Raw genomic sequence first — 144,179 nt, forward strand, 5'->3', positions numbered from 1 at the left:
AATATGTTAACATTTACAAGCCTCAGCACCTCGTAAAGTAAAAAGAGGTATAAAACAATACAATAATTAATTACAATTATTCCATATCAACTTTTCTAGAAGTCAAGTATATTGTTATTCTAATATAGCTCATCATGTTCAGTTACAATGTGGTAACAGCAAATGTATTACAAATCATATCTGACTTACAATGTAGAAGTGTTTATGTTAAAAAACTCATTAAGAGAGTAAAAAGAGTGTTTCAGAAGATATTCTTTTAATTTACTTTTCAATTTGGTACTACACTAGTAAGATTTTTTATGACTATAGGAAGTGCATTAAAGATCTTTTTGCTTGAGTAGTGTACATCTTTTTGTACTAGGCTTAAGTTTTTTCCATCCATATGCAAGTCATGTTTTGATCTTGGGTCATAGGCATGACAGTCACTGTTGTGTTTGTGCATGGGTAGGTTATTAACTAAAAAGGACATAAGAGATAGGATACATTGTGAGGTCACTTTTTATATTTTATGTATTTTAAAAAGATTTCTGCTTGAATGATTTCTACTCACTCCACTTAGAATTCGGATAGCTCTTTTCTGAGTGACAAATACTTTATTTGCCACTGGTTGATTTATGAAAGAAAATACCCAAAATAAGCAGCCTTAACAGCGTTAGTATTTGCAGTCGCTGCTATAATATGTAGAGCGAAGTAAGTTTTTTTTCTCAAGTCCAGAATATGGCACAACCAATTAAATTAATTGTCGATGTGGAGGCCTAAAAATGTAGAAGAACATACTTTATGTATGTCTTGATCATTAGAGCCTAGACTTACGTCCTACTACACTTTCTGAGTCTCATAGAAATGAATGCACTGTTTTTTGTTTTAAATTGTGCTAAGGCAATTGCTGGTGAACCATTTATAGAGATCACTGAACACAAAGTTGGTAGATGTTGCAATGTCACTGTCAGGTGTTTTTCAACTAAAAGAGATGAATCATCTGCAAAGAGAGTAAATATGGTGGTAGCTTTTGTACAGTGTGGAAGGTCATTAATAAAAGTAAGAAAGAGTATCTCCATGATTAAGTGATACCCTCTGCTTTCTATCGGTTATGTATTATCGAAGCCACACTCCCATTCTGGCACTTAAACCATAATAGATAGCTTTTTAAAGGAGGATTTCATGGTTCACACAGTCGAAGACTATTGTTAAATCACAAAACATCCAACTGAATCTAATCTCTTGTTCAGTGCTTCTAAAACATTATTGGTAAATGCAAATATAGCATAATCATTGGCAGGCCTGCTTGAAATCCGAATTGACGATGACTAAGAGCCTTGTTGATTTTGAGGGTGCCCCACAATTTTCTTATGTATCACTTTCTCAAGAACTTTGCAGAAAATTGTTAAAAGAGAAATCGGGTGGTAGTTAGAAGCATCAGTTTTATCCCATTTCTTCAATAGTGGTTTCACAACAGCATATTTTACTCTGTCTGGGATGATACCTTGTTGAAGTGATTCATTAAATACATGGGAAAGTACTACACAAATGGCATTATGGGACTGTTTAAGTACCTTAGAGGAAATGTTATCAAAGCCACCAAATTCTTTCAGGAGGTCCATAGCCTCATTGACCAAGCCCTCTTCCCAAAAATGCTGTGAACATATTTTGCTAGATCTCGTTGGTTCCCAGTCTCAGGTGACAGAAATAAAACCACTACAATAAAAGTAAAAATCGCAACCACAAATCATGTACACAAAATAAAAATATTTCTTGAAAAGCTCCATTTACGAATGAAATGTGATTTCTTTAACCTTTAGATTACGATCAGATCGATTAGTGCACCCATCAAAGACACAAGCTGACTTTTTTATGTGTGAACTACAGCTCCACACAATCAATGCACCAGATGCTACTTGCGACATGACCACGAAAGTCGATAGATATCACAAACGATTGAAACTGAACGTGGGCACATCAGAGTGTCGTCACAGGGAAGTATCACTTCTGCGAACTATGGACTTAAAAATGCCATTAACCTAACGTTTTGAGGTGTATAAGATGGCGGAAATTGCGTTCAAGTTTCTGATGTAATGACAACTCCCTTCTTTAGTTACCTACATAGGTATAGTGCATGGTGAAGTCGTAAACTTGTGAAACACAACAATTGGAAAACGAAATAAATAATAACAAACATGAAGCATGAAAGGAACAGTAACATGAAATGTGAAGAAAACGCCACAGAAATCGTGAAAGAAAATCCAGTACAAAAGTAACGAAAAATCACAAAAGCTAACAAATACTGGAATCAGTGACTAGAATTAAGCCATATGGGTCAAACAATCCTGTTGGAAGAACATCCACAACTGTGCATTACACCAGAGGTTGAAAATACTGCTTCAGCGGTTATTTATTTTATTATCACAAAACCTGTTTCAGGCTCTCATAAGCCCATCCTCAGGAGTTGCACTGGAAATAGCAAGAGAAGAGACAAGTTCCACACACCGCAACACACATAAAAACAAAAAATTTCATAAAAAGTTTTAAACACTTTAAAAAACGTTTCGAAACCGCTGGTCGGTCTAGGAGGTGTGAAACCTATGTCAGTGCGAAAGTGACTCCAGACAGTACTGCAGACGACTGCCTGGGTTGGGAAATATACAAATAATGCCAGCACACTTACATTGTTCTATAGGCCCCGAGCGTCGCGGTGGACGTGTACTAGGCATGGTGTACTACCTATGAGTGCAGAACAGGGAGTTGTGGATGGGAAAGAGGAAGCAAATTGGTAAACCAGAGTGGCAAAAGTGCTGTCATCTATTGACAGAGAGAACTCGGGGCCACTAGCCTGGCTGTTCACAATTTCAATTAGTGGTTTATATGAAGAAAAATCAAAAAAATTACATAAAAAATACATAAAACAAGTGCAACATGCGTAGTAAAGGAGTGTATTGAACAGGTCGGTACAGAACTGTGGTATAACTGAGTGGAAGCTGCGATATAAAATTATTGTATAAACTGTAAAGCACAATGAGACTTCCCTTTTACATGAGTGGCAAACAAGTTTTAAGTTTAGTGGGGATATATAAGTAGCAACATAGACCAAAATGCCACAGTCACCAGTAAAAAAAAATACACATGTGCTACTCGTATTTGCAAGCTCTCATTACTGATCAACAGGGAAAGTAGCGAAACCTTGCAGTCTATACTATCAGAGTGTAATATGCCAATTAACAGCTAGTAGCAAGTACACATTAAAAGTGGGGTCAGTTTAAAACCTGCTAACCAACAGTTGACAACTAATCGAGGCTTAATGAGATAAGATCTGAGACGAATCTTACATAATGAAAGACAGGTAAATTTTTAATTAGTGAGGGTACAGATAATGCCACAGTACTACAATGCGCCATAGTCATAGGATAAAACGAAAAACATGCAACATTTTAATAAGAGAGTACAATTTTACAGCTATGTAAAATGAACTGGGTAGACTTTGCGCAGACCTCGCTATAGGAAACAGCCGTATGCTGTACATTCATTAACCCTATTGAAGGCCACAAAAATAATGGCAAAAAAACGCTGACCGGATTTAAAACTGGCTCCTTACGTTGAATATGTAGAATGCTGCAACTTGTGTTTATATTTGAAATGGAATGGTTATTGTCCTTCAGGCAGTTAGTGAGAGCGGATTTGGAATGGCTAAAATCCTGATGCTCTCTGAACCGTATGTTAAAGGAGCGGCCAGTTTGTCCTATGTATCTGGAAGAGCACTCACTACACTGGATGCGATAGATTGTGCGTCTGGCGTCACTTTCGCATTGGCATAGGTTCCACAGCACCTAGCCCAACTGGCGGTTTCGAAATGTTTTTTAAAAGTTTTTTAAAACTTTTTTATGAATTTTTTTGATTTTATGTGTGTTGTGGCAGGTATAAATTATCTCCTGTCTTTTGCTATTTTCAGTGCGACACCTGAGGTTTGGCTTATGAGAGACCAAAACCGGTTGTGTGATAATAAAAGAAATTTAAAACTGAAGTAGTATTTTCAACCTCTGCCATATAGATCAATTCTAGTTAGCAATTACAATCATACCATGGTTCATTATTTAGATCATTTTCCAGGCCGTGTGTGCACTGAAATATAATAGGATCTCTGCATTTGTAATTGCTCTTTGAACGACTCCCAAATAGTGACAAATATTGGAATCAATAATTAGAACTGATCCATGAGTTTTAATTTTAATTATTGATTCCAACCATTTCATAGTTCGTTATTTAGACAGTTTCTGAAACATATGTGTGCACTACAGTGTTACAGGATTTCTATATGAAAAAAAAACTTGGATTGGGTACCTACAATAGCTGTTACTTTTTCGCCGTAATTTGGAGATCTAAGAATTCTAGGAATCCTACATAAACCGAGTCCACTTATTTACTGCAAATGTCTAACATTGTGAGCCACCGAATATTTGGAATCAGTAACTAGAACATGTTAACAGGTCAATTCTAGTTACCAAATCCATAGTTCCTCGTTTAGACTGCTTTCCTGCAGAATTTCTGCATTTGTAATTGCTATCTAAACCATCACGATAAAAATGACAAATATTGGAATCAGTAACTAGAACTGAGCTCTATAAGAGGTCAACTCTAGTCACCAATTCCGATATATGTTACATTTTGGGAATTTTCGTTATTTATGTACTGGCTTTTTGAGGATTTCTGTGTCAGTTTTTGCACATCTCATGCTACTGTTTTGATATATGTTATTACTTATTTCATATTACTATTGTTTTGTCACACTGTAGTTTCTCCCCACAGAAAACCAACACTTTCCTGCAGTAGTCCTATCTGATTCAGTTCTTATTATTATAAATTAACACTATTTTATGATCTCACGACTTCACTCTCTGCTATACTGTAATAGAATTTGAAATCTCTCTGTCTCTCTTATGTGCATAAATTGCGACAATAATTTATTTAATTAATATTTCGTTTCTATTTTGTTTTTATTTTTATCCATTATCTTAATTTTGTTTTGGTGTAATTCGTGGCTAACATGTAAATAAATAATCGCTAGAATTGTAATTTTATCATATCTACATTCCTTTGTTTATAGATATCATCCATTGCTTTCAATGGTTGCCTCTATGTAGAGTCTTTGCTTCAGGTATTACAGCCTTGCTCAAAGCTTTCAACTAATTTGGGCACTAGAATTCAACTAACTTTTCACTCAAAAGCACTGCCAGTGGTACCCTCTTCTTCCATATTGAGAAGTTTGCTTTTAATTAATCAGTTGTAATAGCAATTCTTGAATGTTGACTGGCCCTCATCATAGGGGAGTATTTTTCCAATAATCCTGCTGAGAATAATGAATCATTCCATTCATCACTAATAACAAAAAAGTTTTGCCTATTTCTACTCCTTGATGCATACAGCTTTTTACTGAATCACATTTTTGTAGATGTACTGAAATTAATGTGCTCAATGAGTTCATTCTTCTCGCAAAATCAGAGTCATCAGGTAAAAATTTCAGTTTCTGCCACAAGTCCAGTGTCATCACTTTTTGCTTTATATGCACATACAAAGACAGATCAATAGTAAGAATAATTTTCGTCTTGCTCTTGGCATCTTCATATACAACTACCTCTGAGGTACATTTTGCCAATCATTCGAGAATAAGCATGTTGCCAATTGAAAATCTCTGTAGTTTTCACGTCCTTTCAACTTCTGCACATTAATAAAATAATTTGCCACCATCTTTGTTGAGTAAAATAATTCTTCTATTGAACAACAACATCCTTGACTGTGTCCATAACCTGTTAAGATTTCTAACAGATGTAGATATGCAGGTGGGTATTGCTATCTGATTACTTCTATTGAGAACAATGATAAATATAATACTGTACACTATATTAGACCACATCACGTAAAACAGACTTGTACATTATACAACCACGAGTGCCACATGACATACTATATGATTAACATCATAAATGACAACACATGGCACAAAAAGTATGCACTGGCAATTGGACAGACAGTCCATTGAGCACATACTCAGACTAATGGTGTTGGCACATAGAACGAGATAGCTAATGTTGACATCCTGTTATTTCACGTTGGGAAGCCGTTCTGTCACGTGAAACACAAAATAAGTTGTGTGATATTTCGGAAATATGCCTCGTAAAGTAGAACCAATAAGAAGCAAGCATGCTCTCTACATCACATACAGCTTTCTCACGCTAAGTTCAGACTTCATTTGGTTGCAACATGGCTATGGTGTGGACCAAAGAGCAAATGTGTGTCTTGATTGAAGCAATGAAAGAAGAACAATTTCTGTGTAATGTAAAAAGTAGAAATTATTATAACATTGTCGTACGGAAGCACTCTCGAGTGTATTTTTTTTTTCTAAAGTGAAGCATGTTAGGCCCGACTGAGCAGCCCAAAGAAATTACAAACGAAATTTTATAACATGTGTAATATGTATAATGTAGGAAACAGAAAGAGGAGGAAAGACAGTATGAGAAGTGGTATAGAGACAGATGATGTAAGTATGCACTGTTCATCTACTGCATCATTAGTAACTTAAGTATGTACTGGTATTTTATAGTACATTGTGACCAGAAAACGGAGTGCAGCATGTTTCATAAATCGTTTCGAACAAGTTTTAAGGTGTATACGCCAGCTTTGTGGTATTTCGACAGCTGTAATTTCTGGACGGACATTATACCCTGCGAAATAGCGTGGCAACACCATTATCGTCATCCAACCCATCAATAGAGCACAGTTAGTTTTCTGGTTTGTACGTTTATATGAAACTGACTTGGTCCCAGTGTTACGAATTCTGAAAACCACTGCTAAGTGCATGGAAACATTTGTCAGTTAATTCTTATGTTAGTTTCAAATTATTGACTATTTGTGACTTTTGAAATTAATGTCTAGTATTTTGTGTACTGATACTTCGCTATTCAGCCAGTAGCATGGTGGTTAAATAGTGCATGTGTGTACATAGTAGTACCATAAACAATATATAATTGAAACATTTTGTGATTTTAATTCAAACAGAGTGCAGCGCTGAGGATGGGACTATTACTTTCTCGAGAAATTTCATCTTCATATGTGAATACTCACGTGTGTGAAAGTGAAGACTTCGTTTCTTGCTACTACTGTGTATCTCTGTATTTCATTTATAAGTATGCATGGTTCTCTTTTTCGTGTTAAGTGATACTGTTGTTAATTAGTTGAATTCAATACTCACCAGCAGCAGGAGTATACAGGTTACTTCATAAGTAATCTTAATTTGGCATTTGCTGCCTCCATATTTTTCAAAATCGGATTTGGATGTTCATTGGCAACATATGTAACCCATACAAATGCATTTATTGCATCCACTGGTGCAAATACTTCTACTTCTACTTACTGTTACAAGTGTGCACTGACTATCACGTGCTTATACAATGTAATTCTAACACAAAAAGCTGAATACTTTTATCTAAGTCATTATTTTATATATTCCAGATAGATGAAAGCTCTGATGAAAACGATTCTGTGGAACCTTCCACAAACAGTGAAGTACATGTAGAGGATAATGATATCGACTTTACAGAAGAAACAGACATCATAGTATAAATACTGTCATCAGCAACAACGAGTGTAGGGCAGAATGGTGCACCAAGAAAAAGAAAGAAAAGTGAAGGAGATTATTCTAGAGCACTTCAGTTGATTGCTGAAAAACTGCAGTCCAGTACCACTAATGATGTTGATACATTTGTCAAATACTTATCCATAGAAATGAAAGCCATCAGAAGCCATGAAACGAGGATGCTTGTTAAACAACAAATTTTAAAACTTCTTTATAATGCAGTAGTCAATCATTAAATGTGTGAATTTCATGTGCTGTTATTTTATTCTTTCATGGAAATACACAAAACCCTTATTACCTCCTTACAGTTCATTGTATCCATATGATACATAGCTTTTCGGAATGACTGTCAGTAGTAGTAATGTACGTTTGAGCTGTCATATCATTTTAAATCTTGTAATAAGAACTGTGTGGTATGATGTGGGTGTTGTCACATTCTGATCATCATTTATGGGTACAGCTGTGTCAAGTCATACTTTCTTGAATTTGTTCATCACTGGTTTGAGTTGCACTATATAAGTTAAATCGATACATGTTAAATTAATATTCAGAAATGCTGTATAATTTGTATACCATAACTATGGTATCAAGTGAAATAAGGTAGCTGGATGATTAGTGTGTACATGCAACAGTACTGTATTTTGAAAAATAAATCACTGCATAAGCGAAATGAAGTTTGGCTCCAAGATTTGTGGGTATTTGCCTGAAAACTACCCCCATATAGTGTAGATTTTAAAAGACAAATAGGTTAATTTTTTAAGTTGCTAGTTTATTAGAAGACTGTCACTGAGCGTAGCAGTTACATAGGAGTTGATTTGAAGTCATAAGTGATCCCTGTAGCGTTCAACCACAATATTTTACATTAAATATGAGTAAAATCAGTACCTAGAGGCAATGTCTAACCACCAGTTCTTTCATCTTTGTAACCAGTAGCAATAACAAATTAATAATGTGTTTTCAGCAAGTGCAACAGTAAATAATTTTCGATGCAGTACACGGTAAAATAATAATTAATTTAATATAATAAAGAAAAATGATGAGAAAATGTTTTAGGCCTATAACTGGCTTTAAATTCAGTCTTAAATTGTCGCAAACATGGAAGAATTAAAACTTTCATAGGATTGTCAGACAACACAACTGTTCAACTGAGAAAAAAGTCTACTGAACACTATGGAGCTCTTTTTACCTTTTTCTTCTAATAAAGTAAATATATTTTTACCCCAAAGCAATACTACCTGGCCACATGCTGGTGTTAGTTTAATGTTTCCTGGTTTATTTGCATGATAAATCGTAATGATTTGGAGCAAGTCACTTCAATACACATTGCACATTAATTTTTAAAAGTGACTACATACTGAACTTATATATATATATATATATATATATATATATATATATATATATATATATATATATGTATATATATATATATATATTACTGTTGATATGTAAGCACTCAAGCGCTAAAGAAACTGGTATAGGCTACATATTCAAATACAGATAAATGTAAACAGGCAGAATACGGCACTGTGGTCGACAACGCCTATATAAGAGAAAAAGTGTGTGGCACAGTTGTTAGATCAGTTACTGCTGCTACCATTGCAGGTTATCAAAATTCAAGTGAGTTTGAACATGATGTTGTAGTTGGTGCATGAGTGATGGGACACAGCATCTCCCAGGTAGCGATAAAGTGGGGAATTTTCCCATACAACCATTTCACGAGTGTACCGTGAATATCAGGAATCAGGGAAAACATCAAACCTCCGCCATCACTGTGGCTGGAAAAAGTTCCTGCAAGAATGTGACCCATGATGACTGAAGAGATTCGTTCAACGTGAGGGAAGTGAAACCCTTCCACAAGTTGCTGCAGATTTCAGTGCTGGACCATCAAGTGTCAGCGTGCAAACCATTCAATGAAACATCGTCGGTTTGGGCTTTTGGAGCACTCATGTACCCTTGATGACTGCACAACACAAAGCTTTATGCTTCAACACCGACATTGGAATGTTGATGACTGGAAACATGTTATCTGGTCAAACGAGTCTCGCTTCAAAATGGATCAAGCGGATGGATGTGTATGGGTATAGAGACGACCTCATGAATCCATGGACCCTGCATGTTAGCAGAGGACTGTTCAAGCTGGTGGAGGCTCTGTAATGGTATGGGACGTTTGCTGCTGGAGTGATATGGGACCCCTGATATGTCTATATAAGTCTCTGACAGGTGACAAGAACGTGAGCAACCTGTTTGATCTCCTGCATCCATTCACATCCATTGTACATTACTATGGACTTGGGCAATACCAGCAGGACAATGCGATACCCCACATGTCCAGAATTGCTACAGAGTGGCTCCAGGAACACTCTTCTGAGTTTAAACATTTCCACTGGCCACCAAACTTCACAGACATGAACGTTGTTGAGCATATTTGGGATGCCTTGCAATGTGCTGTTCAGAAGAGATGCCCGGCTCCTTGTACTCTTACGGATTTATGGACAGCCATGCAGGATTCATGATGTCAGTTCCCTCCAGCACTACTTCATCCATTAGTCAAGTCCATGCCATGTTGTGTTGTGGCACTTCCTTGTGCTTGTGGGGGCCTGCACAATATTAGACCAGTGTACTAGTTTTTTTGGCTCTTCAGTATATATACAGGGTGATCAAAAAGTCAGTATAACTTTGAAAACTTAATAAACCACAGAATAATGTAGATAGAGAGGTAAAAACTGACACACATGCTTGGAATGACATGGGTTTTATTAGAACAAAAAAAAATCCCATATTGCTAGACACGTGAAAGTTCTCTTGCGCACGTCGTTTGGTGATGATCGTGTGCTCAGCCGCCACTTTCGTCATGCTTGGCCTCCCAGGTCCCCAGACCTCAGTCCGTGCGATTATTGGCTTTGGCGTTACCTGAAGTTGCAAGTGTATCGTGATCGACCGACATCTCTAGGGATGCTGAAAGACAACATCCGAAGCCAATGCCTCGCCATAACTCTGGACATGCTTTACAGTGCTGTTCACAACACTATTCATCGACTATAGCTATTGTTGAGGAATCGTGGTGGACATATTGAGCATTTCCTGTAAAGAACATCATCTTCGCTTTGTCTTGCTTTGTTATGCTAATTATTGCTATTCTGATCAGATGAAACGCTATCTGTCGGACATTTTTTGAACTTTCATATTTTTTTGGTTCTAATAGAACCCCATGTCATTCCAAGCATGTGTGTGAATTTGTATCTCTCTATCTACATTATTCCGTGATTTATTCAGTTTTCAAATTTATACTGACTTTTTGATTACCCGTATATATATATATATATATATATATATATATATATATATATATATATATATATATATATATATACATGTGTTAGTAATACCTACCCACCACCTTTTATGCATTACAAAAATTCTTGTACAGAATAGGAGTGAAGGAGAAACTTTAGTTTTCAAGTTTTACCTTGCTATCTCTCAGACATCTTAGGTCACTGGGTAAGTTACCAAAATTTCTGTTGCTTCATAGTGCACCCCTTTTTGTGCTAAAGAGAATCTTAATACAAATGTCATTTTTCCTTCTTATACTGTAATTATACACATTATAGTTCATTTTGAACTGCCATTAATTATTTACAACAAACTTTGTGAGGGGTTAAATATTCTGTGAAGCAGTAGTCAGAATGCCTCACTCCTTAAACAGGTGTCTACATGAAGAACATGGGTGTGCATCACATATTATTCTAACAGCATAGTTTTGAGCAATGATGACTTCCTTTCTTAAAGATGAGTTACCTTAGAACATTATTCCATTACATCCTCCACAATAGGTGAGTGGTCAGCGTGACGGATTGCTGTCCTACGGGCCCTGGTTCGATTCCCGGCTGGGTCGGGGATTTTCTCCGCTCGGGGACTGGGTGTTGTGCTGTCTTCATCATCATTTCATCCCCATCTGGCGCGCAGGTCGCCCAATGTGGCGTCGAATTTAATAAGATCTGCACCAAGGCGGCCGGACCTTCCCCGCAAGGGGCCTCCCGGCCAATGACGCCAAACGCTCATTCCCATTATTCCATTACAATGTACAAAATATGACATCTCACTGATTCTTCTAGTCCCAACGTTTGCAATGATTCTAAGTGAAATGGTAGCTGGTCTAAGTAAAGTGGACTGATTAATATGCATATTAATCTGAATCCGTATTCGCCTACCACACTTCAACACTATTTAAGAATAATTCAGTGTTCCTGGTGTAAGTGGCGTGAATAAAAGGACGCTATGTGCAAGAAGCATGAAGCGCCCTTTGAATGTATCCTGATAGCTAAAAGAGCCACGCGCACTTTGAATAAGAAAATGCTACTTGACACTGAAATCAATATAAAAGATAGGGTCGCCACCAACTCTAGCCACACGACAAAAAGAGGTAGCACTGAGTCGGAAAATTACTTAATTTATTAATAATAAAAACTCACAAAAGAACATTCATTGTAAAGTCATTGATAAAGAATGGGATGAAGTTATTAATATGATCCAGGCATTCTTCCCGTGAATCAAATATTGAGTAAAGTAAATATGACGTGAACACCATGCGTAAGTGCAGCCTGCAGCAAGATTCGTGAAAACACAATCTCTTCCAGAGCATTTGCTTCAGATAAAAAAAGGGACACTAATCACTACACCTGTGCACATGGAAACGCTATCGGTGGGCCAACAAGGAAAACTACAAGGTAAATGGCGAAGGTAACGGCGACGTAACATCGGTACACAAGATAAGATTGAAGGCAAAATTATTTATTCCTTAAAACATTGATGTAGTGCATCTATAGCCTGCTGTTACATGCTAACTATGTACAATTGCTTGTGAAATACGACACGTTTCATAACAGACTCGCGGGCCACTCGGTCCGCGGAGACAATTTCTATGGACTGTGGCCAAATTTTAATCACATGAGACAAAGAAGATTCACAAATACACAAAAATTACCAAGATCCGGAAAAGATTAGAAGCATACACACACAATTGTAGGCACATAAACATTCACACTGAACCGAGGGCAATTCAACATATGCAACTCCTTTGTGCTGCGTTCCTCTCACGGATCAAAGTCAAGACTGCATTGGAAATCAAACTGAAAGTTTACAAAAGCCTTGCATTCCCTGCTGCAACCCAGCAAATAAATCTTTATAAGACGAGATTCGAGACCAAAAGCTAAAAGCTCCCCTCTCTATGCGACAACGCGCCACGCGGTCAGTCCAACTCACCCTTCTTCGACTGGAGCACAGCTGTGTACCCTTCCCGTACCGGCGGCAGACTGCCTCCCGCTTCTCCAGCCTCTTCCACGCTCCGCGTGGACCGGAAAACCCCAGGATGCCATTTCCGCCACCAACCTAACGCAGGTGGATTTCTCCCAAGTAGCGGAAACCTCTTTGCCGACTTGACCACTACGAGAGTTGGCAATGAAAGGTGGCTACAGGACCCTTTCACTGGTAAATCATTTATGCTGGTCAAGAATAAGATTGGGCCAAGTATTACCAAACTGAGGAAGATTTTCAGAAAATAGTTAAGGGATATTAATCATGTTTCGTTCTAACAGAGCTGAGTTCAAGACTTCATATATTTCTCAAATCTACTTCATGAAATACATTACTAGCTACTGTTCCAAAAAATTTCGGCCGAACTGCCGGATGTTTGCAACTTCCTGCCACAATATTTGGGCGCAGTGTCTTCTGGCCATCTTCAGGTGATACTGGCTAAAACTCCCTGAGCTCTGGTATTTAAGGCCCCTGCGGTTCATGTGTGGTGGATTCACTTGTCGTTGGACGTGTGCTACCTGACCGCGTTCGATATTATTGCGTCGCGCGCTCTCCGTGGTGAAAACTCGCGGCATCGATGTCAATTCGATTGTCTTCTTGCGGTTCCATCACAGACCTACGGTGGCTACGGAGAACACGAAGTTTTTCGACAATTGGACTCCATGCCGGATTCAATTGATAACCGCCGTCACGATTAATAAGAGACTCATTGTCAGACAGCCGTATTTCCACGGATTCATTAATAATAGAACTCCAAAAGTTAGACGTATGGGCCACAATTTTTGTCTCATTGTAATTCATGGCATGACAAGTGGAAATACAGTGTTTGGCGATGGCAGACTTACAAGGCTGAAGAAGGCGAGTATGCTGCTGATGTTCTACAATGCGATCCTGCACAGTACGCGTCGTTTGCCCTATAAGATTTGCCGCACTCACACGGAATTCTGTAAACACCTGCCTTGCGCAGCTCTAGGTCGACTTTGACAGATCCCAACAGCGACGAAATTTTTGCAGGAGGGCGAAAGATTGCTTTCACTTTATATTTTCTTATTATTCTGCCTCTTTGCGCTGAAATATCTTACTGAGAGATAATCATAATATATAATTAAATTAACACACAGACATGATTACCACCAAAATCGGACAGCACTGTACACTAATACATTACTCTTCCCATTGCACACAAAACTGTATATTAAGATTACCGTACCCAATTAGTGAGTAAATACTGTATGTGTGAGGTTAAAAAGGTTCAAATGGCTCTGAGCACTATGGGACTTAACTTCTAAGGTCATCAGTCCCCTAGAACTTAGAACTACTTAAACCTAACTAACCTAAGGACATCACACACATCCATGCCCGAGGCAGGATTTGAACCTGTGACCGTAGCGGTCGCGCGGTTCCAGACTGTAGCGCCTTTAACCGCTTGGCCATATGTGTGAGGTACACATCATCATTATGCATTTGTTTTCCATGTTGTTAAGGATTGCCTACCGTGTTTCTGGAATGATTTTTGACAATGTATTGGGCGCAATTCTCGTTGCATAAGCCAGAGACTGGAACGTTTCTCCAGTCCCCAAAAAACTTGAAGTGACAGCCAGTCTACAACAAAATAAGAATAAGCATAGCAGCTTTACACATTTCATAAACTTCTGTGGAGTTTTCTCACTCATATTCCACAACAGCCAACAAAGCCAAAAAAGCTAATTCAGTTGAACCCATTTTCACCTATGACTATGTGTGCTTCGCACACCAAGCAGACAGTTAATGATTGACACGCCAAATAAATTGAACAATTATCGCTAGAGAACACTGAGAGCACGAAATCACGTTAACTGGCTCGTTCCGTGGACTGATGGCGCTCTATCTCGTGACATGGGATTTCTCTTACACATCCACGTCAACGTCAGCTGACTCGTTCCGTGTGTTGACGGAAAAGACACTGGTCCATAAGAGCAAAGACATGCGGAGTTCATGGCTCATGCTAGCCCACAGATATTAATTTGGATGATTTGATTAAACGTAGCAGCTTTGAAATTATGTATAATATTTGCTGGAATTTGCTAAGTGCTCTCATTCTCAAATAGTAGCTAAGTAAAGTCCATGTATTTGCACACCATGAGTTATGCTGCCACAAGACAAATGTACAGTTTCTATTTGTAATACTTGTCTTATTGTTTAACTTTTAGCATAAGATTACAGGCCAGTTCACACTGGCCATACCAGTACCGTCATGTCATGGAACCGTCACATCAGCGTGTATTCACACTGTCAGTCACATCACAGTACATCAAGTGATTTCATTTTGCATGGCTGTCCTCAACTCCTCTTTCTCGGGAATTGCGAACGTCAGTAGATGATTTTCAATCGGTTTTACAGGCGAAGTGCACATACACAATGCAGTAGCCTACGCACATGAATACAGGAGTGCACATTTGCACGAAAATGACATTAACGTTACTCAAGTAATACGCAGATTGTTTATAACAGAAAGAAGACAGAAGTGCAATACAACGCAAAGAAAGACTGTGGGACTGAAGAGTGCTGTTAGGTGGTACAGAAGGGGGATTTCACACACTATACAAGAAGCTTGAGGAAGAGGAATCTGCTTTTCATATTTTAAGAAGTTAAAGCAACAGTTTTTTAATTTGTTATGCCAAATTGGATCCAGAGTTACTGCGAGGAACACAGCATTACAAGCTGCCGCCACATCCCATGAAAAACTGGTTTGTTTAAGGTTAACTTTAGTTTCTATTCCAGTACGATTTTTGTGCAGTACTCATTTCTCCCTCAATACCTTTCCCTTCAAGATTTATAGGTTTTCTTTAGGTCTCATGTTTGGCTTTTAATAGTTTAAGTCCCTTATTTGGACTGGGATTAACTAGTGAAACCACATAAATATTGACCATTGATGCTTGAAAAACTGTTTCACATGCAAACCAGAGATATACTTAACAATAAATAAGTGTGCCACAACATGTAGTTAAACGACTTACAGTGTCTGTAGGTTTCAGTCCATTTCTTAATGAAACACTACAAAAGCCAGACTACATTAAAATACATTACACCTACTCATCACTCTAATTCTACCCACAGTACTATTCCCACTTCCAGTTACAGCCATACTGCAATCCATTTCATTGTGAAATATGAAATATGGTACTGGCATGTGTAAAAATTCACTTTATAAATGTAGTATAGGCCAGATGTTGTATAATTCAGATTGATACCTCACTGCTTCAATTAATGTTTTGTCATTTCTTATAAATTTTGACAAAAGAAATAATGAAACTAAACAATTTACCACAAATAACGAACAACAAATGACTGATATCAACACCAAAAACCACAACGAAACAAAATAGGGAGATCTGCATGATGCCGTGTATAAGGAGGAAATGAGCTATGGTGTCAGGAGTCACGTGATCAACAACGGATAGGTGCCATTAACAGTTGAAACTTTCTTCCTGAGAAACCTTGATGGCGTCTTCACATGATGTGCTGGGTCGGTATTGCCCATGTGGGTGCTGCCTTTTGAAATTCATTGCAGAATGTATTGATTGCACGGGATGTGATGTGATGTGACGGTCAGTATGAATTGGCCTTATCTCTCTTAATGAATAAGTTACGACAGCATTTTAAATTTGGTCAATAATTAACGCAAAATATTGCAAATCATATTTTTGGAGCCCCCAAGACGTTAGACAGGCAATCTACAATTAGTATTTGCTTTTGGGATAGTCGCTTAGTAGTATAGATTGTACATCTTTAATGTATTTCTTTGTGGGTTTTAATCGTTTAGCCTACACTGTTGTTCACCTTTCCGCATCACTCTCTTCTGGTATCACAGGTCTGCATATACCAGAACGAGATTTTCAATGCTATATCTGTAACTTGGTGAAGTATCACGTTGGCTCAAAGTATGGTTCAAAATGCTGAAAGGAATGTCTTATTAAATTTCTCAATGAACTTAATATATAGAAGAGTTATGCTTATCCATATATGTTCCACACTGAAACTATGATACAGCTTTTCCATATAGATGATGGGCTGGCAATGGGCTCTAGTGATTCAACAGCTAATTTAATTGAACAGTTGGCTACTTGTTGTGAGATTGTCATGACAATTTTGATTATTAACTGCTATTACAAATCAAGAATTTCAGTAAGCACAATCCAATCGATAAGTCTACATGTATGAAGAAGAATTTGTTGAAATATAGGATGGGAGATGCAAAACCGCCATCTTTATTCTTTATCAATTGAGGCAGAGAGATAGTGGCTAAAAATCTTCGTTTAAAAATAATGAACTCTAATGAAAAATAGTTGATGGTTTGACATACTTAACACACTGTACAAGACGAGATTTTTCATACGTCATTAATATTGGCTTAAAAGTTCAAGATTCATGAGCACATTCACATTATGAAATGCTGGAGTGAATAGATCTTCTTCTTCATGTGCCGTCTCCTCTAAGAAGGTTGGCTGTCATCATGGCAATTTCTGATCCTGATTTGGCCGATCTAAGGAGTTCTGACGTTGAACAGTTGTACCAATTTTTTAGATTGTCAATCCAGGATGCCCGTCTTCTACCCCTCGTTCTCTTCCCACAAATTTTCCCTTCTAGTATTATTCGCAATATTTTGTAATTTACTCCCCTAATAACATGGCCTAAATATTGTAGCTTCCTTACTTTAATAGTTTTAATTAATTCTTTTTCCTTTCCCATTCTTCTTAGGACATCTTGATTAGTAATCCTCGACACCCAACTAATTCTAAGTATTCTTCTATATGCCCACAGTTCAAAAGCTTCTAAACTGTTCATGTCCTTCATTTTCAATGTCCACGCTTCCATTCCGTATAATAATTTTGAGAATACATAGCATCTTAGCAACCTCATTTTTGTGTTTAAACAAATGTCTCTCGAACAGAATGCATTTTTCATCTTATTAAAGATACTTCTGGCCTGTCCTATTCTCGATTTAATTTCTTCTGAGCTTTCAATCTCCTCATTTACAATTGTTCCGAGATATTTAAATTTACGTACTTGATCGACTCTTTCCCTATTGCTTGTAAGATTTTCTTGTTGGTGTGTTTTAGATATCACCATGAACTTAGTCTTGCTTACGTTAAGAGTCAAGCCAAATTCTTCACTTTTTTCTGCGACTTTGTCAAGAAGTAATTGTAGATCTTTGAGGTTTCCAGCTAGTAGTACAGTGTCATCAGCAAACCTAACATTGTTAATGTTTAGCCCATTCACTTTAATGCCAGCTATTTCATCTGATAGAGCTGCCTGGATTATGTCTTCTGAATACATATTAAACAATAAGGGTGAGAGAACGCAACCTTGTCTCACATCCCTCTTTATTTCTATATCATTCGATAATTCATTTTCTACCTTCACGGTTGCGGTTTGATTGTAGTAGAGGTTGTATATAATGCGGATGTCTTTCTTATCAAGTGTTTTCTTTTCTAACAATTCTATGAGATGATCATGACGAACTTTGTCAAATGCTTTATTATAATCCAGAAAGCACACGTATAGTGGCTGGTTAACCTCCATACATCGTTGCGCTAATATGTTAAAAGCAAACAATGCTTCTCTTGTACCGAGGGAACTTCTAAAACCGAATTGTGTTTCACTTATAGAAATATCTTTAAGGTGTGACTCATTAAGCTTATTGTACGGTGATCATTACAAGTTTTGGCATTAGCCTTTTTGGGTAATGTAACAAAGGTAGATGTCAACCAATCCCTAGGAATAATTCCCGAATTATAGATATATTAATTTAAAAATTATGGAACATCTTATGATGGATGAAAGCGGAGACACTGATTGTGAAGCTTATATTGATGGTGATCATGTTGTGAGCAAATCATCAAGACAATGAACGAGTGTCGTGGTACTTTTGTTTCAAAGCTATTACATTATGTCGGAAAGTAAATTACTGCAGTGTATCTTGCTTCCTTCAATAGAAGCAGGTTTTGTGGCTGCAAGTTATGCTGTCGAGTCATCTGTAGGGTCAAATTAGATTTCGAAACAAATTACAGTTGCTGATAACACTCCAGTTCCTACTTTAGATCTATAAATCAAAGTTCTGACAGATTTGTTATTGGGCCAGGAATTTGTGATTGTCCAAAGCACACTAAAAGCAGATTTTGTCATGTTCTTAACTAGTTCGTGGGAAGAAAATTAGGAGTAACTTGTACATTTATTGGCGGACAGGCAGTTGACATTCTACCAGTTGCAAAATCATAGGTTATAAATACTTGTTGAGAAGACCTACACTTACCAATGTAAAAAATTTGGAAGAGAACATGAAAGTATTTGTGTAAGCAGTGCGACTATATATTAATAGTCTTTTGATACATATGAATGTCTGTTATGGAATGGCTTTTATTTCCTTAGCTGCTGTTAAAACTTGTCATTGTAGAGATAGTTAGCAATACAATGTGCTGTTGTGCTTTTGATGACTAAAATAACTGTTTTATTTTAATGGACTATGACATTCTGACTGCAGTCAGTGATTGCTCCACTGGCGATGAAAGCTACACCATTTTACATCTACGTCTAACTGTTTTAAATGCCAATTTATTTTGAAAAATATTTAATATTTTCAAATGTACTGTCGACAAGGGATGTCAGATCGATTCCATGTTCCTAGATTTCCAGAAGGCTTTTGACACAGTTCCTCACAAGCGACTATTAATCAAATTGCACGCATATGGAGTATCGTCTCAGTTGTGTGACTGGATTCGCTATTTCCTCTCACAGAGGCCACTGTTCATTTGGTAGATGGTAAGTCATCGAATAGAACTGAAGTGATATCTCGCATTTCGCAAGGTAGTGTCAGAGGCCCTCTCCTGTTCCTGAGTTACATAAATGATCTAGGTGATAATCTGAGCAGCCCCCTTGGATTGTTTGCAGATGATGCTGTAATTTACCATCTAGTAAAATCATCAGACGATCAATTCCAATTGCAAAATGATCAGGAGAGAATTTCTGTATGGTGCGGAAAGTGGCAATTGGCACTAAACAAAGAAAACTACGAGGTCATCCACATGGCTACTAAAAGGAACCATATAAATTTTGGGTATACGATAAATCCCACAAATCTAAGGGCTGTCAATAAGACTAAATACCTGTTTTTGTTGTTGTTGTGGTCTTCAGTCCTGAGACTGGTTTGATGCAGCTCTCCATGCTACTCTATCCTCTGCAATCTTCTTCATCTCCCAGTACTTACTGCAAGCTACATCCTTCTGATCTGCTTAGTGTATTCATCTCTTGGTCTCCCTCTACGACTTTTACCCTCCATGCTGCCCTCCAATGCTAAATTTGTGATCCCTTGATGTCTCAGAATATGCTCTACCAACCGATCCCTTCGTCTCGTCAGGTTGTGCCAGAAATTTCTCTTCTCTCCAATTCTATTCATTACTTCCTCATTAGTTATGTGATCTACCCATCTAATCTTCGGCATTCTTCTGTAGCACCACATTTCGAAAGCTTCTATTCTCTTCTTGTCCAAACTGTTTATCATCCACGTTTCACTTCCATACATGGCTACATTCCATACAAATACTTTCAGAAATGACTTCCTGACACTTAAATCTATACTCGATGTTAACAAATTTCTTTTCTACAGAAACGCTTTCCTTGCCACTGCTAGTCTACATTTTATATCCTCTCTACTTCGACCATCATCAGTTATTTTGCTACCCAAATAGCAAAACTTCTTTACTACTTTAAGTGTCTCATTTACTAATCTAATTCCCTCAGCATCACCTGACTTAATTCGACTTCATTCCATTATACTCGTTTTGCTTTGGTTGATGTTCATCTTATATCCTCCTTTCAAGACACTGTTCATTTCGTTCAGCTGCTCTTCCATGTCCTTTGTTGTCTCTGACAGAATTACAATGTCATCTGCGAGCCTCAAAGTTTTTATTTCTTCTCCACGGATTTTAATACCTAGTCCGAATTTGTCTTTTGTTTCCTTTACTGCTTGCTCAATATACAGATTGAATGGCATCGGGGAGAGGCTACAACCCTGTCTCACTCCCTTCTCAACCATTGCTTCCCTTTCGTGTCCCTCGACTCTTATAACTGCCATCTGGTTTCTGTACCAACTGTAAATAGCCTTTCGCTCCATGTATTTTACCCCTGCCACCTTTAGAATTTGAAAGAGAGTATTCCAGTCAACATTGCCAAAAGCTTTCTCTAAGTCCACAAATGCTAGAAATGTAGGTTTGCCTTTCCTTAATCTTTCTTCTAAGGTAAATCATAGAGTCAGGATTGCCTCACGTGTTCCAATATTTCTACAGAATCCAAACTGATCTTCTCCGAGGTCAGCTTCTACCAGTTTTTCCATTCGTCTGTAAATAATTCGCGTTAGTATTTTGCAGCTGTGACTTATTAAACTGATAGTTCGGTAATTTTCACATTTGTCAACACCTGCTTTCTTTGGGATTGGAATTATTATATTCTTCTTGAAGTCTGAGGGTATTTCGCCTGTCTCATACATCTTGCTCACCAGATGGTAGAGTTTCGTCAGGACTGGCTCTCCCAAAGCTGTCAGTAGTTCTAATGGAATGTTGTCTACTCCCGGGGCCTTGTTTCGACTTAGGTCTTTCAGTGCTCTGTCAAACTCTTTACGCAGTATCGTATCTCCCATTTCATCGTCATCTACATCCTCTTCCATTTCCATAATATTGTCCTCAAGTAAATCGCCCTCGTATAGACCCTCTATATACTCCATCCACCTTTCTGCTTTCCCTTCTTTGCTTAGAACTGGGTTTCCATCTGAGCTCTTGATATTCATACAAGTGGTTCTCTTTTCACCAAAGGTCTCTTTAATTTTCCTGTAGGCAGCATCTATCTTACCCCTAGTGAGATAAGCCTCTACGTCCTTACATTTGTCCTCTAGCCATCCCTGCTTAGCCATTTGGCACTCCCTATCGATCTCATTTTTGAGACGTTTGTATTCCTTTTTGCCTGCTTCATTTACTGCATGTTTATATTTTCTCCTTTCATCAATTAGATGCAATATTTCTTCTGTTACCCAAAGATTTCTACTAGCCCTCATCTTTTTACATATTTTTTTCTGCTGCCTTCACTACTTCATCCCTCAGAACTACCCATTCGTCTTCTACTGTATTTCTTTCCCCCATTAGTGACAATTGTTCCCTTATGCTCTTCCTGAAACTCTGTACCACCTCTGGTTTAGTCAGTTTATCCAGGTCCCATCTCCTTAAATTGCCACCTTTTTGCAGTTTCTTCAGTTTTAATCTACAGTTTATAACCAATAGATTGTGGTCAGAGTCCACATCTGCCCCTGGAAATGTCTTACAGTTTAATACCTGGTTCCTAAGTCTCTGTCTTACCAGTATATAATCTATCTGATACCTTCTAGTGTCTCCAGGATTCTTCCATGTATACAACCTTCTTTCATGATTCCTTCTTTTATGACTCTTGAACCAAGTGTTAGCTATGATTAAGTTATGCTCTGTGCAAAATTCTACCCGACGGCTTCCTCTTTCATTTCTTAGCCCCAATCCATATTCACCTACCATGTTTCCTTCTCTCCTTTTTCCTATTCTCGAATTCCAGTCACTCATGACTATTAAATTTTCGTCTCCCTCACTACCTGAATAATTTCTTCATCATCTGCAGAGCTAGGTGGCATATAAACTTGTACTACTTTCGTAGGCGTGGGCTTGGTGTCTATCTTGAGCACAATAATGCGTTCACTATGCTGTTTGTAGTAGCTTACCTGCACTCCTATTTTTTTTATTCATTATTAAACCTACTCCTGCATTTCCCCTATATGATTTTGTATTTATAACCCTGTATTCACCTGACCAAAAGTCTTGTTCCTCCTGCCACCGAACTTCACTAATTCCCACTATATCTAACTTTATCCAATTCCCCTTTTAAATTTTCTAAGCTACCTGCCTGATTAAGGGATCTGACATTCCACGCTCCGAGCCGTAGAACGCCAGTTTTCTTCCTCCTTATAACGACGTCCTCTTGAGTGGTCCCCGCCCAGGAATCTGAATGGAGGACTATTTTACCTCCAGAATATTTTACCCAAGAAGACGCCATCATCATTTAACCATACAGTAAAGCTGCATGCCCTCAGGAAAAATTATGGCTGTAGTTTCCCCTTGCTTTCAACCGTTCACAGTACCAGCACAGCAAGACTGTTTTCGTTAGTGTTACAAGGCCAGGTCAGTCAATCATTCAGACTGTTGCCCCTGCAACTACTGAAAAGTCTGCTGCCCCTCTTCAGGGACCACATGTTTGTCTCGTCTCTCAACAAATGCCCCTCCATTGTAGTTGCACCTATGGTATGGCCATCTGTATCGCTGAGGCATGCAAGCCTCCCCACCAATGGCAAGGTACATGGTTCATGGGGGGAGAGCAACTTAAATTGGAAAGGCCACATAGATAATATTGTGGGAAAGGCGAAACAAAGACTGCGATTTGTTGGCAGATCACTTAGAAAATGCGACAGACCCACTAAAGAGACAGCCTACATTACACTTGCCCGTCCTCTGGTGGAATATTGCTGCACGGTGTGGGATCCTCACCAGGTAGGATTGATGGAGGACATCGAGAAAGTGCAAAGAAGGACAGCTCGTTTGGTGTTATCGCGCAATAGGGGTGAGAGTGTCAGTGATATGATACGCGATTTGGGGTTGCAGTCACTGAAACAAAGGCGGTTTTCCTTGTGCCGAGATCTATTTACGGAATTTCAATTACCAACTTTCTCTTCCGAATGCGAAAATACGTATTTTGTTCACACCCACCTATGTAGGGAGAAATGATTATCATAATAAAAGAGAAATCAGAGCTCGAACAGAAAGATTTAGGTGTTCCTTTTTCCCATGCGCCATTCGAGAGTGGAATGGTAGGGAAATAGTATGAAAATGGTTCGATGAACCCTCTGCAGGCACTTAAGTGTGAACTGCAGATTAACCATCTAGATGTAGATGTAGAAGTAATGAGTAGAAAATAAGTGCAGTAAATGGCAGAGTGCCAATCCACATTTTCAGCATCTAATCCCCAGTTGGTTCAACAATAAGGTGGTTGAGCTAGTCTAAAGGTCAGAAGAAGGCAATACCGCTATTAGGACTATGCCTAATAAAACACTATATGGTGTTCAAAGAACCCTTTGAATATGATTTAATAAAAATAATGATGATGAAAATTAATATTTATAAATGTGCTGAAATATATTTTGGGAGGGTAACCTGTGCTTCTGCCAGAATATAAAATGTTCAAGTCATTAGCTACCTCTTACAGACCGAGTATATTCAAAAGAGTTTAGTACAATAGGATCCAACTGAATGAGGCAATGCAGCTATTACGATACTGACCCTATATTCAAGAGAGTGAGGTTTGCTCTGTCTGAGCATTCTGATTTAGATTTTCCATGGTTTCCCTAAATCATTTCAACCAAAAACTGGAGTGGTACCTTCAGCAAGGCCATGACCGACCACCTGTCCTAACTTTGTAAAAACATACTTCTGTATTCTATGTGCATGCATATTTCAATGGACACCAGCTGTTTTCAAGGTACAAATCACATCACTGTGCATGGCAACTAAAGCCCTTAGTAAGTTGGACTATGCCAACCAGGATTCAAAAGGCTGCACATGTAGAATTACTAAACACACCATAAATAACTAGCTGCACCACAAAACCAAAGATAACCAACCTCAGGTATTAACAATTCTTGAAATATTAATTAACAACAGTTGTTAAAGTATTATCAGCTCTGCCCTCCATTTTTGACTGCTATCTCTTATTACATGAACATTTCTAGTTTACTCTCAACAGCTTCCTCCATAACACTATTGCTGTAAATGACAGTGAATCCAGAATCTATATGTCATTATTCTGCATCTGATCACATGTACCAAGCCAATATTCTGCAATTGTATATTTGCTGGCTGTTGCAAGAGTATGTAATGTGTATGTTCTATACAGCAGTCCAGTGGTCCTAACCGTCTAACTGATGTACAATATGCCACAAATTCAGAGGATACTATAGACACATGCCTCACACACAAACATAGTAAATGCTTTACAGATCCTAGAAAGTCCCTAATGTTATCAGGTGATCAAAAAACAATCTTCTTGGAAATACATCCTGCATGAGGCAAAAAATCTGTGGACTTAGGCAGAACCTCATTATTCTTTTGTACCTTGAAAATGACATTGTGTACTCCTGTGGTAATATTGGAGGTTGCTGAGGATATTACTACACTATTTTGTATTATGCATGTGTGCTACTGTGGAAATAAGAAGCCAAAGGATCAGCATTATACGAATTCTAGTCACCCTACAAATCCCTTTAAACATTTTAAAAAAATATCCACATTTATTTCGTATTAGGTGAGTTATCCTTTACTGTTAAGCATGTAACACTTTATGGGTATACTTTCATCATTAGCATAATCGAGCACTGTTTGGATCTTTTAATTCTTAAGTTGTTTACTAATACCCAGCACTGGTTTAGAAACATTTTGAAACATTTCAAGCAGGTGCTCCATTTCTTATGGATTCCATTGACTCTTGCTGATTTCCTCTGCTGTATGCTGCATATAGGTGAAGTTCAAGCTTCCATTTACTCCCTTCCATATTATAACAAAATTTATCTCAATTTTCGAGGAAAGAAGATTCATCAGCACATGGATCAGGTCAACAACAAAGTAATGAAATACTGTGGAGCAAAGTTACCCAAGTTTTGCCAGAAAATAGCCATCACAGCTGCTTCCGATCGTGTAGTGATAAACATCTTATTGATTACAGATTTATGGGTACAATTTAAGTAATAACCATTTTCTCACCTTAAAAGGATTGTATTTGCCTTTTGTTTAAATATTTTTCTAGTAGCAAAGCATCAATTTTCTTGTCAAAAACTACCTCGAAAATACAGCACTACCAATTCGGGTAGCAAAAAATATCCAAGATAGCGAGTGGCAGAAAATGAGTTAGTAGAAGCTGTCAACTATTGGGCACAATCGACAATGGTCTGAAATGTTTATTGGAATAGCTTCTAGACAGTACTGAAACTTTTTCAAAGTTGGAGCAAAGCTACCACTGTGCGTCGAAGTAGCCTGGCTTTACGATATTCATTCTTTCCATCTCCATACGCGAGTAAAGCAGGGAGGTACCCTTTTACGGGGTGTGATGGCAAGTACCCTCCGCCTTGTACTCCACAGCGCATCGAAGATGATTATGGATGCGGATCTATTGCGGCGTTTCTGGCTTACAGTTCAACGTTTGTGACCTAGTCATACTATGTGGTCATCTTCGCCATAAGCACTATTACTCATTGCTGTTATTGAATTTCGAGGTTTCCGTTTCTTTACAGTAGAGCTATTATAGTCTTTTTTATTCGCTTGTAAATCTTGTGTGTTGATTCCTATTTGTAGACAGATCTTTGGTCTATGTACGAATTACCCGATATTTTCCTTTATGTAGTTCCTATCTTTTATCGCAGTCTTTGGAATTAGGCACATTGGCATCTGTGATAGGGAGAGCTTCGTTTCACCCGAACGAGCTAAGGAAGTGACGTCAAAATGACGTAGCCCAGCGTTCGCGAAGTATGTCAATAAGTCGATCGCCGAGTACAAATCGAGTTGACGTTTAGGCCAGCCACGGCTGTTCGGGTGCACCGGTGCAGTCTCAAATGGAGTGTCCGAGGAGGGGGACTGTGTGTTAACCACGCAATAAAACTATGTAGTTAACATGTGGATAAGAGTGTTTTCTCTTGTATTCTAATAAACTATACTGTGGTCTGTTCATTCATCCGTGGCAAAATATGCGTACGACATGTCTTCCAGTTATATTTGCCAAATTTTACGTGCTTTCCCTAGTTGGTTAATGATGTGCCATAGTAACAGAGTACTCCAGAAAATTGCACATAGAATCGAAAAACGCGTTAATTGGTTTGTTGCAACATATTCACCAAAGTCTGATTAAAAAACGAAAGTTGTCACAGACTCAAAGAGTTCTTTCTCTATATTTGCTGCTGAATATATGAAATGACTCGTGTCAGCACATCATTTAGAACATTCATTCCCACGCCGTATTCGCAATTTCAGAATTGAACGTGGATGTTCAGACGACTATTTTTTAAAAAAAAAAGACTAATTAAAAAGAAATGTAAATAAATTATGAAACAATTACCGGTACTCTCATGTGAACGCTATTTTTCAGAAAATGTATGTATTATTCTACTGTTTTAATTAAGAGCAGTGTACTGTCTCCAGCCACACTCAATCATGGCTCCATACATACAGAACTGTACCAATAGTGTGCAATAATGTTTTAATAAAAAGTGAAAATAATATATGGCTACCTGAGTGGTAGTAGGAGATTAAACATAATTCACAAACTAAATATTGAGGTAACTGTGTGATTTGCTTGGCATAATATTTGCAGCTTCTGAACCTTTTTTACCCTGAGGGGCAGGGTGGATTTCGTAAACAGCAACAATTTGTATTGTTTAAAAAAATTACATCACTGAATTTCTTTTTGTGTACTGTATCATTTATAAATTGCTCATCTTTATTTGGAATGTATCCTCATATGCTAATATTGAATGGAAAGTAGTTAGCTTATTTGGAAAATAGCTTGGTAGCCCATACAAGTATGTTTCATTTGTTTGCATCCAGATACTGATATTGGAGACTCTTTTAATAGAGTGACAACATTGTTTTAGTATTGTTTTTTCTGTGCACCCCCACAGAATTTAGTACATGTTGTTCATTGCCATTCCCTCAGTCTTAGAAGGGTTATTTGCAATCGTTTTAGCCACACTTGTGACAGAGTATTTTGTGCTAGGACACTGAGGACCTTTATTCTTCGATGGCATAAAACCATAGTCAACTTCGTGGCATGAAAGCAAAAGTCGCAGAGCTTGGTCTCCTCTACAAATGTAGTAGAATATCAAATGTTCAATTCAGTCTGGTGTCAATCATTCTGTTTTATTTATTGTGATTAAAATTATGTTTGATAACTGTTAGCATGAGACACTGGCAAGCACTGTACCGAGATTAAGGGTAACAGTAAACAGTGGGTGCACAGAATACTCTTTATCCTAAGCCTTTGACCATATTTGCATGTTCATGAAGATGTGGGAACCAAAAGCCCATATGGACAAAGCTCCTAGCTACACTTTTACAGAATGGCATGGAGGAAGGGATGCAGATCAAGACAGCAATGGCCAGAGTAGGGGAGGACAGACTTTCATGGGGCTGGGCTTCTCTGCTGTGTTTCCAAAGGAGTTTTCATTATTTTTCAGGCATCAGTTTCCTTTTGAAGTACTAACCATTGCTACAATTTGAAGCAAATAATTTTGTCATCTTAGATACTGAAATAGTAATATTAAGCTCCTTTTTTTGCATTAACAATTGTTTTCCTTAATCCATCATTTATGAAGATTGGCAATTTTTTGGTGATTGTGGAAATACCTCTTGAAATTGTGATGAAAACTCATCTATGCATGTTCAATATTAAACTGTCAGTACTCTATATACAGGAGACTGTCATAAGCTAGAGTTTATGGTTACAGATTTTTCACTGTACCTCTCTAACTGGTTCTAAACTGAAAAAACACTGAACAACTAAGGTCTTTCTTAGCACTTTCAGTTAAATAACATACATTAAAAACTCCCCACAACATTATTTCTCTTTTAGTACTAGGTGTAGCAGGTATGTTTCTTAACCATACATGTACTGTACAGATATATGCGTGATTCATAAACTGCCAGCTCTTACCAGCATACCATCGATTTTCATCTGTGTACAGGCCTAAAATTGCTAGAGTGCCATCATTTGTTAATTTTTTTTAACATCTATACATGTTTGCACACAATAATTGCACATCCAGGCTACAATAATGGGCTACATGATTGTGTCCATGTAGCATCCCATGGTGTATTATGAGAAACACGGCAAATGACCGTTGTCTGCACAATCCATTGTGTTGCTGAAGCACCCAATGAATAGGTTTGTGTTGTGCTTTTCGGCAAGGGGTGGCCCAGCTCTATTACTGGACACATTTTTAAATGAGATTTTCCATTATATCTTCAATAAGAAATACTTTTTTATTTCTTGAACACACTGTCTGCCATGTGGCTGCAGGCAGCCACAGTAGAACTAGATGCCTGACACTACGTAGCCACTTGAGGCCACAGCAGAGCCTAGCACTGTGTGCCTGGCAGTGAAATATCCATCGGTAAGTGTGTGCCAGTCTGTGTGTTAAACTTCAGTGTTTTAACCAGTTGCAATTGTGTTACATTGTTTAAAAAATGGAATATATCTTCAGTTTGTGAAATTTTGTACAGTAATTACCTAGTCAGTACAGAGAGATAGGTGATAAAGTTTAACTCGGGTTGAATGGGAGCATGTTCCATTACAGTCAGGTACGCAAACCACTTGTTCCATTGCACATTGTGTGTAGTGGAGGCTTATTAAATCTATGGAGTGCTTTCTGCTTATAATAATGCTAGAGCAACATTTATATCATCTCTCAGACCAATAACCCACCATAGTACTTCCTGAGGGTGAAATGCAACATTTACAGTGAGAATTCTGTTAACACCGTCTTGTGTTAAAGGATTTCCATTTTGGTTCTTTCAGGTAATGAGATACAAAGCCAAGCAGGCCCACTTATATAGATTTTGTTTACTTTATGTTTTGGCTTCAATAGTGAAGGAAAATATTTAAAATAATATGAAGTACCACAATCAAAACGTTGCAGACTTTTTTATAACCCTTACCACATTGGTGCCAATGTTACACAGGAAAACATTAGTGGCCAATGATGAAACTGAAGTGCTTGTGGTATCTACAATTTGAAATGTAATATATCTCATAACATACAAGACAGATCACGATTTGTTGTAAAAAATGGCAAATTGGATATAAAAGATCGTGAACTACAAAAGAAAATAGATGAATTTTAGAAACCATTATTTCTTAAGTTGTAACAGTGATACTCAGGACAGTTTATTTACAACTTGAAACATACCTATCATAGATTTACAACAAACTCACAACCATGAATTATTTGATAGAATGGTAGCAAGTTTTGCCGGGCTAACAACATTTCTAGTAACATTCAGAATTAGTAGCCTTAAGTTATTGTCCCCAAAAAACACCATACTGAATTACTGTCTACCTGGTGAGCAAGAGTCTCCAGAAATACAAAAGGAAAGGGCAGGAGGACAATACCAGGTGTAGAAATTTCCCTGTAGTAGGCACTGTATATGCCATTTTAAAGTTCTAATCCTCTTGTGAAGTAAATAAACCTAAAAACTGTAAGTTTGTTAGTTTGGTTACATTTTTCAGGCACCATAATCAAACTACTTTACTTTCATATCTGTGGATTCTAGTGGGTAATTGCAAATGATTAAGAAAACTTCATAATTATTGATACCACATTGTTTTATTATCTGTAATAGGAAATACATGGAGTTTAGTTGTCACTCAAAAAGGATAATTACACAATGACATTTCTTCATATGTCCAATTCACATACATAGTCCATGCAAAACATAAAATACGTTGACATGTACAATAGTATAAACATTTTAAAAACACTAACAACTAGTCATTTTGAACAACAGATTGTGTGTAAGCTTAAAGGAACAATGCACACATAAGAGTGTGCACTGAAAAATATGATTTGAAAATTGCTATTCCCTCTAATGTCGCATTTAGCTCATATGATTCATTGCCAAAGGAAATGATAATTACATAATTGAATTTATTCATTCCAACATATGTATTCTGACTACACAACAAATTATGAGCAATGTACATAAGTTGTTTGAGTTGATACTGTTTTATAAATGAAAAACCTTTTCTCAAATATTGTTTTACCACACAGATTAAACAACTTACACCCATGTGCTCAGAGCTTATTTGTTGTAAGGAAATCAGTGAGTGACCAGGATGCAATACAGAAACACACTTGCTGCAAATAAAACTTAACTAAAGTTTGTTCGTTAACACTTTCGGGGTTTGTGCACTTTAGTGTTGCTGGAACAGACCAAATCGGATGAACATAATGTTTCACCCAACAGATAGTACAATTTATAGCCATATGTATCGGGCTCTGTTTGATTTGAAGAAAACTGTTATTGACCAAGATGCATTAAGGAATCAAATTAATGGGTGGGAAAAGGAATCGAAGGCTGAGAGATTTTTTTTCAGACCGTTTACAGATGACAATGGAAAAGTGCAGCCATTGCTTTTTTGTTACCAGCACAAGTAGCAAAGGGAACTTTTGAAATGGTATGGTAGGGTTTAGGGTATGTTTGCTTGATGCAACATACAAGACAACGAAGTATGACATTCCATTATTTTTCTTGGTAGTGAGAGCTAATGTATGCTATTTAGTAGCTGGGATATTCTTCATTCAAATAGAAAACACTGCATCAATTAAAGAGGCTATAGAAATTTTCAAGGCACGGAACCCAGATTGGAATCCAGTTTCATGGGTTACAGATTTCTCTGAGCCTGAGATATGGGCAATTAAAGGAACATTTCCAATGTCAAGGGTTTATCTTTGTTTATTTCATCGAAAGCAAGCCTGGCAATGGTGGCTTAGCAAAAAGAACAATTTAGATGTACCGGGAGATAGTGAGCAAATTCTGAAGCTGTGGGAAGAAATTGTAGAGTCACCATCTGAAGAACAATTCTTAACTGCAAAACAAAACCTTCAATCTCATGAATTATTAACTAGAAATTCTGGTGCACTTGATTATTTTATTAAGCAATGGCTTTCAGTGTCTGAAAGGTGGGTGAAGGCCTATGAGGACAAGGAGAATTTCTTCGCCAATATAACTATTACTAATGGTGTTGAATCACTAAATAAAAGAGTGAAACATTTTTTTTTTTTTTAGACATTCAGCAGATATAACATTGACAGGTGTTGTTAAAGTTTTAATAAATGATTTCCTCCCTAGCCTGTTTAAAAAATATTGTCTGAAGAATTCAGCTGTGAACTCTTACAGCAGAGAGATTCCTCACTTCTTGCATAACAAGTCACACGAATTTGTGAATCACGTAATGAAAATATATTCTTCAGCGCAAACTAGACTTACCGAAAGCTCAGTGAAATAAATGGGCGAGGGATTATTTTGTGTAGAATGTGCTGAGGCCAAGGATTGTTACTATGTGGTGAATTCTGCAAAGCCTAATTGCACATGTGAATACTTCCATGCAAACATTTCTGCGCAATTTTCATTTATTACCCTGGCTGGGACTTTCATAAGTTGAATGACAGTTACAAGAACAGCCCTTTCATTTGTCTCGATTGGACCTTTGGGTTTGGCTCAAGCAGCAGTTGGTCTGAATCTGCCAGTCCTGTATTACAAAGTTTAGAGGATACCAGCAGTGAGGAGGCAGTAAATCAAGGCAGTGCCAATCCCAGAAACTCAACTTCATCAGAGGAACAAGATGAAAGACAGTTAGGTAGGCTGGTTATAAACCTGACCTACAGCACTATAAACATTAACAGACTTTGAGAATGTGTGCTCTAGCTACATCTTATCCTGAGGATGATGTAATAGCATCATGATAAAAAAAAAAAAAAAAATCAGAAATTTGCCTTTCTGTCTTACTTGAACACCAAGGCCACTTCTGCAGCAACCTGTAACAATACAAAATTGTCAAATCATGTACAGTGAAGTGGTAAAATAACATGCTCCTAGAAATATAATTCAGAATCAGATACTATACTCACTTTTGTCTCCATGTGGTAATTTGTTCACCGTACAGAAAACCTGGAAAATTCAGCCATTTGTCTGAAACTGTAGCTGAGCACTCATTTGTGTTCATTATATTTTCCCTTGGACTGATACGGTCTTGACTAAGTGCAGAAAGCAAAATTAATTGAAAAAAATTGCCTTGTAATAAGAATTCATGTAAATAAATGTTATCACATTACGCACCTTGATGATACACAACCAAGTAATGTGCCACAGCAAACTTATTTGTAACGGTAGGGACTACCGCACCTGGGTATGCATTGTGTGTCAATTACACTTTCCACGAAAGAAGGAGGTTCAGAGTAATGATCACAACATTGCCTCTCGCTGCTGGGAGAAGACAGCTGTGTCACCTGAATGGGAATACAATGATTAACTTTAAAATAACTTGGCCTGCAAGTGATTTTAATCAAAAATCAATGCAATACTGACATACCTTGATGTTGCCAAGGTGATCTGCAACTGCAACTCTTTTGTAAATTTTGCTTGTGGCTTGTCCATTGCTCCCATGCAATACAAAAGAACCAAATAAGCTGATCTGAATGCTGCTTTTAAATGTCGCACAAGAACACAGAGTACCTGTGAACCGTGAAATAATGTAAGCAAAAAAAAGGGCAAACAATACATATTTAACATATTTAATGATGAAGCATATGTAACACGTTTAACTGCAAAAGGGGATAACTCCCACACCACCCACAGCTTTAAAATAAAAGATAGATTGCAATTCTTACCTATCACTACTGCAATCTATATATGACTGACAAGGTGTTGAGAAAAATTTCCTTTGCAGTATAATAATCTGTATGTACACTGAGTAACTGTGGTAAATAGTACAGATTCATTCTACTTGATGCAGAGTACACATAACATGTCTAAGAACAGTAATATTATAACAACGCAAAGCCCAGGATGGAATAACAATTTTACACTTATCCATCTTGGCTTTCAGCCAAAGCTCCTTCATCTGAAATACAAATTAGACACACATTCCGGCCACAGTAGTGAGAGACATTGGTCATGGGTGTGTATTTTTCTATTTCAGATGAAGGCCTTTGGGCTGAAAGCTAAGAGTTATCAATCTTTTCATTGTACCAATTTGTGAGAACATTTTGTATCCTTTTTGTAATGTTAATATTCTACTTCATTAAGTCTGCCACAATTGGGAAGTCCTCAATTAAAGCTGATCTTCAACAGACAATTTCTACTTTTTGGATAGTGAATGTCAAACATACTGTGTGAATCTGGAATTAGCAGCAACATGTCAGTTCGTCTTTAGCAAAGTGTAGAACACTGCCTGCCATGACATACAAATTTCATTGTAGTAAATTACAATTTACAGGATACGTTTATCAGCAGTGACTAAGGGCTTAACCCATTGTCTTTAATTATCAACCATCAAAGATCCTCTTGCAACACTGTCTAAATTGTTTACTCTATCTGCAAGGTTGCTTTCACCTCATGGTTGGTAGTCTTAACAAGTTGTTTTACAGAAATAATTGCAGATGTAACACATGTCATTAAAATTTCAGTATGGAAAAAAATCGAACACTGTGTGTGACATGACTTTTACCAAGCACCCCTATACTCTATACAATGAGTTGATAAAATATTAGGAGTTGCACACATAGAATGAGTGGTATCATGCAACACATTAATATCTCCATTTTTTACGTACCTATCCCTGCACTTCATAGGTCAATGAAAATGTCAGAGCTACTGAGGTAAATCTTTCCAAATAGGTGAGGCTCTATACCATCTCACTGTTAGAAATTAAAGGGGCAGGATAACAAATTAGGAGTAGCTCAAGGAGTGTGTGTTGATCTCTCAAGAAGATTGGCAAGCAGGGGAATAAGTAGCTACTGGAATGATACTACCAATGAAAATAGCAATACTTTAGTGATTAATGGATCTACAGACCAGAGCCTCAGACAAATTCGTATATGTATACACATATAGGTAGAATAATTGAATAATCTTTGGGAATTGTATATAACAGCCAATTGTGTGTCAGAGTAACTGTACAACAACATTTAGTCCATTCATGCATGTGATGAGGCATTAGCTACTTAAGACAAGAGCTCCTTTCATCTGACCACCACCAGACTGCATACAGCAAATTCCACAACAGTGGAACAATAAAACTTTTAAGCGAAAAGATCTAAAATTGTACCCCATAGTACAGTACAAGAACCATGTAGATTGAGTCATCCCAGGTGCCTCTACCTTTCAGTAATTATAGTAATATGTAGTGAAAGGGGGAAAAAAAACCTCTACGAGAGATAAGGTGGAGGGAATGGGGGCAGAGAGAGAAAGAATTTGCTTACAGGAAGATTTATAAGGCACATATTATTAGAACAGGAAAAGTTTTTGGTAAGGTAGGACAAACTATGAGAGGAGGAAGGGGCAGCTGGCACTTGTGCAGACTAGACAATGGGTGTTATGTGGAAGCAGCCCAAGTTTTGAACCAACTATTGTGAAAAATCTAGAACAGGGCCAGTGGCGTACTTACAACTTTCGTGCAGGAATGTTTTCAGCACTTCTTGTGAAGTATAATGGAACAAAAGAGGGTGTGTCAGCTGTGTTATACAGCCAATGAGATAGCAGTAGGCAGACTACATGTTTCAATGTAATACATTTGAAAGAAAGGATGAAACATTGTTGTAAACAATAATCATATATTTAACTGCTCCCTGTTTGAGTCACAGCTATTTAAACTGTGCTAGCATCTGAAAACTGAGTTCAGTGTCACAACCCAAGGTGTATTCGAGAAAGTAGTGAAATATTTTTCTCCTCTTGAGTTGGTATGCAATCAATGTACACAAGAACAATGAGTAAGTGGATCAATGTTTTTTACTTAAATCATGGAAGACTGTAGGTGGAACGGTGCTTTTTAATATAGCACACGTGCAACTATCAATGAATACCGATCCACCTACCTTCTTCCACAATGGAATTAAAAAAAAAAAAAAATTATCTTGTTACTCAAAGTGGAGGCTTATGCTGCACTTCCAGACGATTCCACCCACTTACTCTTTAAGAGTCATTTCACCATCACATCTGACATTTTCATGTCTCTGCAATTAATCCATGAGATATACACAAGCAGATGACATCATCATGCAGAACAATCACTGAAATCAGTAATTTATAGCTTGCGCCCCTTATCACAAAATATTTCTCAAAACTCATGAATACAATGAAAAACAGAAAACATAAAAATGCTTTACAATTTCAGCACTAGAAGTATATTGTGTCTGTTCTTGTCTCTCATTGAATATGTCAAAGAATCATTCTTCTGGCTACGCAAAACTGTCGCTCGCCAACCAATGAGCAGTGGATAAGCACCATTTTGACTATCACTGGCCCTGACCTAGATATTAGCACCAATTATATAAAATCAAATTGGCTTCAGCAACTGGTTTATTAAATTTAAATAAATACTACTGGCTGTCTTGCTATGTTCATGCCTAACTGATTCAGGGGACTGAGCTGTATTTTGTATTTTATTTATGTTCCTCTTTTAGTCCAAGGTGATTGGTATGGGCATCAATGCAAGTAAGTAGTTCTTTCAATGATTATAGTTGTAGTACATTAGTTTTAGAAAATGTATGCACAATAAATTTATTTTGACTTACATATTCTTCGAGCTAAATTTGCTTCAGCAGAGAGGTAGGATACTTCAGATTGCAGCTGTTCAAGCAAAGCATGTTATCTTACACCTTCCATCCATTTTCATACAGTGTGATTACGAGACTTGGGCAGTATGTGGTACACCAAGAAGCTGAATTTCCCTCACAAAACATTATCAAAGCAAAAACACACACACACACACACACACACACACACACACACACACACACACACACACAGCTTTTATGATCCTGATAATGGAAGACCACCGGCTTGTGGGTTTGACGATGTTAAATCGTCTACACATTCTCGAAGCCTCTTCAGTGTTCTAGCAATTGCTTCTCTGTTTTTACAGTTGTAGGTCAGGTTTATGTCCTGCCTTGCTAATTCCCGTGCATCTTGCTCCTCTGATGAAGTTGAGCTTCTGGGATTGTCACTGCCTTGGTTTACTGCCTCCTCACTGCTGGTATCCTCTGAACTTTGTAATACAGGGCTGGCAGGTTCAGACCAACTGCTGCTTGAGCCAAACCCAAAGGTCTCATCGAGACAAATGAAACGGCTGTTCTTGTAACTGCCATTCAACTTATAAAAGTCCCAGCCAGGGTAATAAGTGAAAATTGCGCAGAAATGTTTGCATGGATATTTCCACCTTTGGAAGTCTTCACATGTGCAATTAGGCTTTGCAAAATTCACCACATAGTAACAATCCTTGGCCTCGGCACTTTCTACACAAAATAATCCCTCACCCATTTCTCTCACTGAGCTTTCGGTAAGTTCAGTTTGCGCTGAAGAATATCTTTTCATTACGTGATTCACAAATTCGTGTGACTTGTTATGCAAGAAGTGAGGAATCTCTCTGCTGTAAGATTTCACATCTGAATTCTTCAGACAATATTTTTTAAACAGGCTAGGGAGGAAATCATTTATTAAAACTTTAACAACACCTGTCAATGTTTTATCTGCTGAATGTCTAAGAAAAAATGTTTCACTCTTTTATTTAGTGATTCAACACCATTGGCGAAGAAATTCTCCTTGTCCTCATAGGCCTTCACCCACCTTTCAGATACTGAAAGCCATTGCTTATTAAAATAATCAAGTGCACCAGAATTTCTAGTTAACAATTCATGAGATTGAAGGTTTTGTTTTGCAGTTAAGAATTGTTCTTCAGATGGTGACTCAGCAATTCCTTCCCACAGCTTCATGATTTGCTCACTATCACCCGGTATGTCTAAATTGTTCTTTTTGCTAAGCCACTGTTGCCAGGCTTGCTTTCGATGAAATAAACAAAGATAAACCCTTGACATTGGAAATGTTCCTTCAATTGCCCGTATCTCGGGCTCAGAGAAATCTGTAACCCATGAAACTGGATTCCAGTCTGGGTTCCATGCCTTGAAAATTTCTAGAGCCTCTTTAATTGAAGCAGTGTTTTCTACTTGAATGAAGAATATCCCAACTACTAAATAGCATACATTAGCTTTCACTACCAAGAAAAATAATGGAATGTCATACTTCGTTGTCTTGTATGTTGCATCAAGCAAACATACCCTAACATACTTTTTCAAAAGTTCCCTTTGTCACTTGTGCTGGTAACAAAAAAGCAATGGCTGCACTTTTCCATTGTCATCTGTAAACGGTCTGAAAAAAAATCTCTCAGCCTTCGATTCCTTTTCCCACCCCTTAATTTGATTCCTTAATGCATCTTGGTCAATAACAGTTTTCTTCAAATCAAACATAGCCCGATACATATGGCTATAAATTGTACTATCTGTTGGGTAAAACATTATGTTCATCCGATCTGGTCTGTTCTCCCCAGTGAAATTTTTTTCCACAAATCTCTCCAGTTCTAACTTAATTATCCGAACTGAGTTCGTCCCCTTTGTAACTATATCCCTGATCTCTTTTGAAAGCAAAGGGTGTATGTGTCCAATCGTTTTCACACATTCAATGCCATGATTATGGCGGCTTGCTTGGGAGGCAGCCACATAATATCGCAGATAACTTTTTGGTACCTGTGTCGACTCCAAGTCTCGTTTCAGTTTCTCAGTAACCTTTAATACAATACAAATTTATCAATGAATTACAAATATTTATATACAAGAGCTGGCCAAATGACATACATGTAACTTATCAGGCTAATATATCTACACACATTACTCAGTTGGATACTCACTCTTTTTTTTGAACTGTGTTGCCGAGTTTATCGCATAATCGGGGAATATCCTGACACACTTAACATCCAATGTTGCTGGACAGCCTTTCTTTTGTGTGTCCATGAGAACTTTTCTCTTCTTCTTTGGGTTAACATGGTCCACCTTTATGTATAAAATAAACAAAATTTTATAAGTCCCTGTAACTATTCCTTTTTGATTGAAAATATATGTAATTGCTACTTAGATCTTTATTTTACTTACCAGATGATCTGCAACAGGAGTCTCCTTTTTATGATATAACGGGCCAAGAGTACATTCTCTTTTCACTAAGCTTTCCACACAGAAGACAGGGCCAAAAAACTGTATTGGTATGTTGCCTTTTGTGTGGCTGTAGAAGAAGCCTGTCTCGTCTGGTAAAAACAGAATTTTAATTAAATCTACAATCATGTCACTGCACATATATGGGGTAGGCCACTGATGTACATGGAAACTTATGTAGCAGGCCTATGTAAAATATGTATGATAGCATCATGAAAAACCAACAGAATTTAGTGCAAAAACCAATTACCTTGTCATGAACTAGTACAATCAAGATCAGTTTATTCATACATGAATGGATATAGTTCACTACTGGATACAGGTAGTTGTCTTTGACCACTGAAGCAAACAGCATGGAAGTGACGTCAGTACTTAGTTGCAGTATTTTCACTCATTAATAGGTAGGTAGATTTGTAAATTAAGCTGCTTTAACTGTACAGGAACAATGACCCAAATGATCAATAGATATACAATACAGAGTCGCCTGTCGTCAGTGAGGTTTAGGATACACTGTAAAAAATCTTGCCAGAGTAGAGGCAGGAAGATTTGCATTTCGTGCGTTGATGCTGCTACAAATACTTAATTTAAAAAAAGTATCAGTACCTACACTTTAGTTACATTTTAATCCCTGCATGTCTTACATGTTTCCAAAATAAATTTCTTTCATTTCTTCTTCCCACATGTCTTTTGTTCACGGCATTCTATTAATGTGTGCGTGTTCTTTTTTTTTCCACATTTCTCATTTCTGATGTATATGGAGAAAACTAATTGTTTCCTTCACACTACAGTAACAAATTCTATTTGTAGGATACATTCTACAAACTTTGACAATGATTGTCCTTTTTGAAATTTCATTCTTAGTTATCCATTCCCATAAGCAAATTTATATTTTTAGCTACATAGCCATTAATGTTATTTGTCGATTGTTTCGTGTGTGCTGTCTTCCCCATCCTACTACGACTGATTTACTCGATTGAACAGTACGTAGTGCGAGAATGAAAAGTGTAATGTGTTCACAGAATGAAAATATGCAAGACATGTTTAACTCGAGAAATGTACAGATCTGATATACAAACGACGTTATTTACTACAAATAACTATAATTACATTTATTTTTAACGCAGCCAAAGGATATAAATGGAATACATCTATGTAACAACTATGTAATTATGTTACATCTGAACACAAAAACGAATTAGGAACACTTTCACTTACGTTTAGCAGCACCTGAAGGGGGCTGGCGATAATACGCACTTCTTCTAACTGAGTATGCGTAGCCATAGACGCGCAAGCTGCTCAGAAGATGGACAACATCCTCTTCTGTCTCGCAAAATCCATGAATGTCGCCTTCTCTGTCAATACGTACATCTTTCAGCGATGAACGCATTAACCTCTCGAACACATCTACTTCCCGGTCTTCAACACGGTCAGTAGACATAGTCGAAGAAGTGCCCGAAACAGGAGTTTGCGACATACCGCAGCAGCAGAACTCTACAGCACTGAGCCTGTAAACACACGACTCTCCCGCCACTTTTACGTCAACTCGATTTTCTCCCGCCACTACGTCAGCTCGATTTGTAGTCGCCGATCGATATATCGATATACTTTGCGAACGCTGGGCTACGTCATCTCGACGTCACTTCCTTAGTTCGTTCGGGTGAAACGAAGCTCTCCCTCTGTGATAAGTCGATGGAAGGAACTGCACGATAGCTTGCGTAAGATTATACTGTTCTTGGGAAGGGTAATTAGACGAGAAAACTGCTGGAGCTAAGTAGTGTGTTGCTGAAAATTTATCGAGATGATTCTTCGGCTAAACACGAAGGGAGCGAAAACGTTTCCGATATTAAAATGACGTCACTGAAAACTACAGGAGCAACAGCTCCTAATCGAAATATAACCGTTTTTAGTCATGTGAAGTATGAGCATCTTATAGCAGGCATATCTGGTGGTGTCGCGTCAACCCTCATCCTACATCCGTTAGATCTCATTAAAATCAGATTCGCAGGTGAGTGCAATTGAACTTTTGAATTGTGAACGCTACTGGCAGGATAGTTTGTGTACTTAGATTTCTGTTGATTATTTTGTAATTCCTTTGATCTGATTCAGTAAGTCATGTAAAGTACAAAGAAATAATAATAATCCCCTCATTTTTCTCTACTTAGTGTTCCCAGGTTATTCATTCTTGTTTCTCTATTGTATTGTGTGAAAGTGTGCTGTGTCTATATTGTTTGTCTGGAGTGTATTGTAGCAATTTATTCGCCCAGCGATTAATATTAATAATAATGAAAATGTTGGATTTGTCAGCCGAATGAAATAAGCAAAAAAAAAAAAAAAAAAAAAAAAAAAAATGCTGTGTTAGCGGGTTGTGAAACAAGTGTGTGTGTGTGTGTGTGTGTGTGTGTTTTCATAATTAAATGTAATCGTGAAGTTTGTTTGGCAATTTCCTTAAATTTGTAAACATTTGGCACAGAAGTTTTAGTTAAAATGTTTTAAATGGTTGTTGGTAGTGATGTTGCAGAATTCGCATCAATGTAAAATACAAAATCAAATGTTTGTAACATGATAAAAGCTCTAAATAGCTATGTCCAATATTTTAGTATAAGTTGAAATGTTAACATATCTTATTTTTTTACAAACTTGTTAGAATGCCAAAGTCTTGTTGTATTACAGTTAATGATGGACAAACCAAAACAACACCACAGTACAAGGGTTTAACAAGTGCAGTAACAACTATAGTGCAACAAGAAGGTCCTCGTGGCTTATATAGAGGTGTGACACCAAATGTGTGGGGCTCAGGAAGTGCTTGGGGATTTTATTTCCTGTTGTAAGTATTTACCTTAATTTTTAAGCTAGTGCATTGTTTCGAAGAATGTTAAGGCATTTTACTTTGGCATTATCATTGACAAAGTGCTGTGAATGAGTTTCATATCAACAAAGACACTACAATTTTAGGATGCGTGTTTATTGTACATTTGAGAAGAGTATTGGATCATGGACTTGGCATATCATACCTAATAACTTAAAATTAGAATACTTTCTCTTGAGAGATTGAAATGGAACTGACATATTGTTTCCTATCATAGAGATAAAATATAAAATGTGGATCTGCATTGTCTATTTCAGAATAGTCAAGCATTTACATAACATGGTTTACCCAATCATACCGTAGCTGTCGCAATTTCGGAATTATTTCCTATAGACCACTAAGTAAATATAGCATGTTCATGTAAGTAATTTTGAACGTCCATATTGTTTGCAATGGGATGTTCTTCTTAAGTAACAAATGTTATTTGTATAGTGTAACTTGAAAATTTTTGAAATTGCAAAACCTTAGTTTTATGAAGTGGTCTGATAATGATTTGTATGTCTGCCCCAGAACAATAAATCTTAAAGGGGATATTACTTTAGTGACAAGTATATTCCAAAGCTCTAATGAAAGATGAAAGTCATAGTATAGATGCCAGTGAAACCTCCATTTCTGGTAGTTAACATGGCAAGCTTATTTAAGAAATGGAATTTCATCCACCTTGTTTTGGGATTCTGTTTCTAAAATGTAACATTCAGAGAGTAGAAATTTTTTTCTAGTGAAGAGGTTTAAGGAGAAAAAACTGTTGGCTTTTCCCCTCCATGTTGAAAAACCAAAGCAATGCCATTTGTTACGGTTCTATCACATTTTGATGGCTTTGCTCATGGTAATAAAGCAGTATTTCCCTAACTCCAGTGTTTCTCAGTTGTAACTTCACACATTATTACTGCAATTAGTTCTTTTGTGGTATTCTCACTGCAAAATCATTTAACATATGAAACAAGGGCTCCTGTCTGTCAAACGTGTGTGGGTGGCAGTATATCAACTGATTGAAAGGTGTATGTAGTGGTAGGTACTCCAGTCCAGTTGTGAATGTCTGCCACCTCCACATTTGAGATGTAATGGAAGGTATTGGGGTATGGATCTGGTGTACCACAGGGCAATTCCATAGTTCGGGTGTTACATGTACACACCTTAAAATCAGGAAAAATAATGTAAGGAAAAATATTTATTGGATTTAATATTGAAAACTTTTAAGGCTTACATTATATTTCATGTTATAAATGTTGATTCTGGAATTGTTTTATTGTTCTCCTGGTTATTAATCAAAAAAGTAGTGTTACGGGTGTTACCAAAAGTAGACCTGGCCCCTTTTATGAGTTAGGGAATTCTCTAATTTCTGCAAACTTGATGAAGCTTTTATGCTTGTAAAACAACTGTTAAGAGGTATTGCCCCAAATTTTATTTTGAATTATAAATTTTTATTTTTTTGGACATCATAACTCAGTATTTATGTATTTTTTGCTGTTACGGGTGTTACATTAAATGTTACGGGTGTTATATGGATGCATCAGATTTCATTCTTAAAGGAATAAATCTACCTCTTACAATTGCATAAAAAGAAAAGAATTATTATAGTTTATTTGGAATAAAAGTATGTACTTAAGAAAACATATTTGAAGGATAAAGCTATTTATTACACAAAGAATTTTGTTACAGTTTTAAAGCACAACTAGGCAAAGATATTGTTACTTACATTTACCTCATTTTGTAGGCCTAACAAATTTATGACAATGTTTTCTTATTATTGATAGGTTTAAAAACTGGCAGATTCCCAAGCAACAGTATTGAATTTTGGATAGGGTTGGCTTCTTTTTGTCACTTGGAATGTCAACCAAGACAAATAACCCAAATTTTAAATCAGACTTTTCAATTTTATTAGTTAGGCTTAACTCACAAGCACTTCCAATATTGTCTTGTGATTCAGATAGTGAAACAGTCTCCTGATCAGAATCATCAGAACTGCACACTTTATAGAAGTTTATGCATCTTTTTGCATGTAATGTTTTAACTTTGGCCTCCTCAGTAATAAATACTGACACCCTTGTCATTAATGACTCTGCTGTTTTTGAAACCAGCAAATCACTTGTGTTATAAGGCCACAAGTGATGGCAGCCCTGAATTTGAGGAATCCCTTGTAAAATTTTCCACCTTTCATCCAAAATAGGACTGTTATGCTCCACTGTTATGTTATCAACCCATAATACCTTAATTTTAGAAAAATTCTTCAGAGTGTAGTCATAACAGTCAATTGTGTTGTTAATAATAATTTTCCTAGATCTAACAGCTGTACACATGCTCCTCTTCAGTGCACCTCCAATGCCATCCATGGCTCCTTTACCATGTGAACTGGCAAAAAATTCCACTCAACTGTCAGTCCAAAGTCTCTCTCAAAATAACATAGATTGGACAGAGTATATTTGTTTTTGAACTGCCCAGCACAGTACATTGTTAAACATAGGCTCTTATGAATGACTAGAATTTGCCTCAATAAGCAGTTTACTGGGCCTATATAAAATTTAAAATTGAGGTTAGAAATATTGTTGTTCTTGGAAAAGTTAGAATGGAAAACATAAACTATATGTAATCTAAAGAATTTTGGGCTTAATTAACATTTTAGGAGAACGTCAGTTGAGTCAGGTTAATGCTCTAATTAACTTTTATAATGTAGGTGTAGTGCTTAAAGAAATGTATGCAGAGGAATAAAAATTTTAGTTTTCATGCTTAAAACTGTTTTCATATGTAATAAACATAGTTAAAAAAACTTTTTTCATTCATAATAATACCCTTTGGTTATAATTTAAATGTAGGGCCTAGACCTACTAAAGATGAAGGTGGCATTAAACCTTTCAATTCAAGTTATGGGTGTTACACATGTGTTAAGTAACACCCGAAACAAAAATTAGTAACACCCGTAACAGCTCTAAGAGTGTTAAATAAGATTTCAAAATGCCATGTAATGGTATGATATTGTAAAACATGTGCATAACCTCACTTTTACAGAAAGGTATTGTACAGAACAAATTTACTAGATTACAAATTAAACTTTTGTATCTTTTTTGTTACGGGTGTTACAAGCTGCATATATATTATAAAACTAACAAAATAAAGAAATGCAATTAGCTTACTTCAACAAAACGAATTATTATGAGCTATAACAATGTTGACTTCAGTATTCTTTGCAACAATAGAACAATCAGCCATAGATAACACAACTAATACTCATCTGGAAATAGCATAAAACATACCTCTCTGTGGTGCCATAGAGTAGTGCACTTGAAACGCTTAGTGAAGGTAGAAATTTAATTTTTTCATGTTCATGATTATTTTGTAATGAACAAACGTACTTTTAACTTGGCATTTTTAAGGTTATATTTGTAATATTGTCATTTTAATTTTTTTGTCACAAAGTCTCTTTAACATGGAATGACCCCACATCTAATAACTTTAGGTGATATTTTCTCTTGAGAGTTGGAAATGGAACTTGCGGTTGTGGTGGTTGGGGCCCCTCTTCACGTTTTCTTGGTCTGGGACCCATGACCACATCTCTATGCAAGGAGCATTTTTTTATCCCACTGTTTTTCCAGTTTTTGGATTTGGTTTACCCATTTGTGCTCTCTGCTGCCGGCCAGAGTGGCCGAGCGGTTCTAGGTGCTTGAGTCTGGAACCGCGCGACCGCTACGGTCACAGGTTCGAATCCTGCCTCGGGCATGGATGTGTGTGACGTCCTTAGGTTAGTTAGGTTTAAGTAGGTCTAAGTTCTAGGCGACTGATGACCTCCGCTGTTAAGTCCCATAGTGCTCAGAGCCATTTGAAACTTTTTTTTTTTTTTCCCTGCTGCATCTGTTTTAACTTCATTTCATAGATTGATTCCTCTGACTGGGTCCACCCCTCTCTTCTGTGAGTAGCTTTGGAAGTGTGGGACTGATGACCTCACTGTTTAGTCCCATAACCCACCCCAGCAAATCAATGATGTCTGTGCAATGTTATATAGCCCAAATGATATTCTGTATTCAAATAACCGAATGGAGTTGTTACTGTGTGCAGGTCTGTGTTGCTATGCAGTCAGTCTCTGCAAGCATACTAAGTGGATCAGTATTTTTTAAATTAAATCAAGGGGGAAGGGAGGTGGGCCAATGTTTGTTAAGTCATGCATTTGAGGCAATCATTCTTGAAAATTACTGCCGATGTGTACAGGTGCTCATGTTACGGCTTCTATATGTTCCATTCATGTACTGGTGTCGGAAGAATGACTTTTTAGGTGCCTCTGCTTGAGCTATAAGTAATCTAATCTGTTCACTTTCCCTACAGAAGTGATATGTAGAGCCGGCCGCGGTGGTCTCGCGGTTCTAGGCGCGCAGTCCGGAACCGTGCGACTGCTACGGTCGCAGGTTCGAATCCTGCCTCGGGCATGGATGTGTGTGATGTCCTTAGGTTAGTTAGGTTTAAGTAGTTCTAAGTTCTAGGGAACTGATAACCACAGCAGTTGAGTCCCATAGTGCTCAGAGCCAAGTGATATGTAGAGTTGTTGTATATTCTTGATTATTAGCTAGTTGTAGAAATCTTGTTTGTAGGATTTTTCAGGACTGTTTCTATTTGTTGATATTTTCAGCACTGTCTCGTGTTTTCCAACAAATGGAAGATAGCCCACGAAAAATGTGTATTACTACACGGTTATAATTTTCCCTAACAGATAATTTTTGTTGCACATTACCACCATAAGATTTATATTATAATAAAGATGCTTAGAAATATGTCAAAAGTGCTTCCTAATTATATTAATTCCAAACAATATACAAGGTATTCAGTTTGGAATATAATGTAATTGGGCAAAGCATCAGATGGGGATATCTTTACAGCCATTCCAGAATGTCACTGAATGAAAATAAAAAAAATTTTTTTTGTAAGTTTGCATCTCTTCAGCAGTGGTGCTGTGCTGCAGCTGCAACAATCAATTCCAGTAGAGGTGTCACATACATTTTTCTTGTGAGGTTTGTTATTTCTTCCACCAGAGGCATTGCATATGTCATATTCATTCCTGATGGGCTGCTGTCAACCAGTAAGGTTATTATCTTTGCTCAAGGCACATTCTCAGTCTTGTTGCCAACCTATAATCTGCATTTTAGAGAATGTTGTCAGTTACTATTTAATCATAATAAATCATTGTATAATCACCATATGTTAGACTCAATATAAGGTAGAGGTATACTGCAACCAATTTCATGTTAATCACTTTATGGAACGTTGTATTCGGCGGGGGAGGTCCGCTACATAACTTTAGGTGACTGTTTTGTTGGATGAAAGATTTCTGAACAAGGATATTACCTCAAGATATTGTCACTTAAGACAATATTGGCAATTTCTTAATGTGTGCTTCTTTAGGTGATAAAAGCTCTACATGAGGAGGAGTTTGTGTTTGTAACAATGAAATGGGAAAAACAAGTTACACATAGTCATTTAATCATACGATTTTACTCTTGTGCCATACAATTAATTTTCTGCACAAGCGTATGTTACAGTATCCTGAACAAAAGCCAAGTTAAGACCTTGACATACCATATCGTCATTTGAAAATGTAATTGGTATAGTGTTTGGCATTGGTCTGCTTGAATGCATCCTCATTACGAAGACTGAATAGCTGTGCACATCAGTACAAAAAGTTTTAATGAGATTGTTATTTTAAGTAAAAGGAAATACAGCAGTTAGTCAAGATATAGAAATGTGTAGTTTTGGTCCGATTACTTAGACAGTTTACTATGCATTACCGAAGTTCTTCTCTTATTGAAATGCCTTTTGTGGTAAGATGGGTGGTTTTGGTCAGGGACTTGTGAAATCTCTTTATCACACATTGTTATAGTTCATCAGCACCTGTGCAGCTTGAAAAACAGCCACATATGGGCTGCATGAAGCATTAACTCTTGGCATTATTCCACCCTGGATATTCCATTTTTTAAAAAAATATTACAAAAACTTTTCATTCTGCTTTCCATCAGAATGTTCAAAGACCACTTTGTCATGTAACATTAGTGGTTGTGTAACTCAACATGTTGAATGATTACTTTCGTTGATTGGATTTCATAAATGTTTCCTTGTAAATTGCAACAATGATGGCTACCAGCTGATCACACATTTCCAACTGTTAAATTTATATGCTGCAATACCTTTTACTGTAATAATTCCCTTCTGCAGCCATAATTATAATTTTGATTACATTAATACATTTTCATTTGCAGTATTCAAGGAGTCAGTATTTCCTTCCTGTAGTGGTACAAATAAGGAATTCTAAATTGTAAAAATTTTCCTACTTCTCCATTCTTTAGGTGTTAAGAGCATTTTATTCTAAAATTTATCATTCACACACATTCTCTGCGCTAGTAACTGAAGGTTGACAGTGTCAATTTTGGTGAAATCACTTGTATGTTGTACATAGTGTTTGTGATCTTGCTTTTCAATGTCACCATGAATCATCTCTAATACGTAATAGAATGATTCCCTTGTCATCTCGTATAGTCGTAAAATTTGTCTGGTTATTTCAATAATTGAGGAAAGAGGTTGTTGGCACTTTGATGGAATAGATTCTAAACTTTATCCTGCCAAAAACTATTGCAGATTTGGCATGCTGTGGACCAAGCTGTCGGACTATGTTAACAGGTGACCTCTTGCAACAATTGTTGGTGCCACGGTGACTATGGCCCTCTGTGGTGTTTATGCTAGGAGAACACCTTCAGAAATCTCATCATTGGCTAGTGAACTTTTTACAGTCATAGGAAGTTCAGTTTCTGAAGTTTTAATCAGATTGTTGGGCTCTAAAACAGCAAATTGATCTGATTTGTGTTCCATGGCTTTGCAGTGTGTATAGCTTTCTGACAGTAATCTGTCGATGCACTCTAACAGTTACGTCAATTTCTGGTTCAAAGTCAGTCTCCCTTGCAGCCTTCACTCCAGGCACCATTATTTTCCTGAATCGATGTGCTATGTCAACAAGATAATTTCTCATGTTATTCAAAAGTAATAAACATTCTAAAGTTGACTCAAAGAATCTGTAAATACTTTCAGGCATGGTTGACTTCTAAGACAGTATTCCATAAACTTATAAATGAGAACTCACACAATGTTTGCAAGAGCTTGAGCAGCTCCTCTGTGTTCTATAATTTCTGAAGAACCCCAGTTCTTAGTGGTGCTGATAATCTTTCTAAACCACTGATACAGACTTAATGGCTTTGTAGTGAGCACTGGATCATGTATCCTAGTCTCTTAACTGCAACTGTGTCTTTCAGAAGGTTGGTCAACATTTGGATAGAAGCTGAGTGAAATGCATCGAAAGTATATAAGGTCCCAAAAGTTACATGTGATGAAACTATTGTAAAAGGATGTAATTCTCTCAGATTGAGAGTGGTGTGCATAGAGTTCAAACAGTGCCTTAGGATTAAGTTCACAAATTCTTGATTGAATATTTCAATGCACTCCAGTCATTGTAGAATAATTGTCTTACTCTTGTTCTTGGCACTTTTGTTATATCTAGACAATGCTGTTCAATAACATGTAAAAGATCTTTGGTTATCTTCCCAGTTGGCTGAAAATAACTTAGAAAGAACTCTTTTAATTCAACTTTAGTATTTGTAATTTAACTAAATTGAGTTACCTAAAAGATGCTGTTAAAAAAGATACAAAAATACTAGATTTTTTGTATAATTTTAACAAATCCACCCAGAACTAAGAGATAATAAATTTCTGTTGTTTGGGATTGTAAAGCTTTAGTTTGTCTGTAACTGAGTGGACTGTTCTAGCTTCATAAAATGTTCTGTTAGTACAGTGTCGTATTTAGATACTGGTAAGTAGAAAACTTCATTTTCCACTGGCAGTTTTCTCTGTAGCTGTAAAATGGAAAATTCTGTTCAGATAAAAACATAGTTACGTGTATTAATCTTTTTAAAGCAGGGGTGTCCAACCTCTGAGCATACCAGCAGAATTTTATGGATTTTTTACTGCTTGTGTGAGGTGCTCACTTCTTGGGCCGCACTGAAACTTGCTTTGGGCTGCATGTTGCTGCGAGTTGGATAGTTTTGAAGTATCTCAATTTCTTGTTTTCCTGTTCGACATGCTGCTTCGCCAACATAGCGAATTGTGGCAGTTGTGAAAGGGGCTCACAATATCATCGTGCATTGATAGTCTTTCCCCAACACAGAAATTTGACCAAAATGCCTTCTGTCCCAAAACACTGAGGTCATGTTTTTCCCCCAAAATTGTGATTTTGAATTTTTTGGTAGATGGGGTATGTGTGGTGCCACTGTGAAGACTTTTTGTGTCGGGTGTCTAATAAGTCACACATGTTTCATGTCCAGTTGTAATAGAGCTCAGAAAATTCTCGCCTTCCAAGTTGCTCAACAAGCTCACAGACACTATTGACCCAATTTTTCTTACGCTGTTTCTCAGTTGTTTTGGGACCCATCTCATATATAATTCGTGGTATCCCAGTGTTTCTGTGAGTCTCTCATAGGAGAGTTCTGGAAACATTGCAAAAATTTCATCCACTGTCAATTGGCAGTCTTCATGAACAGTTTCCTTGATTGCAACTCATCTACTACGCTGTCTCATTTCCTAATCTAATTCCCTCAGCATCACCTGATTTAGTTAGACTACATTCCATTGTCCTCATTTTGCTTTTGGTGATCATCATCTTATACCCTCCTTTCAAGACAGTGTTCATTCCGTTCAGCTGCTCTTCTAAGTCCTTTGCTGTCTCTGACAGAATTACATTGTCATCTGCGAACCTCGAAGTTTTTATTTCTTCTCCATGGATTTTAATACCTACTCCGAACTTTTCTTTTGTTTCCTTTACTGCTTGCTCAATATACAGATTGAATAACATTGGGGATAGCCTACAACCCTGTCTCGCTCCCTTCCCAACCACTGCTTCCCTTTCATACCCCTCGACTCTTATAACTGCCATCTGGTTTCTGTACAAATTGTAAATAGCCTTTCGCTCCCTGTATTTGACCCCCGCTGCCTTCAGAATTTGAAAGAGAGTATTCCAGTGAACATTGTCAAAAGCTTTCTCCCAGTCTACAAATGCTAGAAACATAGGTTTGCCATTCCTTAATCTCTAAGATAAGTCATAGGGTCAGTATTACCTTGCGTGTTCCAACATTTCTACAGAATCCAAACTGACCTTCCCTGAGGTCAGCTTCTACCAGCTTTTCCATTCATTTGTAAAGAATTTGTTTTAGTACTTTGCAGCTGTGACTTATTTAACTGATAATTCGGCAATTTTCACATCTGTCAACACCTGCTTTCTTTGGGATTGGAATTATTATATTCTTCTTGAAGTCTAAGGTTATTTCACTTGTCTCCTACATCCTGCGCATTAGATGGTAATTTTGTCGTGGCTGGCTCTCCCAAGGCTAACAGTAGCTCTAATGGAATGTTGTCTACTGCCAGGGCCTTGTTTCGACTTAGGTCTTTCAGTGCTTTCTCAAATTGTTCATGCAGTATCATATCTTTCATCTTCTACGTCCTCTTCCATTTCCATAATATTGCCTTCAAGAACATTGCCCTTGTATAGACACTCTATATACATCTGAGCTCTTGATATTCATACAGCTGGTTCTCTCTTCTCCACAGGTCTTTTCATTTTCCAGTTGGTAGCATCTATCTTACCCCTAGTGATATATGCCTCTAAATCCTTACATTTGCCCTGTAGCTAACCCTGCTTAGCTATTTTGCTTTTCTGGTTGATATCATTTTTTTAGACATTTGTATTCCTTTTTGCCTGCTTAATTTTCTGCATGTTTATTTTCTCCTTTCATCACTTAAATTCAGTCTCTCTTCTAGCATTTACTTATTAGTGCTTAATGACCCAAACATGAAGTCAAATTAAAGGATATCTAACTTGGTATGCAAATGGTGTTTCAGAATTATAGCACAAACATTTTGTAGTGTTAAAATACTTCAGTTTGTAAAAAATTCTGTGCAGATGTTGGATAGTGTTTTGCACACTCTTCCCACTGCAAATATCTCACTATGTTGAATGCTGGTTAAATTTCATACTAGGGTAGATTTGGTGTTTCTTCATTTTCTAGTGTTGCACACAGTTGCTCTTAATGATTTTGTTGTTCCTCCTATTGCTTCTGGGTTAATGGTTCTATTCCTCTGTCCATCAAACAACTTCATTGTTCCAATAATATGGGACATATGGCTGTAACCAGTTTCCTCCCAATGTATTCCTCGATATGTTTTAAACTCCTTGAGAAGTACTCGTATGTTTCTTTTTACCAGTATTCACTTTGTAAATGACACTGGAGTTTAATGCACAGATGTTTAAAAATTATAACACAGCAAGGAGCCATGTGCTTGTTTTGTACCAAACACTGTGCGTGTTGCATAAATTTTTACACCTATCCAATACTACCCTACTGCTGTTTTGGAAAGACACATTTTTTTTTACAGGCACAAGTATTTTCATGAATGTTGTCATGATGGGTTGTTTTATAGAAGTAAACAGTGAGCCTTTCTGGGAACATAAAATGCCATACACAGTTGTCATAAAACCAAGCCAATGTATCAAACATCTCTGTCTACAGGGGAGGAGTGCAATAAGAATTTCACATTTATTTTTTGTAACATTTCCACTGAAGTTGGCTTAAAATCAATCAAATTAGTGGCAAGTGGGACACTGATATGCCAGTTGTCAATGGTTATCTTTCTCCCCGAGTGTCTTTGAGTAAAAAGATATTTAAGTACAATCGAGAGATGGTTAGATTGCCTGAATGAACCCTCAGACTGCATTCCTGGACATCTCAAATCTGTGCAAATAGAAATTTCTACATTCTCTTATAGAAATTACCTTTCAATGCAGGTTTTTTGGAATTTTTAGCCAAATGCTGCTTTCATGAACAACACCCCTGAAATAGAAAGTCAGATATTCTTTAGGCACATATACTCCTGTGAATTTTTTTCCTATAAGGGTCAGAAATTTGTGAGTAGCAAGCAGCAGGCAAGATTTGGAATAAAGATATTTTTGTGGCACAGTAGCCAGTCTGTTAAATTCAGAGTGCAGTCACATAAACTCTCCTTCTTGTAATATTTCAACTGTATACCTTTTGGCCATCTTCATTCTGTTGGCTCTCTCTGAAGATGGCTGAAACATTAGAAGAGGAAGAAATAGTTTGTGGCTGCACTCCTTAAATTTATTGACTCAGCAGCAAGAGTCCTTCATCTCTGATGTATTTCACATATAATGATAAGGTAGGTGTTTCAACTGTAGGAGGAATATTTGGGTGAAAAATACATTTGAGGGCTCATTGTAGCGCGTTGCAGTGGTGATGGTATCTTGTTGAGGAAATTCCTAGTTTTCAGGTTATAAAGATATGAGATTAGTAAATTGTTAAGTCGTTGCTGCATGGTACTATACCACTGCACTTAGTGCTGTATGGTATGGAGAGATTGGGCCTTCACAGTATGCTGATTCAGGCAATTCCCAATACTGCTGTTGTGCAGAAGGAACTAACTGCTGTGTACTAGTGTATATTTACACATCCTATCTAGTAAGTCTGGGCAACTTTCCCATAACTCTTTCCATTTCCTAACCTTGTCAGTCCTTTCCCTTCCTCCCTCTTTCTTCTTCAACCCCTTCTGCCAGTAGAAGCACTGGCACATTTCCATAACTTTCACATACTGTTTTTTCCTCTGGGCACTTGGTAATTTTCTATCTGAATATTATTGCTCATTTATTCAGTTACATATTTTGCAGAAAAAAATTTTGAATAAAGGAGATGTAAACCAGGTATCGCTAACATCAAAAATTCAATTTTATTTTTTAGTACAATTAAAATACATTTACTAATAAAAGAACTTTTCTTTTACAATATCAAATCTCTACTTAACATAAAGTAATAAGTGTGAATACCTTCATAGCACAATCACATTATAAAGTGACTGACAATGTACAAAAAACTATATATATATATATATATATATATATATATATATATATATATATATATATATAACCTTTTTGACATGACTATCTCATGAGAGTGAGGACATCACTGTGGGTGGTAAATTATGTTTGCATGTTGTTTTAGTGGCAGGGTGTATGAGACCCGGGAATTTCTTCATCCGGGAGAAAACTGTGAAAAACCCGGGAATTTTTTTAGAATTCTGAGAGTTTTTCATTGTTTTAGTTTTCAGTTAAGTTTTTGTAAGTTTGACTAATAAGAACCAATACTCTAACAAAGAATATTACTATATCTTGCTACTGCAGCAATAAAACACGAACGAGAGAAAACACGAAAATAAAACTTAAGTTGCAAAGGAAATGCACCATATACAAGAACAAAACACAGTACTCATACAAGTGTCTGCCAACAGCAAAATGTGTCAGTCTTTATGAAGACTGTGCAGTGTTTCATGACAACAAATTGCCTCCAATGAGCATGACGTCACAACTGTTAACAATAGATTCGTTTGAGCGGTTGCGAGCGAGCTTATGCGCATGTGCAGTGGAGTCACGTATGAGTAGTACCTTCTCCCGCTTCTGGCTACAGAAGCGTGGCAGTTAGCTGTACAAGAAATTGCAGCAAACAGCCAGGTGCTATCCGGAAAAATTTTGCTGGTGCGCCTAAGCTGGCAGATTCACGTATGCGCAACAGGCCCGGAACTAGGGGGTGGGGGCAAACTGTGGTATCTGCCACCGCTGGCAGTTGGGGGGGGGGGGGGGCGGGCGCCAAATTCTTATTATTGAGGAAAAAGACCTTGTTTTACAAAGCTCCCAGCATCCGTCGCATCTAGAAATAAACTTTCTTGTAGACAAAAGGGGACGAGTTGAGTGAATCAAGCCGAAAGGGTGAATGACAATCGCTGTTTATGTGGTTGACTGGGTTTGCAAATGATCAGCGTTGTCATAATTACTAGAGAATTCCATAGATTCAGACTACCAGAGTGGAAATAAACGACTAACAGGAATAACAGGCAACTAAGATTACGTATTGTCTTCTCTGTGTATCCAAGAAAATGAAATTTTGACAAAACATTTTTGCCCAGACCGTTGCACTACTAAGGGCCAGTTGCTAGCAGCCGTTGAAGTTCTATTCTGGGAGCAGCGCGGAAAACGCGTTGTACGAACACCTAATAATGCCTAACTGGAGAACAAATGCGGGATAACTAAACCGGTGATTGTGGCAGGGTTAGTGAAGTTAACCAGAGAATAAGTTTTGACACTGGCAGGAATAGTTACAGAATTAGTGATGACAAGATCGTTTGTTAGAAAGAGGAAGGAGGAGAAACTGAGACTCCCACAAATCACGGAAGAATATGATTATTCCAAATTTATATAAAAATTTCGTACTACTACTTTTCGATCTCGTGCTTCAGAATCTAGGGACTATGAATGAAATGTGAAACTATTTCCTAACGTACAACTTTCTGCTTGTAGTAGGCCTAATAGGCATTTGATGATATTGGTACTTCGTGAATTATATTATGTCGTGATGATGATGATGATGATAATACCATACAACACCACCCAGTCATCTCGAGGCAGGGAAAATCTCTGACCCCGCCGGGAATTGAACCTGGGACCCTGTGCGTGGTAAGCGAGAACGTTACTGCAAGACCATGAGCTGCGGACCTGTCGTGTTATAAAAATGACCATTTGTGCCAAAACAGTTGTGTTTATTTGGTGTGTAAAAATTGTTGCAATATTAGGTAGGCCTATTTCGTTTTATCTACCACACATTGACAAAATACATGTAATCTTATTGAGAAACCGCACCAGTCTTGGGTACTATTTGTATTAACAGCTTTTCTGGTAGTAGATGGCGACATTTTGTTTTTCATGTAGCAAAACATTGACGAACTTGATGATGTAATAGATTCTTTCCCAGAAAGGGAAATATGCCATATAAAGCCGTGGCAAGATTAGAGAGAGAGAGAGAGAGAGAGAGAGAGAGAGAGAGAGAGAGAAAAGGCTAGGACTTAAGGATTGAGGAAATGTGTACTGTCTTGCTTGTCTCTTGTTTTTACTCGTTTTATGTATCCTAAATTTAATTTTATGTCACTCGAAACAGCAAGTTATTAGCTAATAGGCAGTAAAGACTGCAAATTTTCTGAAGAATTCTTGTTCTCCCAGTTAAAATTAATCCCATCCACTATTAATTGTGAGATTTTTTTAAGAGGGGAAGGATGTCAAAATGGCCGACTGGGAGCAGGAGAGGTACCACAGGACATTTTAATTTCCACTAGCCTGAATATAGTTTGATGGCACTCATTACAAAATATTACACATTTGGATTTCACCGAGCGAAATACAGAGACGTGCGATGGAAGAATGCTGTACGAAGAGGCGTGGCACTGCACTTCGGCACACTTAAGACGAAATAGCATGTCCTACATTCCCTCGATCATATATGTTTTATGTATCAGACTCATCAGAAAGATGTGCACTACAAAATGAAGATGTTTTTGAAAATACGATTTTTTAAATTTTTGTTGTCCTATCTCAAACGCTCGAGGGAGGGGGAGCGCCACTATCTAATATTGTCCAGATTCAGAAATATCGTAGATCTGGACCTGATGTGCAGAGCAGTCTGAGTTGTAGTGGTGATGTGGTAGTCTCCACGTGACCCGTGTTTACGTTAAGCGATTTTGCTGTTTCCTCTTCATTCATTGCGCTGACGTCAAATGAAAGCAAAACGGATTTCTGTGGCCGGGAGCTATCAAGTGAATTAAAATACATTCACATAATTATGGAAAGCTAAAATATGTTATTAGTTTCAGATTTTATTTGGTTCCACCTTTCTGACACTCGTGTTCATTGCCTTGCAGAACAATGAAGTTATTTTTGTTGGTTTGTTAAAGAAATTTGACTTTTATTAATCTTTTCTGCTGAGACAGTCAATTTATTTGAAACTAAGTGTTTAATTCCACACTATGGGCTAGTTTAAACTGTTCGCTACATTTAAAGTTCACATTTCCATCTTCTAGCGCATATGGCATTATGCCATAATAAAGAACCAAACATGAGATAATGCGTTACTGGTAATCCAAGAAAATTTACAGCTGAATCTGGACAGATGAATGTGCACTTTAAGCCGAATTATGCATTTTAGTATGGTTCACAAAATTCCCATGCTCTTTGAGTAACATCTAATGTCTTGTTTCTTTTATGACATAATGTAAGATCTTTTAATGTTTTACACGTACGTACGTACAGGCTCCTTGCATCATCGTATCTGTGCAAGTGCGGCGACACCTGTCATCTGGCGCAACTGCTGAAACGAATCTATTTCTAACAGGTAGCGGGAAAAGATTCAGAGTGGCTGTTTGAAAAGCGTTACTTTAAAGTAAATTAAATTTCCTTTTACACAAGATGAACTGTCGCGAATGTCTGAATTTCTTAAATAAGAGCGTTTGACTCTCATTCAAAATTCAAATCTTTGAGGACGACCATTTAGAATATTTTCGAGCCCAGAAAATCGGACATTTATGTCATTGTTAAAAACTTTACTGGCACATTTGTGTGCGTAATAAAGATCAACGTTATGTGTGAAAGCTTCTTTCCCATTCTTCTGTGTATTATTCTTGTCAGTAAGATTGATATGTGAGCTATTAAGCTGATTGTAAGATAGTTTTTACACTTGCATGCCCATGCTATCTTTGGGGTTGATGCATGATCTGCTTCTGAGGGTGTGATGGTATGTGTGTAGACATACATTCTACAAACCAACACTGTGTTTTGATTGCCACCTCCCTCAGTGATTTTAGAAATTTCAAAGGAATGTTATAGTGTGTTCCTTATTGGATCTGAAATATTCCAAAGGTCTGTAAAAGTCTAATACTGGATTCCTCATACTTTGTATTTCTTTCTTTAACATGTCATGAGGCCTTCAGTGTATGTGTTCAACATGTTTCATCTTTTTTCTTTGTTTAACTGCAGAATTTCTCTTGCAGTCTCTTGACACCTTTGCTTTCAAGTTTATTGAAAGTTGTTTAATTTTCTGTGTGCTGAATCTGTCCTTCTGATAACCCTTTCTTCTTCAATTTGTTCATATTTTTCCTGCAGTCATAGTGCATTAGCTTCCTGCACTTCCTATTTAGTTCATTCCTAAGTGATTTAGGTTGCTGTATCTCTGTCTTATTCTGAACATTTTTGTGATTCATTTCTTTTGTTGAAGTATTTCTTCTGTTACCCAAGGTTTCTTCAGTTACCTACTTTATACCAACGTGTCTGCCCATCTTTGGAGATTGTCCATTTTAAAGAGCTCCAGATCTCTTCAATTGAACTGCCTCAAAGTGGTATTCATTATCACAATATTGACAGTATTAGAGAATTTCATACGCATGTCGTCATTCCTCAGTACTTCAGTATCCCACTTCTTTCCACAGTGACTCTTCTGAATGATTTTGTTAAATTCAGCTTACTTGTTTGCACCAAATTGTGAGCTGAGCTATGTATGTGTCTGCTCTTGGGTACAGCTTACACTCCAGTATCAGATTTTGGAATCTCACCAAAATGTAACGCAGCTGAAATCTTCCCATGCCTCTAGGCCATTTCGAAGTATACTTCCTCAGCTTGTGATTTTTGAACAGTGAATTTGCTGCTACTAATTCTCCTGTAACTCTTTCCTATTCCCTCCCGTACTACAGTGTTCCAATCTCGCACGATTATTAGATTTTCATCTCCCTTTACTTACTGTATTATCTGTTCACTTACCTCATATGCTTTCTCTTAAACTTCAGCAGCTGCTTGTGAACTATTGTTTGCTGTTGAGTCTGGATTTTCTAAAATGTGGTCTGCAGAGGGTGTGGATATTTTGTACAATCTGAAAACTATCGGAAATAAATAGTATTGGTGTTAATCTTTGAACAGAAAGCAACAAAACATTTCCAAAAAACTGACTGCTTGTTTCTTTGTTTATGCCGATCATACGTAGAGGATCATAGCAGTCGATGGTGAATGATTTTCAACAATTTTTGCCACAAGTTCTTGATGATACAAGGAAAAAAACTCAAAAGTTGCCCTGGCCATCATGATAATGCCAGCTGTCACGCAGCAAGTAACTTAGTTATTTGCTGGAGAGAAGCATCTGATTGTATTTGTCAGATTTATCACCTAATATCTTCTAGTGTGCATAGGAATTTCAATTACCTTAAACTGTTGAATCATTCCAAAACTATTTATTTTTGAGGTATCAACATCAGAGCAGAGGGAAAGTTTACGGAATTAGTTTGAACACCTGCAAAAGTGTACACATTTGAAAGGCAAATATATTTAATATAATAAAATGCTTTTTTCATTGTTTTTGTAAATTGGCTTTTGTTGAGGTCTGCTTAGGATTTTTCTAAAATATGTGGTCCGTGTAGGGTGTGCGTTGTTGGAGTACACCTGTTTGTGTACAGGTTTTACTCAGCATACAATGTTTGAGTCCAGATGCTTGCTCTCTCTCTCTCTCTCTCTCTCTCTCTCTCTCTCTCTCTCTCTCTCTCTCTCTAGCCCTTGCAGATTGACTCATACTTCAATTATTAACAGTACATCTTAGAATGTTGAAATTACTGTTACAGCTATAACACCATTAAAACATGGATCCAAGGAGGGAACAGCAAAAAGCCCCTGGGACCATTCCTTCATATGTTGGCTGCAGCAGAGGCAGGGATTCTCACCCTCGTTATGACAAATCCTATATGGGTGGTGAAAACTCGGTTATGTCTGCAGTATAGTGAATTGGATCTGTCGAAGCTACCAGACAGCAAAAGATATGCTGGGATGATGGATGCTCTGAGAAAAATTTACCGTACAGAAGGGATCCGGGGACTTTACAGGGTGAGTACATTTTATTTATTTCAGTTTGCACGGATTCTACTTTTTATGTATGCATACTTAAATTGTTTTCTGGTAGGAGCACAGTCTTGGGTTCATTTCTGTCCAAACCCATTTCACCTTAGTTGTGGGTGGCACCATCAGTGTGTCAATAATTGTCTGAATGTCTCAGTGTTGCATGTAGCATGCTGCATTTATCATAAATATGTAGCTAAAATGGACAGTAATGGAAAACATGAAATATATGTGGTACAGTACGTAGATACAAACATTGTGTTAAAAAGGGCCAGAGATTCCAACTGCCTAGAATTTCTAATTTTATTTCAAGAGGAAATAAAAAAGTGCAAACTGATGCCACGGCTGTATGAAACGGATTTGCATATAAACATGGGTGTTTTCAGTGTGTGGACCTCTCAATCATTTTGCAAGGTTTCCTTTTTTGATTATGTTAGTTTAAAATATTGTTGTTGTGTTTGTCAGAGACTAGTGTTTAAAGTTTGGAATCTAATCTGGTAGCAGTGTGGCAGTTCTTAGTAAGAGGGGAGGTCAAAAAGTAAAGGGACTACTGAGAAAAGGAATATGTAATCTAATGGTAGAAAACTGAAATCAACATTATTTTTCCGTATAACCTACTTGCACTTAAACACACTTTGTTGAACATTTCACAAATTTTTTGATTCCATCAGACAGTGTTTTGGTTGCATCTGTAACTAGTTTTGCACTGCACAAATGACTTCTGCATCATTGCAAATCTTCTCCCGAGTGCTTCCTTCAGTGGTCCAAACATACGGAAATAGCTTGGAGCAAGCTCTGGACTGTACAGCAGGTGCTTGCGCAGTTTGACTCCTTATTGTTTCAGTTGTCCATTTGGCAGAATGTGGCTGAGTGTTATCTTGCTGCTGGATGATACATGTTTGCAGTTTTCTGCAATGTTTGAATCTGATTGCAGGTTTGTTTAGTTTGCGGCACACTGCAATACTCCTCACTGTTCAGTTTTGTCTCTTTGGGGTGAATGAATGGCTACCACACATTCCATGTCCCAGAATAGAATTACCATAATCTTGCCAGCTGATGGTTGAAGTAGAAGTTTCTTAACTTCTAGTGGTGATGAACATTTCCATATCTCCAGTTTTTGATGATGCACTTAATTTTGTCTACAGTGATGATGATGATGATGATGATGATGATGATGATTTCTTCAGTAGTGGGTGCATGTTGAGCTCTAGGTTCCCTCGAAACTCCCGGGGCGAGTCAGTATTAAAGTTGAAGGAAAGGACATACATCACCTAAAACTCTCACATATTAGTGTCAGAGTGGTGGACAGTTGTGTTTAATGTTAAATTATAGCATGAAGAGTTAGGACAAGTGAAAATTATGTTCTTGGTTCACAAATTTTGCAGCAAGAGAAGTTTAAGTGAAGGACCTTGCACTAACAAAAATAGGCATATTTTGAGTCCCATATCTTTCGATGCTATCGTCATTCCACATTTTATGTGCTTTTGGAAAATTTGTAACACAATGCACTGAAGGTTGAGTCCATTCAACTTATGTAGATGAAACTTTTCATTACCACATGATTTCCATCATACTGTGAATATCAAAGTTTTGTTGTTTTTTTTCTAAAGTTCTGTTGGTTTTTTATTAATTTTGTGTTTCATTATTTGCAAACTTCCATGCATTGAGTCAGTATCTCCATAACAATACCAGTAAGTCAGGTCAGCTGTTCAAATGTCTTCAGTTGCCAGTATAGAGAGGGAGAGAATTTTGCAGTACTAGATGTAAGTTAGTAGTAGTGTACTATATCACTACCTGTCCAATCTGTGGAATGTCCTGGTCCATTCTTATGTAACACCTACAACCAACACTTTGCCACTTGGTTCATATACCTGTGGAAGACCCAGATGCAAGGCATATTATATGTACCCATCCATCACATCTTACTCCAGTTCCATCAAAGAAATATCCTCTGAGGCAGGACTGTCTTGTGAAAGCAGTGTTAACCCCAATCTGTTGTTACCTACACGCAGCCTTTGAGGCACAACCAACTGCTGCCAACCTGAGTGAACAGCTGTTCTAGACTCTTGTCTAGAGCAGAGGTGACAATCCAGTAGAACAACATGCTGCTGAGCAGATGGTAGAGACTGTTTCCTCACAACTTATACATACGATTCCACCACCCTTCCCAAATATGAACTTCTTCAAAATCAGTATGAATTGTCCTTACAAGACAGTTGTCAATCTCGCAGTTCTCATAGCCTCAATCTCCCCTAGTTGCTGTCCCACATCCACTCTTTCCACCCCAGTCTGTCAGTAGTACTACTCACATATTGCTCTCTGCAATCTCTCTCTTCCTCTGTTCTCTCTCCCTCCTAGTCATTGTTAGTGAGTTTATTTGTTTTCCACCAATGACCTTTTTTGTGTATCTCTAGTTTGTTGTACTTTATTTCACATCTTATTGTATTGTTTTGATTCTCGAATAAGTGAGTATTTAAAAAACTCCAAACTCTGCAATGTTATGTACTTAGTGTTAAATAAAATTTATTATTGCAGGGTTTTGTTCCTGGGATATTTGGTGTTTCTCATGGTGCACTCCAATTCATGACTTATGAAGAAATGAAAAATAAATACAATAATTACAGAAATGTACCTATTGATACAAAATTGGTAAGTGAACAGAATGATACATGAACTGTTTGTGCTATATGTTAATCTTCATATAGTTTGGATCTGGGCCTGATTAATTTTTTGGAGAAAGCTCATGAAGTCTGGAGTTGAGCTGGCAGCTAAGCAAGTATGCAGTGTTGTTCAAATGAGCTTCCCACCTGAGAACTATGTTGCGGTTAAATCACTAAAATTTGTACTTCTGTGAATTGTTAGCTGATAACTAACATCTCCCTGTTTCTTGATATGGGGACTGCTGCTTACGTATTTTAAGCAGTGTATCTTATCTGTTGTTATTAAAATGCTGTTTCATTGTGCCATATAAATACTCGATTTTGAAGCTTTGTGCTTATGCCAGTCAATGTGTAATTAACATTACACACAAGATAAAAGATTTTACTAACTTGGAATTGCTTTATTACCTGTTAAAATCTTTAGTTCACATCCAGTAAATAGACTCACTTTTGCTTTTGATGTGGGTATTTAAGTAATACTTTCTTAATTTTCTCAGAAGCTGGCTCAATTCACATTGGATATAATGTTCAGTTCCATTTGAAATCACTTGGATGCTTGCAAGTAGAATTGTGTGTATAGTGTCGTTAACGAATCATTTTTACCATTTGTATGCTAATCACTATATCAATTACAGAATAGATACCTGGCACCCTTATTTCAGTCTTTGTGATTTAGTTCAGTTTAAATTTTTTTTATATATATGTTCTGTTGTTCACACCTTACTCTTACTACACAACAATTTGGTTGAATTTTCTGTGTCAAATGCTTCTTTATAGTTGACAAATGCATTTTAAAAATATTACTGTCATTTGTTTAGTTAAGAGTTCCCTGGAAAACACAATCTGCATATAATTTGCATTTACAGATTCCATTCTGTATAATAAAGTGTTATTATCTTTTTTTTCCCAGCAGGGTGTTAAAGTTGCATCGATCAAACTTACCATTAATTAATTCCTTGTGGAGCTAACTACTAGTGGTTGAGTGCATGCTTGCTGAACACAAGTCCCTTTGCCATTCTGGTGTTTCTTGTCATCATCCTTGCTGCAGTCTCCTCTCCTCCTCCTCTCTCTCCTCTTATGTCTTTTCCACTTGACTCCTAAACTGTGGCTTCTTTGATGTGGATTAAATGTGCCTAAGGACTTGAGATTTTGATTGTTCTTCTACCCCCATTAGCCTATATCTTAAGTATGATTCCTGTTATTGGGTTTCACCCTCCACATATAAAAAAAAAGAGCATTCATTATGGTCTTTGAAGGTGACAGTCCTGCAAGAGGGGGAAATAATAATAATAATAACGATGATGATGATGATGATGATGATGATGATGATGACACTGGTAACTGGTAACGACACTGCTAGCCAACTGGAAAATGATTTAAATCCAAATAGATGTGTTTTGCAGGATATGCTTCCTGCAACCACCCTAGAAGGAAAACAAAAGACAGAGGATGAGATGGTCAGATGAAGTTAATCGACACCTCATGTTCTGTTATTACCAAGCAACAAACCTAGGAACCAACACAACTGGATACAGATCACAAGTATACACAACATTTATTACCAGATACCCAGAATTAAAATTTTTAACAGAACAACGATTAGCTGATCAGATCCGTGTAATAATAAAAAATAACAGGATACCCCAGTCAGAATTAGAAAACATCAAACAACAAGTACAACAAATACTGGAACAAAATAATGTGCAATCAGAAGAAGAAGAAAATACAGTAATGGACTCAAACATCCCAGAGCAAACAAAGAACAACACGCACCAATTAAACAATCAGAGGAAAACGAAATCTTAAGACAGCCACCAGAACAAGCACAAATAGAACATGAAGTGACACAGATGTTAGATATAGAAGAAAAATTTCAGCTAACATATATAGAATACAGAGACACAAATACAGACAATAGACCATCCTTGCATAGACCACCAAATAACCCACAAGTCGAAACAACAATAAAAACTATCAACACAATCATATACAACAAAATAAATGAAAACACAACTATGGAAGAGATACAACTACTGGTTTATATAGGAGCACTCACTACACTAAATATACACACTAGGCAGAGATCAGAACCAACCAACACACAGAAGAAACCCACAAAACCAGCATGGCAACACAGGCTACAGATCAAAATAAAAAAACTGAGAAAAGACATCGGACAGCTAACACAATTTATAAGAAATGAAATCTCGGAAAAAAACGAAAAAGGTTAGGTAAAATCTCGCAACAAGAAGCGACAGAGCAATTAGACGAAAAGAAGCAGAAATTACAAGCATTGGCCAAACGACTTAGAAGATACAAAAAAAGTGAAAATAGAAGGAAACAAAACCAAACATTCAACACAAACCAAAAGAAATTTTACCAGACAATAGATAACACACACATTAAAATAAACAATCCACCAAACATAACAGACATGGAACACTTCTGGAGCAACATATGGTCAAACCCGGTACAACATAACAGGCATGCACGGTGGATACAAGCAGAAACAGACACATACAAGATGATACCACAAATGCCTGAAGTGATAATTTTGCAACATGAAGTCACCCAAGCAATTAATTCTACTCACAATTGGAAAGCCCCTGGAAATGATAAAATATCAAATTTCTGGTTAAAGAAGTTCACGTCAACACATTCACATCTAACTAAATTATTTAAGTTACATTGCAGACCCATACACATTTCCTGATACACTTACACATGGAATAACTTATCTGAAACCTAAAGATCAAGCAGACACAGCGAACCCAGCTAAATATCGCCCCATAACATGCCTACCAACAATATACAAAATATTAACTTCAGTCATTAAACAGAAATTAATGACATACAACACAGAACAAAATTGTAAATGAAGAACAAAAAGGCTGTTGCAAAGGAGCACGAGGATGTAAAGAGCAACTGATAGTAGATGCAGAAGTGACATATCAAGCTAAAACTAAACAAAGGTCGCTACACTACGCATACATTGATTACCAAAAAGCTTTTGATAGTGTACCCCACTCATGGTTACTACAAATATTGGAAATATACAAAGTAGATCCTAAATTGATACAGTATCTAAACATAGTAATGAAAAATTGGAAAACCACACTTAATATCCAAACAAATTCAAATAATATCACATCACAGCCAATACAGATTAAGCGTGGAATATACCAAGGAGACTCATTAAGTCCTTTCTGGTTCTGCCTTGCTCTGAACCCACTATCCAACATGCTAAATAATACAAATTATGGATACAATATTACTGGAACATACCCACACAAAATCACACATTTGCTATACATGGATGATCTAAAACTACTGGCAGCAACAAATCAACAACTCAACCAATTACTAAAGATAACAGAAGTATTCAGCAATGATATAAGTATGGCTTTTGGAACAGACAAATGTAAGAAAAATAGCATAGTCAAGGGAAAACACACTAAACAAGAAGATTACATATTGGATAACCACAGCGACTGCATAGAAGCGATGGAAAAAACGGATGCCTATAAATATCTAGTATACAGACAAAAAATAGGAATAGATAATACAAATATTAAAGAAGAACTAAAAGAAAAATATAGACAAAGACTAATAAAAATACTGAAAACAGAATTGACAGCAAGAAACAAGACAAAAGCTATAAATACTTAATGCCATACCAATATTGACCTACTCATTTGGAGTAGTGAAATGGAGTAACACAGACCTAGAAGCACTCAATACACTTACACGATCACAATGCCACAAATATAGAATACATCACATACATTCAGCAACAGAAAGATTCACATTAAGCAGAAAGGAAGGAGGAAGGGGATTTATCGACATAAAAAACCTACATTATGGACAGGTAGACAATTTAAGAAAATTCTTTATAGAACGAGCAGAAACTAGCAAAATACACAAGGCAATCACTCATATAAATACATCGGCTACACCACTGCAATTTCATAACCACTTCTACAACACTTTAGATCACATAACATCAACAGATACGAAGAAAGTAAATTGGAAAAAGAAAACACTTCATGGCAAGCACCCGTATCATCTAACACAGCTACACTTCGATCAAGACGCATCCAACACATGGCTAAGAAAAGGCAATATATACAGTGAGACAGGATGATTCATGATTGCAATACAGGATCAAACAATAAACACCAGGTATTACAGCAAGCATATTATTAAAGATCCCAATACCACAACAGATAAATGCAGACTTTGTAAACAACAAATAGAAACAGTAGATCACATCACAAGCGGATGTACAATACTAGCAAATACAGAATACCCCAGAAGACATGACAATGTCGCAAAAATAATACATCAACAGCTTGCCTTACAACATAAACTTTTAAAACAACAAGTTCCTACATACAAGTATGCACCACAAAATGTACTGGAGAATGATGAATACAAATTATACTGGAACAGAACCATTATAACAGATAAAACAACGCCACATAACAAACCTGACATCATACTCACCAATAAAAAGAAGAAAGTAACACAACTAATCGAAATATCCATACCCAATACAACAAATATACAAAAGAAAACAGGAGAAAAAATTGAAAAGTACATCCAACTGGCTGAGGAAGTCAAAGACATGTGGCATCAGGATAAAGTTGACATCATACCAATTATACTATCAACTACAGGAGTCATACCACACAATATCCACCAGTACATCAATGCAGTACAGCTACATCCAAACATATATATACAACTACAGAAATCCGTAATTATTGATACATGTTCAATTACCCGAAAGTTCCTAAATGCAATATAACACATACCGTACAGTTAATAGGAAGTGACACTTGATCAAGATCCGTGTCACTTTCCATTCTTAACCAGACTTAACGTCTGAGAAAGTAAAGAAATATATATATGGTTATAATAGAGGGAAACATTCCACGTAGGAAAAATTATCTAAAAACAAAGATGATGTGACTTACCAAATGAAAGTGCTGGCAGGTCGACAGACACACAAACAAACACACAAAATTCAAGCTTTCGCAACAAACTGTTGCCTCATCAGGAAAGAGGGAAGGAGAGGGAAAGACGAAAGGATGTGGGTTTTAAGGGAGAGGGTAAGGAGTCATTCCAATCCCGGGAGCGGAAAGACTTACCTTAGGGGGAAAAAAGGACGGGTATACACTCGCGCGTGCGCACATATCCATCCACACATATGCAGACACAATATATTTATTTTAGAGGGAAAAATTCCACGTGGGAAAAATATATATAAGAATCAAAGGTGCTGTGACTTACCAAATGGGAAAGTGCTGGTAGGTAGACACAATTGTCTTTGATTTATATATATGACATTTAACTATGTATAGTCTTCCATATATATGTTTAATGCATCTTCTTCGGTTCCATGTCATTAAGTTCCACAAATGCTCCCCTCCCTTTATGGAGACTGCCTAAATATTTAGAGTAAATGTTCGATGTGCAAAATCACCACTTAACTTTACCTTTGAGGAAGATCATTATTTCCCCGCCCTCCTCCTGTGCTCTTTGATGTAGCAAATCTTTAAAGAAGATTGCAGAATACAAGTGTGCAGACAATGTGACAGATTAATGTACTTTGAAACTTGGATGATAGACAAATACATATGTTCCTTGAGGAAAATTCCTTCCGAAAATAGAGCAGTATTCTCAACATACAATACATCTTGGACAAGTGCACCCCTCAAACACAGACATATCCCACAAATAACAATGTAGGACAAGCACTCACAACAGGCAGTGGATGGAGGTGGTTTGGACAGTAGACAGTTGGAGCCATGTCCGTCAGTTCCAGAACCCCCCCCCCCCCCCCCCAAAAAAAAAAAGAAAAAAACATTTCCTAACTGAAACTTGATCCCTATAAGGAAAAGAGAAAGACAGATGTGGTAACTCTAGTGGACACAGATTCTGAACTTTGCCTTCTAGTTCTTACTGCTACAACCCTGCTTCCAAAAGTGCTTGTTAAAATTGTTCAGTGGAACTGTAATGGTTCCTCCCATCACTGTGCAGAATGTGAACTTCATAGCACTCTACCCAGAAGTTGGTATAGGCTTTCAGAATAACCTATTCTCAGACATTACAAAACCTGTTACAACAGAGCTGACATTGTGAAGGCATTGGGTGGGATTTGTATGTTGGTCCACGAGACCAGTTTTACTGAACAGACGGCACCCAGTACTTCATTGAAAGCAATAGCCTTACATGCAAAGATGTTAAATTTTACATGTTCTTTCAGCACACAATGCTTCCTGGGGGTAGTTCCAAAATTTATCAGCAAGGCTACCTACTGAAACATGTAATTGACAAAAAAACTCTAATTGTTGTTTTAAACTCAGGGTTTCACACTTGTTTAAGCCCAGCAAATGACACCTTCTCAGCTATCAGTCTGTTCAGTTGTAGCTCCACTTTTCTCCCACCTTCATAGTAGAAAGTGCATGACGATTTATTTGGTAGCAACCATGTTCTGATTTTTTTCTTTTTGTGCCACACTGACAACCAACAGAATAGACTACATTCAGAAATCTAAAGAATACTGATGGGTATAACTTCCATTTATTTTAAATTTGTACTGTTTCATACATGGGAAAAGTGGAATCGTTCTAAGACATACCTTTATTGCAGTATAACAAGTGGCAGAAGCAGTGATCACCTTTTCATCCTTTTCCCACTTGCAGAAACCTGTGTCACGGTGGAAACATAAAATATCCATTACAAAAATTTCAGCTAGTCAATCCACGTATGAATAAGATATCCATATAAATCACCTTCAAAAGAATTTTAGCCTGGTGTGTTATCTGATTTGAAAGATTGAAAAGTTTTTAACCATTATTTGGGTTTGTATTTCCTCCTCTGATATATACTGTATGAGAACTAGTTATTCTCTAGTACTACAGGTATCTATTACATGCTATTCAATCTGGTCCCCCCCCCCCCCCCCCCCCCCCGCCCCCAGTGTTGCTAAACAACTAACAACTACTTTCCTGTGAAAGGCTCAACATCTGAAAATTATCATCTCATCTCCCATCTCCATAGAAGACAGGTTTATCTATCTCTATTACTGACTCTCATAAAGATATGTCCCCAGTGATGGTATAAACTTTTTCAAACCAGATATATGAGGATGTAGGTTAAGATCCTTGGTACTATACCCTGGTGGGCCGTTATTTGTGTGCAATTGATGGAAAAAAATTGGGAATTTTGTGTGTCACTCAATAGTGTTAAAAAGGTTGAATTACGTACACTGCAGGATGTAGTGGATAAGCTAAATGCTACACATGCAGGAGGTTGTGGGTTCGAATATCATCAGGCAGAATAATTTTTAAATCTTTATCAAAGTGACTTTGATCATTATTTTTATTCAGTTAATTGGTTCAGATGTAATTTTTTCTTTCTGTTCCCTTGTCACAGCATTTTAATCACCACATGAACTTCATTTGTTTATTTTGTCTTAATATCTTCCTTTTCTAATCAGAATTCTTGTGAATATGAATTTAAATATATTTATCTATTATACTACTCAGTTGTTTGAAAATTGCAATCAGTTAAAAAACAAAAGATAAAATAATCTATTTATATTGACTGTGCAGTGCTGTGAAAAATATTTCTCATTACCAGATGGTCAATTTTATTTGTTGCGTGGCAGTCGTCAGATTTAAAACATAAGCTGAGTAGCTACTACACCATATACAAAACACAGATGAAGATATAAATGAAAGAAGGGATTTATAAGTAAAACAAAATTTGAGTGAAATGAGAAACAGATATAATGAATGCAACAGTGTGAATGAAACAGGGAGATAAAACAAATGAAATTAAATTGAAATTTGTACATCAGATTGATTAATAACACATGAATAAAGATTTAAAGTGGGAAAAGGATAAATACGAAGAAATAAAATGAGTTGCTATTCTGATTAAAATTATGTGACAAAGAAATAAAAATGAAAAATTATATTTAAATCAATTAACCAAATAAAAATGATCAGTCATTTCAGTAAAGATTTAAAAATTTAAAAAATGGTACTGCGCCTGACGGAATTTGACCTTGCAGCCTCCTGCATAAGTAGCACTTATTCTATCTACCACACCACACCACCAAACTCCACAAGGCAGCTTTTTAATGCTATTGAATGGCACACAAAATTCAGATTTTTTCATCTATTACTTGCAAGGGAGGGCCCACCAGGCTGAATAGCTGAGGTGTGTGATACCTGAGAACTTAACCTACATAATCATTTAGATAGTTTCAAAAATTCGATCCCACCCAGAAGCAGACAATGACCATTACAGCAAATGGGTACTTGGATCGGTGCTGGGGTGCAGCACCAAGTCCTTATTGCATACATAATCAGATGCTATTTCATGGAATACGAACTTCATTTTTTAACAGCTATCCAGATTTTTTATTTGAATAAGTGGCCTCATGAAATGAATAGCTGTCACCTTATTTGTGCCACAAATGGTGAACTAATGGCCGATCTGATTCTTCAGAGCAAGTCTACCAACAACCACTGTTAAAATATCACCCACTAGCAGCACATCATTGCAGTGTTTTACCTGTGAAAAGTCTATGTCGTCATATAATAGAATCATATTTATACTACTCTGCATGTTTGGGGATTTAGAGGTGCCCTCCTAATTTTTATCTGAAATTTATCACTTCGGCCTTACCTTGTTAAAGTAGGTGCTAGTCAGTCAGCTCTGCTCCACGGTTATGCAAAGTTAGGTATTTGCTAGGCATTTAATTGTTGTGCTGGTCTTTCGTGGAATGCACAGGCTCCGAGGCTGTTCTGTCTTCTGATGTGTGATCCTGCTCTTGCATACTGGCCGTCCCCATCCTTCCTGGAACCAGTGGGTTCGACAGTGATAGCCTGTGTCTGTGCCTCATGAAATGTTGTGGTAGCAACAATGGTGATGCTGGTACAAAACTAGTGGTAATACAGTGGGTTATCTGTCTTCTCTGTTCGGGAGAGGAGAGGGAGCAACAATGAGTCAATGCAACCCTGATGTCTGTCCTCTGTATTGGGGGCTGCTGTGTGGTCCCCTGGGTGTTGTAGACTGCCACCCATGGCATACACAGCAAATCCCCATCTACTGCCATTGGAGTGTAGGACCTGAATTGGCCTTATCGACAATAGCAAATGTTAAAGCCTGAGCAACTCTCCTTACCAAGCTATCCCCACTCCTTCCCTGACTAGAATCTGCATGGCTTGCCCCACCCAGCTAATGCCATTCCAATGGCAGGAACTTGGAATATGCTTGGCTTACTGTGATGTTACGTTACAACCACGCGTCACTCAAAGTGACATATTTTGTTGTACTTTGCTGTTTTTGTATTATAGCTTGCAATATCCCATTCATTGGTGGAAGAAACATTTATTAGAAACAGTCCAACCTAGGGATGACATTTTATAAACAAATCTCATCAGTGGTAAAAGCCTTCAACAAATATGACCACAAAAAATAAGGAAGTTCAAATTGGCAAAGCTTTGGCACACTGCAGTGGGCAAAGACGTAGAGTACAGAGAGAAGGGTAGCGGGTTCATGTATCCCCATGTGCAAACAAATTTGTTTCCATCTTAGTATTTTTGATACTTTTTGGGAATTTCCTATGAATGTAATAAAAGTATGTTCAGTGAAATTAGATGTTATACGAGGTGCGACAATAAAGCAATGAGACTGATCTGAGAAAATATGTTGCATACCGTTTTAGTCAAGTTTAGTGTTGTCTCCTTCAAAGTAGTTGCCTTCTGATTGCACACACTTTTTCCAGCGCTTCTGCCACTGATGGTAACATTTCTGGAACTCATCTTCTGTCATATCCTCTAAGACCCTCATCACAGCTTTTTGGACATCTTGTGTTGTTTGAAAATGGTGTCCCTTGACTGCCATTTTGACTCTCTGAAATAGAAAAAAATTGTATGGATCGATATCTGGTGGAATAAGGTGGCTGTGGTAGTACTGATATTTGTTTTGAGGTTAAAAATTGCTGTACTGACAGCAGTATGTGATAGCGCATTATCGTGATGCAGAATCCAATTATCAGCAATGTTGGCACGGACACAAAGAACTCTTTTACCAAGTCTTTCTAAAATTTCTTTTTAGTAATAATATTGGTTAACTGTTTGTCCAGGAGGCACCCATTCTTTTACAAACAATTCCCTAGGAATCAAAGAAGCAAACAGTCATGCATTTCACTTTTGACTTTGACATGCGAGCTTTATTTGGTCTGGGTGATCCCTTTGAACACCATTGCGAACTTTGGCGTTTTGTCTCTGGATTGTCCTGAACACGCCAACTTTCATCACCAGTGATAACACGGCTCAACAATTCTGGATTGATTTCCGTTTCCTCTGACAGATCAGCTGCCACATTTTTCCGGGTTTCTCGCTGTTGTGGTGAGAGATTTTTGGGGATAATTTTTGCACAAATCTTTCTCATACCATGATCTTTATTTATTATTAGACGAACCGGTTCTCGATTGATGTTCAGTTCTTCTGCAATAATTTTCACGGATAATCTTTGATCAGATTGTAAGAGTTCATGCACCACCCTGGCCAAGTTGACATTCGTCTGTGAGTTGATGGTTGTCCACTGCAGTCTTCATCTTCAACATCTGTTCTGCCTTCACTAAACATTTTATGCCAACGAAAAACTTGAGCTCTTGACATAAACTCCTCTCCAAAAGCCTTCTGAGGCTTACTGTAAGTTGTCGTTGTTTTCACCCAATTTAACGAAAAAGGAATGGCATGCCGGGGGCGGCTGGCTGGGTGTTGGAATAGGCAACAGACGAGGATCTGTAGCAAGGGGGAGCACAGTAAGGGAGGCTGGACAAAGGGTAGAAGGTACCCCTAGAGGGGCAGGTTCCTATAGGTGAGTCGGCTTGGGAGGTGTACATTGGATCAGTGGAGGCTGATACACAACCTGCAGGCAAAATCTGTTTTGATGGTGGGCCACCAGCCTGTCACCTGTCAACAACGTGAAGACTCACTGATTCCACTGACCGTGGACTACTGCTGGACTCACTCATGGCGACCGAACATCTGAACCCAAATGGAGTTCCAGTACGTATAGCACAGTGACTGAGGTGCACAACGCAGCTGGTACTGGAGGTGCCAACATTGTTGTTTTCCATCAGTCTTGATAGTAGCAGCCTTAGGATCGAGTAGTGTGTCAAGCCATTGTGAGTGTAGCGCTGTGCACTGCTGGCATCTGTGGAGCAGCTGCGCCAGGCTCGTTCTCGCCATAGGAGTGCACCTGTAAGAATAGAGAACGTGTAGGTATCTCTTCCACCAAGGTATCAACAATGCCCTTCATCAGCATTTTGGAGGCCTGTACGAGGAGCTCTGCCTTCTCATTGAACTGCGGGCTAAACAGGAGTGTTCTGATGTGTGGATGCCATGGTGCAAACAAAAGTTGTGAAAGATATGAGAGGTGAAGTCTACCCATCAGCAGGGTGTGAGGAAGGCTTTCAATGGAGATCAGGGTGAGGGCACACACAGCAGTGTGCTGTCGTAGAGTGCCTGTTGACAGTGTATGGGAAATGCGAGTAAGCATCAATGAGGAGCAAGCAAAATAGATTCTGGGAAAGGACTGACAAAATTGAGGTGAATGCCTTCCCAAGGTTTTGAGGTACCAGCCAAGGCTAGTAACGTAGGTGCAGGATGGCCTGATGACCTGCACATAGCAATCAAATCTTAAATTTTGTTTTGTTTTGACACTTGGCCAGTACACAAAATAGTGAGCAAGCATCTTCATCTTTGAGCCACCCCTCTCTGTCCCTGTTGGTGTGATGCTGGAGCTGAAGGACATCCCATTCGAGGGAAGTCAAGAATGACCACCTGGGGCACTAAATGTTCCATTGTCAACAAGATCATCCCCATTGATGAGTCAGTGTCACAGCACAAAATAATTATGGCTGATGGACACCCACGCTGAGATTGGTCGGCCATTCCTGCTGGATGTGTTGCACTGGGTCGAGAACAGGATCCTCGCTGATGGTGTGAGCGATTTGAGAGCTCATAATATGAAAGCTGTCCACAGCCTTCTGAGCTTCCTCATAAAGATAATAGCAAAGGATTTCAATCTAGTTGAATCCTGAGTCCAGACCCAGGGGTGTGTGTGTGTGTGTGTGTGTGTGTGTGTGTGTGTGTGTGTGTGTGTGTGTGTGTGTGTGTGTGTGAGTGGGGGGGGGTTTATTATATATATATATATATATATATATATATACATACTACAATACATGGAACTCCTATGTCGGCCGTACTCGTCGTTGTATACGAATTGGTTAAGAGGGTGTACGATGGACGCCACTCATAGGATGAATTTATGATAATTCGCAACTTTGCCCAGAATAGCCTAGTGCTGCTACAGATTATTGGGTCCAGGAAGAGCCTCAGTGCCATTGATATGACTTTGTTGGTCATATCCCCTGTGGGAGATAACATGTCAGAGGTATTGTATAGTGGGTTGAAAAAGTGAGACTTAAACAGATTGCACTTGAGACCCGCACCCTGTAGAGTTCGAAACAGAAGCTGAAGGTTCTGCAGGTGCTCCTTGTGGAGCGGCCTGTGAACACAGTGCCATGTAGTTTATGCAACAGGGAATATGTTGTGCGAGTTCCTTCGAGAAACGTTAAAAAGTGGCAGAGTACTTGCTACCACTAAAACCAACTGTTCATATGTGTAGAGATCATAAGGTTTGTTGATGACAAGTAACTTCTGAGAGTCGTCGTCAAATGGGAGCTCCAGATACATTTCCAATGAATCTTGTGCTCATACAGGGTGTATACGACCCGGAACAACCGGGAGATCCGGGAAAAACCCGGGAATTTTTTCATCCGGGAGAAAACTGGGAAAAACTTGGGAATTTTTTAGAATTCCGGGAATTGCTCGTTGTTTTAGTTTACAGTTAAATTTTTGTAGTTTTGACTAGTAAGAATCGATACTCTAACAAAGGATATTACTGTATCCTGCTTCTGCAGAATAATAGTGCAACAATAAAACATGAATGAGAAAAAAAGGAAAATAAAACATAAATTGCAAAGGAAATGTGCCATATACAACAACAAAACACAGTGTTCATACAAGAGTTTGCCAACAGCAAAATGTGTCAAAGGCTTTAGGAAGACTATGCAATACTTCATAACAACAAATTGCCTCCGATGAGCGTGATGTCACAACTGTTTACATGAGATTCGTTTTAGCAGTTATGAGCGGGCTCATGCGCATGCGCAGTTGAGTGGCTTATCAGTGGTACCTTCTCCCGCTTCTGGCTACATAAATGTGGCTGTTGGCTGTGTAAGCAGTCACAGCAAGCAGCTAGATGCAACCAGGAAAAATTTTACTGCCGCACCCAAGCTGCCATATTCACGTATGCGCAGCATGGCTGTCTTCACTTAGCTGCTGCAAAAGGCGGGTGACCTTGAAACGGACTTTGTTGCTAGCGAGGCAGCAGCGGAGGATCGCGCTCTAGTTCTTACTAAGCGCGCCGCCCTTCCGGCGTGCGCTGATTGGTTGGCTGGGCGTTCTTATCAGTAGGCACATCCGCTTGGGGCCCAGTCTCGCTGCAGAGGCAGCTGCATGCTCATTCGACTCGAGGCAGCCGCACAGTACACACAGCCATGCCTTACCGACGCAGAAGATATCGAAGATCAAGACTAATGTACGAAAGCTTATTATATCTCTCTCATTTATAGCTCTCAAGTCCTCCAAGTGGTGAATCACCACCTCGTAGTACAGCAATTGTAAGCCATGAATTACCACTGACAACCTCTGTAGTCGTGCAAGAAAAGTTTATCTTACACCCTACAAAGGTAATAGGACCTCCAAGTAGTTGCTGTTGTTCAGTCTGCTTGGGCTTCATATCAAACGTGTCTACATTCTTGTAAACTGGAAGTCTTGATCTTCGATATCTTCTGCGTCGGTAAGGCATGGCTGTGTGTACTGTGCGGCTGCCTCGAGTCGAATGAGCATGCAGCTGCCTCTGCAGCGAGACTGGGCCCCAAGCGGATGTGCCTACTGATAAGAACGCCCAGCCAACCAATCAGCACACGCCGGAAGGACGTTGCCGCACCGGAAGTAATATTGTCAGTTTGCTACAGAAATTTGGTTTTTATGAACCTTTTACGCTGAGGTAGTCCATGTGTTTGAAATAAAGTGTTTAGTTCGACACTATTGGCTAATTTCAACTGCTCGCTGCATTTCAAGTACACGTTTTCGTCTTCTAGCACATATGACATTATGCCATAAGAAAGAATCAAAAATGAGTTAATACAGTACTGGTACTCCAAGAAAATTTACATCCCAAAACCCACACCGAAAAGCTCAATATCAGGTCGGGGCCTACTTCATTGGGAATCTGGACATACGAATGTGCTCTTAAAGTATGCACTTTAAATGTGCCATTTTAGTATGGTTCACGAAATTCCGATGCTCTTGGAGTCTCCTCTGATGTCTTTTTTTCTTTCATGACATAATGTAAGATCTTTTAATGTTTTACACATACGAACATACGGGCTTCCTGTGTCATAGCAGCAGCCGAAGTGCGGTGGAGCCTGTTATCTGGCGCTCTGACGACTAATGAAACGAACCTATTTCTAACAGGTCACAGGAAAATATTGCGAATGGTGGCTTGAAAAGCGTTAGTTTCAAAGTAAATTTCCTTTTACGCAAATTGAACTATCTGCGAGAATGTACAATGAATTTCGTTAATCACTGAGCATTTGATGATGAGCCATTTAGAAGTATTTTGAGCCCAGAAGATCAGACGTTCATGTCATTATTATGAGCAAATTGATGTAGTGCTATGGAAAGCTCTCTCTCCTCTGTGGTAGCTAATTTATTTGTGGGAAAACTTTGAGGACAAGTCACTGGACTCTGCTAAAAATTTTACTGGCAGATTTGTGCGATATATCCTAAAGTGCAACACGCGCAAAAAATATAAACATAATATGTGAAAGCTTAGCTTCTTTTGCAGCTTATTAACCGTAGAGACATATTATATGTGAAAGCTTTGCTTTTCTTCTAACACTATGTATATTAATTTAAAACATTAACTTTTCCTGTTCATGTATCCGCACTACATAAGTGATGTTGCTATTAGCTGACTGCATCACGTGTCCTGTGGTCTGAATATCCGCTGTCATCGTCTGGCAGGATCACATTACATGAGCTATGACTGGCTTACAAAAGAGCGTCGCAATCTCGATTACAGTGGTTCCCTAAGTAACATGCGGTGTTTGGTGGAATTAGAATTTATACTTTTGTAATGTGGAAATATGCAGCGTACATGTTGCTGCACGTCAAAAATCTTTCCAAATGGAGTTTTCTTCCCTGACTTTAGTTTTCTAAAGTGCCAGGAAATCTATGCCCGTGTATAAAAACATAACCATTCAAAGGTTTCCCAGTTCCGACGGAAAATATACTGTCACTTAATAACACGGAAAAAGTGTGTTTTCATCCAGGAGAAAGTGTGTTTTTAACCGGGAAAAATCCGGGGAATTTTTTTCCTTGTCTGCGTATACACCCTGTATGCCAGTTTAATCACCAATTCCTCTGGATGCGAGATGGTATTTGTCACAGCCTGTGCATTAGTCATCACCTTCAAATTGCTACATAGACAGAGTTTGCTGAATGGTTTCTTTATAACGATGAGTGGTGTAGCCCATTGCATGGACAAAACATGTTGTCACCCCCAAAGCTGTGAATCTGTCGCATTCTTCCTTAACCTTCCTATTGTTTTTCAAGAAACATACACATTGTGAATGGGTCAGTTATACCTGCTATTAAAAATTATTATTAGGCAGTACTGCGAACGGCTGAAAGCAAGGGGAAACTACAGCTGTAATTTTTCCCGAGGGCATGCAGCTTTACTGTATGGTTAAATGATGATGGCGTCCTCTTGGGTAAAATATTCTGGAGGTAAAATAGTCCCCCATTCGGATCTCCGGGTGGGGACTACTCAAGAGGATGTCGTTATCAGGAGAAAGAAAACTGGCATTCTACGGATCGGAGCGTGGAATGCCCGATCCCTTAATCGGGCAGGTAGGTTAGAAAATTTAAAAAGGGAAATGGATAGGTTAAAATTAGATATAGTGGGAATTAGTGAAGTTCGGTGGCAGGAAGAACAAGACTTGTGGTCAGGTGAATACAGGGTTATAAATACAAAATCAAATAGGGGTAATGCAGGAGTTTAATAATGAATAAAAAAAAAATAGGAGTGCGGGTAAGCTACTACAAACAGCATAGTGAACGTATTATAGTGGCCAAGATAGACACAAAGCCCATTCCTACTACAGTAGTACAAGTTTATATGCCAACTAGCTCTGCAGATGATGATGAAATTGAAGAAATGTATGATGAGATCAAAGAAATTATTCAGGTAGTGAAGGGAGACAAAAATTTAATACTCATGGGTGACTGGAATTAGACAGTAGGAAAAGGGAGAGAAGGAAATATAGTAGGTGAATACGGATTGGGGCTAATAAATGAAATAGGAAACGCCTGTTAGAATTTTGCGCAGAGCGTAACTTAATCATAGCTGACACTTGGTTCAAGAATCATAAAAGATGGTTGTATACGTGGAAGAATCCTGGAGATACTAAAAGCTATCAGATAGATTGTATAATGGTAAGACAGATTTAGGAACCAGGTTTTAAATTGTAGGACATTTCCAGGGGCAGATGTGGACTCTGACCACAATCTATTGGTTATGAACTGTAGATTAAATCTGAAGAAATTGCAAAAAGGTGGGAATTTAAGGAGATTGGACCTGGATAAACTAAGCCAGAGGTTGTACAGTGTTTCAGGGACAGCATAAGGGAACAATTGACAGGAATGGGGGAAAGAAATACAGTAGAAGATTAATGGGTAGCTCTGAGGAATGAAGTAGTGAAGGCAGCAGAGGATCAAGTAGGTAAAAAGATGAGGGATAGTAGAAATCCTTGGGTAACAGAAGAAATATTATATTTAATTGATGAAAGGAGAAAATATAAAAATGCAATAAATGAAGCAGTCAAAAAGGAATACAAACATCTCAAAAATGAGATCGACAGGAATAGCAAAATGGCTAAGCAGGGATGGCTAGAGGACAAATGTAAGGATGTAGAGGCTTACTCACTAGGGGTAAGATAAATACAGCCTACAGGAAAATTACAGACCTTTGGAGAAAAAAGAGCCACTTTTATGAATATCAAGAGGTTAGATGGAAACCCAGTTCTAAGCGAAGAGGGGAAAGCGGAAAGGTGGAAGGAGTATATAGAGGGTCTATACAAGGGTGATGTACTTGAGGACAATATTATGGAAATGGAAGAGGATGTAGATGAAGATGAAATGGGAGATACGATACTGCATGAAGAGTTTGACAGAGCACTGAAAGACCTGAGTCGAAAAACGGCCCGGAAGTAGACAACATTCCATTAGAACTACTGACGGCTTTAGGAGAGCCAGTCCTGACAAAACTCTACAATCTGCTGAGCAAGATGTACGAGACAGGGGAAATACCCTCAGACTTCAAGAATAATTCCAATCCCAAAGAAAGCAGGTGTTGACAGATATGAAAATTACTGAACTATCAGTTTAATAAGTCACAGCTGCAAAATACTAACGCGAATTATTTACAGACGAATGGAAAAAATGGTAGAAGCTGACCTCGGGGAAGATCAGTTTGGATTCCGTAGAAATGTTGGAACACGTGAGGCAATACTGACCCTACGACTTATCTTAGAAAATAGATTAAGGGAAGGCAAACCTACATTTCTAGCATTTGTAGACTTAGAGAAAGCTTTTGACAACGTTGACTGGAATAATCTCTTTCAAATTCTAAAGGTGGCAGGGGTAAAATACAGGGAGCGAAAGGCTATTTACAATTTGTACAGAAACCAGATGGTAGTTATAAGAGTCGAGGGACATGAAAGGGAAGCAGTGGTTGTGAAGGGAGTGAGAGAGGATTGTAGCCTCTCCCCGATGTTATTCAATCTGCATATTGAGCAAGCAGTAAAGGAAACAAAAGAAAAATTCGGAGTAGGTATTAAAATCCACGGAGAAGAAATAAAAACTTTGAGGTTCGCTGATGACATAGTAATTCTGTCAGAGACAGCAAAGGATTTGGAGGAGCAGTTGAACGGAATGGACATTGTCTTGAAAGGAGGATATAAGATGAACATCAACAAAATCAAAACGAGGATAATGGAATGCAGTCGAATTAAGTCGGGTGACGCTGAGGGAATTAGATTAGGAAATGTGACACTTTACTAGTAAAGGAGTTTTGCTATTTGGGGAGCAAAACAACTGATGATGGTAGAAATAGAGAGGATATAAAATGTAGACTGGCAATGACAAGGAAAGTGTTTCTGAAGAAGAGAAATTTGTTAACATCGAGTATAGATTTAAGTGTCAGGAAGTCATTTCTGAAAGTATTTGTGTGGAGTGTAGCCATGTATGGAAGTGAAACTTGGACAATAAATAGTTTGGACATGAAGTGAATAGAAGCTTTCGAAATGTGGTGCTACAGAATAATGTTGAAGATTAGGTGGGTATATCATGTAACTAATGAGGAGGTATTGAATAGGATTGGGGAGAAGAGAAGTTTGTGGCGCAACTTGACTAGAAGAAGGGATCGGTTGGTAGGACATGTTTTGAGGCATCAAGGGATCACAAATTTAGCATTGGAGAGCAGCGTGGAGGGTAAAAATCGTAGAGGGAGACAAAGAGATGAATACACTAAGCAGATTCAGAAGGATGTAGGTTGCAGTAAGTACTGGGAGATGAAGGAGCTTGCACAAGATAGATTAGCATGCAGAGCTGCATCAAACCAGTCTCAGGACTGAACAACAACAACAACAACAACAACAACAACAGGCAGTACTTCAAAATATGTTTTGTAGATTTTTTTATGTGGAAATACAGGCATTGGAACTTATCAGCATAAAATTTTAGTTGAAAAATATTCTTATGTGGTACTTTAAAATACTTTTTTGTGTAGAAAAACACATTTCAGAGCTTAAATTTCAATGTTTATTGCAGACACTATTATAAAATTGAAATTAATTCACAAAATTTGACTCAGAGGAACTATATTGAACTATATGCCCATCGAATTAACTTGAAAAATTCTTGCAGTAAATGATTGTGTGCTCTTGGCAGAGGAATTATTGACGTCTATTACAGTTAGTTTCCCTTTTGTTGTTTCATTGATTCACACTCTTCCTCCCCTCTTTTGTTCTTTTGGTCCTGAACTTGTTCCTGCAATATAACTTTGATCTTGTGAGAGAGATTTTTGGTCATTCATTCCTATTGTATTGGTTTTGTTAGCTCATTTCGAAGTTTTCTTTAGCTCATATCAAAGTTACCTTAGAAATTGCCACCTTATGTGCAGTTTATTTTGATTGTTCTTTGGATTGATGTGTACGTACAACACACAGATATTATTGCAGCAATACCTAGCATGTTACAGAACAAACAGGTCATCATTTGGTACACCTTTTGCAGGAAGAAGTGGTGACGAGATTACCTGTTGTCAACTCCCCCTTTCATTTTGTTGTAATGGTAGTTTTTTCCTTAACAAGTATGAAATTGTTACATCCCTCTGGAACCCAAAGGTGATTGAAAGTATTGGTCTGCTATTGTTTGGCTGTTTTTCCTTCAGAATCTCAGCTTTGTTCTTTCTGAGAGTTCCTGCTAATGTTAGATTCTTCTTGAAGTTCTTTGGCCAGTGTGTAGTCCATAAAGACATAATCGGTGATAACTTTTGGCCCAGTTTTCTCAGTCCTTTCAACAAGCCTCAAAACATCATTTCTGCTTTGATTTGTTTCTCATGATCCATTTTGTGACTTTTCTGTATACACTTTTCCCGCACAAACGTGTGATGTTTTTACGCCAGATAACAACTGTAATTTTTTTCCATATTTATATTGAAGGTATATACTGCCGGAAGGGACACCTTCCTTTGGAACTAACTGATTATCCACTGACAACTTTGAAATGTTTCTGGGACTGCTGAACATGTTTTTCCTTACAAAGGGAGTCCTGATAGCAGCCAGTGTATCATGATGTTGCCTAGCTTAGTCAAATCTGAGAAATCTGCTGATCGTTTGGAATTGCTGAAGTGGCAGCGTTGCATGAAAAACTGGCTGACCGATCATGTTGTCTGATAGCTCTTAGAGATTCTTCAGCAGAGGAGTACACCAAATAAGCCTTCAGCTCCTGACTTTTAATAGGAGTGAAAGTTGCATCTTTCACTTATGATACCCATGTCATTTCTCTGTTGGTTTAATTCAAAAGCACTATCAACATTATGAACAGTGGAAATGACGATACTTTTGTTCAGTCAGTCTGGTGAAGAGCAAACTATATAGGTCCTGGAGCATGATGAAGAATGTTTGCAGCCCTAAAATAAAAATGTAAAATAAAGAAAAATAAAGTGAACTATAGTTAAATACAATACAATAAAATACAAAGAAGTACAAAAAAACCTAAACCCAACAATGCACAAAAAGTAAAGATATACTGCATACAAGCTCCAAGGGGTGATGGATGATAGAGGATTCTGCCTTTCTAGACAACCCGCACCATGAGGTAAAGGGATAACACTGAGAAAGCCCGTCCGAGCACTGCATTCCTCGCCAAAACAATCACCTACGACTGGATCGAGCTTCGAACCTGGGACAACAATGGTGACAGTCCAGTCCACTAGTCACTAAACTGTGACACAGTGATGATGATGATGATGATGATGATGATAAACCCGTAGAAGACAGTTATGTAAAATATATTTATCATGCTCACCTGGCTCTCGACTTGCTGGAGTATTTGTAGATCACTCTGTACTGTTATGCAACGTGTATACATCTCCCAACAACATTAGTTTCTTTAGACAGCGGTACTGCTCCTTAATCTCCTTCAGTCATATCACTCTCCTCACATCCAGCCAAATACGTTATCACCACTGCTTGAACCACCAAGATAATCTTGAAAAATCAGGATCATTGGCAGGACCATCTAGCATTTCATTATCTAACTAATTCAAAAGCTTTTCTAATTGATCATCACTTAAAAATTGTACAGCCATTTTGACACACAAAATCACTCATGATGTAGTTTCTATATTTTACTTATTCTTACAATATGAAATGCCTCAGAAGCATTGTAGACCATACGACAATCACATTTTTTTCAACTAAAACTTTGTTAGAATTAAAGTGACAATTTCTGACTGGGTCTAAACCACCCATTCACAACAAGTGTGTCAAAATGGTCTCAGAATTATTTTAGATTTTGAAATAAAAATTGAGGACAAAATAAAGTATTACATATCTAAGGATTACCTAAGATCCTGTTAGAGTGTAAATATTAAACTAACTGGGTCAGTTAGACTCATTCACAATAGGAAGGTTAACTGGATCACAACGTGACAGTGGCACTGGCCACACCCAGAGAAGAGGTGGTTTCTCTGTCAGCGTACGTGGTAAAGTTCTTAGCCCTGCCTAGCTCCTGCAAAAAAAGTCTGAACTCTTCTTGCAAAGTTCATAGCGTTCCTAGTGTGGCACATGGTCGGAAATCAGGTTAACCAAATTAGTAAATGTGAATCTAAATGCTGTGAAAGCATTAAGGCCAAACACATTTTTTGTGAAAGGACCACTGCCATATATGCCATGTCAGCTGTTAGTTATTAGGAAACAGGTATCTGTTGTCTGTAGGTAACAAGACTGCACACAGCTAGAGGCAATGGCGGAGCACAGAACAGATACATACGAGAATTCATAAGCTACTGCAGCATCCATATCAGCTTGACTAGAACAGCTTCCCATTGATAAACACATTGATGAACAACTTGTTAGAAACCACTGCAAGGTTGTAACACACAGGTCTGAGACATTAATGCACATTGGTTGGGGGCTGAGGGTGTGTCACGAGCAGACAATAAATTGACATTGCTGCAATGGTTTTTTCCTGGCATTGGGGGCAGTCTGGCCAGTCATGTTGGACTAAACAAGCAGGACATGATTTAAGTGCTTACGGGGAAACAGCTCACTGTGGATGTGTTTGTGGTATAAGTGGACCATATTGCTGCGATTTTCATCTTGGAGTAGCACCCAAATACGAGTTCCTGCTGTTTTTAAAGTTGAAAGTGGCCACATCGACCAAGGAATCCAACCACTTGCGAAACTTCCATTTGTGATACAGAAAAGTCTCATCTTAGTAGGAATTTTCAAACAGTAGCACCTGTTGACCATCCTCAGCAGGGTCTGACCTAACTTCATCCTGGACCAGAGTATGTGTTAAGACTCCTTATGTTGAGAGGTAGCAAAGCAGCAGTTCAGACTGAGACCCTGCATTTCTGCAGGCAAAGCGCAGTAGGATTGATGACATTGTTCCTGCACTGATCGAACTCCACCCTCAAAGAAATAACATGCATATGCTGGGGACAATAAGTGACACATTTTGTCAAACGAGAGGAAAGGATCCTGAAGAGACATGACATCATGTTTTTTTGGCCACCAGGAAAATTTAATAATTTGTTGTTCGTTAAGACTATCTTCACATTAGGAAATGTGGCATATGTAAGATCCCATGCCAGTGTGGGAGCTTTTATATTGGAGACATGCTGAACAGTGCAGAAACATTGTGCTGAACACCATTGCCACACACACCTGGGGCAACTGGTAACAGAGCCCTGTCCGGACACAGGGCATTGCATATTTTATGAGAAGACCAAAGTTTCATTTTCAGTGGCATCTTCCTGGGATTGTTTTTGAGGAGGGCATATATTTCTGTATGACAGACAATTTTAACAGGGATTTAATTAAGTGCTGCATGGAATCCAACACTTGGCTGCCATTAAATTAAAACCAAAATGACCCGACACGGCACATTACTGACATGTAAGTGTGCCTTTAACTGCAGGAGTGTCAAACAGCATAGTCGTTGCCCAGTGCACATACAGAAGGCCTTTCTGCAGCTCCTGGCACAGGGTACTATGAGTGAGTGATGCTTTCCTCAAACTGCAAACATCTTCCTGTGTGTATTGAGTGCTCCTGGCCTGATAAATTTGGACCCAGCCTTGCGATTATCAATTGTCTTGCAGCAGTGACAGCAGCAGCTACCACCACCTGAAGATATCAAACAGTTGTATTGATGAAATATTGTGAGATTTGCATGTATGATCTGGCAGCAAACCTGATAATAGTATTTTAGAGAGAGAAAGGGTTCCTGAAGGGGGTCATCTCTCTAACAAGTAATGCATGGGGATGGAATCAAACAGAGAAAAAGGGCCTTAATGGTAGTGCTACCAATTACTTTCTAGATGCTGAAGTGTTGCCGTAAGTGCCTCTTATGCCTCCCAGTCCTCTGCAGTTTCATCATAGGCAGGGGAAGGAGGCAGATAGGCCAGTAGTTACTGTGGCTTTGCCACTAATCCAGTCAACTCCTTGTCCAGCACAGCTGTGTGTTAGTGTTGTAGCAATTCCAAACACCATTGGTTTTCCAACTGCTGGTGCAGTAAACTTGGAAGCCTATCTCCAAGGACATGCTAGATGTCATCAAATCTGCAAGAAACACTTGTCGAAAGTCCAATCAGCCTCGTCGCCACTCGCGTTGTAATTCTAAACACAGTTCTAAACATTTCAATGTGAAAATAGTTCAGATAGTCTATAGAATTTCAGATTACAAAGCCAAGCCAAGTCAAAGATGTAAACACAGTTCATCCTGAGAGTGGAATTAGTTACTAGGAGCAAATACAGTAGCAAAATAGTCCGCTTCACTCCAGGGTTTTATGAAGTTTGGTTGCTTGGTGTCTCCAGATGGTGCAAATCATTGGCGGAATGCACAGGCCCTGTGGCAGTGCTGTCTTGTGATGTGTGATTGTTGCTGCCTGGCAGCTGTCCTGCTCTGAAGTGCAGGTGTGTTGAATTGTGATGGCTCATGTCTATGCTGTGCGAAATGTTATGGAACGTTGTGGTAGCGATGGCAGTGGTGCCAGTACGAAGGGTGGTAACACGTTGGCTTTCAGCAGTATTCAGACCTGAAAATTGCATTTTACAGGTGGTGCTCTTCCAGTGGATTCATTCTGACTGTCATTTGAACACACCCCACTCCAGTATTTGGGAAAGGGTAAAAGAAAATTAAGATTGTAACTAGAGCTTTGTGTTAGAAAAAGTATGGAGGACTAGACCAATGCATTTGATGGTGTGTATGTATCAATTATTTTATTTTCACTGTTCCTGAGGACTGTTACAGCAAAGACAGAAGATTGTGTTAATTTTCTTCTACGTTTTTGGAACTTCGTGCAAGCATATACGCATCACTGTGGATTTTTATGGAAGAAATATGTTGCCGGCCAAAAGTTTTTTCCCTACAGCATCCTTTCTCAGTGATGTTATTTTTGCAGAGCATCAGATCTTCACCTAAAACATTTAAAAATGTAAAGATTTAGTAGCAGAGTGAATCTCTTTTTTTTATTACATCTGATGTTATATTACAAACTCCATTTTCAGGGAACTGGTGAATATTTAACATTTGCTGCAGTTTCAAAGTTGGTAGCAGCTGCTGCAACATATCCATACCAAGTAATTCGTGCAAGGCTGCAGGATCAGCATCACGACTACAAGGGCTCATGGGATTGTATCCTCCGCACTTGGAGGTATGAAGGGGCTAGAGGGTTTTATAAAGGGCTTATTCCTTATCTCTTACATGTGACACCTAATATATGTTTGGTATTTGTAATTTATGAGAAATTTACTGAAAATAGCTGAATGATTAAAAGACTTTATTGTAAAGACATTTTTGTTTTGTCCATTGTTCTGTTAACTTTATGAAGTATGAATCTGATGTATGATGGACTGCTGTGGTAAACATGTTCCTTTATACTTCATATTGTATGTGATTTATGCATTCATTGAAATTTTTGCAATACCACAGATACTTGACCTATTTCTGTCTTGCAGAAAGTATTTAGAGGAGTCTAAACCTAAGTTGTGTTGAAGTGGTATTTGACAATATAAATATGTTTCGCAGTGTGTACTTTCTTAGGAGATGCTCTATTGTATTGTGCACTGTTCACCACTTAAAGAAGTTTTATGAAATATAACGGAGAAATATTTTTCCACTTTTATTCTTCTTAATGTACAGTTACAATAAGAGATGGACATAACCATTTCTGGGGCAATACATAAAGCTTTCCATGACACTATAACTATATTTCTGCCTTTGTAATAAAAGTGGTAACTGCTTTTTAAAAATTGCGTTGAAAAGTTACAGACGAGGGAGCAAGACTGAAAATTATTGCCAAGTTGCATAATTTTTGAGAATAATCAGACAATGTGCACCTAGTTAAAATTTTGAAACTGGCACACAGCGTATGGTACTGAAATTGTTTTACATGTTTAATGTGTAAATTTAAACCAGTAATGACACAAATATGGCACTTTCCTCGAGTTATTTTGTGATTGTAAACTAAAAAGTTTTCCTTCTACTTGTTGAGATATACCACTGATTTCATGTTGTTAGATATCATTGGACTGTTGTTCAGAGCCACAAGAAATATATTAAGTTGTAGTCTCCCTTAACTTACATTGCATAGAGTGTTAAAGTTGTCTTAACACCCTCCATAGATGACAAAATGTAAATTTGCTGTTGAAGGCTCAGAATAATTCTGTTTGTAAGGGGAGAGCTTTCTGGTATCTCTGATGGTAAAAAGTACTTGCTATTTGTGGCAGTTGGAAAATAAATTACCATTGTACTGTATTGTATACCTACTGTAGTGTGTACCTACTGCTTCTTAATTGGAAGTTAATTTGGATGAAGGAGAAAGTATAGGATATTCTGCTTTACTCTGTTCATGTTTCAATGCATTTCATTAGCTATTCCATAATGCAAAACGGACCCACAGTAATAGATATTTTTTAAATTTAGAATCTTTTTAAAGGTGAATGTGAACACACAGAGGGGTGGCCATAAGCATCAGAAGTGAAATAAAAAATAGCATGATACAAATGAATGTAACTCAAGAGTGAATCAAAATATTATAAGTGCTTTTTCTGGTGACAGATGGTCTCCAGTATTATTATTAAAGGAAAAAATAATACATAAATAAATGAATGAATGAAAAGGGCAACCAAAGCAAAGATGTGCTATTATACTGTCTTGAAATGCTATTAAAACAGATCCATATTCAAAAGTATCTTCTCAGTGGCTTCTAAGAATTTAGTATTTGAAAGCATAAAACTAACAGGTTTGATCTGTTGTTAGATTTCTTACTGGAACTTGATGAGAGTGTTGAATTTATCAATTTATTTGCTGTAACTTTTGAAAATTTCCTGGTATTTATTCTAATAATTTTGAGATTTGCAGACAAATCCCGTCTACTTTCTGCCAGAATATTTCAGCCCAAAATCCCATCCGGCCATCTTCAAGTGAGTCGACAACTACTGAAGAGCCAAGGTGTATTCATGGTATTTAAGCTGAATCTCTCATGCGAAATGTGCTGGCATCTTCCGGCGCATGCGTCACATGACGACATGTGCAGGATGCAGAGTTGTGTGTGTGTGTGTGTGTGTGTGTGTGTGTGTGTGTGTGTGTGTGTGTGCGCTGCCCTCAGTGGTGGAAGTGAGAGATGATCTAATCATTGAGTATTGAATGACTCCATTGATTCTGCTGTGACTGGATAATTTTAATCATAAGATTCCAATTTTTCAGTTGAAAGCCATTGTCATGATTTATAAGATTATTGGCAAGGCGTTTTTCTACTAATTCTGTGATTACTAAATCCCAAAAACTGAAAACAGTAGCTAAAATTTTTGTTTTATTGTATTCCATTGCGTATCCCATGGAAACAGTATTCTGCTGATTTTAACAGTTGCCGATGATGGTATGTCTTGGTGTTCCTGGACAGTTCGTGTTGTCTAGCCTATATGTACAGTGTCACACTCTCAGAGAATTTTGTAAATGCTTACTTTTTTCAGTTTTAAGTCATCTTAAACTGATCCAACCATGGCCAAGCTTTTTACTGGTGGATGGAATATAATCTTGATTTTATTTTTTCTAAGCAGGGTGCCTATTTTAGAAGACAAATTTCTGGCAAATGGAAGGAATGCAGTCTATTTATAGTCACCAGCGTCCCCAGTGCATTGCTTCTTGTTACTACAGATATGCGTGGACTTCACTTATTTACAGTGAAATGTAGCCATTCTCTTTTAAAAACTTTCTCAAAGTGTTGCAGTTCTGCATGCTGGTGTTAGTCATCTGATATTACATTTGCCCGATCATTATGGTACTAAGAACACTGGCAGTTTTTACAGGGTGTTGGTAGCTAGATGCCTGGAGTTTTAGATCAGTGTGTATGTGTGTGTGTTCTGTTCTCGGAATGGTCCAGTGACCCATCATTCTTACAGTGTAAAGTCCCATATTTCTCAATTTTCATTGCAACATTGATGTTTTCATGTAATGAGTTTAAGTGACTAAAGAATTTCTTTAATTCTTACCTGCCATGAGGCCATACAACAAAAGTATCATCTACATAACACCAGAAAACTGTGGACTTAAAAAAAAGTAGACTAAAGTGCTTACTCCTCGAAGTCCTCCATAAAAAGATTAGCCATCACAGAGGATAAAGTGCTCCACATGATGATGCCATCTGTTTGTTCAAAGAATTTATTGAATAAGGAGTAGATTGATGAGTGTGTTTGTTCAAACAGGGCCGTCAGACTAGCACTGAATAAGTTACCAGTAAGATGTAATGAGTCCATTAAATGCTTTGGTAAAAAGTGAGACCAGTTCAAAGTTAAATAGTAAATCCAAGCTGCTAAGCTTAAGTGTCTTAAGGTGATTGACAAAATCTGTAAATTACATATGGGATGACAACACTTACCCACATACAGCTTCAGTAGAGGGGCCAGATGTTTTGCAGTAGAGTTGGCTGAGGGCACCGATATTACTTCTAATTGTATGGGACATCATTGTTGTGAATCTTGGGAAGACCATATGGTCTTGCTGGTAATGCATTGTGTGGTCTCAGCGTCCTCATAACTTGCTTAGGTAGAAAACTATCGTTCAGAAGAGTAGCAGTTTTTCTTGATACATGGCTCATTGGGTCACTTCAGATTTTGTGGTATGCAGAATCATGTAGCTGACCATACATCATCTTGTTGTTGGCTTCCCTTGTCAAAAGAACTGCAGAATTACCACTATCTGCAGACAGTATCACTATGCTAGTATCTTCTCGGAGGCTGGAGGGAGTAGCTCTTTGAACTGGTGAGATGATCCTCAGTTGTGGCACACATTTCAACAGCATTTGGCAAGATTCTTGTCGAAGTTCATCTGCAGAACCCACAGAGACAGAGGTCTAATGGTGTCCTCAATAGAACAGATGAGATGAACTGTTGGAGTTTTGTACAGAACACGAAAGATACACCTGACTTCAGCAACCATTAAAATCAGTAGTAACAGAACATTGCATTTTCATGGGACGCCCAGTGGAATATAATAGAACAAAAATTTTAGCTCCAGTTTCCAATTTTTGGGAATCAGTAATCAAAAAATTGATGGAAATAAGTCTTGCCGATAACCTTGTAAACCACGACAGTATCTTTCAACTGAATAAAAATTGGAGTCCTATACTTAAAATTATCCAGTCACAGCAGAATTGATGGGGTCATTCGATAATCACTGATCAGATCATCTCTAGCTTTCACCAGAAGGGGTATCACTTAAAACTCGGCTGTCCCGCACATGTCGTCACCTGGTGCATGCCGCACAAGACACCAGCATGTTCCGCATGCATGAGATTCGATGTACTTACTGTTCGATACACATGGGCTATTCAGTAGTTGTCTAATCATGTGAAGGAGGCCAGACGTGTCTGGGCCAAAATTTCATGGTAGAATGTTGACTGGATCCAGCTCCACACCCAAAAATTATAAGAAAGATTTATTTTCTGATTATAAAGTAGATATGACAGTTACACATGACTTGGAACAAGTGTTCTGCCCGTTTCTGTGGACATTATAAATGATCCTACTCTTTCGCAGCAGTAAGTTTGGACATCTTTAATATCACCATTAATGTGATGTTGATGTCTTTGTTCGAACTGTATATGTGGTGCATTTTTGCAAGCTTAAATCTGTTCGCGGAAAAGCCAATTGAAACCTGATAAGGGCTGTTCTGCAGATTGTCAGAACATTAAAAATATAGTAATGTTATTGAAATAAACAACTCACTCTGGTGAAGTGATTAGTTCTTGTCCACTGATTTATAGGTCCCAGGTGAAATTCTCCATGAGCACCACAAATTGTTCTAATAAAAAACTGAAGTGGCATCCAGTTAGCTTTGTGAGTGTGACAGAAGCTGCTAGAATAATAGAGCAGTGATAGTGATAAGGTAGCTAGCCAAAATGGGGAAATATTTTACTTTTATGAATGAAGTGATTTGATAATTCTGAAAATGTGTGTTCTTTTGGGTCAGTTAAATTATTAAAGATTTCTTAACCATAAGTAATAACTTGGCTTCAGTAAGAAAAGTCAATTAGACTTTTACTTTGTCAGAGTGCAGATTTGCTGACTGAAGCACTCCTGAGAACATTAGCTACAAGAAGAGGAATTGTTAATTAATAATAATTTCTTCCTTTTTTTTTTTTTCTTGGATAACACACATGAGCTATTACACATGTCGGTGATCTTACCTTGTGGTGTATGGAATATTGATTATTCAAATTGCTAATGAAACCCTGAGTGATCATAAAATATTTAACTAAGAACAGAAAGTTAATCACTTAATTGTACATTATGAAGTGAAGGCCTGCCTGTATATCAAGATATTGTTATTTTGCAAAAACAAAAAGGGAAATAAGTAGTTATCACTTTTACTGATTCAACACATATTTTGCTATTTTGTTAAGTTTCTTACAAACTACATCTTAGGGGACTGCGGTTTGTGTGGTTGTTCGGGCAAATAGGCTGTGACAGAAGTGGTGAAGTAAACAGATACTTGCAGTATCAACATTGTGTAATCCCATCCTGTTTTTGTACTGGTTTTATTTGTATGTGACACGTGTAACATAACAACAAAGCTTCAATTGTTGCTTGATGCAAAAGGTCTATGAACTAGTTTCATGTTTGTTTTCTTATGATACCCTTTCCTGTATGTCTTCTGTTAAGTAAAAGACAACTATTTCTGTCACACCATAATGAATTTTTCCACTCTGTAGCAGTGTGTATATTTAAATATACTTTGTCAAATAAGTTGTGGTGCAACATTAACTGTGGAACTAACAAACAGAAGATGGATACAAAAATGATTTCATACTGCCCCTCGTATTTTCCATACTTAGCAAAACACAGTAGCTTTGTTTAATGAACTGTACTTGTTTTATTCTTCAGGTATTTTATTCTTATACAGATTTGTAAAGATGATAGTCAAATTCCTCCATCTTAGAAGTAATTGCCCCTAGTTCCATGGAACACTACCATCCAAGACCTATTGTGTTAGGCAGAAGTGTGTGTGTGTGTGTGTGTGTGTGTGTGTGTGTGTGTGTGTGTGTGTGTGTGTGTGTGTGTGTTTTGGGGACTTTTCTTATTGCTGTTAAATGAAAGCAAGAAACTAGTTCCCTATGCATTTAAGACCATCATGACAATATGTAGGAAGGCCGCTGCCCAGCTATCCTGAGTGGCTGATTGAACTAAGAGTTCAGTCGGCTTAGACTCAACAATTTTCTGTTACACTATTACCAGTATATGTTTCTACTGTCCAGGGTTTCTGAATAAGAATAAACTGAACTTGTACAGGTGCTTCATTATTGTTACCTACAACAGTAGAATTGCATTAATCTAAATTGGGCATATATGAACAGCTGGAATAAAATATCTTCAAACAAAGTTAGGACTGATTGTGTTTTCAAACAAGAAAAAATCCAGGATGGAATAATCAAAATATTATAGATTATCATTTTGTTAGTATTCTACTTTTTATGATATCCCACATATTATAAAAACTACTTGAATTCTCACAACAGAGTACAGTCTGAGATTATTACAACAGTCAGTGTATTAAGTGACGGTGTATTATGTAGTAGTATGTATATGTGGATCCATCAGGGATGTAATTTGTAGCAAATTTTGTAATTCTTGTCAGTTTGTGGATACAAAACTGTGCCACTATAAGTAATCTGTTGCATTTGCTGCCAGTAACCATCAGTAACACAAGATTTTTGGTACATCTTCATTATTGTAAAGTAATCATTTTTCCAGCAACTAAGATGGTGTATGATAATACTCTTCTAAGTGAATTTTAATTACAAGTAATTATATAACACATAAGGTACATTGCAGATGTGAGAAGGAAAAATTGTGACCGTACTGTTGCCTTAGATATTGAGAATATTGAGAAATGTATACTTCAAACTGATGCATTGATTATGTTTGTAATCACTTTTTGAATCAACACCAGCTTCTCATGTTAACTACCGCATTAATTAAATTATAACTCTATTGATTGCATGAAACTTTGATGCTGTAGTTACCTTGTAAATTTGTGCACATTAAAATTTGAGTTAAAGTAAATTGCAAGAACTGAAAGTACTTCTGCAGGTAGATGTCAGTGATTTTGATATCACTGCTGCGACTTTGTTTTTGTTTGTTTGGCTTTGCTAATACAGTGAAATAAAAAGAGATATCTCTATATATAAAAAGAAAAACAGGAAAAAATTTCAAAATATGTTTAAATAAAGTAAGTTAAGTCACCCTACTTAATTGTAATAGGGTTGCAAGCTTATTTTGTTGCATGATATATTATTACATTCTTTTTCTTAGTTTTTGTGTTGAACAATCTGTTAAGAGACTGTTAAAAGTACAATAAAAATGAGAAGTTTGTATTCTGTATTGTTGTAATAATGCATTGGATATTTTTCATGCGTACAATTTTTCAGAGGTATGTTGCATAAAATTCCTTCCAAAAACCACTAGGCTCTGCTATATTCTTGGTAAGACTAAGGTTTTTGTTGTTATGTACAGTTAATCGTTTGTCTTCATTTGCAATAGAAGTTCTTCATTACAAAATTTGGTCATCCATATCATTCCTATAGTGCTAGAAATCAGAATAATAAAATTAACATTATTTACAGTGCAATTTTGAAATTTTGTCAACTGAAAACTACAGCATGCCCTCAATTACCCTGGTTAGCAAGAATGTGACACTGCACAGATAAACAAAAAATTGGATAATCCAAAATATATTATTTTGCTGGGAGCTGCTATTTATTATATTTGCAAAACATGACATATTTATTTGAAAGTTCACTGTTTTATTTAAATGATGTTCACTGGAAACTGAAGATTTTTTTTTTTTTTTTTTGCAAAATTACACTTAAAACAGTGTATTTTGTACCACTTGCTTTCTGTTCACTTCTGGGAAATAATTGTACAGTTTTTTCATTTCTGTTTTTCATGAACTTTTTTTCTGACAGTGGATCTCATTTCAAGGAGAATCAGATATTGGTATAGTAAAATGAATTTTGCCCTGTGTGTTCCTCTACCAGGTAAAGGCATTTCTGTGCCTTGAGGTGCATAACAAAAAAGTCAAATGCATCATAGCGCATTCGTAATGAAAATACTTGTTCTAATGAAACAAGCCTTTCTTTCCACTCCAAAAATCCCTAGCTATGTATTGGTAATCAACAAACTGGATAATTGGGAGCTTGCTGCAAATGTTTCATACAGTGGGATTAAAGTTAAATGTGATAAATACAAAACATAAAAATCATTTGTAGAATTTAAAATTTGAAACTAGTGAACAAAGGCAGTGTGTTGCCCTTAAAGATGTATACTGTCAAAAGTAAAACTTAATATCAATTGGTTATTGATCTGATCATCACTGTAGAACTATTTCTGTTATTGTTAGAGGTGTAGGGAGCAAAATTTTATGTAATTATCATTTTTGAAAAACTTCAAATGAATACACACAAATGTGTGTAATCTTGATGTTTCTCATGGAAGATGAGAACTGTGCGTGAGATGATGTTGATTTTGATCAATAAAATGCACACAGTCCAATCAATGTTTATGCAATACATGACATCTGGATTCTGGAAGACTTCGTAAGTAACTCCCATGCCTGCCTGCTTCCATTTGCCTTGTCCTTATTTTTATCACCCTAAAAAGAGATGGAACATTTGTTCCCAGGACAAGTATTCAGCATTTTCTTTTGAGTCTGGATTTTTCAGATGTTAAATCTCTCCTGATGTTTGAATTGATGTGGACGCTTACTGATTACACACCAAAGGAAGGAATTTTGTTACACTTACATTGTGCTCATAATAATTGCATTAAGGTATTTAATTGGAACAACATACGCTCTAATGTATGGGTTTCATAATTCAGAGATGACTTTATATTGTTTCATAGTAATGAAGTGAAGTTTTGCATTATGATCAGAATGTGTAGTTCAGTTATGATTATTTGTCACAAGGTGGAACTCTTGAGTCTGCCAACAGATAAACTGGCCCATTATATAGTCGTGCAAATTGTCTTCATAGTATCAGAAAGTTTCACTTTTTAAATTTTGTTGTGACTCGAGTTCCTTTGTACAGGAAGCACGTATGTAATTGTATACTTAATTTTTCTCATTTTTAGCATTATGTATTAATTAGTTGTTTCTCATTTTTAGCATTATGTATTAATTAGTTGTAATCTAATAACAGTGTACATGAACTCTGAGCAAGTAAATCCCTGATCTGTTTTCATTAGCAGTGGGACTGAAATTTCAGTAGGTAATAATTCATCAGACCTTACCTTCATAGTGACATTGTGATAAGTCACATAACACAAATTTGTCTACAGACCTACATATGTTCTCTGTGAATACATGCTGCTTGGAGGTATGGGGATGGTGCATATTTATAAAAATAAAGCAAATAAAATTATTTAATGCATGTTTATAATGAGTTGCATCTTCACATCGTGTTGTAACTATATAGTATTGAACCATTCCTAGCTTGGTATTAATTTCTTTTGTTGCTTAGTTGTCAAATACCACTTCTTTGTTAATATTTATGAATCTGGAAAAAAATTATTTTGTTTGTAAATAAAAACCTTGCAGGTTCAAGGTTTGTATATAGTTTGAAGTAATTTCACCAGTTATTTTAAATGGATCTCTCAGTGCATTTCTAAAAAAGTTTGTGTGTGTGTGTGTGTGTGTGTGTGTGTGTGTGTGTGTGTGTGTGTGTGAGGGGGAGTAGCTTCTATTCCTCACTGAACTGCACATTTCCTAGTAAAATTTCTCGTGGATTGAGTGAAGGTGAATATTTTTGTTTATGATTTGGAGAATCTCATGTGCAGAATATTGTTTCAAAATGTGTCCATGAACTGTAAGTTTGATTTGTTAATTTAACAAGCTGGATCTGTACATATAACATTCAAAAGCAATACTTTTTGGTTCTAAAATTCTATGTACTTAAAATAGAATATCATTTTATTTCTTTAGAAACATTGTTTTGGAGAACATACTTTGATTCCTGTTAATTGTGATATATATGTAATATCTGAATATTTGCTGTTAAAGTTCTCCGTAATAAAATTTTATTTTTTTATTTCTTGTGTTTGACAATGCAGGGAATAATATCCTCATTGTAATAAATAGTGCTTACTGATGCCTAGAATATCACAATTGTCATTTTTATATGATACTTATTTCTGAAAAGTCCATAAAATGCTGTATATGTAAAGCAGCTAGTACTTTCATTACAACAATAAGATAACATACTGGCAGTAGATAAACTAACTGTGCTGATGATGGAAAATAAATTCTCTTTTCTAAATGAAAAGATTTTTCCAGTATCTTGTCTTTGGTGTTGGTGTGTTCTAAAATTTTTTGCAAAATAGAATTTTTACATCTCATAAGTGGAGTCAAGATACAGGTTATACTAGAGAAAATTGATATTTGGGTGAAAACTGTGTAAAATGCTGCTTCAGAAATGTATGTATGTGGTGGCAGTGATCATGAAGACAGACTTAAGTAGTCTAAAAAAATATCGTCTTTGGGGAACAAAAATTAAGTTGATCATTCCACTCCACATATTGTATGGGCTGCACCTTCCTTTCTATAGTTCACATATAAGCTGCTTAAGAGCATTTAGACTTCCAGCTAATGCAGCAGTTCTGACAAGCTCTTTAATACCAAATATAATTTTTGGTTTGTTTTTATTTGTGTAGTAATTTCATTTCTAATGGTGCAGCTGCACTCCATTCCTTAATATGGACAGTGCTTCGTTGTAGCATAGGGTACTGTTTATTTTCCTTGTTTTTGAAAGACTTCACACGTAAGGAAACAGCCATATCAACAAATCATGGTGTGTGTTATTAACATGAACACATTTTACATTTGTCATTTTGTTGAGTAAAGTAATCAACCATGATGAATGTGCGTTACCAGAAAATGAATGAGGATCTTACTTCCATAATATTTTTTCATCAAGTTGCTGACCTCATCTGGGTTTGAAACCATAAACTGTAGAATGATAGGCAGTCAACTATTTACTTCACTGGCAATTACCAGTAACAAGACTTTATAGTGTGGTCTTGTCTGAAATACACACATTGTGGTGTATGATGTTGCCAGAAAAAAGTTTTTCCATATTGACATATTGTTCTTTCAGAAAGTGTGCTTTGATTATATCAATGCCAATGGTCATAGTGTACCCATGAAAGAAGGCAAGAATAATAGTGACACAATTGGCATTTTTAATCAGAGGTTTGCATTTTCATGAAACAAATGAAATCGAAAATCTTCTGCATTTTTATTTATTTCTAAATAATTATAGCTCAGGTGCTAGTTCTTCAATGGTCATCTTCTAATTTTTTTTACAAATGGAAACACATACAGAACAGTGAACAGCAGTATGGATGGTTTGAAAATGTGAACAAAAAAAGAAACAGCTAGTGCTTGGGGTACTCATATATGGTGTAATAGTAGTTCACTTTTATAACGACATTGTTGGTATAGTAAATTGTGAAAATTGCAAAACTATATAAACAATCTTGTGGAAATGATCTGCATTAATATAAACTTGTCTTACCCACTTCAACTTCATGATCGTGATTGGATAGTTAAAAAAAGAAAATTAACTTGTGTTAGTTAGAATATCCATAACTATTAAGGGCCGGCTTTGAGTGTATTGGTTTATAATGTGATTATATTTAAAATTCATAGATAGCTCTCTGGATTTGTGCTGTTAAGTCTCTGGAATTTGTGCACCGAGAAAATTTGTAATTGTTGAGAGAGAGAGGGGGGTTTGTAAATACATAGCATTCCAGAACGTTGCTGACATTAACCCTCACTTACAAATGCACTTTTTGCACTCTACAGCTACCGCACGTACTAGTTGACAATACTGTAATTCAGCATTATTAGTAAACTGTAAATTGTGCCGTAAACATCATGAAGTATGTTTTGTGGTGTGCTATATTGAGCCTTCCCTACTGTACATTCTGCTCTTGCTTTACCAGTCCCCACTGCTTAGTTAGTTCACGGTACTGTTACCAATAATGATACTTCAGATGGTACGTTTCCAGTAGTTTAATTCACTCGATCAAAAAGTAATCAAAAATGTAATAATACCATGTCGTTAACATTTACTTGCCTGTGGTAATAGTTGCTAACTGTCATGGTTTAGAAAGAAATGAATCTCTTCTGGTTATAAAACCTTACCTTTGCAGACAAAAAGAAGAGGGAAAAACAGAGTAAAAGTATGAAAGTAGGGAAAATTGGTAAATGTCATCCTGAAAGATAGTGTTGAAAGTAACTGTAGTTCATCAATAATAAATCGTGTATTTTATAGTTTCAACAAGCATTACATTTCGAAGGTAGATTAAAATTTCAGACCAAAGGAGAATAAACATAACTGTTTGTAAAAAGACTGGAAAATAAATAAATTACACAGGAAGAACTCCACTGCCATCTTTATAATGACTGAAACATAATGAAAGGACATAAACATCATTATAATGGAAAATATTGAAAATTTTAGAAGTAAGAGGGGACAAAAGATTTTAGTTCCCAACATTGTTGCTGGCTTAGTCAGTTGATAATCAAATGCAGCATTCTAAAGTTTAGTGCATGCAGTACTCTGTGGTTTGGTCCTTTTCATCTTAATGGTGTAATGTGTTGCCTGAAAAAGGATGTCAAGGAGAGTGAATTGTTTTTATTATTTTCAAACATGACTTCATGGCCCTCATCAATACCTAATATTCAGTTAAAATACTTGTTTTACTGAATCAAAATAAAACAATGGCAAATATCTTATGAATATCTGGAGACAGTAGAAAGACTACATTTTATGGTCACACTTAAAAAAAAAACACAGTGCTGGGTCCAGTAAAAAAATACACTGTAGCTGTACTGTGTGTCTGGTAAGTATGTGAAATAAGTACAGCAGAACCCCCAGTGTTAAGGAAATTCACACAGTATCTTATCAGCAACCAAGAGGATGCCTTCAATCCAGCTAGTGTGTGTGTGTGTGTGTGTGTGTGTGTGTGTGTGTGTGTGTGTGTGTGTGTGTGTGTGTCGGCGCGTGCGCGCTTTATAGGGGATCGGAAGAACCAAAAAAAGTAAGCTTGTCATATGCTGCTCAAGTGCGGCATGATGTGGTATGTGTTAGATGAATACTGAATTTATCATCTGATATTTTAACATACTGTAGCCATCGAGAGGATGGCATAAGTAACAGCAGGTAGGATTTAGTGAGTGTTCATCCTTTAATTTTTGCATGTATTTAAATTATTTCGGGATAATACTTGAGCTAATGTAAATACAATTTTTTTTAAAATTTGTGTCATAGTGATGAAATCTATGCATTTGGCCATTATGATGTTAGTCTTCTGGGTTATTCTGCAGAATAGATAATACTGTTATATTTTAACATTGATAGTTATCTTTTCTGGGTTCCATTTCAGGTATGAGGGTGTACGGGGTTTTTACAAAGGGTTGAGTGTTAACTTGACTCGTGTAACACCAGCAACAATGATCACCTTCGTTGTATATGAGAATGTGTCGTATTTCTTGCTAAGCTTCAGACGTGAACCAACCAGCCTTTAAGAAAATTAGACAATGAATGACCCAGAAGAGTTACCAACATTCCTTGCAGTGAAATCTACAAACTATGAAATTGTTAAGCTTTAAAAGTTGTTCCACGGAGCATTTAAAATGTTCACTTTAATTTACGAAAACATCCTATGAATAAGCAGTTTAGTGGCTACTGAGAATGTAAATTTGATTGACAGGACACATTAATAAAATCTAGTAATGTGAGTTTTTAATAATATGGATTAATATTGCTATGGCTGTGATTGTGAACATTGTAATATGTTGAGATCAGTGTGAATTTGTTTCACAGAGATCAAATACAGTAATAAAATTTTGTAATTTCAAACTGTCATTCTTGTCATTTAGTTTCAGGTAATTAATACTACTAACATTGTATTGTAAAATCCAGATTCTGCCTGAGAATTACTTAGATTTTATCTCTTTGATTAAACAATAATGACATGATTCCTGTAATGACGAACTGTTAAGAGGGGATGCTGTCAAGTACTTAATTTATAAGAAACAATCTGTGTAGTCTGATTATATCACGATAATGTCATAATGTGTATCTGACTATATCATGATGATGTCATGTGTAAGGCAGTTTATATTTCGTGATGCCAGTGCATGTGTATTTCCTTGATTAGATCCTGCAAAAGAGTTAAAATTTTAGTAGAGAAAACCTTGACATTTGGCAGGAATTTCATAGGTGTTGTAGTGAATTAAATACACAGAAAAGAATCTAGCAGTGAGACTAATTGCAGTTTGATAAATGTGGTTTCAAAAGTTTGCTTCAGATGCACAAATTCTTCATACTATTAAAACTAATACCGGCAGAACTGAGTCAATACTGAAGAACAATACCTTTTTTAAGTCAATATGAAATGAAAGCTGAATTCAGTGTGACAAGAGTAAAATTTATCATCCTTTCAATTGGTCTACCTACATCAATGAGAAATATATATTTATTCTGTGTTGTTTATTATTCTGGCTTCTGAATGTTTGAATATTAGGTAAGAATCCATGCAAAATGGTTACCATGGTTTCTAATATTGTATCCAACTCTTTCTTAAAAAAACCTCTCTTCTAAAAATACGTACCTCAATAGTTTGCCTGAGCCCTGATTGGCATCAGTAGAGAAATGAGCCTCTGTACAGAAGCCACATTACTCAATACATTGTTAAAGTTTAAAAATTCATACCTGTTGTTTGTTTATATTCCAAAGATGTTTACTGCAAATATTTCAACAGTCGTCTAAACCCTTTATGAAGTGTTTGCCAATGTCACTTTTTTTTTTTTTTTTTTTTTTTTTTTTTTTTTAAATAGCTATTCCAGAGTTGAAATTACTGAATTTAAATGGTACCAAAACACCTTTTATACTCACTGACTTTTGAGGAGATCTGAATGCAATGACTGTCAAAGCCAGCATGGATAAAAGTTAAGTCAGTAGGGGGTGAATTGAAATTGTAAAATTTACCAATATTATCCAACATGTTATACCCAGTCGTGAAGCTCATACAGCAAAATCAGTAAATCACAGTGCCAAAACTGGAAATGGGCAATGGTAATAAACCCAGATTATACAGAGTTAGGTTGACATTGCCCTTGGCTTATAGTGACATGTTAATGTCGTGCTGTGAGTGCAGTCTCAATGCTGCTGATCAGCTGCACTGAGAATTTGACACTTTAGAAATCCTTGGTGAGCTCTACACGTTGCATCTGATTCCCAAACCTGCATCTTAGAAGCACCTGAAGTATTGTTTACATATTAATAGAAATTGTTAATTTCTCTCTCACCTCACCTTCTGAATTGATTACGTTGTGCTTTAATTTACAAATAAGTACAACACTTCTTACTTTCATTATACTGTAGTACATACCATATAAGTGGAGTGTTATTAAAATATTAGCTGATTGTAATTTTAAGGTACTGAGTGTGATGGTTCAGGATATTTGTGTTTTTATTTATTCTTTAGCCAAACAGTAATTTGTACAGTAGTTCAGCTAGTATAGAATAGTAGTTAAAAAACATTGGTATTGGGAATCTCATTTATATAACTGCTCACATTGTGTTCTGTTTTTGAGTAAAGTGTCTTTGTGTATTATAGAAATTCCTTGGGAGTAGTCTACCCAAAATTTTGTTCATTGTGTTGGAATTAGTCTTGCTATTAACATTTGAACAAGAATTGGGTTTTTAGTATTATAAATGTTTGGGGAAGAACACATTTCTGAGTAAAATTTGTCATGAGATATGATATAGAACTTGCCAGCATCTCCTTGTACTTGTTTGTCTAAATATTATTGTTGTATTTACTGACTTTTCTAGTCCATTGGAATCATTTTTAAACTGTAGTGCTTAATGTAGTAAATGTCCAAAAGGTTTCCACAAATAAATTATGTTGTATTTAATTTTGTGTGTAATTTATTTAATTTTACTGTTGTCCACGGTGTAAAATTTTCAAGTTTACTTCTATATTGTAAATTCCTTCACAGGAAACTAGTACATTATTTAAGAATGTACTGCTATTATACAAACTGAATGCAAACATTGGGTATGTAAAACTTGATAGTAACCTACTCAGATTCTGGTCTAAAATATTTTCAGCACTGGTGAAACAGGAATTTCATTCAGTATGATGACAGAAGTGCAGGTGTAGTAGATTAAAAACAACTGCTCCCTTTAAGAGGCATGTAATTTGTTTTCAGACTTAACTTTATTCAACCTTGTGGCATTTATTCACTAAAGTGCGCGTCATTTATGTTGGCGGCCGAGTTTAGGTTCGTTCTGCGCATCTGACGTCACAAAACACAGTCAGCCAATGAACAGAGAACGACGTTGCCAGATCTCGACTGCAGTTCAGAGCATGGACGAGTGTCTTCAGTTTTAGAAACGTTCAGTCATAAATAAAGTAATAGAACAACAGCAATGTCTTGATAGCAGACATTCTTTTATAGAAAGTTTGGAAAAAGCATTCTTTATACCAATTGCTTCACATTCTATTAATTAATTAATCCAAACAAGCAATAAGCCTCCTAATTCAGGCGATAGCAAGGAAAGATGTTTGTATCAATCTCACGAACCGCTTTTTCGCAATAAAGAACAGCGGTAATTGTTTATTTCCTATTGTACTTCGACGAAGTGTGAGTAATTCATAGTCATACCAACAGTGTTTGTCAGTATTTTGCGTGACGTGTTATAGTCATTAAGACGTACTGTAGTCAGACGAGCTACGTTAGCGTAACGGTGAAGGTGTTGGGCTTCTACGCGAGAGGTTATGAGTTCAAACCTTGTGCGATGCTTAGTATTTTCATTATTTAAAAACAATATTGAAGTGCCTTACTTCGCGAATTATATTCGTTTGAATGCAATTTTTTGAAATTTCTAGTGCTTTGTCTCTTCATTAACCCTTTCGCTGCTGCAGACGTGTGCTCCCCGCATTACGCGCTGTGCACGATTTTGTCATCACTGCACTGCTCGCCTGTGCAGACACATGGTATTCCCACTGGTTTGACACACTTATCATTCGATTTCACAAAAACTATTTGGCCCAAAAATTTGATTTTTACACGTCTTCTTGACTGATACCTTCCCCCCATAGATTTGATGTTCAACGCAGTTATTATGCAGCATTAAATATAGTAAACCATTGCACGAAATTTTGAAGAGCTTGCAGAGGTAGAAGTCCATAGCGTATACTTTCCGTATGGTCGATTTTAGTTGCCACAATGTTGAGAATGAAATGTGGACAAGATACCTAAATTTCATATAATATTTACTGTATAACAATATCTCATTTAATTTAAGTACTACATAGGTGTCGTATGTAATATTGAGAAATATTCCGTCTTTCGCAACTGTAAAAAAAGTTTTATTTTTACACCAGACGCGTTTGGCTTTATTTTAAAGCACTTCAATCAATGAAAGTTATGGCACATACACAATGGTACTCATGTTCTGTTTCTTGTTTTTGTTCCACAGTCGCAGTTTTACCAATGGTACTGAAATATATTCCTCTTCTGCAACAAAATAAGCGACTTATTTAGACCAGACGCATTTCTCTCTTTTGAAGCATCTTCAGTGGACAGTATTTTGTCTCCTCCATTGCCAAGTCACCTTTCGTAGTTTTGTGCTGCGGTAACACAATATTCAACGTTTGTGTTGGCTGATCAGTGTTTTAGCAAATAAATGATGTTTGTGTGTGCCACACACAAAAATTATATTTGACATAGCTCAGAGCACTTCACTGATAGATGGTATATTCAAGTCCTAATGTTTTTGTAAGTCCACAGTTTTGTTTAATGTATTTTGTCTACTTCCTTTTGATTGACTAAAGTGCTTTAAAATAAAGCCAAACGTGCTCAGTGTAAATAAAACTTTTGTTACAGTCGCGAAAGGTGGAATATTTCTCAATATTACATACGACACCTATGTGGTACTTAAATGAGATATTGTTATACAGTAAATTTTATAAGAAATTTACGTATCTTGTCCACATTTCATTCTCAACATTGTGGCAACTAAAATCGACCTTATGGAAAGTATACTCTATGGACTTTTACCTCTGCAAACTCTTCAAAATTTCGTGCAATGGTTTACTATATTTAATGCTGCATAATAACTGCGTTGAACATCGAAACAAAATTAAGTCATTTATGGGGGGAAGGTATCAGTCAAGAAGATGTGTAAAAATCTAATTTTTGGGCCCAAAAGTTTTTGTGGAATCGAATGATAAGAGTGTCAAAGCAGTCTGAACACAATGTGTCTACACAGGCGAGCAGTGCAGTGACAAAATTGCGCACAGTGCGGAATGCAGGGAGCACGTCTTTGTAGCGACGGAAGGGTTCATGTGGCCGTGGTGGCTTTACTTCATGAACTGCGCCCTCCCCCCTGAACGTAAGCTTGCGAACTATGCTATACTGTGGCGCTGCTTCTATTGGCGCGTGCGTCGTGTGCAACTGGCAACGCAGCAATCTCCCGTGTCTGGGCGGGCATGCGCGAGCCGCCAAGATAATAGAATTGAACTATAGTTAAATTGGACACTTAAACTGGCTGAAGAAATTTGAGGAAATAATAGCTTAAAATTGTTGAGGCTTTCATGGCTACTTGTGAACAAATTGCTTGTTGGCTTCTGTCTCGGTTACTTCGGCAGACATTTGATGATTTTTCTGATGCTAGCCAGCGTGCTCGAAATGTCAGAAAAATCATTAAAAAATGTCAATCAAAAGATACAAGACAGAAGCCAACAGGCAGTTTGTCAAATTATGGTTTGTAGGATTTCAGATGAGAAAAGTTTTTCTATTGCAAAGAGAAGCAAAGTAAAATGTACACAGGTTTTTAGGAGACCTCTAGGTTCACTTAAGCTGGTGGCAAATTCACACAAATTTAGCGCATCCCACATTCATATTGGGTGAGGTGAAAAGTATGTGTAATAGTTCACATTAGACGGCAGTACTGGAACTGTAGACATCAAGCATGCATATTACCATTGCTGAAGATACGGTAACAGTTAGTGAAAATCTGTGGCAGGTATCGCTTGGTCATACAAGGGTTGGGCAAAAAATGTGGAAACACCCCAAAAAATGTGCTTTGGATCATCAGGACATTTGTTAATTTCCAGAGAGGATTAATGAAATGTATTTGGTCAGTTTTAATTCTGTGTAATGACTTAAGAGAGTACAATGTTAGATACATTGATACAGTGATGACCCTTTCTACAGTACCTGACCACGTACAGTGCAAGCTGTTACTGATTTGTTTGACTGACAGGGCTGCTAAGTGCTATACCACTTATTGAACTCGCTTGACTTAAGTCCGCGTAAGTTCAACTCTATTTCTAAACTAAAGGAAACACTTCACAGCATTCATGTCAGAACTGCTACAGATTCAGGCTGAGTCAGGACTGTCTGAAAACTTTTCCTCTAGTAAGGGGCCTGGGATATTTTTATGACCATCCTGCCCTCATATATCTAAAAAACAGAATAAGGCAATTATTGTTAAGTGCCAATGCCTTCGATATTCCTCTATCTAATGCTTCTTTTGTTGTACCTGATGAAGAAGGAACATTTGTGACTGCTGTGATGTTCAGCTGCAGTATTCCTGATATGTCTGAAGCACTGTCAATGTCTGAAGGGCAGAAAGAAATTGAGGGGATACAAGTGACTGCAGAAAATTGAGAGTTCCTCAGCATCCGTGGATTCGGACTGTAGTGTGGAGGGATTTCGGTACCTTGCCAGATGTACAGCTCATCCGTGCAAGCAGTGAGATAGAACATTAGCCACACCTACTGAAGAGCTAATGTCAATTCCAGAAGAAAAACCACTCAGCTGGTAGTGCACGATTTCTAGGGGAAATTTACTTGTGCCTTCAGAAACATGGCTTGTGACAATAAGCCAATTTGAGCTGACTTTTCCTCAGCTTCATGACAGCGACAATTTGTCTAGAGAAAGGGGCATGATTAGTAAGTTGTGTGCACCACATGGTGAATTGTTCCCCCATATAAACAGAGAGATAATTAGAACTTATGCCTCGAACATTTATTCGTTTGTGCTGGCTTTCATTTTTAAGAGAGAGTAAGCACATTTGAGATAGATCATTGAAAAAAAGGGAGGAAAAAATGGTGTATGTCATCACAATAATCAATTCGGTACGTAGTCTGTTTTGTAAATAAAAGTTGTGTATGAAGGTATGTACATTTTTGACAGAACCATTGTACAAGGGTTGGAACTTTAATAATAGCAACTATTTATTTACGGCTTGTACAAAATGGATACTGTTTTACTGACGTTCAAAGTAGTCACCAGCATTGTGTATAACCCATTGTCAGTGATGTGGAAGTCGTAGGATACTCTTAGCAGTGCCAGTTGTGTTGTTCGAGCAGCATGGTCTATTGCCCGATTAATTTGTAAGAGTTCTGAAGCAAATGCTGTGAAGTGTTCCCTTCAGTTTAGAAATAGAGTTGAACTCATGAGGGCTTAAGTCAGGCGAGTTCAATAGGTGGTGTAGCACTTAGCAACCCAATCAGTCAAACAAATCAGTAACAATTTGCACTGTATATGCTTGAGCATTGTCCTGCAAAATGATGGTCATGTCTTGCAGAAAGTGTCATCACTTCTGTCTCTATGGTGTTCATTTTTGGAACACAACCTATGACTAGCTTAGGGACAGAAGTGATGACCCTTTCTACAGTACCTGACCACGTACAGTGCAAGCTGTTACTGATTTGTTTGAGTGACGGGGCTGCTAAGTGCTATACCACTTATTGAACTCGCTTGACTTAAGTCCGCGTAAGTTCAACTCTATTTCTAAACTAAAGGAAACACTTCATAGCATTCGTGTCAGAACTGCTACAGATTCATTGGGCAGTAGAATACGCCACTCGAATTATCAACACAACTGGCACTGCTAAGAGTATCCCAAGACTTCCACATTGCTGGCAACAGGTTATATGCAATGCTGGTGACTACTTTGAAGGTCAGTAAAATTTTGAAACAGGTATCTATTTTGTACAAGATGTAAATAAATAGTTGCCACTGTTAAAGTTCCAACCCTCGTATGTATTGTAGTTGCCTGTGATATTATGTTGTGAAAACATCTGAATTTTTTCATGCATTACTAGATTGACATTACGAATGTTTTCGCGTATTTACAACATTGCTTGGCAGCTTCACTGCAGAGGAGAATAGGTAAGTAAACTTTTTTATTTATTTAATTGTAACTTACACCAATTATGCTCTTATGTAAATTTATTTCAGTGTGACTAAATTAATAGTTTCCAGCTTATTTGAGCCAACGTTTCGCATTTGAAGTATGTGTCAGTGTAGTTGTGATCTGATATTTTACCGAGGTGTAAGGCATAAGTTACGATAGAATATAAGTCATCAATTTTAACTTTAATGTTTTATCTGCTGAACAGTAGATGACATCTAAATTCTGACGTAAACAAAATATTTTGCAAAAATTTGACATAAGCGAGCATGTGGTGTTATCTGCTCATGAACACCTGCTTTCACACTGACGTCATAACATCAGCCAGTGGCAGAGTAGAGAACTTACTGCCCAACCTTATTATTTATTATCCTTAATTAACTCATCCCACCAACAGTTGACATGGGCCGCCTCAGAAGGATTGAAATGTTCTTGATGGATTTGTTACTCAAGTGACATCCAGTGATTAGTTCCCGTTCAAAATCACTGAGATTTCCTGGCTGACCCTTTCTGCTGTTACTGCTTCTCTAATTACAGCATAATACTTCCTGCCCCTTTTCATACCGACGAGTCTGTCTCTTGTGACATGTAGTGGACACTTGTGACATCTAGTGGTCAGTTTTATAATACATAGGAGTACCAGATACTTTGATGCAGTAGTGTAATAGACAAATCCCACTGTTATAGACCATTGGTTCACAAGGAAAAGCAAAATGTCTGACACTGAATCAAGGACACTGTTGATAAATCTGGTGAATAATGTTTATATGATTCCCTCACATTTCTCACAGTTGGTCAAATAGCAGTCATAGAAATTATTCATCACTGACATTCCCACTGGCATCTAATTGTGGTTTTGTCCATTATAAATGGTTTTGTGAAAGCTTATGACTGCAAAAAATGTTTTTTTGTAAATAACTTATGCTACCAGTCACAATTTTCTTTTATTCATCTTTTACATGATGTGTTTCGGAAAATGATTCCCATTTTCAAGCGCATATTGCTCTGTGTACTATGCCGTTTTCAAGTAACCTCACACATTGAAAACATTATGTAAATATGGTATAGTACACAAAGAAAAACACACCTTAAATTGGGAATCATATCCCCATAGGCGCCGTGGAAGATGTGAATAAAAGAAATCTGTGATGGGTAACAGAAAAGTTGATTATAAACAAACACATTGACATCCAGTTATAATACATGTGCAGCTCCACTCAGTGAGTCCATGCTCATATAGCTGCTTGCACTTTTTGGTTTTGTCCTAGTTTTCAGTGTTATTACCCTGAGTATCATCTAAATGACTTCAGAGATACTTCAATTTTTCTTCCCTATGTTGCCTGGATTGTTATTTTAGTAGTTTAGAGTTTTGTAGTACAGTGCCATTCAGATAGTTTGATCTCTTGTTGTTGCAATCTTTTGTAATTTTTCAGTTGTCTGTGCTCCTGATAGCACCTTTTTTCATAATATTATATTACATAGATTTGCACTGTAGGAAATGAGGTGTGTGAAAACACAAACCACAAGGGGAAATGACAGCTGTCTAGAAACAGATGGATGTTGACTTGGCTAGGGTTAACTGGCTTCATACTGCTTCAGTGACATTGAGGCGCCTGTGGCGAAAGCTGTGACATCTCTGGTAAAACTGTAAACCCTGACGATTTCACTGTGTCTTCTGATGCACAAAATCTAATGTTTCTCTCCACTAACTGCGTTGAATAGCAGACAGTGGTGAGATTGCAGAAGGTCTATATGTAAGAACTGGCCACGTCATTGTCCCCTTACATCTTATCAAGAGAAGTGAGGTGTTGCACAGAGTTGATACACACCTTTGAATCAGCATGGGATGCCAATTTGTAGAGCCAGTGGTCAATTTTCTGTCAAGTCTGGATGTGCTCATAAAGTGGGTTTGTTGATTATTGGGAGGTCCAAAACAGTGATAGAAAAAATAGGGCTGATAGTGGAAATAGAGAAATAATGATCTCTCAAAGAAAGAGGCTTGTGTGCGCTTGTTAAGTTTGCCAGGAGGTCTTGTTAGAGATGTGGAAGAAGCTATGCCACCGTTTATTGAACACACCTGATTGCAGATTCTATCTCATGACAGCAAGAATTACATGTGCCACCTGGGTTCTGAGGCTACCTTTGGCTCCTTTAAACATTTGGCTGAATTGGTGAAGACAGCAAATGTCGCACACTGGGTGCAAGTGTGAGATGCAATTTGCGGCATCTTTTCAAGGTTCCCAGAAGTCCTAAACCAGATGTTCAGATGATTGTTAAATTTAATAGGCAGAGTTCTCAACCTCTACCTTGGGTGGGGAATAGTAGTGCCCTTCTTAATTGATCAAGCCTGCACTATACAAAGGAATCAGTTCTTGGGTAAAGAGTTTGTGTGACATTCAGAGGTTCGTTTTCTTTTTAAAGTTACTTATAAAGAGGGAAAGACTAGCCATGTTACTTTCAAAGAACTTATCTGCGGATTGGAAAGAGAAAATGTTACTGTGATTATTAATAAACTGCAAACCACCCATGGTAATGATCCAGAATTAATCTAATGTATTAAAGATAGTAATGTCCACATAATGTTAGGAAGAGAAAGTGAGCTTAAACTGGACATGGATAGCAGTGAAATTTTACATTGGGATTGGAATAAATACAGAACTGGACTCAAGGGCAACATATTAAACCACACTGTAACTAAAAGATTTTAACTTTTTGAATCAGTTAATGTAGAGGAGGGAATTGATAAGACTATCATAGCATCAGTGACTACAGGTTTCAAAAGAAATGTTATGAAAGACAGGAAAATATTTTTCCTTGAAGACTGACAGGAGATATTGTGAACTATCTGGCCAGTTAACATCAAGAAATCATCTCTGGAGCTGAGGATGTGGAGCACAGGTGGATAAAAATCTAAAGCATTGCACAATGTTAAACCTGTATTTGGTAAGCAGGTTTGTGAGAGATGGCAAAGGCCTGCTGTGGTTCAGTAGCTGTGTTAGAAAGCAAAGAGAAGTTTGTAAAATTGTTAAGCAAAATTAAAGCTTTGTTGATACACAGATGAACAAAGTCAAAACAAGCATAAGGAGAGCAATACAAGAAGCATTCAGTTAATTATAAAGTAAAATTTTATTAACTTATGAGAGGAAAAAATCTGAAGTAGTTCTGATCTTATGAAAAGTCATCATACTTGCACTGAAATGGAAAATGTCAGACGGCTGAGGTACTAAATTCAGTCTTCTGAAATTGTTTCTGTGGAAGACTGTAATATGGTTTTCCCTCTATGATTGCACAAGTGTAAGACTGGCAGATATTGATAAAAAAATCAATTGCAATCACTCAACATAATAGGGGCAACTGGAAATGAGGAATTGTATGATTATACAGAATGAGATTTTCACTCTGCAGCGGAGTGTGCGCTGATATGAAACGTCCTGGCAGATTAAAACTGTGTGCCCAACCGAGACTCGAACTCGGGACCTTTGCCTTTTGCGGGCAAGTGCTCTACCATCTGAGCTACTGAGCACGACTCACGCCCGGTACTCACAGAGACGAGATACTGGCAGAAGTAAAGCTGTGAGTACCGGGCGTGAGTTGTGCTCGGTAGCTCAGATGGTAGAGCACTTGCCAGCGAAAGGCAAAGGCCCCGAGTTCGAGTCTCGGTCGGGCACACAGTTTTAATCTGCCAGGAAGTTTTGTGTGATTATAGATCATAGAAAAGAACTTTCTCCCCTACCAGCAGCAGTTTACCGAAGGTCGCTGGAGCAATGAAGTGTTCCAAGCAGTTGTGTAGAAACGTAAGTCATCTTCATTTTCAAGAATGGGATATGCATCACTAGAGGCTTCTATCATTGACCTCAATCTGTTGTAGAATTATGAAATGTATTTTGTGTTTGTGTATTATGATCCTATTGGAGGCACAAAATCACCTGCAGGATTCATCATGTATTCTACAAACAGTGACTTTCTAAAACACAGCTACCTCTTTTTGATTTTCTAAAATTTGACAACCTCTCTCATTCTGCACGAGATCCAGAAGGTTGTAGATAAACAGCACTGAAAATTTATACAGTATCCCTTGTTGCGTAGAAGGAATTCAGTATACGTTCACCTTATCACCTAGTGATTAAAATATAAACTTCGAAAATACTGAACAAGCTTTGTGATTGGGTACAGGATGAACTTAAAACACCAGTATATTACGGAGTATTCATCAAACTTCACTTGCAGGAGAGGTGTTGTGCATATGGTCAGGTTTCTGTTAAAATTTTGAGAATATATGTTCCAAGAACATGCAGGCAACATACTTATTGACAAAAAGGGCAAACTGTAACTCCGTGCTTGAACCCAGATCATTGCCTTTTGCATTATTACAGTGCCTAAGATCATTGTTTGTGAAAGTCAAGGATCCGGGTTCGTGAAAAAGGCAGACTGAATTTAAGACTGGTCGTTAGGAGTGTTTGATTTGTCCAGTTGGTGAAACTGAGAAGCACAGGGGTATTGGTTTGAATTCGTTTGGTGTAGAAATTTAGATTGCTACAAAGTGTAAACTATATTACACAATGGAAGATTTATTCTGGATGTTGTAAGAAGGTCTATAATCCTCCAAATAAAAGATAACTAATACACCAACTGATTTTATTGTGATCATGTATCTTATGCAAGTATATAAGAAGTGGAGAAAGGTAGCTCCTCAGATGAATGTATACTTCATTTATTTATTTATTTTTCTTTAAAGTGGAAATGGTGCATATGATTCTATTTCTTAAATACTGACCCTCAAAATTGTAATAGTAAGCTATTTATATTATTATTTATCGTCCTTGGACCATTCAGTACAATAATATCGGACCTGTCATGTATAATACAGAAAAAATTACATATATAAAACATAAATTAATAGGACAGGATTAGGCGAGGATAGGGCAGAAAGTCATTGATGGCCCAATGAATAGAACAATCCCAGCACAGACCTTAGCCACTTGGGAAAAACATGGAAAACCCAAGTCAGGATAGCTGGATGAGGCACAAACCCCACTTCTCCCAAATGCAAATGTTATGTTACTTGTTCAAAAAATAAAAACATATGACAACATTATGTAACACTGCTAAAAAGTAACACATGAACAGCTGCCAATACTATATCCACTACAACTAATCTTGCCCCAGATCCCTTTTCTGAGGAGATATTCTCCACTGAATCTGAAACAAAGAAAACAGAAAACCAACAGCAGAAACATTCTTTTGTGAACACTACCACAGCATAAATCAAATAGTACTCAACAACAAATAAGGCTTAGTGCACATGTAAACTAACATATCCAGTTTTGTTGTAAGAAAACTTCTCAACAACAAATGATTTTAACTCTGCACTGAAAGTCATTTCCATCTCCCAAAATCTTTATGTATGTTGACAGTGCATTATAAACGACACCAAAGTAGATCATGTCTTTGAGTACAAGGTGCTTTTACTTGTTTTAATGGAGGGACCCCACAGCTGCAAGTGTTACAACTATGGTAGTTGCTATTGGCTTGCAGGTCACTAAGTTTAGGTCTTATCAACACAGATTTGTGTATGTTCAGGAAGGATACAGTAAGCTCACGCAACTTTTTAAATAGATTTCACTGCACCCTAGCACAGCGATGTGACAAGAGTGAAATAGTTCTGTAATGTAAAAATTTCATTTAAGTGACTATTGGTTTTATCTCAAAAACTATTCCATAAGGTACAAGGGTCTGGAAGTACCCAAAATAAGCCATTCTAGCACCTTATGAGGAGAGCTAACTTTTGAAATTATTCTCAGAGCAAAACACACACAACTGAGTTTGGAAGAGTTTAGTTACCCGGTCTTTTCAGTTTGTCTTGATCAACAAACATAACTAAAAGTTTTGTTCATCATACTTCTCTCACTTGTTTCCTCCCATTACTAGTGGGAGATCTTGGTTTTGATTCATTTTTACAAACTGAATGTAATTTGTTTTGCCGGCAGCATGGCTGAGCGGTTCTAGGTGCTTCAGTCTGGAATCACGCGACTGCTACGGTCGCAGGTTCGAATCCTGCCTCGGGCATGAATTTGTGTGATGTCCTTAGGTTAGTTAGGTTTAAGTAGTTCTAAGTTCTAGGGGACTGATGACCTCCGATGTTAAGTCCCATAGTGCTCAGAGCCATTTTTTTGTAATTTGTTTTCTTAACATTTAAGGGTTACCTTGTTGGTATTGAACCATTAATGTGTGGACTTGAAGACTTGCTCAGTAGTTGTAGACAGATATTCCTTAACATTGTTCACTATTACGCTGCTGTCATCTGCAAACCACATGATTTTAGCTGCAGTTTCTGAGACGTGTATGTCATTTAAAATAAGGAAGAGAAGGGGGTGTAACACACTATCCTGTAGTACCCCTATTTCCACTTTCTTTGCAACAGATACTAATCTGGTTTAATGACTGGAATGAGCTTATATGGGATCCAAACATATGATCTATTTTGAAAATACAATCTAAACCACCTATTTCCTGTCCCTTTTGTTCCCATTGCTTCCAACTTAATTGAAAGATTTCATAACTAACAGCATCAAAAGCTTTAGAAACACTACTGTTGTTACCCAGGTTTCGAATTATTTCATCTGTGTAATCAATTATTGCTGTTTCCATACTTCTGCCTGATCGAAAATTATGTTTTATTGCCAGTCAGTAGAGTGTGGTCGTGCAACTACTTAATAATCAACTGTTTCATGATCCTCACATTTACTTTAGAGAATGCCGAGAGGAGTGATATGGGTAAATAACTTTCTGCTTTACGCGTATTACCACTCTTGCGGAAAAGGTATTACTTTCGAGATATTCAATCTGTGGGGGAACACTTTCTCAGTGAATGATAAATTAACTATGTGAGCCAATGGCTTTGTAATTTGTGAAGCAGTACGAATGACAAGTGACACTAGTACTTCATCTACAACTGCTGACATTGAGGATTTGAGGCTTTCAATCATCTTTACTACTTGTTGGAACTAACCTCATGCTGTATGCACATGTATGATACATAAGTTTATTGTAATTTGTGAAATGTGAGCGAAGTGTTTGGGAACATTGGTGCAGTTTGGCAGATCTTTATTGCCAATATTAATGTTATCAGCAGTTTTAAGCAATTTTCTGCTCTTCATGTGCCTTCTCAGTTTCACTTTTTACAATATTTTATACAGATTTTGATTTTTTGCCCAAAAATCTTATTATGCTATAGTTTTTAAGTAGTTTTGCCTTTGCAATTACCTGTCGATGTATTATTTTCTAATAAGTCTTCACATATTCTATGAACTAGTGATCTGTGGACTTTTCACTGAGAACTGATCCTTTTAAAGTCCTACAGGAAGTCTTAATCCCTGACACAATCCAGGAACTAGATTTAGCGACCCAACATAAGTAGACTCGGGCCAGTTTCTTTGGAAAACATGTTTCATGAATACAGATGAGAAAGCATTGTTAGTAACTGATTGTGAAATAAATTAAAACCAGGATTCATAACTTACACTATCAACAAAACTGGCACATTGTTATGCAGAAAAAATTCTTCTATAAGAAACAAGTATACTGAGGCAACAAAGGTCACGGAATATCTCCTAAAATCATGTTGGATCTCTCTTTCACACATGTGGTATAACGACTTGACATGGACCCAACTAGTCGCTGGATGTCCCCTACAGAAATATTGAGCCTTGCTGCCTCTATGGCTCTCCATAATTGCAAAAGTGTTGATAGTGTGGAACCTTGCGTACAAACTGACCTTTAGATTATGTCTCATAAACATTTGATGGGATTCATGTCAGGTGATATGGGTGGCCAAACTATTTGCTCGAATCATTCAGAATGTTCTTCAGACCAATTGCGAAGAACTGTGGCCCGGTGACAGTGCATTGTCGCCCATAAAAGTTCCTTTGTTTTGGGAACATAAAGTCCATGAATGGCTGTAAATGGGTCCCAAGTAGCCGAACATAACCATGATCGGTTCAGCTGTACCATGTAAACACAGCCCACACTATTATGGAGCCACCACCAGCTTGCACAGTGCCTTTATGACTACTTGGGTCCATGGCTTTGTTTGGCTATCCCAGACTCAAAATCTACCAATTATTCTTACCAACCAAAATTGGGACTCATCTCACAAATACATGGTTTTCCAGTCATCTAGGGTCAACCAGTATGGTCACAAGCCCAGGAGATGATGTGCCGTTAGCAAAGGCACTCGCGTCAGTTGCTTGCCGTAGTCCCTTAATACCAAATTTCGCTGCACTGCCCTAAAGCATACATTCGTCTTACATTCCAGTCGATTCCTGTGATTATTTCATGGAGTCTTCCTTTTGTGTTACCACCGACAACACTACACAAATGCCGGTGCCGTCAGTCATTACATGAAGGACGTCAGCTACTGAATTGTCCATGGTAAGAGATAATGCTTGAAATTTGGTGTTTTCAACACTATTGATGCTGTGGAATACTGAATTCCCTAATGACTTCCACAATGGAATGTCCCATGTGTCTAGCTCCAAATACCACTCTGCATTCAGATTTTCGTAATTGCCTTTATGCGGCCATAATCACATTGGAAACCTTTTCACGTGACTCACCTGAGTACAAATGACAGCTCTGCCAATGGAGTGCACTTTTATACCACGTGTACACTATATTACCGCCATTTGTATATGTGCATGTCATTATCTCTTGACTTTTATCACCTCAGTATATAGATCTATTTCTTTCACAGATTTAGATGGAGTTTTAAAGTTGGGTCCACTATGATCAGATAGCCCTAAAACAGTGTCAGTAATGTATCTATCTCTCTGTGGTGTCCATAGCTGAAAATATGTTGTATATAAGACTGCCTGTCCTGTTTGTTGTTCGTATTGGGGATATTTGTAAGAGGAAGCATGGTGAAGCTGTGCAATACATAAAGAAATAGCATCCTTGATGCAGAATAATTCACAAGGTTTAAATTAAAACCTCCATAGACAATTATATTGTCTCTTTCAGTAAATATTATGTCCAGCAGAGACATTAATTTATTAATGAAGGTATCTCCTTTCCACACTTGATCTGTATACTGCTTTATTATATTATGTGATCAAAACTATCTGGACACCCCCAAAAACATACATTCTTCATATTAGGTGCGTTGTGCTGCGACCTACTGCCAGGTATTCTATATACATATGCCTGCGAGAGTGGAAGCTGTCATCAAGGCTAAGGGTGGGCTGACACCACATTGAATTCCAGCATTACCGATGGAGGGCATGAAGAACTTGTAAGTCATTTGCAACCAGGTGTCCAGATACTTTTGATCACATAGTTTATGTTAACCATTTCCATGTAATTGTCTCCAAAATGCTTTTCAATACTCGACACTTCTGACTCGCACCTGCTTTTATATACCACATTACATTTAAGAAACATACAAATTCCTCTACTTTTGGCACCCTGCTTGCAGAACTGACTAACCGGATTATGATTATTAATGGCTTCCAGAACTTCCCTACAATGATTAATGTTAAAATACTTAATTCAAAATCCCTGCAACAGTGCTCCACAGTGCACATATCGTCAATACTGGCATTGTTTACAGCAAGTTCAACAGATTTTTTCCTCAAACTCTTGGATATTATAGCTTAAAATTTAAAAGCCTGTAGAACAGACAGTGGTGACAGCAGTACTCACATTTTGCTGTGTTATATCTGATTTTGAGGTGGAGTCTCAGAAATTCTTGAGCACTACAGGTTTTATGTGCCTTGTAGGTCTTTCCTTTGGCTGCATTGTAATGCTAATTGCAGCATCTCCTGATGAGGCTGCATCATCATCTGCTGGTATTGTTGGGTCTTCGGCTACCAGAGCAGCCCTCTGCAGCTGCTTACACCGCTGCCGATGCCAACATAGAGCCCTCTGCTAGAGTGACCTGGCTTCTGCAGCAGGTGACTTTATCTCTGTAACAAGTTCACAGTCTTCCTTCCAGTGTATTTTCTTGTGAAAACAATGAGTATTGACTGTTACTCTTCTGCTGGCTACTGTTTCTGATCAGCCCAAATATTTGAACACTGTCTGATGAGTTTACCAGAAAGTTGCGGAGTAGTCTCCTTGTGCAAATATATCTTCAGGCTTTCTCATTTACTTTTCCTACAGTTTCTGGTTTTTTGACAAATACTTCTTGTGAAGCAAAATGCTTTCAAACTCAGTCTCATTTGATGGAATCTCTCATTCATCCCCCAAGGATTTCTTTTTAGGCTGTGTGTGTAAAAAAAAAAAAAAAAAAAAACACCATATACGACTTCAAGTGCAATTGTATCACCATCTGAAATCCGGGCGGCGGTAACTGGCTGATCTGTTGTGTGTCTTGAGGTCTAGGTTAAGTTGATAGGTGACAGTTTGCTAGTTGGTTAAGCCAAGAAATGTGAACGTAAAATAAAGTCTGTGTAGCACTGCCCAAGGTCTTTCTTCACTCTATATTTAATGTACTTTTAATCATACGCAGGTAAAACTGTGAAGTAGTTCAGAAAAGCTGTCTCACATAACAAAAAAATTTTGAGAAATATTTTAGTGCTTGTTACAAGTAGAGTGTGTACACCAATTGTAAAAAATGTAAAGGGAAGGGGAGGGGGGATGGCACAATGTACCGTGACTTACTAAACAATGGCACTTGGCTAAACTAATTGTAATGAATATTGGATCTCATTACAAAGGCAATACATAAATAATAAAATCTCCACTTACAAAATGCTGGATGATTTTTTTATATACAGTGTGTACATTTTAAGTTGACAAACCAGAATAACTCGAAAAATAAGCTTCACACTAAAAAATGCGTAGAATCCAAAGTTGATTATTTTCGAGGGGGACATTGCTGGTGCTAAAAGTAGCCCGCAATCCCAACCCCGTGGGGGTGGTGCGGGAGGCAACTTTAAAATTTCAAATGGGAACCCCCATTTTTTATTGCAGAATCAGATTCTACATAAAAAACTACGCACATTTTGTCTTGAACATTTGTTTTAATTCTTGGTGTTTGGAGCTGTAATTCAAGAAAATCCATCTTCTCATTTTTGCGTGGAAAATGGTTACGGATGAATAAAAAATACTAATTTACTTCGTAAATTTTGATTCGCTAAAGCTAAAACTCTCCCTCTCTCCCCATAGGGTGGGGTTTGCGAGAGAGGAATTAGAGGTTTACAAATGTTTACAAACAAAACTTATCCGAATCTACGGAAAAAATTAATATGCGAGTCAACATTCGTAAAACTGTTAATTCCTATCTCTCTCAATGGTTTGCTGTCGAAGAAGGAGGTGGTGTTGCACGACAATGCACAGCAACACACGGGCCGTCACATCATTGAAACCATCAACAAGATGAAATTTGTGGTAATGGAACACCCTCCCTACAACCCAGACCTTGCTCCAAGTGCCTTTCACTTGTCTGGACCACTCAAGGATGCTTAGCATGGTCGCCGATTTGCCTCAGATGTGGATGTGCAGAAGTGGCTTCACGACCAACCGAAAATCTTTTAGTTGGAATGAATACGTAAACTTGTTGACCGTTGGGCCAAGTGCATCGAGAAGGAGGGATGTTACATAGAATAATGATGAACATTGTATTCCCCCTGGCTTCATGTTAATAAACGGTAGAATGAAAATTGTAGATAATTTTTGACTTGCCCTAGTAAAAAACGTACTATACATATAAAAATGGGTTTCGACATGCAACTAACATGACACCCCAGCAAGTCACATGACGGCATACATGGCAGTGGTGCCGTGTGCTGCTGTTTCTGCTCGCTGCCGTAAAATTCTAGTTATGCTGCTTTGAATGTAGCATCAACTGAGATTATTCGGACGAACATCGGTGTTGTCATCCAGGTTATGGCATTGGAATTGAGACGAGAATCCAATAAGAAGAAGAGAAAACATAACTACTGGATTTGAAAGTGGATTTTGCGTAAAAAGAACGCAGAGGCATCAAAGACAGTTACAAAGGAAATAGCACTCGTAAACGAAAATCCATTCTTGAACTAGATATCCAGTAGATATTAGATATCATTAGATATCCAGTATTTGAAAACAATGAGTATTGATTGTTACTCTTCTGCTGGCTACTGTTTCTGATCAGCCCAAATATTTGAACACTGTCTGATGAGTTTACCGGAAAGTTGCGGAGTAGTCTCCTTGTGTAAATATATCTTCAGGTTTTCTCATTTACTTTCCCTACAGTTTCTGGTTTTGACAAATACTTCTTGTGAAGCAAAATGCTTTCAAACTCAGTCTCATTTGATGGAATCTATCATTCATCCCCCAAGGATTTCTTTTTAGGCTGTGTGTAAAAAAAAAACCTTATACGACTTCAAGTATTTGCTCGAGCGAAACTACAAGTGACGTTTCGATATTTTGCATCTACATGTACATCTACGCATTTATGGGGGGAAGGTATCAGTCAAGAAGATAGGTAAAAATCTAATTTTTGAGCCAAATAGTTTTTGTGGAATCGAATGATAAAGAGTGTCAAAGCAGTCGGAACACAATGTGTCTGCACAGGCGAGCAGGCAGTGACAAAATCGCCCACAGCGCGGAATGCAGGGAGCACGTCTTTGTAGCAGCGAAAGGGTTAATGCCGCCGTGGTGGCTTTACTTCATGAACTGCGCGCTCCCCCCTAAACGTAAGCTTGCGAACTATGCTACACTATGGCGCTGCTTCTCTTGGTGCGTGCGTCGTGTGCAACTGGCAACGCAGCAATCTCCCGCGTCTAGGCGGGCACGCGCGAGCCGCCAAGATAAAAGAATTGAACTATAATACCCAATAGCACGTCCTCTTGCATTGATGCATGCCTGTATTCGTCGTGACATACTATCCACAAGTTCATCAAGGCACTCCTCAGCGGTGATCCGGCGTATATCCCTCATAGTGGTTGTTGGGTCACGTCGTCCATAAACAGTCCTTCTGGAGAACATGCTGGCCACTCTAGTCGAGCGATGTCGTTATCCTGATGGAAGTGGTCTCGCGGTTCTAGGCGCGCAGTCCGGAACCGTGCGACTGCTACGGTCGCAGGTTCGAATCCTTCCTCGGGCATGGATGTGTGTGATGTCCTTAGGTTAGTTAGGTTTAAGTAGTTCTAAGTTCTAGGGGACTGATAACCACAGCAGTTGAGTCCCATAGTGCTCAGAGCCATTTGAACCTGATGGAAGTCATTCACAAGATGTGCACGATGGGGGCGCGAATTGTCGTCCATGAAGACGAATGCCTCGCCAATATGCTACTGATATGGCTGCACTATCGGTCGGTGGCATTCACGTATCCTACAGCCGTTATGGCGCCTTCCATGACCACCAGCGGCGTACATCGGCCCCACATAATGCCACCCCAAAACAGTACGGAACCTCTTCCTTGCTGCACAGTGTGTCTAAGGCGTTCAGACTGATTGGGTTACCTCCAAACACGTTTCCGACGATTGTCTGGTTGAAGGCATATGGGACACTCATCGGTGATGAGAACGTGATGACAATTCTGAGCGGTCCATTCTGCATCTGCATGTTGTTGGGCCCATCTGTATCGCGCTGCATGGTGTCGTGGTTGCAAAGATGGACCTCGCCATGGACGTGGGAGTGAAGTTGCGCATCATGCAGCCTATTGCGCACAGTTTGCGTCGTAACACGACGTCCTGTGGCTGCACGAAAAGCGTTATTCAAAATGGTGGCGTTGCTGTCAGGGTCCCTCCAAGCCATAATCTATAGGTAGCAGTCATCCACTGCAGTAGAAGCCCTGGGGCGGCATGAGCGAGGCATGTCATCGACAGTTCCTGTCTCTCTGTATCTCCTCCATGTCTGAACAACATCGCTTTGGTTCACTCTGAGGCGCCTGGACACTTCCCTTGTTGAGAGGCCTTCCTGGCACAAAGTAACAATGCGGACGCGATCGAACCGCGGTATTAACTGTCTAAGCATGGTTGAACTACTGACAACGCGAGCCGTGTACATCCTTTCCTTGTGAAATAACTGGAACTTATCGGCTGTCGAACCCCCCCCCCCCCCCCCTGTCTAATAGGCGCTGCTCATGCATGGTTGTTTACGTCTTTGAGCGGGTTTAGTGACATCTCTGAACAGTCAAAGGGACTGTGTCTTTTATACAGTATCCACAGTCAATCTTCAGAAGTTCTGGGAACTGGGATGATGCAAAACTTTTTTTGATGTGTGTACTAACGTGGAATTTATTCTAAACGGTGATGGGACACTTTACCGAAACCACAGACATATAACGTGAAGCCGACGGGTGCAGGGTGATTATGTCGAAGCTGCAAGAGCACATCATCCCGTTTTCCGTAATTCGGAGTGGAACACAATTAATTCGCGGCCGCGTGAAAAGTTAATTTTCGACCAGGCTTCCAGACGAGTACAACTCAGCACGAATCTCTCCATGGATACAGAAGAGATAAAGCGACATTATTCTATGACCGTCCACAAGCTAGTCATGCTTTTCTATCTCTTGCGCCACCATACGGGCACCCATCCTGTTGTTCTCGAAAATTGCTAATCCCACCATTGCAACAAAACAGTTGCCAATCACGACCTCGAAATGGACGCTCTCTGCTCCCACTATAAAAACAGAAAAATGCTCTGCGCCAATCCTAAGGGGTTGCACCAAAACCAAAAGGCGGCTTTGAAAGTGAGTATACGTCACTGTCCTCCCACCAAGCATAGGCTCCACCAAGTGCGCGAGCGGGACAACTTGAGTGTGGAATGCAGTGATAGAACATGTAAATTTGCTGATCTACGATGGGCGACCCGCAGAGCCAGAATTCTAACACACCAAGCAGTATGGTCACAGCAGCATAGCACGCTATCGTACGGCTACAAAACAAGGCTTCCAGCAACACTAAGAGAGCGAGCTGCAAACCGACGTGGCCGGCGCCAACTCTGGGCGACCCGGCGACTACTTAAAAGATGAACTGTGATTGTGAGGCCCTTTGCCACTCTCACATATTGTCCTCGCTTCCTTCCCGGAATGTCCCCGAATGGGCACATTCACGGAACCCCTGGCCACCCTACCCCGGCTGAATGCAGCCGCTGCTTACAGCGGGCGGAACGTATTATTAAGAAATGAAATCCATCCGCTCACCGATGAAATTCCCCAGACGTGTAGTTACTGTGAGCTCAGTCGCCGATTCATGCCCCGTATTCCATAACAGAAATAAAATGACAATATTTAAATTATAACCTGCTTTCATGGTGAATTACTAAAAGAAAAAAAAGGACCTGATAAGCTTTCCAACGAGAGTGGAAGGGACAGAAGGGCCTGTCACCTTTTAGCTTTCAGTATGTCATATGAGACAATTTCTAGCTGGGTTTCACGTGATCGATGTTTTGGGAATCCATGCTGACTGGCACAGAGGAGGTCGTTCTGTTATAGGTATGTCTTTATGCTTGAGCTCAGAATGTGTTCTAATATTTTACAAGTCAGTGTAAAGGATGTAGGATGGTAGTCTTGTGGATCACTTCTACCATCCTTCTTGTTATTGGGCGTGATCGGTGCTTTCTTCCAACTACTGGGCAAGGCTTCTTTTTAAGGGATCTGTGACAGATTACAGTTAGCAGAAGGGCTAACTGGCATTACAAACTGGCGATTATTTGCCATCTCTCCAATGTTTGTACCACTTCCTCACTTTCAGTGTTCTTGTGTGATATTTTGGATTCTATTTACAGTGGCATGGAACCTCATATTCTAGATACATGTTTTCACTATTGCACCACAGACGCGCGGGGTAGCTGAGGGATCTCGGGCGCCTTGTCACGGTCCGTGCGGCTCCCCCCGTCGGAGGTTCGAGTCCTTCCTCGGGCATGAGTGTGTGTGTTGTCCTTAGCGTAAGTGAAAGTTAGATTAGGTAGTGTGTAAGCTTAGGGACCGATGACCTCAGCAGTTTGGTCCCATGAGACCTTACCACAAATTTCCAATTATTGCACCAGACATCAGTTAAATACGACGAAGTATTAAAGATATTCTATACCGAATTTTTGTACTTATGCTTAGCGCAAATGCGTAACAGACACGGTAATATACACTAAGGTGACGAAATTAGTGGGAAAGCGATAAGCACATATAGATGGCGGTAGCCTGGCGCGCACGAAGTATAAAGGGCAGTGCATTGGCGGGGCTGTCATTTGTACTCAGGTGTGAAAAGGTTTCCGACCTCATTATTGCCGAAAGAACAGGAACTAAGAGACTTTGAACATGGGATGGTAGTTGGAGCTAGACGCATGCGACATTCCTTTTGGATATTGTTAGGGAATTCAATATTCCGAGATCTACAGTGTCAAGAGTGTGCCGAGGATAGTAGATTTCAAGACATTACCTCTCAGCACAGACAACACAGTGACTGACAGCCTTCGCTTAACGACCGAGAGCAGCAGCGTTTGAGTAGTGCTGTCAGAGCTTAAAGACAAGTAACAGTGGGTGAAATAATTGCAGAAACTAGTATTGGATAACCGCAGAAATCAGTATGGGACGAAGGACGAACGTATCCTTTAGGAGATTGCGCCAAAATGTGACGTTAATGGGCTATGGCAGCAGACGACCGATACGGGTACCTTTGCTAACAAAACGGAAGCGTATCTCTTGGACTCGTGACCATATCGGTTGGACCCTAAACGATAGCAAAAGCGTTGCCTGGTCAAATGAACCCCGATTTCAGTTGGTAAGAATTGATGGGGGGTTCAAGTCTGGTGCAGACCCCCTGAAGCCATAGACCCAAGTTGTCAACAAGACACTGTGCAAGCTGGTAGTTGCTCCATAGCTGTGTTCCGATCGTTCACTGGAAATGATTACGTTCGGCTACTTGGAGACCATTTGCAGCCATTCATGGACTTCACATTCCCAAACTACGATGGAATTTTTATGAATGGCAATGCGCTATGTCACCGGGCCACAGTTGTTCACGATTGGTTTGTGGAACATTCTGGAAAATTCCAGCGATTGATTTGGCCACCCAGATCACCCGGCATGAATCCCATTGAACACTTATGTAATGCAATCGAGAGACCAGTTTGCGCACAAAGTCGTGCACCGTCAACAGTTTCGCAGTTATGAATAGCTATAGAGGCAGCGTGACTCGGTATTTCTGTAGATGACTTCCAACGACTTTTTGAGCCCATGCCACGTCGAGTTGCTGCACTATGCCCGGGAAATAGAGGTCCAGTATGACATTAGGATGTATCCTATTACTTTTATCACCTGAGTGTAGTTGATTTCCTGTCTTATGAGCTACACTCAGTCTAAAATTATACTGTTACCAGAAAAATCCTTTCTCAGATCCGCTGGGCAAGTGTTTAAGAACATTGAAGATGCTAATATACTAGACTCTGAATATACTGGCAGTACTGCAATGATTTTTACCATTTGAAGAATTAAATGAGATGTTGTGCAGTTACATATCACCTTTCGCTAATCACTCACTAATACTTGTTTGCTCACATACAGATCTTATCTACATATCACATACACACATCAAAAAAAGTTTTGCATCACCCCGGTTCCCAGAACTCCTGAAGATAGATGTTGACTGTGGATACTGTATCACAGACTCAGTCCCTTTGACTGTTGAGAGATGTCACTAAGCCGGCCGTGCGGTTAAAGGCGCTGCAGTCTGGAACCGCAAGACCGCTACGGTCGCAGGTTCGAATCCTGCCTCGGGCATGGATGTTTGTGAGGTCCTTAGGTTAGTTAGGTTTAACTAGTTCTAAGTTCTAGGGGACTAATGACCTCAGCAGTTGAGTCCCATAGTGCTCAGAGCCATTTGAACCATTTTTAGATGTCACTAAACCCGCCCAAAGATGTAAACAACCATGCATGAGCAGCGCCTATTAGACGGAGGGGGTCCGATAGCCGATCAGTTCCAGTCATTCCACCAGGAAGGATGTACACGGCTCGTGGTGTCTGTAGTTCAACCATGTGTTTTTGACACGGGTTTTAAGACTGCTGAAATTATTACTACTGCGAGGAAAAGTTGTATCGTCTGCATATATTACTGTGCTAGATTAAATAAGTCATGGCACATCACTGATCTTTTTTAATAACAAGAAAGGGTCTAATACAGATCCTTATGGACGTTTGCTTTAATCTGTTCTGTATTGGACACTTCTTAGTTACTCTGTCGTCAAACTGTTGAAGTAAGTATTTGAATACGGTGTGTATAGCGTCAACAGTTCACAATTTTTTCCTTAAAACATATTGTTATACACTAATTACCGAGCGAGGTGGCGCAGTGGTTAGCACACTGGACTCGCTTTCGGGAGGACGACGGTTCAATCCCGTCTCCGGCCATCCTGATTTAGGTTTTCCGTGATTTCCCTAAATCGTTTCAGGCAAATGCCGGGATAGTTCCTTTGAAAGGGCACGGCCGATTTCCTTCCCAATCCTTCCCTAACCCGAGCTTGCGCTCCGTCTCTAATGACCTCGTTGTCGACGGGACGTTAAACACTAACCACCACCACCACTAATTATTCCTAGATTTTCATATCCAAATACTTTAGAAAAAGCTGGGAAATTGGCCTGTAACTTGTAGGCGAGTCTTTATCTCCATTTTCATATACTGGAAATACACTAGACACTTTAAGCTCACAAGGAAATATCCCTCAGATATACATTTGGTTGTTGTCGTTTGTTGTCTTCAGTCCAGGGACTGGTTTGATGCAGCTCTCCATGCTGCTCTATCCTGGGCAACCTACATCCTTCTGAATCCGCTTAGTGTATTCGCCTCTTGGTCTCCCTCTACCTCTGCCTCAGAACGTGATCTACCAACCGATCTCTTCTTTTAGTCGGGTTGTGCCACAAATTCCTCTTCTCTCCTATTCTGTTCAGTACCTCATTAGCTACGTGATCTAACCTTCTAATTTTCAGCATTCTTCTGTAACAACACATTTAGAAATCATCTATTCTCTTCTTGTCTAAACTATTTATCGTCCATGTTTCTCTTTCGTACATGGCTACACTCCATATAAATACTTTCAGAAACGCTTTCCTTGACAGAACCATTCTACATTTTATATCCTCTCTACTTCGATCGTCATCAGTTATTTTGCTCTCAAGATAGCAAAATACATCTACTTCTTTAAGTGTCTCATTTCCTAATCAAATTCCATCAGCAATACCTAATTTAATTCGACTACATTCCATTATCTTCGTTTTGCTTTTGTTGATGTTCATCTCATATGCTCCTTTCAAGACACTGTCCATTCTGTTCATCTGCTCTTCTAGGTCCTTTGCTGTCTCTGACAGAATTACAATGTCATCAGCAAACTTCAATTTTTTTTACTTTTTCTCCATGGATTTTAATTCCTACCCTAAATTTTTCTTTTGTTACATTTACTGCTTGCTCTCTACACAGATTGAATAACATCGAAGATTGGCTACAGCCCTGTCTCATTCCATTTTCAATCACTGCTTCCCTTTCGTGCCCCTCGACTCTTATAACTGCCATCTGCTTTCCGTAGCCGCGCGATTTGAGGCGTCATGTCACAGACTGCGCGGCTACTCCCGCCGGAGGTTCAAGTCCTCCCTTGGGCATGGGTGTTTGTGTTGTTCTTAGCATAAGTTAGTTTAAGTAGTGTGTAAGTCTAGGGACCGATGACCGAAGTAGTTTGGTCCCTTAGGAATTCACACACATTTGAACATTTTTTGATTTCTGTACAAGTTGTAAATAGCCTTTCGCTCCCTGTATTTTACACCTGCCACCTTCAGAATTTGAAAGAGGGTATTCCAGTCAACATTTTCAAACGTTTTTCCTAAGTCTACAAATGCTAGACACGTAGGTTTGTCTTTCCTGAATCCATCTTCTAAGATAAGTCGTAGGGTCAGTATTGCCCTACGTGTTCCAACATTTCTACGGAATCCAAACTGATCTTCCCCGAGGTCAACTTCCACCAGTTTTTCCATTTGTCTGTAAAGAATTCCTGTCAGTATTTTGCAGCCATGACTTATTAAACTGATATTCCGTAATTTTCACACCTGTCGACACCTGCTTTCTTTGGGATTGGAATCATTCTTGAAGTCTGAGGGTATTTCACCTGCCTCATACATCTTGCTCACCAGATGGTAGAGTTTTGTCAGGGCTGGCTCTCCCAAGGCTGTCAGTGGCTGTAATTGAATGTTGTCTATTCCTGGGGCCTTTTTTTTTACTTAGGTCTGTCAGTGCTCTGTCAAATGGTTCATGCAGTATCATATGTCCCACTTCATTCTCATCTACATCCTCTTCCATTTCTGTAATATTATCCTCAAATACATCGCCCTTGTAGAGACCCTCTATATACTCCTTCCACCTTTCTGCTTTCCCTTCTTTGCTTAGAAATGGTTTTCCATCTGAGCTCCTGATATTCATACAAGTGGTTCTCTTTTCTCCAAAGGTCTCTTAAATTTTCCTGTAGGCAGTATCTATCTTACCCCTATTGAGATATGCCTTTACACCCTTACATTTGTCCTCTAACCATCCCTGCTTAGCCATTTTGCACTTCCTGTCGATCTCATTTTTGAGACGTTTGTATTCCTTTTTGCCTGCTTCATATACTGCATTTTTATATTTTCTCTTTTCATCTATTAAATTCAATATTTCTTCTGTTAACCAAGGATTTCTACTAGCCCTCGTCTTTTTACCTACTTGATCCTCTGCTGCCTTCAGTAATTCATCTCTCAAAGCTACCCATTCTTCTTCTACTGTATTCCTTTCCACTTTATTTGTCAATCTTTTCCTAATGCTCGCGCCGAAACTCTCTACAACCTCTAGTTCTTTCAGTTTATCCAGGTCCCATGTCCTTAAATTCCTTCCTTTTTGCAGTTTCCTCAACTTTAGTCTACAGTTCATTACCAATAAATTGTAGTCAGGGTCCACATCTGCCCCTGGCAATGTCTTATAATTTAAAACCTAGTTCCTAAATCTCTGCCAAATTGGCTCGGAGCACTATGGGACTTAACATCTGTGGTCATCAGTCCCCTAGAACTTAGAACTACTTAAACCTAACTAACCTAAGGACATCGCACACATCCATGCCTGAGGCAGGATTCGAACCTGCGACCGTAGCGGTGACGCGATTCCAGACTGAAGCGCCTAGAACTGCACGGCCACACCGGCCAGCCTAAATCTTTGTCTTCCCATTATGTAATCTATCTGAAACTTTCCAATGTCTGCAGGCCTATACAGTGCATTAATTGGTACAGAATAAATCTGTTACTTTCTTCACTAGTTGCACGTTATATATGTAACTACACTGTGTGATGATTTCAACTCTTCTTAGGATGAAACTAGGCGAGAGCTCAGAGGAGGTAAAAATACTCATATTTGTTGATGAGCTACAGATATTTTTTGAAAGTGATTCTGATGAACTGACACCAGCTTTGACGCCACCATTTCCTACTTCTTCAATTGATGAATTAAAAAAAATAATTGATGTTTTGGGGGACAGATATAATTTTTTTGTTTTATTGCTTCTTTAGCAACACTTCTTATTAGTTCCCATGCAGCTTTGCGCTTATAGGTGGAATTCTCAATACTACATGTGCTTTTTTTTTCTTCCGTGATGGTTATTTTATACCCATTCATACATTTAATATAGTTTAATCTGGCATGGTCGATCATCATACTATACATACTGTATATAGTACAACAACATTACTAGGTTTTTAAAAGTTGTCAGTTGTTAGTATATCATGGCGTTTGTCTGTCTGGAACCTTGGTTTCTGAAGCATTTGTCAATTACTTTGCATTTATTTATGGGGATTCTGTCCATAAATTGTATCAAAAATGCTTCAAAAAACGTATTAAATATTATCTTCAATGAAAAATCATTAATTAAAGTGTGATAAGGGTCACCATGACATTGGCCAAACCTATCACTGTCAGCAAGAGACATACAAAAGCTTACAATTTTGTTATCAGTGACTGGTCTGGTGATTATAACTTTAGGGGCAGGCCTAGTTCCAGTACTCTTATCATGAGGAAACCTATTTCTGTAACTTAAAGATGTGTAATTATGATCTGAAAATGGAAACACAGTCACTCCACATGATTCTTCTGTAGTCTTAAAATGGAAAAATATTGTCAAGACATGCTTAATCTCTTGTGGGCCCATTATTGATAGAGGGTAAATTACCCTGTCTTAGTAGATTTTTCAGTTCAGCAACACTACATTTATGTATTGTTATATAAAAATCTGTAGTTAGATCTCCAGGTTTTACAGTGTCATGATGCATCCAATTAGTCTCTCTAGATTGATGCACAGCATATCCATTTAAAAAAAATGTGTATTCTTAAGTGATCTTTGAGGATATTACTACTACCACCTTAAAACTGACAATAACTATACCAGCAGCTTTGGAGCGCTGTTCTTCATAGAAAAAAACCTAGATCCACTCCAATAACAGAAAAATGGGTGACTGGGTAACAGATTTTCACACTAGCTCTTAAGTGCAATTTTGTGCAGTAACTATTTGCTATATTGTAGTTATCAAATTTAATAACTTTAAGTTCACTCTCAGTAGCACAAAGTTGACTCAGATAAAAATATCGAATTCATTGTGTAGCACAAAACTGTTTACAAAAAATTATTTACTCATTGCATGTTTAGGTAGCAAATTTTAAGACCAAAACTGTTATTCCTTTTACATTGAACATGTTGGAGAGAGGTATAAAATCTTTTACACTACTTATCTTATGGGCTTCTCTTGTTAATGACTTCGACTAAAAAACATTTAGACAGAGAGAGGAAACTCTTTTCCTCCTACTCATAACACTTAGCAATGCTTCTACTACAGCTTTCTCCCCTCCTTGTGATGATAGTGTTATTGCTGTTACTGATACTGCTGTTTGTGAAACTTAAGTTTGTCTGTACTTCCATTGTTGACTCTGTGCCTGCTGCTGCAATTGCTGTTGATAATGATGTTGAACCTGGAACCATTTGAGTCTTTGGCATATCCTCAATTGTTTCTCCTTATGTACCTAATGTGGATGATCATGTATCAGCTGCAGGATTTCGATAGTGACATTCGTCATTTGAATCCAATGATGATTCTTCTGTTGCTGCAGCTGATTATGATGTTGGTAATATTGGTATTGCTATTGTTCTTGGTATAGCTGCTTTTACTGTTGTTGTAACGATATTAGAAATTAGTTTGACTATCAGTGCTTATCCAGTCTGTTAAGACGTAAGCCTTACCCAGTATGAAATCTGTTCAGCTGATGTGTGCTATCTATACATTTAATGAAATCACTGCAAATATGAGCACTGTTTATTAGCCATAGTGATTTTTTTGTTTATACAGGGTCCTTATGGTAAGTCGTACATGTGTGGCAAGTTGCAGACAGTGACACTCCTGTGGGTGAGATGGCTGCAGCATCTTTTCAGATATTTCGTGACCATTTGAGATTCATTTTTAAATATGTCATTTGACCCCCTATTAACACAACAAAATAAATTTCGGTTTAAACTGTCACAGTCAGTAGATTCTAGTGGCTTCCTTACTTCTGGCTATGGGGCATTTGGTTTCACAACAATGGTTGCTTTAAAATGTGTTGACTGATTAATAATTTTAGCTAGTGGATGCCCATGTCCATCTGATAAAATTAATATTTTAGTTACATTATCTGAAGTTCTGGTTCAGTGCTGTTTTGAAATTTATTCACATGGTTAACTGACACATTTTTATAACTATGCACTTGGTTTCTGTTGTCATACCTTTTATCTTACCATTACAGTATGTGATTCATTGTTGTAATTTGTTTGGTTGTTGCATTCGTAATATTGGTTTATATTTAAAGCAAGAATTTCTTAGTACTTTTCCTTACTTTTTGGTCCAGGTCGTGAGATTTTGTGCAAAGAAGATGTGTTTTTTCTCTTTTTGCAGCTCAGCTGCTGCTTTTGTCTGCCGGTATTTTGGTACTATAACATGTCATACGTACACTTTCACAGTGTATGACGTTACTTTTCCAAGATGAACACTTCAGTCCGTTTTTTTGTAATTTATTTACAAGGCTTATACATTTCTGACTTCATTTGTCACTAGGGTTGCCAAACGTTCTCTGTACTCTACGACAACAATAAAGTTCATGAAAATACTGTATTTTACATGATTTGATTTAGTCTAGGAATTACGTTATATGAATCATTAAAAGAACACAAAATTAGTTCGTAATTTTGTGTAGGCCTATAATGGATTGGATGAGTAACTGAGCAATTAACTGAATACTTGTTTTAATACGACCTAACCTTAACTATCAGTATTGTCACTGTCAAAATTTCTTGTTAAAGTTTCATCTGACAGTGAGGGTGATCTCTTTTGAAACGCTCGCTAAATCACGCAGTGCTAACAGGTAATTAGGGTTGTGGAAAGGGCCAAGGGAGTTGCGGTCGAATTCATTTCACAATTGTAATTTATTATCATTTAGTTCACAAATACACTTTTGAAAGAATTAAATTTGCTTTGTGGCGGAAGGCCTCTAAACAGATGCTTTAGAATAAATTCAGTTTTGAACAGACGTGACACACAGTTAAATTTACGAATAAGATAAATCATATACATATATGATAGCGTGTGGAGCGGCTGAAGGTCGCCGGATTAAATCTTCATATTCCAAATATACTATGATGATTACTGAAGGCAGAAGGCCACCATGTTTTAAGATGCTAAAAGGGCTGATGGCCCGCAAGATACACAGAAAGAGATAAACAAACGCAATAAGATGGCTGGAGGCCACAAAGTTATATTCTGAAAATTAAGGAAATATATATATTGTAACAATCGGTAAAACAATAGATTAAGTTTACAAATTTCCTTTTGCAACACCAACGGCGGAAGGCCCACAATAACTTGTAAAATCTTTCCGAGGAAATTACAATAACCTTTGAAGAGCAGAAGGCAATAATGTTTGGACTTTAAGGAAAAATCTGAGAGCATGTTTCCAGGGCTGAAGGCCATCAATTAACTTCGCCTAATTGAAAATATAAAATAAAGTAAAGCCCCAAAAAACCTTTTAAAATAAATTACAACAGCATTAACACTGCCAAAGAATAATTAAGGGAACAACACTCAGGAGCCTCCAGGGAATCGGTCTGCCCTCCTTCACTTAGGCGAGACAGGAGGTGAGCCCAACTACACTCGATTCGTTCGAACCCAACCAAGGGACAGTCACAGACCGACCAACCGTTTGCTAGCCACGATGGAGTACGCTAGAATTCAGGCTCCAAATAGGTGACAAGTATCACTGTCCCCAAACAAACGCATATGTGAACTGAGCTGCCAAAACTACACACTACATTGGGCAGCAACAACAGCTGAGGGAAAGACACTGCCTAAAAAAAGTACGTTAGCGGCCAGTGCAGGTAACCAGAACACTAACGGCCACAAGGTCAGAAATTTCTGCTAGTGTACTGGACTATGGGTAAATTAATTTGATCAACACTTCACTCGTTGTTGCTCACAGGAAAACCTCCACAACAGCAACGCCGGAACCAACAACATAATGCTCAAAACCAGTCAACGTTCACGTCCTGGGTCGGCGAGCGACGATGCCCGTACCAATCGGACAGCTCCAGACAGACTCCGACACTGCGCAGAGACCGCCAGCGGGCCCAGTCTACTATGCCGCACGGAGATGTTCTCAGACCGACCGACAATCCACAAAGTCAGGCCCAGCTTAAGTGATGCTTGGCGGCAACGGTCAGGCGGGCGATTCCACGCAGGGCTCACTGCTGCTGCAAGCCGGCGACTGTCTGGCCCGAACTGCACTCCAGACACGTTGCAACTGACTGCCAGGGCCCAACTCACAACCCGAACTGCCGCCGTGAACTCTCCGCCTCGCACGTTCTGACTCACTCCACGACAGATGACAACCGGGATGTCATAGCAGCCAAGCAAAGATCCTATCAGAGGGGATATATCGATACGCACTACTAGCGCCGATGACGGTCAGGCAAAACAGCAACTCAGTAACGCCAGTAATTTAAATCAACGTGGTGTGATGGAAATACGTTAAAACTGGGTGTAAAGTGCCAAATGGTGGAACCGCGAGCCATGCATGACTCAACCTCCCCCCCCTCAAACTTAACCCAGGAAGGGGTTAACTCCAACTCTGAACTACTTGAACGTAACTTGACTGAGGTAAACCCGATAGTGCTTGCCTGAGCTGTTCTTCCTAACCAAGAGTTGACCGGGCCTAAATACACGTATAATAGTGCACGGCCCCCGAAAACGGGGAGTAAATTTACTAAGGTTGCTCCCGTGCACCTGCCTCCCATGGAAATTGCGGACATGAACTTGGTCCCCTGGCCTACCCTTAAAGGTTTTGCGATTACGATTGTAACGCTAGGCTTGCCTATGATGAGCTCTCAGTTTATTACATCTGGCCCGGTTCCAATTTCCCTTGATGATCTGCGGATTAACCTGGGGTGGAATAAGATCCTGAATTTCCCACAAGTTAACTGTGTAGGAAAAAATGAAGGATGCAGGCGTAACTCGCGAGGCTTCATGAATGGCTGTATTAAAAGCAAAACAGAGCCAGTGAAGACTGGAATCCCTTGTCCTGGGTGTTTTCTGATGATAAATAATCAATGCGGATTTGAGATTGCGATTAACCCATTCCTTAAAGGACCCTTGGGGGATAATACAGGGTGATGGTAATATGTTTAACACCGTTCTGGAAGCAGAATGTCTTAAAAAGGCCCGAAAGAAAGGCAGTAGCGTTACCACTATCCAGCTGCTTAGGTGGCCCGAAAACACTAAAAACACTAGTCAAGTGATTTATCGTGGTGGTAGCGGTAACGTTTCAGCAAGGAATAAGCCAAGTAAACCTAGAAAATGCATCAATTACCACGAGTACATATCGATGACCCCTTTTAGTGCGAGGTAAAGGCCCCAGATAATCTGTGTAGAGCTTGTGCATAGGAGAGGACTCTCGTTCGGAAGTCAACCAGTCTTGTTGAAGGGCATTGGTAGGTTTGGCTACGTTACATAAGCGACACTGAGCTACCATCTGTCTAACATCTTGGTCCATGGAGGGCCAAGTTAAATGCTCCTTGATCTTTTGGAGCGTCTTATAAGGGCCCAAATGATCACCCAGCAAGGAATCACGAAAATAACTGAAAACTGGACGGACCAAGGTAGCAGGCAAACAGATTTTGGACTGCCGAGCATCGCCGACCTTCCTGCACAGAATACCCCTCTTAATCTCATATTCTTGCGCGAGCTCTCCTGCCAAATACACGCTGCTTAATGCCAGCCCACACAGGATCCTGATCTTGATGGTGTGCAATGTCCTGAAACAGAAGTGGAAATTGACCTAATGCGCTGCAACTAAGATTGTCACAACCCACCTGCTTCCCTGCAGCACTAGGCACCTCTTCAGTAAACATCCTGCTGAGAACATCCGCCAAGACATTTTCGGGACCTTTAATATGCTTAACTTTGAACTGAAATGCTGAAATACGCACTGCCCACCTGGCAGTATGCCCAGTCTTATGCGGCCTCGCCAATAACCAGCTCAAAGCTTGATTGTCGGCTTCCAATTGGAAAACCTGACGCTCGAGGTAGAATCGATACTTATCTAACGTAAATAAAACGGCTAAGGCCTCGCACTCGTAGACCGAGTACTTAAACTCGGCACCTGTTAACCGCCGAGGCGCGTAAGCTAATGGTTGTCTCTGCCCCTCGAATTCCTGTAAAAGAACAGCTGAAATGCCGGTATTAAGAGGCATCAATCTGCACAATAAACCTTTTGCTAAAATCCAGTACCCCAAGAACCGGCGGATAAGCCATAGCTGTTTTAATATGCTCGAAGTCACCCTCCTGGGCAGGTCCCCACTCAAAACGCACACCCTTACGGCGTAACTGATTTAAGGGTGCCACCAGCTGAGCAAAATTGGGGACAAAACACCTAAAGTAATTTGCCTAGCCTATAAATTTTCCAATTCCCCGCTTATCAACAGGAGGAGGCAACACCCGCAGGGCTTTCGTTCGCTCTCGATCAATGCGAATATTCTGACCGGAGCCTATATGCCCTAAGAAGGATACCTCCCGCTTAGCCAGCGTGATTTTACTAGGTTTGACCGTCAGACCAGCTTGCTGTAACCTCGAAAGAACTTGCGGAATACGCTCCAAATGATCCTCGAACGTACGACTGTAGATAACTAAGTCGGCCAAATAATTGTAGACACAAACTAATTTCAAGTCCCCCAAGAATATTGTCCAATAAACGAGTAAGCACTGCCGCTCTGCCGGCTTGAGTGGCCGAGCGGTTCTAGGAGCTACAGTCTGGAACCGCGCGACCGCATGACAACATGGAAGTCATAGCAGCCAAGCAAAGATCCTATCAGAGGGGATATATCGATACGCACTACTAGCGCCGATGACGGTCAGGCAAAACAGCAACTCAGTAACGCCAGTAATTTAAATCAACGTGGTGTGATGGAAATACGTTAAAACAGGGCGTAAATTTACCAGATGGTGGGACGGCGAGCCATGCACGGTTCACCTTTAATTTCATATTCTTTGCAACTAGTAAGTACTGCATATGAGTCTGCTAGACTGTGTGAAGAAAGTAAATATTTCTCTGTGGATTATTGGCTTCTCGAAAGGTTAGCCGACAGCCTCTGAAGTATTATTTGTTAAATATCGGCATTAGTCACATTTCTTGTCCCTGTGACACGACTGCTGCCAACCTCGGCTTGTCTAACAGCTGTGAAACTATCGTAGAGTGGCAAAGTCTGTGTTGTGTGCTTCAGTTTGTTTTGTGTCAGGCAGGTTGAGTGTAATAAAGATCTATTATTCGGTTTTACAGCTTTATGTAATAATGAATCAACGGTAAAGGCAGCTTTAGTGAACTGAGTACTCTCTCTACGCTTATAAAACGTAATATTGGTCATGAAACGGATGACATAGATGGTGAATACATTAGAGCGAAAAAATGTGCCAGAAAGATTGATACGACAGTGCAGAAGAAAAAACGGGTGCATAAGTAGCAAAGTCAGTGGCAAATCGAACATGATGCTTGATTAACTGATGATCTGCGAAATGAATGTAACGGGAAATAAATTATGTGGAGTTACATTTACAATTTCTTTAGCTGGAATAGGACAAGTGAGTGCAAAAATCTTTTATATATGTAATGATATCCATGACGTTCAAGTACGCGGAAGTGCCAATATTGATTAAAACCACTGTCTGACTCGAATCAAGATAAAATTTACACCGAAGAAAGTCCATCAGAAAACAACGCACATAGAAAAGTTTGACACAAAAAAGATCATGGAATCCAACATAAAACAGGAATGGGAAAAACAACCGGCGTACACATGGGAAGAATTCCATAGAAAAAGGTCACACAAAAAGCAAAAGAACATTAAACGCCCTTGGTGGGACTTAGAGTGTGAGAAGGCACTAGAAATATGCAAACAAGCTTTTCAGGACTATAATAGTAAAAAAATCCCCAGAAAGCTTATGTTGTTTCCAAGGATCAAGAAAACGGGCTGCAAAACTTATTAGGCAAACGAAGCCAAAGTATATGAAGGAGCAACTGGGTGCTATAGAGGTAAACTTCCCGAACCACAACGCGAGAGAATTCTACTGGACCTTCTCAAGGAAGACCTGTGGGTGCACACCTCAAAATTTGTGCTTCAGGAAACGAGATGGAAAACTAGCACTAACTAACCAAGGGAATTGTCAAGAACTGGTACGTTATTTCTCCGATCTCCTTAACTGCCCTGAAACTGTAACAACATTTCCAATAGAGAACTATACCTTGCAAGATTCCCTCGCTTCTAAACTGATACTGTTATTACTCAGCGTAGCCGCGAATCCGTAGAGGGTGGTATATGTGACGTAAAGTATGACTGGGCAGCATTTCCACCCGGAATTTGCGAGTGTAAGTCGGACCTTCTTTGATCAGCCTTGGTGGGTCGTGTCGTCGGATTTCCTCCTACCTGTGCGCGGTGCAGCTCTCGTAAATGTCGTCCCGTGCAGATTCTTCATTGACGCATTGGATGTCTGTGTCGGTGGAAGCTAATTATCTGAAATTGCTGTCGATCAACTTTGGGGTATCTATTGAAATTAACATTCAGAATGCTGTAATATCACTTTTATTCCTATTAGATCAATAATGAAACATTCATGTCACAAACTACTCGTAACCGACAGGAAGAGCTCTTAACGCCGACTGCCGACTTTGGCGCGCAGTCCGTATCTCTTACTAGTTTCGTCACAGTTCGTGGATTTCCGATCAAGTTCGTACATACTAAGATATGCATTTGTTAATGAACGGGTGTGAATTTTAACGAGGCAAAATTATGATAAATAGTTTTAAACATCCAGAGGCTCCTCCTAGTATTCATGTTGTCATAAATGACTTTAATTATTAAATATAAATAAACAAAATCGGTGACTTTGGCGCCAAGATGGCGGTACTTCCCGTCATGTATATTTCCCAGGCTGACGCTTGTTGCTGAGGTCCAGCGCCGGGCCCCACCCCACTACGCGCGACATATGGTCGCTTCGTCACCTAGCCAGCCAGCGTGGGAAATGCTCTCCGACTCATGGCCGGCTACGGACTACAACACTTCCTAACTATCGTGAATACATCAATAAGAGACAATAATTTATTAAAACTCGTAAAAATGTCTTCCTCACGTAAGAGGCACGTTACAACCTCAACCCAACCAGAATCACTCCAACATGTGCCAGCGCCGGGCCCCACCCCACTACGCGCGACATATGGTCGCTTCGTCACCTAGCCAGCCAGCGTGGGAAATGCTCTCAGACTCATGGCCGGCTACGGACTACAACACTTCCTAACTATCGTGAATACATCAATGAGAGACAATAATTTATTAAAACTCGTAAAAATGTCTTCCTCACGTAAGAGGCACCTTACAACCTCAACCCAACCAGAATCACTCCAACATGTGAAGAAATCAGCAAACACATACTTAAACTAATAAACAACAGGACATCTGTTGAAAAAGGCATCATTGCAGAATTACTAAAGAACTTTGGACCAAAGTCACTACAGGAGCTCACGCAAATAATCTCTACCATCTGGCAAACAGAAAAATTTCCTAACGACTGGAGATGTGCACTTATCCACCCACTGCACAAGAAAGGAGATAGGATGAATGTGAACAACTGCAGAGAAATTTCCCTGCTACAAGTCACAGACAAAATTTTCTCAGCATTCTTACTCTATGAAAAGATCACAAAGACAGTTAGAGCACAAAATTGGTGAATACCAGGCAGGCTTTCGACCCTGTCTTTCGCGCACAGAACAAATCCCCAATATGAAGACAATTCTAAAATACAAGGCCATCAGGAATGCACCTTCATAGATTTCAAGAAAGCGTATGACTCTGTGACCGACAATCCTTGTTCAACGTCTTAGAAGAACAGGGACTCGACCCCAAAACACTACGATTTATCAGACAGACATTAACTGACATAACATGGAAAGTTAAATTCATGGGTGAAATTTCATATCCCTTCAGGATCTAAACTGGAGCGCACCAAGGCGACGGATTATCCCCACTATTATTCAACCTGGTCCTGGAGAAAGTAATGTGGGAATGGGAGAAAGAATTGAAAACTCAAGGACACTGGAAACCAACACGACTAGGAAGACGCCGCGACAAAATAGAAATATCAAACCTAGCTTTCGCAGACGACCTGGCCATACTATCATACAACGAAGCAAAAGCAAACATACAAATAGAGGCACTAAAAGATTGCGCGGAAAAGTTGGGCTGTAAATCTCTTTCGAGAAGTCTGAATTTTTCTGCTCAAAATTAAACATAACAAAATTAGACACAAAATACGGCAAAATAACCAGAGTTGCACACTTCAAGCATCTAGGTGAAATCCTTGAACCTACAGGAGTAGAAAAGATCGCACAGAAGACTAGGCTACAAAAGATGAAGAGAGCGTTCGGCAAGACAGAGCATGTATATAATAAAAAATGCATGTCCAGTCACACAAAAGTCAGACACAACAACACAGTAATCAAGCCTGAAATACTGTATGCAAGTGAGACGCTAACACTCCGTACGAAAAGCGATACGGAAAGCATACTGAAGGAAGAAAGGAAAATCATGGAGCAAATTCTCTGCCCAGCGGTGACAGAAGAGGGATACACACTCGAGGGAAAGTACTGAGAAGATGTTAAACATAGCAGCAGATGTCAGAAAAAGAAGGTTGAAGTTCTATGGGCACATCATCAGGCTATCACCAAACCGACTGACCAAGAAAATTCTAAAATACACTCCTGGAAATGGAAAAAAGAACACATTGACACCGGTGTGTCAGACCCACCATACTTGCTCCGGACACTGCGAGAGGGCTGTACAAGCAATGATCACACGCACGGCACAGCGGACACACCAGGAACCGCGGTGTTGGCCGTCGAATGGCGCTAGCTGCGCAGCATTTGTGCACCGCCGCCGTCAGTGTCAGCCAGTTTGCCGTGGCATACGGAGCTCCATCGCAGTCTTTAACACTGGTAGCATGCCGCGACAGCGTGGACGTGAACCGTATGTGCAGTTGACGGACTTTGAGCGAGGGCGTATAGTGGGCATGCGGGAGGCCGGGTGGACGTACCGCCGAATTGCTCAACACGTGGGGCGTGAGGTCTCCACAGTACATCGATGTTGTTGCCAGTGGTCGGCGGAAGGTGCACGTGCCCGTCGACCTGGGACCGGACCGCAGCGACGCACGGATGCACGCCAAGACCGTAGGATCCTACGCAGTGCCGTAGGGGACCGCACCGCCACTTCCCAGCAAATTAGGGACACTGTTGCTCCTGGGGTATCGGCGAGGACCATTCGCAACCGTCTCCATGAAGCTTGGCTACGGTCCCGCACACCGTTAGGCCGTCTTCCGCTCACGCCCCAACATCGTGCAGCCCGCCTCCAGTGGTGTCGCGACAGGCGTTAATGGAGGGACGAATGGAGACGTGTCGTCTTCAGCGATGAGAGTCGCTTCTGCCTTGGTGCCAATGATGGTCGTATGCGTGTTTGGCGCCGTGCAGGTGAGCGCCACAATCAGGACTGCATACGACCGAGGCACACAGGGCCAACACCCGGCATCATGGTGTGGGGAGCGATCTCCTACACTGGCCGTACACCACTGGTGATCGTCGAGGGGACACTGAATAGTGCACGGTACATCCAAACCGTCATCGAACCCATCGTTCTACCATTCCTAGACCGGCAAGGGAACTTGCTGTTCCAACAGGACAATGCACGTCCGCATGTATCCCGTGCCACCCAACGTGCTCTAGAAGGTGTAAGTCAACTACCCTGGCCAGCAAGATCTCCGGATCTGTCCCCCATTGAGCATGTTTGGGACTGGATGAAGCGTCGTCTCACGCGGTCTGCACGTCCAACACGAACGCTGGTCCAACTGAGGCGCCAGGTGGAAATGGCATGGCAAGCCGTTCCACAGGACTACATCCAGCATCTCTACGATCGTCTCCATGGGAGAATAGCAGCCTGCATTGCTGCGAAAGGTGGATATACACTGTACTAGTGCCGACATTGTGCATGCTCTGTTGCCTGTGTCTATGTGCCTGTGGTTCTGTCAGTGTGATCATGTGATGTATCTGACCCCAGGAATGTGTCAATAAAGTTTCCCCTTCCTGGGACAATGAATTCACGGTGTTCTTATTTCAATGTCCAGGAGTGTACATACAAGGGATCAAATCAACAGTTGCATGGATCACACAAGTCAAACTAGACCTAGAAGCAGCAAAAATCGGTTCAATTGAAGACAGAAATGTATACAGGGAAAGATACACAAGTGGACTGCGAGATCAGAGGTGTATGTATGTATGTGTGAGTTTATGATTATGATGGTTGGCTGTACTGGTGGATGATGAGGGGTGAGGTGGACGGTTTATTCTTGTTATTTTTAGGTTAAGCAACAACTGGAAAGAAAACGTCACATATCTAAATAAAAAATAAAAAAGTAAAACATGTAGACTGATTGTATAGTTCTGGACACCGCTTCTGCCTTCACATGTGAAAATTCATCTTGCAGTAAGCAAGAAAATGTTATTGCAGCTGAATTATCTCAAAATATCACGTCGTACGGTCTGCCACACACTTCAGCGGATGGTCTGCTCTCCATGTTCCGCGCGCCGTTGGCAGTCGCGTACTGTCGTGGGGCATTAATCTTGTACTGTCTCGTCGTTAAACACAGAAACAAGTAGATGTGTGTACGCTCCTAGGAATACAGCGTACAAGCCGCCGCTGGGTAGCCGTGCGGTCTAGGGCGTCCTGTCACGGTTCACGCGGCTCTCCCCGTCGGAGGTTCGAGTCCACCCTTGGGCATGGGTGTGTGTGTTGTCGTCATCGTAAGTTAGTTTAAGTTAGATTAAAGTAGTGTGTAAGCCTAGGGACCGATGACCTCAGCAGTTTGGCCCCATAGTCCTTACCACAAATTTCCAAATTTTACAGCGTACAGACGAAGCAGAAAAACTTAACTGCAGCAAAAATATTCACTAAGCACACATGTAATATCAGCCTTGAAAGTTTGAATGAGGCCTATCAGAATAAATGTGGTAAGTAAACTAATATTTTCTTTGCATTCTTATTTTCTTTGTATAATAAATACAGAATTACAATTAAAAATAACAGAAATTCAAAATTTTGGTTTCTGCTCAGTAAAATGGTTAATCATATAACATAATTTTGCCTGCTCAAAATTTCAGTCCTCAAGACAGTTGGACTGTGTTCAGTGAATTTTTGATTCCTTCCAGGGCATAAGTCCTGAAACAACAAAATATTCTACTATTTTATCTCGTACAACATTACCCAGACTACTGACAGATGCAGTTTTTCCTTATTTTCGAAACTGGTTACATACAGAACTTCCTGACATCGATGAAAAACCCTTAATTTGTATCTCAAAATTCCTAAAATGCATTCAGTAAACCTCCGGACTCGAGTAAGTCGATAATTAAAAATCTTTTATTTGTGATTCATGTTTTTTTCGCGCGTCCGCTCTTTCAACATGTTCTGGTAAAGAGAACCCTTCGTCTGCCAGAAGAAGATATTATGGCGAAGGGGAATCATGTGTATCTGTCATTAGTTTTGGTTGGGGTAAAACTAATGTATCTTTTTCTACTTTCTCACAAAACACAGTTTTTAAATATTATTCAATAACAGTTTTTTGACTATTCTTCAAGATCAGTGAAAGTGATAGACACACGAATGGTCATGAGAATAACGGAAAAAAAATATTTGTTACTGAAAAAGAGTGGCCCACTTTTGATCGTTTTCATTAGATGGATATGTTTTCGATAAATGGTTCAGATGCAATGAGGATAATTAGCGACATTTAGGAAACCATTGCTAATTTTGTTCCGTTTTTCAATTGAGGGCTTTCCAGAGCAGTCTTTCCTTAACACAGCTCAAATAGTGACCACACCTGCCTAGAAATCTGTCCAATCGTTAATGTACCCATTAAATAGGTTCAAATGAGGTCATCAATCCCCTAGACTTAGAACTACTTAAACCTAAGTAGCCTAAGGACATCACACACATCCATGCAGGAGGAAGGATTCGAACCTGCGACCGTAGCAGCCGCGTGGTTCTGGACTGAAGCGCCTAGAACCGTTTGGTCACAGCGTCCGGCTACTTAATAGGAAATCTGCAGATCGGTAAATGTGTTTCCGCTTACGAGATGTCTCTGACGTGTAAAGCTTGTACAGTATTTTACGCATATTTACTTTACATAATACAGTCAGTCCCACCGGAGAGAGAGAGAGAATACCAAAGAGAGGCAACATCGCGACCAGAGTGAAATAAACTGAACGATCATCTGAAATGTTTTCGGAAGTCAAAACAAAGGGGCATGGTACATGATAGCGCGTAAGAAAATTATGAAACCTAGGGCAAAATAATAAACTCAATATTCACGTAAAGTAAAACATGTTGACGTTCTTTCTGTTCTTGTGTGTAACATAAATCCACAAAACCACTAACAGATAATGTTTGCAACAGTACTAATTTGAAACACAATATATTTTTAGTTTTCTTACTTTCAAAACTGCACGAACATTAGGCTTGGTTTCAGCAGTTGCTTATCTTACACGTTACCATACATAGTATCTCACTTTCAAAACACCCCAGACTGACTTCCGAAAACATGAGGCATAATAGTACAGTGT

General features: G+C 38.4%; 2 protein-coding genes and 1 non-coding gene across 3 annotated transcripts; 1 reads left to right on the forward strand and 2 right to left on the reverse strand.

Moving 5' to 3' along the window:
* Window positions 1–31,917: 31,917 nt before the first annotated feature.
* On the reverse strand, window positions 31,918–40,311 carry LOC126237427 (uncharacterized). Its single transcript, XM_049947541.1, has 7 exons — window positions 40,041–40,311; window positions 38,769–38,917; window positions 38,528–38,669; window positions 33,161–33,303; window positions 32,908–33,077; window positions 32,700–32,825; window positions 31,918–32,606 (listed from the first exon to the last, which is right to left on the reverse strand). Exons 1-5 carry the CDS (start codon window positions 40,297–40,299, stop codon window positions 32,946–32,948), a joined length of 825 nt encoding a protein of 274 aa, XP_049803498.1. The 5' UTR covers window positions 40,300–40,311; the 3' UTR covers window positions 31,918–32,606; window positions 32,700–32,825; window positions 32,908–32,945.
* A 176-nt stretch (window positions 40,312–40,487) lies between these two features.
* On the forward strand, window positions 40,488–102,686 carry LOC126194710 (mitochondrial folate transporter/carrier). Its single transcript, XM_049932951.1, has 6 exons — window positions 40,488–40,830; window positions 41,496–41,649; window positions 59,251–59,509; window positions 62,057–62,170; window positions 86,708–86,853; window positions 100,148–102,686. The coding sequence occupies exons 1-6, from the start codon at window positions 40,674–40,676 to the stop codon at window positions 100,287–100,289; spliced, it is 972 nt and encodes a 323-aa protein (XP_049788908.1). The 5' UTR covers window positions 40,488–40,673; the 3' UTR covers window positions 100,290–102,686.
* An 8,745-nt stretch (window positions 102,687–111,431) lies between these two features.
* Window positions 111,432–111,505, reverse strand: Trnal-caa (transfer RNA leucine (anticodon CAA)). The gene has a single exon. It is a non-coding gene; the product is annotated as a tRNA-Leu (tRNA).
* Window positions 111,506–144,179: the final 32,674 nt, after the last annotated feature.

The sequence above is a fragment of the Schistocerca nitens genome, chromosome 1 (assembly GCF_023898315.1).
Source record: "Schistocerca nitens isolate TAMUIC-IGC-003100 chromosome 1, iqSchNite1.1, whole genome shotgun sequence".
NCBI lineage: Eukaryota > Metazoa > Arthropoda > Insecta > Orthoptera > Acrididae > Schistocerca > Schistocerca nitens.

Coding starts and splice junctions, on each gene's coding strand:
- LOC126237427 (XM_049947541.1), bottom strand. CDS start 40,299: ATGTCGCAAACTCCTGTTTCGGGCACTTCTTCGACTATGTCTACTGAC. Junction 38,918..40,040: donor CCCTTCAGGTGCTGCTAAAC/GTAAGTGAAAGT, acceptor TGTTTTTACCAG/ACGAGACAGGCTTCTTCTAC. Junction 33,304..38,527: donor AACACAGTTCAAAAAAAAGA/GTGAGTATCCAA, acceptor CACGGTTCACAG/GTACTCTGTGTTCTTGTGCG.
- LOC126194710 (XM_049932951.1), top strand. CDS start 40,674: ATGACGTCACTGAAAACTACAGGAGCAACAGCTCCTAATCGAAATATA. Junction 41,650..59,250: donor TGGGGATTTTATTTCCTGTT/GTAAGTATTTAC, acceptor TTACTGTTACAG/CTATAACACCATTAAAACAT. Junction 86,854..100,147: donor TGTATCCTCCGCACTTGGAG/GTATGAAGGGGC, acceptor GTTCCATTTCAG/GTATGAGGGTGTACGGGGTT.